A 144,179-nucleotide genomic window follows, 5' to 3' on the forward strand; every position below is an offset into this window, starting at 1 on the left:
CCAGGAGATGAGTCGAGGGGAGTGGCCTAGCAGCAAAATGGAGCTCCACTCTAGATAGGACATGTGGCCTGCACTCCATCTTTAGTTCAGGTCTCCTTTTTTTTTTCTTTTTGTTTATTGAACTTTAATTCAATAAACAACCAACAATCGCAGCTCAATGAAGTGGATGTCACATATTTCCTGTGTAGATTTTACAGAAACTGAGAAGTCTGGCTGCAGAATGGAACTCCATTTTGGAGGTCACGTTTCCTGTCAAGTGGAGCTCCACTCTGTAGCCTCTGAATATTTGTTAGTTCATTAAAGTTCATTAAAAAAGGGGCGGAGTGGAGGTCATGTGTTTCCTCTCAAATTCTGCAGCCAGCTTGTCTGAATAGAGCCCCGCCTCAGTCTAGACTCCTCCCTCCGATGATGCAGAAAGAAAGGGACGGAGCAACTTTGAGCAGCTAGGAGGCGGAGCTGAGGAGCGTGAAAAAGAAATGTATGTGATCTGTTCTGTAGTGTTTACATCGGTTGCTAGGAGACCGGCGCTGTGCTTGGAGCAGCTGCCTGCACGGTGCTGATGGTGATGGGATCAGTCCATGTAAGGGGGCACTCCGATGGGAACAGTCCATGTAAGGGGGCACTCCGATGGGATCAGTGCATGTAAGGGGGCACTCCGATGGGAACAGTCCATGTAAGGGGGCACTCCCATGGGAACAGTCCATGTAATGGGACACTCCGATGGGAACAGTCCATGTAATGGGACACTCCGATGGGATCAGTGCATGTAAGGGGGCACTCCGATGGGATCAGTCCATGTAAGGGGGCACTCCGATGGGAACAGTCCATGTAAGGGGGCACTCCGATGGGAACAGTGCATATAATGGGGCACTCCGATGGGAACAGTCCATGTAAGGGGGCACTCCGATGGGAACAGTCCATGTAAGGGGGCACTCCGATGGGAACAGTCCATGTAATGGGGCACTCCGATGGGAACAGTCCATGTAATGGGACACTCCGATGGGATCAGTGCATGTAAGGGGGCACTCCGATGGGATCAGTGCATGTAATGGGGCACTCCGATGGGATCAGTGCATGTAAGGGGGCACTCCGATGGGAACAGTCCATGTAAGGGGGCACTCTGATGGGATCAGTGCATGTAAGGGGGCACTCCGATGGGAACAGTCCATGTAATGGGACACTCCGATGGGAACAGTCCATGTAATGGGACACTCCGATGGGATCAGTGCATGTAAAGGGGGCACTCCGATGGGAACAGTCCGTGTAAAGGGGGCACTCCGATGGGAACAGTCCGTGTAAAGGGGCACTCCGATGGGATCAGTGCATGTAAGGGGGCACTCCGATGGGAACAGTCCATGTAAGGGGGGCACTCCGATGGGATCAGTGCATGTAAGGGGGCACTCCGATGGGAACAGTCCATGTAAAGAGGCACTCCGATGGGATCAGTGCATGTAAGGGGGCACTCTGATGGGAACAGTTCATGTAAGGGGGCACTCCGATGGGATCAGTGCACGTAAGGGGGCACTCCGATGGGAGCAGTCCACGTAAGGGGACACTCCGATGGGAACAGTCCATGTAATGGGGCACTCCGATGGGATCAGTGCATGTGAGGGGGCACTCCGATGGGATCAGTGCATGTGAGGGGACACTCCGATGGGAACAGTCCATGTAAAGGGGGCACTCCGATGGGAACAGTCCATGTAAAGGGACACTCCGATGGGAACAGTCCATGTAAAGGGGCACTCCGATGGGATCAGTGCATGTAAGGGGGCACTCCGATGGGAACAGTCCATGTAAGGGGGCACTCCGATGGGAACAGTCCATGTAAGGGGGCACTCCCATGGGAACAGTCCATGTAAAGTGGGCACTCTGATGGGATCAGTGCATGTAAGGGGGCACTCCGATGGGAACAGTCCATGTAAAGGGGGCACTCCGATGTGAACAGTCCATGTAAAGGGGCACTCCGATGGGAACAGTCAATGTAAAGGGGCACTCCGATGGGATCAGTGAATGTAAGGGGACACTCCGATGGGAACAGTCCATGTAGAAGGGCACTCCGATGGGAACAGTCCATGTAAAGGGGCACTCCGATGGGATCAATGCATGTAACGGGGCACTCCGATGGGAACAGTCCATGTAAAGGGGGCACTCCGATGGGAACAGTCCATGTAAGGGGGCTCTCCGATGAGAACAGTCCATGCAAAGGAGCAAACCGATGGGAACAATGCATGTAATGGGGCACTCCGATGGGAACAGTCCATGTAAGGGGTAGGGGCGGCTTCATATCGGTCAATCAGATAACAAATGGCTGACGGTCCGGGCAGTCTGTGTTCTTTTTCAGAGGGGTCTCCTCTATGCTGCAGGTTCAAAGCAGGGAGCCGGCCTGTGCAGATTGCCAGTGACCTCTGACCCCCCAGGTCCCATTAAGGGAACCTGCCTACAATTCAGCCGCCATTACTAGGTGGTCCAGGATGTAATAGAAAGGTCAAATTGTGGAGGATTGTATGAGCACAGCACACATTGTCAGATCAGATTGGTGGAGATCGCTCTTCAATCATTTCTGACTTTCGCCCCACACCATGATGGTCACATGATTGCTTGGGTGGGCGCTAACGATGGCGGATCCTCATACAACTCACTGTTTATGTCTTACAGAGCCCCTCCCCCATACTGGGAATCTGATTGGACGTGAAGTACCGTCAGCCTCATAGTGGAAGAGCCGTGAGCCGCCAACATGGACACCAAATGCGTAAAGGTGGTGGAACGATGTCGGCAAGTGAAGGGCGAGGGGACGGACATGAAGTATCAGATGATGGGTGCAGTGAGCAGCAGGCGCTGTCAGTACTTCATCCAGAAGACAGGTAGGTGGGTGAGGATGGGAGCAAAGGGGTCCTCACTGGGGGAAGGAATGGTGTGTCACCCATATACAGAGAGGGCTCCCCATACCCATGTATGAGCTGGAAGTGGCAGGAGATCAGTGCTGGTAGTATCCATCACAGACAACACTGACCCATCCTCCCATCCACCACATACTGACCCATCCCTGCAATCCCCACATACTGACCCATCCCTGCAATCCCCACATACTGACCCTTCCCTGCAATCCCCACATACTGACCCATCCCTGCAATCCCCACATACTGACCCATCCCTGCAATCCCCACATACTGACCCATCCCTGCAATCCCCACATACTGACCCATCCCTGCAATCCCCACATACTGACCCATCCCTGCAATCTCCACATACTGACCCATCCCTGCAATCCCCACATACTGACCCATCCCTGCAGTCCCCACATACTGACCCATCCCTGCAATCCCCACATACTGACCCATCCCTGCAATCTCCACATACTGACCCATCCCTGCAGTCCCCACATACTGACCCATCCCTGCAGTCCCCACATACTGACCTATCCCTGCAGTCCCAGCATCGACCCTCCGCACAGTAGTGTATTTTACTTTTTTGCTGCCCTAGGCAAGACTAAAATTGAGCACCCACCATCTACATTTATCTCTCCCCTTGCTGTTTAAGATCCACCTCTTCAGTACAGGAGCCTGATGGAGGGCAGTGTGACATGGCAGGGGGGGGTCGTGGGACAGGAGGGGGTCAGCGTGATGGGGGGCAGCAGGACAGGAAGGGGGCAGCAGGAGAGGAGGGGGGCAGCAGGAAGGGGGAGTAGGCCATCGAGACAGGTAGGAGGGTAGCAGGACAAGAGGGAGGCATCATGACAGGGGGAGGGCAGCATGATGGGGGGTAGCATGATGGGTGGGGAGACAGGTGGGGGCAGAGGGACAGGAGAAGTGCAGTGGGACAGGAGGAGGAGCACAGAGGGACAGGTGGGGGGCATGGGACAGGATCGGGGCAGTGAGACAGGAGGAGCGCAGAGGGACAGGTGGGGGGCAGCGTGACGGGGGGCATGGGACAGGATCGGGACAGGAGGAGGAGTGCAGAGGGACAGGAGGAGCGCAGAAGGACAGGTGAGGGGTAGTGGGACAGGAGGAGCTCAAAAGGAGAGGTGGGGGCCAGCGTGATACGGGGCATGGAACAGGATCGGGGCAGCGGGACAGGAGGAGCGCAGAGGGACAGGTGAGTGGCAGTGGGACAGGAGGAGCACAGAGGGACAGGTGAGGGGCAGCATGACGGGGCATGGGACAGGATCGGGGCAGCGCGACAGGAGGAGCGCAGAGGGACAGGTGAGGGGCAGTGGGAAAGGAGGAGCGCAGAGGGAAAGGTGAGTGGCAGTGGGACAAGAGGAGCTCAGAGGGACAGGTGGGGGGCAGCGTGACAGGGGGAATGGGACAGGATCGGGGCAGCGGGACAGGAGGAGTGCAGAGGGACAGGTGGGGGGCAGCGTGACAGGAGGCATGGGACAGCATCGGGGCAGTGGGACAGGAGGAGCGCAGAGGGACAGGTGAGGGGTAGTGGGACAGGAGGAGCACAGAGGGACAGGTGAGGGGCAGTGGGGACAGATGGGGAGTAGTGGGACAATGTGGGGGGACAGGAGGGGGGAAGTGGAACAGGTGTGGGAAAGGGTGACAGGAGGGGGCAGCGTGACCGGGGGCAGTGTGACGGAGAGGGGGCAGTGGTACGGGGGAGGGAAGTGGGACATGTGGGGGGCTGTGTGTCGGAGGGACAGGGGTGGGGAAGCACCAGTCCTCCAAGCTCTTACCTGTCCAGCAGGGGCTCCTCCAGACAGTGTCAGGATCACTCCAGGAGGGACGCTTGTGTCCCATATCCCTCAGGATCTCCGGCGGCGGCTGCAAAAGAGCGGGGGGCTCCTACACCCTGACCTCGTTCTTTTCTTTTTCCTCCTCCGCTGGCACCTTCTAGCCATCCTGCACGTCCCAGCGCACACTGACAGTGGGCCCCGCCCTCACGCGCTCCGAGCGCACACCAGGGATCCGCCCACCACTCTTCTCTCCTCTGCAGCCAGTCCCTTAGCCCGGGTGACCCTCCTTGTGTGTCGGCTTGGCTGTACACTCATCCATGGCAGCACTGTTGTTGACACACACAGTGTCCTTTCTGCCTGGGGGGCGTGCCGCCCCCTGTAAACTGCCACCCTAGACAAACGCCTTGTTTGCCTCATGGCAGATACACCCCTGCCTCCTCACTACCCCCCAACACTAACACAGTCCCATCCCTGCAACCAAAATCAGAACATTAACCCTCCTGGAGCCTTTGCCAGGAAATTCCCTCGTAGACATTCCTCACCAGAACACGTAACCTGTATGCATAGCCAAAACTTTTTTTTCTGTTCTTGGTTAAGTGGGAAGGATCGGCGCCCCTGTTGTGTTTTATTGTTTTTTTTTCGCACTGGGGAGAGTCTCTATTTTTCTTGATGGCTGTTGTCACTGAAGCAGAACATTATGAGAAATGTAAAATTGTAAAAGCTGTTCCCAGAAAAGGAATAGAGAAGTCCTCCAATGCAGACATTTGTTCTACTCTATCCAAAAGTGAAAACGATTTGGCTATAGATACAGTTAACTCCATTTAATCCCTCATTATATGTCACTTACTGTTACCAGGACATAGAAGGTGAATCTCCCCAGGGGGAACACAGATCGCAATAACAATTTCATAGGGAATCTAACCCATGACTTGCTTCCATTGTGAGGATCTTTTAAGAGATCAATAGGAAGGATTTTCCCAACAAAGCTTGAATGATGATCCACCAGGCCAGAGAAAACCTGGTGTTTGGTGACAGGTGCATCAGTTTGTCCCGAGATTGAACCGATTTGTCCCAGGATGAACTAACAAAAGAAAAGAGAAATCATTTTCCTAATGACACCAGTGTAATGGAAATTATTTTTGACTCCAATTTAAGGCTCGTTCACACTTGACTGTTTTACCAACGCTTGCCAAATGCCCCTATAGCGTTTGGCATGTGTTGGTCCGGCGTTTGCGGAGCGTTTTTTAACGCTTGGAAAATGCCGCATGCGCGGTTTAGCGGAGGTTGCTAGGTGTTTTCCGAGCATTAAAAATGCCCCACAAACGCCTATAATGAAGTTTGAATGGTATTACCGCTCCGCAAACAACCCGCAACCCCATCGCAAACGCCAGTCGCGCGTTTGCGGAGCGGCACCATAGACTAGAATAGGAGGCTTCAACGCCTCCTGACTCGACCAGAGGTGTCTGTTTTGCCTCGATGCTAATGCTCCCGTTAGAACAGCACCATGTGCTGCAATGTGCAGAATTGTCCGAGGCGTTTGGGAAGCGGTAAAAACGCTTCCCAAACGCCTCTCTTCCGCCTGCACACAACGCTAGTGTGAACGTAGCCTTACTGGTAATTTTTCCACTGACATCCACGTATGTGAAAAATATTACCAAAGGGATGCTCACATAAGGGGAATTATTTTCCCACTGACACCAATGTAATTATTTTTTTTTTTTGCACACTGTCACTGGTATGTTGGTGGGGAATAGTTTTCCCATTGACACCAGTATAAAGGGCATTATTTTACAATCTTTACCAATTTAAAGTAGCAGTAAACTTGTTATATACACGCACGCACACGCACACACGTGTTAAAGGGAGTTCTTCATTGCTGTGCTGTCAGTGTGTGGTGATTTCATGTGGTCTTCCTTCCAATGTGAGGTTTCCCATCCACGCCAAATAAACCCCTTCCCACCGGCTGTACACTTATGTAGCAACACACTGACACCAGTGAAACAGGAATTATTTTCCCATCTACAGCAACTTGAGAGCATTATATTCCCAGTGACATCGATGTAAGTCAAATGTACAAGCAGGCATTATATTTTAACTGACATCAATGTATGAGGAATTATTTTCCCACTGACATCAATGTTAGGCACATTGGGGAGATCCAGATTGCCTTTAAATCATCTGCACATAATTAAGGAAAGCCTTGCTCGTAAAGTTCCAAAACATGCAACAGACTTGGGTAGTTCCTATTTTGGGAATTTTCAAATGTAAGAATTACTGACAGTTTGTAGATAACGTAACAGGAGGTAATTAAAACCACCTCCAATTTGGTGTACAGAGACAGGCCAGACCATGTTTGCGCTGCAAAGCTGTTGTGGATGTTACGCTTCCTCCTTAGGGCTTGCTGGTTGCTAGAATGCTGGAGGCTGCTGCTATCCTAGCAACCAAGGATGCATCTCTGGCTCCATTCAGCTGACAACCAGGAGATTCTCCAGGTGACAGCTGATTGTAAATGAAGGGGCTAAGAATGCCGGCTGATGTAATAAACTAAATATGGCACTTTTTGAACAATGACATCAGTCAGCACCCCCAGCACCCCAACCCTTTGTTTACATTCAATTGTAGGCTGGGGAACATTCCAATCATCAGCTGAATGGGGCGAGGGATGCGTAATTATTTGCTAAGGCACTGCCTACTGCACGCCTAACAGCATCTTACCAACCAATGGCACTGTGCGGCTCAGGAGCTCAGTATGGACTGAGGACAGGGTGTCCACAGTTTGTACACTGTGGCCTCATTGCTGCACGCCTCACCATGCCTCTATGTGACACATTGTTGTGCCTGTTTCTTACGTTTACAAAAATGGCAACTGTCCCATTTTATAGCTAGTTTTAGAGGATAAGTTCACCTTTAAAAAAATAAATAAATAAATAATACATGCACATCTTTTTGTAGGTAAGAAAATGTGCATTTATTAGAAAGCATCGCTCCTGCAATCAGCAGATCGCAGGTGCTATGCAGGACTTCTGCAGACTTGTCAGTGGATGTGTGCTTTTACTCCGTACGGGCAAGCAGATACACACTGACGGGAAGAGACAACGAACTATCACAGTGCTCAACAGTGCTGTGGTAATTCACTGAGGACTACAAGTCGAGAGTGTAGTTTCCCATTCACAGAATTCTGTGACTGAATGACACTGCCGGGCGGGCGAGCAATAGGTATCCCGTGCCTATTATGTGGTATAGGTATCCTAATTAAGGAAGCTGCTTACACCAAAAAACGTGTATCTCCTCTCAACTGAAGGATCAACAGTTATTAAAGCTAAAATCAGTGCTACCCATAAATCAGCATAATTAACAATGTGTCTCATTAATAAAATCATACAAGTTAGGCCTCGTTCACACTATACGTGCAGAAAAACTGATGGAAAAGATTTCACTCGCAGAGCACAAATTTACATCTGTTTTCATACGCATATCAGTGAGTTTTATACAGGGAATAGGGCACATTGAGAACTATTGTTTTCTTTGTACCCTTGCAGAACGTATGCAGAAAAACTCAGAAAGGTATACAGAAAAAAATGGCACGAACAAGGCCTTAGGTTCTATGACTATTCGTAACAATGTAACATGACAATATAAATACATGCAATAAAGGAAAAAAATAAATTAAGATTAAAATGATAAAAAAACTTAAAAAAATATATATTAATAATATATTTTTTAATTATTATTTTTATTTTCATTTTTAGTAATTTTTTTCTATTTTTTTATTGCATTTATTCACATTGTTGCATTACAGTTTTACAAATAGTCACAGAACTTTATTGTTGCATGATTTTATAAATGAGACACATTGTTAATTATGTTCATTTATGGGTGGTGCTGCACTTGCTTAATTTTGGGGATTTGCTGTTTTTGCCGCCCTTCGTCAGACCCCTGGTCACACTTTTTTCTGATCTGCCTATATGAAATCTTAGGAGTCTTTTAGTTGAATCCCATGGTCAAAAATGAAACTGCCCAGAGACAATACATTCTTTCTCCAGTTTTGACATTTGTAACCAAAAGATGACAAGCCTGCCCACCACGACAAGGTAGACTCTTTCAGGGCAGGACCTACACTAAACTACACTACGCTAACCTACTCCATGCTAGTCATCGTATTTTTACTGTTAGATGCCTGATTGTAATAAGCCTCATCCTAGAACCTTCCATCTTCCTCTCCAGACTTGTTTACTAAGATCTACATAAGAACAACCCTTTTCATTCACAAAACAGAGAACAGATTTGAAATGGTTGTTGCTGTTATCTTATGGTGGGTGATGCAGTGGTCAGCAATGCTCACCTGTAATGTCCCGACACATTTCCCTTCTTTAATCAATGCAGAGCTCTCTTCCACATAGATGCCTTCAGTCTGAAAGGTCTAAAGCGATTTAATTGTAGTGAAGTTTGTTCACAGAGAACTGCCTTTGTCGCCCTTCTCATCCTACCAGTCCTCAGTTTTACTGACATAGACAAATGCTCACAATAGTGTGTTACAATAAATAATTGGATGTTAAATAAATAAATTAGGTTTTTTTTAGAATTACAATTCCAAAACATCTAAATAGAGCCCATGGCAGCAACAGGGGGAATGACAACCCTCAGGGTACTGTGGTCACCCCCTGAAGGAGGACACCCCACCCATATTCCACCTATCAGGCCATGCACAACACCCCAGTTATCCCACCAGACCACACCCAACTGGGAGGAGGTGCAATCAATCCTGAACTTCGTGAACCCAACAGGAAGGCCGAGACTTCCTCAGAGCTATGCACCACCGACATTCCTGTCCTGCCACAGTTTCAGAGCTTCCCCGAGAGGTAGCCTCACTCCATTCCTTCAGGCACAGAGTGTCTGCACTCCGCCTAAAAAAAACCTGTGCTAATACACTATTATGAGCATTATTTATTAATTATATTAATAAAAGGTAATTTTATTTTGGTTTATTCACATATATTATGGATTGGCAATATGAGATTATTAGTATACAGTATTTGATTAAGGGTTTTGTATATTAAAATATTTTTTATATACATGTACTTATTTTTTATATACATATAATTCTGTATACTAATTTTTATATTAATTGCATCAGGTTGGTATCACCCGTTTTTTTTGAGGATTAGGGGGTGAGTTTTTTTATTTTTTATCTAGTGTATTTTTATCAAATTTATAATTATTTAGATTATTAAAGGTTTTTTGAGGCTGTCCAATTTATACTGTCCAATAATGATGTTGGGAGCCATTAAGGGATATATACTATATAGTGCCATTAAGAAGTACTGCCCTGTGATCTATAGGGTCTGTGGAAAACAGGCTTCTTTTCACTGCGAGTCCGACGGTAGGGTTGCCTAGTTACCATTCGGACTACACTAGTATGGCAGTGGTTGTGCCGCCCAGCGGTCTGATTGGCAGACCTTCAGCCTATAAAATGGAGTACTGTCTACCAATAACGCAGTCCTGAAAAAGTCAATCGCATTCCTGTTCAAAATGCATGCTATTCTTTGCGGTGCAATTTGCGTCCATACATTTTGTATGGACGCCAATGGCATAGCAAAGTATCGGTAATTGGTAACGGCGAGTACTTGAGCGACAGTATCGATATCACACTTGCATCCCTAGTTAGGATATGACAGTGTTGTATCTGATGAATGTTAGACAATGTGGCCAGTAGATTAGATCCATCAGCATTTAGAGCCCGGAATTCAAATGTTGGAATTGTGTCCCTGGTGGTGGGTGTTTATTGGCTAGAATAGTTTTCTCACACCTTTATTTATAATGCTGACATTTTGACATTTGCTGTGTACAATGGTTGCACCATCTAAATCATTTTATGATCGTTATTTCTAGGTTCTGGGTTGCTTGCAAGATTCCAGACTGGACATCGAGTGGATGAGATATTTTCACAATCTACCTGACTCACTTACCTCACTCCTGATGCTGCTGACAACCGCCAATAATCCAGACGGTACGGCTTTATTCTTTCATGCACAAATCTGAGACCGCAGAACTGAAAGCAAATGCTGCACAAAAAATAGATGACTGGAGTGTTAACTAGTGGATGTGTATTTCTTATTTCTGAAAGATAAAGATCTCATGTAGGGCCAGTTCACACCACAAAACGCACTCTGGATGCATTCCGGATACGTTTTTGCTTACAGTTCACACCACACTCTGTTGCGGTGCAGTTTTGATGCAGTTTGCCATGTTCCAGTATGGTTCTGTTTAGAACAAAATGCAGCATTTTCTCTTTTTTTCCTGCACCAGAAGCTGAAATAGGCTGTGGGATTTGCAGTGTGCATAGAACAGTGCGTATGATCACAACTAGTGCGCATGCTTGTTTCAAAGAAACAGGTGAGGAGGAAAAGCATAGGTGTGGGAGCTCATGAAGGATTGGGGAAAACCTCCTGCGCTCAATCCTACTAAACTAATAATAAGCTGCTACACCTGCACCTTATTACCGAAAGTGAAAAACCAAAATATAACAAACAATAAGTGTAGCGCTCTGGTGAAAACTAACTAAATCTCAACATAAACAACATGTGACATAATGGTGGAACAAACCGTGAATCTTAATGAGAATGAATGCTAAAACAGTGCAACATCACACGATATTGTGCATATGGTGGACATGACTAATATTAAGCCCCCTAATACAGGGATATACCCTATAAAACAAGTGCTCTGTGTCAACACACTTTATTCATACCATAAATAAACCGCTGAAATCAGAAAAAATATATATATATATATATACAGCAAGTGAATATAAATGAACACATCACTGAAAGTAATATCTCATAAACAAAACTTGCCACCAGTGTTCACAACAATAAATGCAATCATGCAGGTGAATCTTGTACGTTTGTAGGCTCTGGTGATGACTCCACACACAGCTAGATTGGCTCATCACCTCCTTGCTGCAACCCTAAAAGGGCCTAAATGCCTTATGGATCACTCCTGGATCCCCCTTGGGTTAAAGCGTATCCTCTAGGAATATCCTAAATGGCTGTTATTCAGAAAAATCATCTTCCACATGGTCCACAAAGAGAAAAGCCTCCATAGTGTTTTATCATTTATTAACACAGTAATTAAAATAATATACACAGGACACTCACATGATACATCTTCTTGTATACAGCATTTTGAACCTGATGTATGGGTGTACTTGCATGGGTTCTTTAGGGAGTCCAAAGATGGCGTCCGCGCCAAAAATGACGTCACCTATGCCTTGCATCACCTCTCACGTGACTTCCTCAGGGACCCTGACACCATTATGTCACATGTTGTTTATGTTGAGATTCAGTTAGTTTTCACCAGAGCGCTACACTTATTGATTGTTATAGCTCATGAAGGATGTTACAATGAAGCAGAAAAACACAGTAAGAAATGATTTTATGAAAAATAGATTATTACATTAACTAGCTGATGTGTATTGGATTTTTTTCTGAATAAGGATATTGTTTAGTGTCACAAAAAAAATCTGGCCTCCTCCTTCCCCTTATAGCCAGCCAATCCTCTCCTTTTTTGTTAGATGTTAAAGAAGTGACACTAAACTTTGGTTTAAAAAATGTGTTGTTAACCCAAAAAGTAGTTTTTACTGCTTCAAATCCCAATTTTTTTTTTTTTTGTGAGTGGGCTGTGCAGTGTATGTAGAGCAGTGTACATGGCCATAACTTATATTCACTGCTCTTTCCAAATAAACAGAAGTGAGGGGGATAGGAGACATTTGGGAGTCAATGGCGGATATCACAATGATACACAGTAAGACACAATTTCTTGAAAAATAATTGGTTTTTTTTTTTTTGTTAAATCAAGATATCATTTAGTTTCAGAAAAAAAAAATATCTGGCCTCCTCCCCTAATAGCCAGGCTATCACGTTCTTTTCTTGCAAGATGTTAAAGTGACACTCCAGTGTGCATAGAACAGGCGTATGATCACAACTAGTGTGCTCATTTCAAACAAACAAGTGGGGGGAAAGCATAGGTGTGGGAGCTCATGAAGGATGTTACAAGGAAGCAGAAAGACACAGTAATAAATTGTTTAATGAAAAATAGTTTATTACAGGGCCATTAATTAGTGGATGTGTACAATTATAAACAATAAATTCTCACACAGTCACAAATGCTACTAAAAATATTCCCTTCTTGTGTCAAATACAAAACTATATATCAGAAAGCAGCTCACACTAACACATACTCATGATGTGCGTGGATTCTAATACATAAAACACGCAGTGCCGCGCTCTCTTTTAGTATGTGAGAGCAAACAAATTATGTTATAAAACAGTGAACATATGTGAAAAAAGTCTCTAAGTATAAAGTTTTTCTTCAACTTGAAACAAACTTCACAATTTCATATCTTCATGCAATATAAATCCTCCACCACAAATTCCAGATGTGCCCTCACCAGGGGTTTTTGACCTCACATATAGTTTGTTCAAAAAACGCTTGTGTTCCTTGAGGTGGACATAAATGGTCAGATGTATCCTGAAAAAGGTATCTTCCTCCAAAGATTAAAGGGATCGGTGATCTTTCCTCTTCCATTTAGCATACATGTCAAAAAACGAGTAAAACACAATAGTGCGTTATCCTTTAAAACACATTACTTTACTAAAAGCATAAAAAGTGGCCAGTCACATGGTACAGGTGCTAGATCGCACCAGATATATGCGCAATTAAAACCTGTAATACTCTTGTATGAGCAATCAAAGGAAACTCCACTCCTGAAATGTAACAATGTGGTTGTAACGATGAAGTGGGGGGCTTGGTGACGTCATGAAGCTCGCTGTTCATCGTTACAACCACATTGTTACATTTGAGGAGTGGAGTTTCCTTTGATTGCTCATACAAGAGTATTGCAGGTTTTAATTGCGCATATATCTGGTGTGATCTAGTACCTGTATTATGTGACTGGCCACTTTTTATGCTTTTAGTAAAGTAATGTGTTTTAAAGGATAACGCACTATTGTGTTTTACTCGTTTTTTTATCATGTATGCTGAATGGAGGAGGAAAGATTAAAGGGATCGGTGATCTTTGGAGGAAGATTCCATTTTCAGGATACATCTGACCATTTATGTCCACCTCGAGGGACACATGCGTTTTTTGACCAAACTATATGTGAGATCAAAAACCCTGTTGAGGGCACATCTGGCGTTTGTGGTGGAGGATTGATATTGCATGAAGATATGAAATTGTGAAGTTTGTTTCAAGTTGAAGAAAAACATTATACTTGGAGACTTTTATTCACATATGTTCACTGTATTATAACATAATTTGTTTGCTATCACATACTAAAAGCGCGGCACTGTGTGTTTTATGAACTAGAGGATGTGTATTGGATTTTTTCTGAATGATAAGGATATTGTTTAGTGTCACGAAAAAATCCGGCCTCCTCCTTCCCCTTACAGCCGACCAATCCTCTCCTTTTTAGTAAGATGTTAAAGAAGTGACACTAAACTCTGGTTTAAAAAATATATCCAATTCAAATATGTGTTTTTTAAGCCAAAAAAAAGTCATTGGTGCTCTCAGACCCTCCAAATCTCCATTTTTACTTTTTTTAATTTGTGATCCAACTTCCTGATATGGGCCCTGGGCGATGGGTGATGGGGCGTGCAGTGTGTATAGAGCAGTGTACATGGCTACAACTAATATTCACTGCTGTTTTCAAACAAAGAGAAGTGGGGAAAAGGAGAGGTTTGGGAGTTAATGTAGGATGTCACAAGGAGTTTTATTTTCAAAAAGAAGTTGGAGGGAAGGTGTGGAATCTCATGGAGGATGTTACAAAGAAGTAGAAAAACACAGTAAGAAATTATTTCCAGAAAAATAGATTACAGGAACAGTAACTAGCGGATGTGTTTGGGTTTTTTTTCTGAATAATAGGGATATTGTTTAGTGTCACAAAAATAAAAAAATCTGGCCTCCTCCACCCCTATAGCCAGCCAATCCTCTCCTTTTTTGTAAGATGTTAACGTTAAGATGTTTTAAAAATGTATACAATAACCCAAAAAAGTGACTTTTTCTGATCCAGATCTCCATTTTTTGTAATCCAACTGCCAGCTGTGGGTGACAGGTGGTGGGTTTTGCAGTTTGTATACATAAAATATAATATTATATATAACATTTTCTTTTTTAAACAGAAATGAGAAGAAAAGGAGAGGTTCAAGGGTTAAAGAGGATGTTACATGAAGTCAGAAACACACCATAATATCTTACATTAACTTACCACTATTTTATCTATGTTAAAAACTAAAATCTATTTTTTTTTTTTTTTGTATTTTTTTTTTTTTTTTTTGTAATTTTTTTTTTTTTCCAAACAAAGTGAGAAGAAAAGGACAGATTCAGGAGACAGGGAAGATGTCAGAATCAGAAACACACAGTATAGAGAGAGCTATGGCTAAAAAATGGACTTTTTTTCCCCTTTAAGCCAGTAATTAGGGGGAGGTAAGAGAGATGGGCTGTAAACATAAAAAACCCATAATTGCCTGATGTTACTTACCTCATTCGGCCCTTACCTGATGTTACTTACCTCATTCGGCCCTGGGTCTTTTGGCTCCTTGAGGCTTGCTGTACGCTGCCTTTCTTTTGGGCTCTTTGGCATTCAGGGCATCCAGGAGACCTTCAGCTACCAGCTCTTTGTATTTAGCCCCTTTGCTTGCTCGGGAAGAGCATCGCTGGGTGCTGGTTGTAGGCTCCTGGGATGCCAAGCTGGTGGTGATGTCCCTCCTCTTCACCTTGAGGGCCTTTCCATCTTCAGCCCTCTTCCCAGATGTCTTTGGGAACCTCACTGGATAGTGGAAGATGGGAGCCATGGTGCAGGTAGTAGCCATGTCCAGAAGCTGTCCCAGGGCCTCAGTCTTCTCAGGCTTTCCTCCCTGCAGGTAAGTGACAGCGGCCATGATGTCCTCCTCTCTGTCCTTCCCGGTGCAGTCCGAGGATGCGAATCCCAGAAGCAGAAGAGGGTCCGCTGATCCCCAGTCGAAGTCTTTGGCCATCATAAAAGCAGAAACGCTGAAAACTTGCTGAAATCCACAGAAATCCACAGAAATCCTGGAGCTACAGGTGTCTGTGTCCTCAGCAGTACAGCTATCAGCAGCGATCAACTGTCACTTTTGGTGTGAGGTTGTTTACTCAAATCTCCCCCCCCCTCCCCCCCCCCCTCCTCAACCGACCTGATGCTTAGAAATTCACCTGTTAGCCCATTTGTTTAACACATAAACCTTATTTTACCCCAAATACTACCAGAAATATTGTTCTATAGACACACACTTTAATATCACCATACATTTAGACTGGGCACGTTTAACCCTTTTTCTGCCAGAGACGTTTTTAGGGTTTTTTTTACACATATTTTAAAAATGAATTTAAGGTGATTGCTGAAGATTACAGAAAACCCCCAAACATGATATATTTTCTTGCAGCAGAGACCCTGGCAATTCAAATATCAAAAATTATATCAAAAATTAGACAATTTATGTCACATAATATGTGTGCAATGGTTTTTCAAGCTCAAATTTTTAGTAAAAAATGTCACTAGAGTTCATTTTAGGGCACACAAACACAATATATTCCCCAAATGTTTGGTAAAATATAAAAGATGAAGTTGCACCAGGTAAATAGATGCCCAATATGTGAAGCTTTAAAACTGAGCGTGCCCATAATACAAACATGTACTTCAGCACCCTATATTTTCTCCAAGGGGACACATTAAAAGCCCCTCCAGGTCATTAGGTTGGAAGTAACTCTGTATAACAGCCCTAAAATGATTGCTGTCACTCTGGCATGTGCAGCAATGCACAACACGTGTAGCACCAGCAATGTTTTCATATGTGGGTGCCATGACCGGTGTGCTCAGGTTGGTATGTACATAGGGGGGGGGACGACCTTTTGGAGGTTTAAGTGCCTGGGTGTACGTTTATTTGTTGACACTTTTTATTGATATCACAGAGAGGATACCGTCTCCTATGTGATGTAATGCCTTTGTGACAGGTGCTGCTTCTTCACACATCAGGAGTCTATTTCAGCAGCAAGCCGACAGACAACTTGTGATACATTGTTACATACAACACACTCCCAGCTCCTGGTGTGTACCCCCCCCCCCCCCGGCAGTGAGAGGGTTAATGATGCCGTAACAGATGTTGGTGTTTCTGGGGGTTGGAGGGGCATTAGGGGCCTCTTACTATATGGCTGATTCATGATTTGGTTGCCTTGTCTTGGCAGTGTGTATTTCCCTCCTGGGATCCAGTTTGTGTTTTTCTGCTCCTGATAGTTGTCTGTGAGTATGGCTGGGGAAGACAGGAATGGAGGGCACTCACACTCTATTAGTTTCACTGCAGGCAGGTGAGATGTCGGGTCTTTTAGACCCCTGTCACCAGTTACTGTGAGCAGGGAAAGGGCCACGCTCGAAATGCGTTGTCATGGTGACAGTGGAAGCCTCCATCTTGTTTGGTCCAGCTTGCACTCCACCTTGATCCCCGGATCCAGTTAACTTCCTTTGTTGATGTCACTTCTGGTGCACCGCATCCGAGCCCACGCAGGTTACCGAGTGACTCCCAGAATCCTAGTGGACCCATTGATGGTGGATCCTTACTAGCGGAGTCACTAGTGGTTATAAAACAGTCCTGTTTGCTGACATGGGCTCACCGCTGACACTCCTGAAGCTCTGTGAGCTTCTATCTCCCTGGAAGGCTTTCCTTTAATGTGCAATGTTGCTGTTTTTATTGAAGTTCATCCTCTCTTGTTCTGACTGGTATATTACCATTGATCAAGCAAGAGAGCACGTGTTTTATCTGCCATAAATATGCTTGTGCCTTGTTATAAACGTTTAGTGCCACAGTGACAGAATTGTTGTTCTGATTTTTGATTTGACATGGGGACTCCTTTATACAAGTCACTTTCCTCGAATCGCTTTTGGGACATTTGGTTTCATGTTTGCTTTTTTCACCACTCTTGGTGATTTTCATGCGAAGCAGCTGAGGACTAGCAGCCACTTTAGACAATCATTCTATGTATACCTCACTGCCCAGCCTTAGCGCCTAAACTTCAGGATATATATCCAAATTTATTCTGCAGAAGGGCAATGACCCCAAACATACATCCAATGTCATTATAACCATCTTTACTGTAAAGAAGAACAAGGAGTCCTGGAAGTGATGGTTTGGCCCCCACAGAGCCCTGATCTCAACCTCATCAAGTCTGTTTGGGATTACATGAAGAGTCAGAAGGATAAAGGGCAGCCTACATCCACAGAAGATATGTGGTTAGTTCTCCAATCTGTTTGGAACAACCTACCTGCCGAGTTCCTTCAAAAACTGTACAAGTGTACCTAGAATTGATGCTGTTTTGAAGGCAAAGGATGGTCACACCAAATATTGATTTAATTTGGATTTCTCTTTGGTTCATTTACCTTCCATTTTGTTATTTGATAAAAATAAACTATTAACACTTCTATGCCTGAAAGAATCCATAGTATAAGTAAACCCTCATCTTGTAAAACAGCCCATTCAGTTTGAAATAGAAATGAAAGGCAAAACATTTATGTATACTGTGGGAACTCGCTTCAACGTGGTAGAGCTTTTAAACGCAAACAGCTACTCGCTTTCTTTTTCAAGGGCCTTTTTAGCCCACTTTTATTTAAATGAAAGTTCAAACATAATGCTTCCCACGCAGGGGTATCCACCAACAAAATCAGCCTCCTGGCTTACACACAGTTCAATGTCAGTCTCCTGTAGACTCTTCCCAAATTATAGCCACTAGCACACAGCTAGTCTGGCTTCCACCTGACTCCAAGGCAGAGACCTCCCATCTGACTCCTATCTGCTGGGGTGGAGCCCTGCTGACTCCTAGCTGCCGGGGTGGATCCCTGCTGACTCCTAGCTGCCGGGGTGGAGCCCAGAACCCTGGTCCTGACTCTCTCTAAAGGCCTGCACACACCTGTGCAATCAGTCTCCTGGCCTATCCCAAAACCTGGTCCCAGGATTGAAGATTTCATCCCTCCCAGATCTCTTTGAAATCTCCAGGCTCCAGATCCCAAAACAGACCTTACAAACAAAGGAGGAAAGTGAAAAGCCACTTTCCTCCGTATCAAACACTTACCCTGGAGCCCCTCAACCTGCCTAGTTGAGAATCCTGGGTGACAGATCGTCACACTGACACAATACATATAGAAAAAGTGAAAATATATCTTCTGTTCTCAGCTTCATATGGAACTCAGGGAGGAGAAACAGCAGCACACTGGTCTTCCCAGTGAAAGACTGTGAAGGAAGCATGTCAGCACAGTTTAATCCATGGAGGAGAACAGGCTGAGTTGTCAGCAGAACCAGAAAACTGGCCACACTGTGCTCTCATGCCTGGTGTGGTCAGTTTTTAATAGGAAAGCACAGGAACTGGCAGGAACACCAACAATTTCACACAAAGCAAGCAATTCAAGGAGAACAGGATACTTTTTTTTTTTTTGGTACAAGCACGTGGTACAACAGTTGTATGTCAGGAGTATGCAATGTTGGGCTTACATATTTAATTTACAGCATTTTTTACACCGGCCTAAAATGTTTGCACAGCAGTGTGTGTAAATAAGTGTATGTGTACGTGTGTGTGTTTATAAAAATATATTTTAAAAAATTGTACTATCCCCGAAATAAAATTTGCAACAATGTTTTTAATGGTAGTTGGATGTTTTGGATATGTTCTATTGGTGTAAGACTTGTGAATGTTACCCCTCCCTATCCTAAAACAGGACATTCAGAATAAAGGCAGTCGCTTACTTTGGAATTGAATGCATGAATGGATTTCCTTCTCTGAAAACTTTCAGCCAGAGTCTGGAGTGGTTGGGACATTGATATAGATGTAAAGCTGGGTTGGGTGAAGATCTGCTGACTATTTGTGCCTCTAATGATTTTCTCCTTGTTTTTTTTTTCACTTTTTTGATCATTCATTTTATCTTGGAGATCCACATCTGTAATAACACATTCACCTGCTATTTATCTTGTTTTTCTAGCTCACCACTTTAGCACCTAAACAGAGAAAGGGAAATCAACATGGGGGATGAAAGTGAATGGTTGAAACGTCCTGTTGGCCAGAAGAGTGAGCACAAGGTAAATTGTGATTTCTGATGTTTAAATATGATCCACGTCATCATGCATGCCTAAAGGAGAACTTGAACTCCCTTACCCACTTCCAGTCCGGACACTTTTTTACCCTCGTCCTGTCCAGGCCAATTTTCAGCTTTCAGTGCTATCACAGTTTGAATGACAATTGCGCAGTCATGCAACACTGTACCCATATGAATTTTTTAGCATTTTTTTTTAGACAGATAAAGCTTTATTTTGGTGGTATTTATTCACCACTGGGATTTTTATTTTTTTTGCTATGTAAATGAAAAAGTCCAAAAATTTAGAAAAAAAGTGTTTTTCTTATAAAAGTTTGGAAATAAATAGTATTTCAGTATAAATCTTGGCCAAAATGTATTCTGTTATCTTTTTAGTAAAATAAAATAACCCAAATTAGTTTATAACCAAAAATTATAAGTTTTAAACATTTTTTTTTTTTTACATATTGTCACCCTAGCAGTACAGTGTCACCATGGTGACACTGTACTACATGTGAGGGGTGATGAAGATTTTTTTTTTTTTTTTACACTGATTGCTTTTACACCCGTAAAGACTGTAAAAGCAATGATTTCTCCTTCTCACTAGCTGCATTCTTGCAGCCATTGAGAACTACTGTGTGAGCTGTGATTGGTCACAGCTTGTCACAGGGTACAAGGCTGTTGTGAATAGCCTTGTACCATGTGATCTCTGTGATCATTAACAGATTTCACAGGTAGTAAGCAATGTCAAAAGTGACATCTTGCTTACTACTCTGCATGTGATCACTGATTGGCCAATCAGTGATCACATGATCGGGACGTCACACAGAGGTCCTGTCCGACGATCGGTGTTTCACTGTGTCCGGAGGCGGATTGCGGTGCTGCGTGCTCCCAGGGAGCGCGCACAAGCAGGGTGCAGGAAGGCTGTTTATAAATGGCCACCCGACCCTGCACTGCCACTGTCCGGCCGTTTATATACAACAGCCGGATGGGAGGTGGTTAATGGCACTTTTTGGTTAATGGCTGGGAGGTGGCACAGCTTCACTATCATGAGCCCACTAAAGTTGGTTGTCACAGTGGATACATGATTGGGAACCCATCCCACAGGCTGCTTGTCAAAAGCTGTGACTGAGAGCTGTCTTTGACGGCTCAGTTAATGTGCAGTGAGCTTGCTAATTGCTGTTGTGGGTGTATATGTGCCGACGCGGGGTGCTGAGGCCTACTTTTTCTTGCTATTGCAGATATGGGCTACATGGTTGGCAAAAGGTTACGTGAAGGGAGGATGATTTATGGTACATGCTCAGTTTTGCTACCAATGTGAACCTCCTTCAGCCCTACTTCGGGATCTTCACTGTGTAGCCCTACCTGGCACCGCAGAGCCTTTGCCTCAGTTTTTACTTGACTAGAAGGATAAAATGTGTCTGACGGAAATCCAATACATCTCACCATCCAAATACTACCGTTCCTACAGTAAAGCATGGAGGTGGTAATATCCTGTTCTGGGGGGCTTCTGTGCAGCAGGGATTGGAGCACTTGTCAGGATAGAAGGAAAGATGGATGGGGTGAAAAACCATCAAATTCTTGAGGAAAATGTGCTGCCTTCTGCCAGAAAGTTGTCAGTGAGAAGGTTTACCTTCCAACATGATAATGACCCAAAGCACACAGCAAAAATGGCCATACAGTGGTTGGAGGAGAAAAAGGTGAACGTCCTTGCATGGCCTAGTCAGAGCCCAGACTTAAACCCCTTTGAAACTCTGTGGAATGATTTAAGACTGCAGTCCACAAACAGTCACAATCAAATTAAAGTGAACTTGAGCAGTTCTGCAAAGAAGAGCGGGCAAATATTGCCAAGTCTAGATGTGCAAAGTTAGTGGAGACCTATCCCAACAGACTAATGGCTTTAATTACCCGCTTGCCTGCCGCCCCATAGCAGATATACTTCTCAGGGCAGCTTTGCAAAATCATGTAAATATATGTGATTTTGTAGTTCCAGGTAGGGGGTTTTCGTGTGCGGTGCCCTACCCGTTCTGCTATTTGCTCCTGAGGATGTCAATCACCAGGTCCTGGCTGGTGATTTTTGGCCAGGACTAGGTGATCATCTGCAAAGCTGAGAGGGGAGAGACCTGTGTGTAAACAACACAGATCTCTCTCCTGTCAGCATTGACATGCTGCACAGCAGAGATCTAGAAAGCAGCAGCTTTGCTTAGTAAAACACAACACAGTACACAAAAAAATCACCCCCTAACCCACAGTTAACCCTTTGATCGCCCCAGATGTTAACCCCTTCCTGCCCAGTGTCATTAGTACAGTGTCAGTGCTTTTGATTAGCCCTGATCACTGTATTAGTGTCACTGGTCAGTGGCAGTTAGTCTCCCCCAGTGTTAGATTGCCCACTGCAGTCCCACAGTTCCGCTATAAGTCGCTGATCACCGCCATTACTAGTATATATATAAAAAAAATTCATTATACGTATGTGCCGCCATTTTGTAGATGCTATAACTTTCACGTAAACCAATTAATATACACTTATTGGGATTTTTTTTTAGCAAGACATTTAGCAGAATACATTTTTGCCTAAATTTATGATGAAATGTATTTATTTTTTTGTAATTAATATGTTTTATAGCAAAAAGTCAAAAATATTGTTGTTTTGCTTTTTCAAAATTGTCGGTATTTTGTTTTCTTTATAGCATAAAATATAAAAACCACAGAGGTGATCAAATACCTATTTGTGGGGAAACAAAATGACATAAATTTCATTTATGTTCAGCGTTGCATGACTGCACAATTACTTATAAATGGGGTATGTAACGCTAGATAACAGATGACAGGCACAGTGGCTGTTACAGTATGAAGTAACCATACAGTAGTTCATATACTGATTCATATATCACTGTCAGAAGCACAACGGAGATGATCCAATGCTACTCCAGATCACATTAGGTGAGATAAAGGAAAATAGTGAGATTGTGCGCTTACCACAAGTGCACATAATATGCGCATTGTATGCAATTCAACAGCAACCGGGCATCATGGTCTGGTCAATAGCCTGGGCACCCTCTGGTCATATCCGAACATCTGGGTCACAGGTACAACGCTATCCAGGCCCTCTCAGGCTTTCAAATCCAAGAACGCCACCTTGCATAAGCATGGAGTAGCATTGGATCATCTCCGTTGTGCTTCTGACAGTGATATATGAATCAGTATATGAACTACTGTATGGTTACTTCATACTGTAACAGCCACTGTGCCTGTCATCTGTTATCTAGCGCTACATACCCCATTTATAAGTCTTTATTCCAAGGTTTTGAGGTTTACCCTGTATGTTAGCTGCTCACCTGACCTGTTTGCGCTCACTTACCTACCCTTTATATTTATGACTGCACAATTGCCAGTTAAAATAACACGGCGCTGTATCGTAAAAAATGGCCTGCTTAGGAAGGGGGGTAAATCTTCCGGAAGGCAAGTGGTTAAAGCAAAGATTGATTTAACAAAACACTGACACAAGCGGGTGATCCTTTTTCCAACTCGGTGATTCTGTTTTTGACTTTGTCAATTCTTTTTCTGACCTGTTGGTGTTCTATCTTTCACTTGGATGTTGTAACAAAAAATCTTTTTACTTTCTATGCCTCGATCACATGGGTGTGCTGCAGTGTATACCTGTGAGAGGGCCATGTAGGACCACAGGGGGATGCCCAGGTGTTCAGGTGGGTGCCATGCAGATGCGGGGGTGCAGTCCGAAATGCAGAAGTGTGCGTTTGGGGCTGTACACCCACACAGCTGTCAGAATGAGAGCAGTGGCTGTGTCCATGCAGCTCTGTGTCCCAATTGACATGAATGGGACTGCCGGCATGGAGATGCATGAACACCTGTGGCTAAAAGCGGCAGTACGCCTGTGTGAACGAAGTCTAAAGCTTTATTTATTATTATCGATCCTATTTATTCACATGTGTTATTGAAAGATCGGTCCATCCGTAAAGTTTGGGTTTATACTAAAGAGAGATCACCTGGCGGTTCTGTGTATCTCTTAAAGTATACCTACAGGCAAAACTTTGTAGTTTTGAATTGAGTGGAGAGGGTTTAGAACACCTGTCAGGTTTTTATTGCTCTCTGTGTCCCCCATGGGCAGACTGACCATTTGGAAACTCGGGCACTGCCAGAGGGCCCGGGGTCAGTAGGGGGCCCCCTGAGATGCCTCTGGTACCTTTTTCATAGGCTTTTTTGAGTTTGGGCAAGGACACAGGGGCCCCATGATCCCCTATTGCCCGGGGACACCATGAGTTGTCAGTCCACCCCTGGTGTCCCCTTTAGGGAGATTTACCCTCTCTATTTGCCCGGTTTACTATTATCACCGAAAGTAAAAGAAAATCACAAATTTAGTTTTGTGACCAGAACAGGAATAGAGAGGAAATCTTCCAAGGGGGCACTAGTTTTGATGACAGCCAGGGATTCCTTCACTTTGGATGGGTTTCCTTTCACTTCCTTTTTTGGCCATGGGATAGGAAATGAAAGGAAATCTCCCCAATGGGACACAGATGACCAAAATAAAACTGACAAGTGTTAAACCCTCCTTTACCCTATTGGAAATTAAAAAAAAAAAGCTTTGCCTTTATTTCTACTTTAAGGGCTCTAAAGATGAGACCTCTGAAGTCCTGGGTCTATACCCCTGCAGTGCCCATTATGAGGGGTCTCCACTTTTCTATTTTATACTATGGGAAATGTAACAGAAGGAGCAGGAACACCCATAAAATAAATATACGAGGCCAGGGGCTGATTCATGCAACAAGGGTCAACCCACAACAACAATATCACCCTTGGGTGGACTGACCTTATGGGTTATGGCATCTTCAGTCATTTCTACAGGCTTTACTCATCTGTTTATGTCTCCTATATACTTAAAATTGGTCTAAAATGTGTAATTTACTTATCTGCAGCATGTTCTACATTTGCAGTCAAATTTGTGAAACCCCCACTATATGTTTACTATGGGTTCCCAATTACAAAGCAAATCTAAAACTCTTGTTTAAAAAAAAAAAGATCTTACTATTTAGATGTTTGGTCTTTGGGCAGACTGCAAGCTATTCTGAACAATTTTAGCCCTTTCACTGCCAGAACCGTTTTTGCATATTTTTTCACACGTTTACAAAATCATTTTAGGCCTGAAGATTACACAAAACCCCCAAACATTATACATTTTTTGAAAGCAGACACCCTAAAGAATGAAAGAGGGGTAGTTCCAATTTGTTACGTCGCACAATATTACCACAAAGGTCTAGGAAATGCAAAATTTCATGAAGAAACTCACTAAACTGAATTTTAAGGCAAACAAATGCAACAAATTACAAACAAATTTTTTTGTAAAATATAAAAGACGAGGGTGCGCTGAGTATATAGATACCTAGCATGTCAAACATTAAATTTACATGTACCTGTGAAATGGCGACAAACGTCAGTACCTTATATTTTCTATAGGCGACACTTCAAAAGCCTCTACAGGTCATCAGTTTAGTGTTACAGAGGGGGCACTCCGATGGGATCAGTCCATGTAAGGGGGCATTCCGAAGGGATCAATCCATGTGAGGGGGCACTCCGATGGGATCAGTCCATGTGAGAGGACACTCCGATGGGATCAGTCCATGTGAGAGGACACTCCGATGGGATCAGTCCATGTGAGGGGACACTCCGATGGGATCAGTCCATGTGAGGGGACACTCCGATGGGATCAGTCCATGTGAGGGGGCACTCCGATGGGATCAGTCCATGTGGGAGGACACTCCGATGGGATCAGTCCATGTGAGGGGGCACTCCGATGGGATCAGTCCATGTGAGAGTACATTCCGATGGGATCAGTCCATGTAAGGGGGCACTCTGATGGGATCAGTCCATGTAAGGGGACACTCTGATGGGATCAGTCCATGTAAGGGGACACTCTGATGGGATCAGTCCATGTAAGGGGACACTCTGATGGGATCAGTCCATGTAAGGGGACACTCCGATGGGATCAGTCCATGTAAGGGGACACTCCGATGGGATCAGTCCATGTAAGGGGGCACTCCGAAGGGATCAGTCCATGTAAGGGGACACTCCGATGGGAACAGTCCATGTAAGGGGGCACTCCGATGGGATCAGTCCATGTGAGGGGACACTCCGATGGGATCAGTCCATGTGAGGGGACACTCTGATGAGATCAGTCCATGTAAGGGGGCACTCTGATGGGATCAGTCCATGTAACGGGACATTCCGATGGGATCAGTCCATGTTAGGGGGCACTCCGATGGGATCAGTCCATGTGAGGGGACACTCCGATGGGATCAGTCCATGTGAGAGGACACTCCGATGGGATCGGTCCATGTGAGGGGGCACTCCGATGGGATCAGTCCATGTGAGGGGACACGCCGATGGGATCGGTCCATGTGAGGGGACACTCCGATGGGATCAGTCCATGTAAGGGGACACTCCGATGGGATCGGTCCATGTGAGGGGACACTCTGATGGGATCAGTCCATGTGAGGGGGCACTCCGATGGGATCGGTCCATGTGAGGGGACACTCCGATGGGATCAGTCCATGTGAGGGGGCACTCTGATGAGATCAGTCCATGTGAGGGGACACTCCGATGGGATCAGTCCATGTGAGGGGACACTCTGATGGGATCAGTCCATGTGAGAGGACATTCCGATGGGATCAGTCTATGTAAGGGGACACTCTGATGGGATCAGTCCATGTGTCAGGGATCACCACGGCGCTGGTCCCGGCGCAGGCGCATTGCGCCACCTTGTGCAGGGACGTGGGCACTAGGTCCAGGCCGGCCGCGGCGTCCGAACTCGCACATGCGCACTAGGAGCCGCGGGCGCGCGCCTGGCACCAATGACAGTGCAGGGCGCGATATTTAAACGACCCTGAACTGTCATTGAGTGCCTTCTGGTCTTACCTGCATTCCTGAACCTGTGAACTTGTATCCTGTAAGTTGCTGACCCGGATTGTACCTGACCACGCTGTATTCTCCTACTCTTACCCTTGGCTTGCCTGACCTCTCTCCTGGATGCCCCCTATTGCATCTGATCTTCTGTTACTGACCTGGCGTGTGACCCGACTATTTTCTGCTTTGTACCGCACCGTCCCCACGGCTACTGACCCGGCTTGTCTGACCTCGCACCTGATCAGCCATCCATCCATCCATCCCGTCGGGGTTGCCCGACCTCTTCATATCAGGCTCTCCCCTGTGGGAGCCCCTGGCGAACACCCCTACCACTGACAGGTATACTCAGTAGTCACGACCTGGTCTCAGGGTGCTCCAAGTCCATCCCCACCATCAGGGGCCCTGGTGAACAAGTACTCTGGGGCTTAGATTCCGTGCTCTGGGGATGCCTTATCAGTGGAGTGCTAGTGGTGCCGCCAGGCGGTCCCTTACAGTACCAGAGGGCCATGACTGAGCCTAGGAGAGGGGGACGAGTGGAAGACAGTGTTCCGTACTCGTTTTGGGCACTTTGAATATCTGGTCATGCCATTTTGGCTGTGCAATGCCCCAGCCACGTTCCAGCATTTTGTGAGCTATCTATTCAGGGACTACCTTGATGTTTTTGTAATCGTCTACTTGGATGACATACTGATCTTTTCACCCTCACTTAAGGCTCACAGGATTCATGTGGCAAAGGTTTTAGGGCGGTTGCGCCTGCATGGGCTATATGCCAAAGCTGACAAGTGAAGCTTTGAGCAGCCCAGTATTACTTTTTTGGGTCTGATTATCTCCACCACGGGGGTCGCGATGGACCCTCAGAAGGTCTCAGCAATTCTGGATTGGCCAGTTCCCACAGATAAAAAGGGCATCCAACGTTTTATTGGGTTTTCGAACTTTTGCAGAAAGTTTATTAGGAACTTCTCAGGTCTGGTCTCCCCCATAACTCAGTTGACCAAACAAGGAACCCGCTTCAGATGGACACCAGAGGCCCAGGAAGCCTTTGAGGCCCTGAATAAATTGTTCACCACAGCACCCATTCTCGGCCATCCAGACGCATCCCTGCCTTACATACTGGAAGTAGATGCGTCTGAGAATGCGGTAGGATCCATCCTGTCCCAGCGAAAAGGCACCAAGGAACTCCTACACCCTGTAGCATTCTTTTCAAGGAAGCTTACTCCGGCCGAGAAGAACTATGATATTGGCGATCGAGAACTGTTGGCCATTAAAACGGCATTAGAGGAATGGAGGTACCTGCTGGAAGGAGCCACGCATCCAATCTTGATCTTCACCGATCATAAAAACCTAGAGTATCTGAGAACGGCCAAACGGTTACGCCCGTGACAGGCGAGATGGGCACTCTTTTTCTCCAGGTTCTCCTTTCATATAACATACAGACCTGGTTCCAAGAACACGAAGCCCGACGCACTGTCACGCATGTTTGAGGACCCCAAGGAAGAACCAGTACCCGATACCATTCTGTCTTCAGGGAACTTCTTGGCCCTCCAAACAGAGCTTCGGTCGAAACTCCTGGACGCATCCACGGCAATGTCAGCCCCATCTGGGGTGTCCCTGCAGAACAAGGGAGGACTCCTATGGAAGGAGGGGTTGATCGCGGTACCTGAAGAAGTCCGAACTTTAGTCTTGGTACATTGTTATAATCACCCGATGGCAAGACACTTTGTCCTAACAAAAACCCTGGATCTTCTCCAACGCTCATTTTGGTGGCCGAGCATGGCTAAGGACTGCAAACATTACGTTAAATCCTGCGCCGTCTGTCAAAGAAACAAACCTTCAAGAAACAAGGCTTGGGGACTGCTGCACCCACTGCCGATACCTGAACGACCATGGCAAAGGATCGCAATGGACTTTATAGTCGAGCTCCCTCCGTCCCAGGGCCACACCGCGATCCTTGTGGTCATCGATCGACTATCTAAGATGGCCCACTTCTTACCCTTGAAGAATACTCCGTCGGCATCCGAGACTGCACGAATCTTCATTCAGGAAATAGTAAGATTACACGGAGTTCCAGAAGACATCGTCTCGGATCGAGGAGTCCAATTCACTTCTCAATTTTGGAGGGCTGTATGCAAGGCATTGGATATCAAACTGTCCCTCTCCTCCACGTTCCACCCACAGACCAATGGGCAAACAGAGAGGACTAACCAGACCCTGGAGCAATACCTGCGATGCTACACGTCCTTCCTACAGGATAATTGGCTGACGCTCTTACCCTTGGCAGAATTTGCCTACAACAATTGAAATCATTCAGCAACGGGGCAATCCCCGTTTTTTTTCAAACTATGGATTTCACCCTGTTTTCCTTCCTGATCTGGTCCCCGAGTGTCCAGTTCCGGCCACACAAGACGCGCTTACTTTTTTCTCCACCAACAACAAATTACTTCAGGAGGCCATCTCTCGGGCCCAGGAGGATAACAAGAAGGTTTTTGATAAGAAGCGAAGGGGGGACCTGGTGCTGCAACCTTGGGATAAGGTCTGGTTGGCGACAACAAATTTGAAAATGTTGTGTCCTTCATGGAAATTGGGACCGAAGTTTGTAGGCCCTTTCTGTGTGAAGCGAATGATTAACAAAGTGGCATACGAGCTCATCCTCCCTGAGACGTTCAAGATCCACCCAGTATTCCACGTGTCCCTGCTGAAACCAGTGGTCCCAGATCCCTTTCCAGATCGAGAGTCCAGACCTCTGGAGGCCATAACTGTTGAAGAGCAAGAAGAATTTGAGGTAGAAGCAATCCTGAAGTGCCGAAGGAGGGGGGGTCAGACCCAGTTCCTAATTAATTGGAAGGGCTATGGTCCGGAGGACAATTCCTGGGAACCGGCCCAAAATGTTCATGCACCTAGGCTTGTCCGGGGGTTTCTTCGTGATCACCCGTGGTGGAGAGATCGGGTGGGCATCCGGAGGTTGCCCGTAGGGGGGGGCAATGTCAGGGATCACCACGGCGCTGGTCCCGGCGCAGGCACAGTGCGCCGCCTTGTGCAAGGACGCAGGCACTAGGTCCAGGCCGGCCGCGGCGTCCGAACTCGCGCATGCGCACTAGGAGCCGCGGGCGCGCGCCTGGCACCAATGACAGCGCAGGGCACGATATTTAAACGGCCTTGAACTGTCATTGAGTGCCTTCTGGTCTTACCTGCATTCCTGAACCTGTGAACCTGTCTCCTGTAAGTTGCTGACCCGGATTGTACCTGACCATGCTGTATTCTCCTGCTCTGACCCTTGGCTTGCCTGACCTCTCTCCCAGATGCCCCCTATTGGATCTGATCTTCTGTTACTGACCTGGCGTGTGACCCGACTATTCTCTGCCCGCTGCTTTCTACCGCACCGTCCCCACGGCTACCGACCCGGCTTGTCTGACCTCGCACCTGCTCAGCCATCCATCCATCCAGTAGAGGTCGCCCGACCTCCTCTTATCAGGCTCTCCCCTGGGGGAGCCCCTTGCGAACACCCTTACCACTGACAGGTATACTCAGTAGTCACGACCTGGTCACAGGGTGCTCCAAGTCCATCCCCACCATCAGGGGCCCTGGTGAACAAGTACTCTGGGGCTTAGATTCCGTGCTCTGGGGACGCCTGATCAGTGGAGTGCTAGTGGTGCCGCCAGGCGGTCCCTTACACCATGTAAGGGGACACTCTGATGGGATCAGTCCATGTAACGGGACATTCCAATGGAATCAGTCCATGTGAGGGGGCACTCCGATGGGATCAGTCCGTGTGAGGGGCCACTCCGATGGGATCAGTCCATGTGAGAGGACACTCTGATGGGATCAGTCCATGTAAGGGGGCACTCTCATGGGATCAATCCATGTAAGGGGGCACTCCGATGAGAACAGTCCATGCAGAGGGGCAAACCGATAGGAACAATGCATGTAAGGGGGCGCTCTGATGGGATCAATCCATGTAAGGGGGCACTCCAAACTACAAAACAATAATAAGCTAATGCAGTTTGATACCACAACAAAAACAACTTACAGGAATCAAAACGATGAATGCGACTCTTTGGTGGTCAAGGCCACCCCTAAGGACCTCTATATCTAGTACAGTACCCACCACTGGCCTACATTTTTCTTCTGTTTGTAGACAGAAATAGAGACAATCACTTTGTTGTACACATAAGAGATATTCTTGTCTAAGTAGCCATCCACAATGGTCAAGGTCAACATAAAGAAACTGACAATACAATTCACACCATGTCCAGAGATGAATCACACAGGAATGCGTGTTGCTTTCCTGTGCGATTCACATACGGTTGTTCAGTGTAGTGCAATTTCATGCCCATTCATTCCCGCACTGTAACCTGATCACGTTACAAAAGTACCATGCAATCCAATGTGGGAAAAGCACTTCGTTTGGTGGTGTGAACCAGCACTAAATGTACATAGAAAAGGAAACTAGAACAGTCATTCTGGACTAATGAGCATTTTTGAGCCTGGGTTCACATACATGCGGTGCGGTATATTGCATGTGATTCACACAGGAACCGCACCGCATTCCTGTGCAAATCACATACGATTTGTGTGCGGTGCGATTGGAGCCATACATTTTGTATGGCTGTAATCGCACCACACCAGAAAGGTGCAGGACCCTTTTTCTGGGTCCACAATAGAATCAGATCACATGAGTATTCACACCTATGCGATCCGATTCTGCACATTGCACCGCATTTTTCAGACCGCTTTCGGGCTGTTGTTAACATACACACATGCAGCTGTTTGCATGAACAGGGTGCGTTTCTGAAGCGGTGCGGAATTCTCACAGAAAACGCAGCAAATTCTGCACTGCATCAGTGTGAGCCAGGGTTCAGTGTCATTATTCACTGAGAAGGGAATCTGAATGTGACGTAAACAGCGGAGAATTTTCTGATTCAGTTTTTATTTTACTTTAAAGAATTTCCTTTCAGTGCTGCAACTTGTACTCCGCCTCTTAGAAGGCGGAGGGGAGAACTGGAATCCAATGTGTACTGAACTATATATGACAACGTAGCCTTGTCTACAGGTCCATGTGTCAGTGGTCAGTGCAGCAAGATGCTCCCACACAGCTCAGTGCGCAATGTATTGCTGCTTGTGGTTACCTGTCTTATCTATGGAGTGTTGTGCTCAAAGGAAACTCACATTGACTGTAAGTATCACATTGCTGTCTTTATCATTCCTGATGGAAGCGTAAAGAAAAGAACAACTCTTTTTTCTTTATTTGAGTTTTCTAGGAATCACATTGTAAGGGACTATGTGAAAAGAGCAGTGACTTTTACTCGATTTTCTAAAATTTAGTGAGGTGAAATCAACATTTGTTGTCCACTATAGCCATGAACAACTTTTTAAGGAATAAGATGGATAATTTGTCTTGAACAAACAAATTTCCACTTATGTGTAGTTTACATTTGATAAATGACATTCATTCCTAAATCAAATGATAAAGTTGTAGTAAACTCCGCTTGGTCAATTGTACCTACAGGTATGCTTATAATAGATCTTACCTGTAGGCAGGGGCGGACTGACAACTCATGGGGCCCCCGGGCAATAGGGGATCATGGGGCCCCTGTGTGCTTGCCCAAACTCAAAAAAGCCTATGAAAGAAGGAACCAGGGGCATCTCATGGGGCCCCCTACTGACCCCGGACCCTCAGGCAGTGCCCGAGTTTCCAAATGGTCAGTCCTCCCCTGCCTGTAGGCACAATGAATTTCTCCTAAACATGCACTATTAACCACTTCCCGTCCAGCCGTTTATATACATGGGCCGGACGGGAGCAGTGTAGGGGTGAGTTGCCGTTCATAAACGCCGCCCGCCATTTTAGCCTGTGCACGCTCCCCAGGAGCGCGTGGCACCACGATACGGTGCCCGCTCTATCCGGATCGCACTGATCGCTGTACAGGACCTCTTTGTGAGGTCCAGATCATGTGATCACTGATTGGCCAATCGGCGATCACATGAATAGTAGTTAGCAAGATGTCACTTCTGACATCATTGCTTACTACGTGTGAAATATGTCAATGATCTTGGAGGTCACATGGTACAAGGCTATTCAGAACAGCCTTGTACCCTGTGACAAGCTGTGACCAATCACAGCTCACACAGTATTTCTCAATGGCTGCAACTAATTTGGGTTATTTTGTTTTTTACTAAAAAGATAACTGAATAAATTTTGGCCAAGATTTATGAAGAAAGATTATTTATTTGCAAAATTTCATAAGAAAAACACTTTTTTTCATTTATATAGCAAAAAAAAAAAAAAAATCCCAGTGGTGAATATATACCATCAAAATACAGTTTTATCTGTCTCAAAACAATACTAAAAAATTCATATGGGTACAGTGTTGCTCGACCGCGCAATTGTCATTCAAAGTGTGACAGCACTGAAAGCTGACAATTGGCCTGGACAGGAAGGAAGTGAAAGTGTCCGGACTTGACGTGGTTAAGGAGATATTCACAATTTCTGCAGCTAATGACGTCACCAGCGCATGAGCTCTGAACTGAGGGCACACTGAATGTGCTGTCAATCCAGGGTGCTGTGCCGCGATGGTGACTCCTACGTGCTTTAACTAGAGCTCTGCTGAAGTCACAAGACTATTTAAATTAAGTGTATTTAAATATTTAACTTAAGCTTAAGTGTTTGCATTACCTCCCATCACTTTACACTAAAATGGACTTTAATAATGAACTAAAATGATACTTTTTAAAATACCGTAAAATGAATGACTGTAAAACTGACCATCACTCATGCAGTCTTGGTCTATTTCTTTTAATCACCCAAAGGACTCTCCATGGGTTTTCAGGAAAACTGAAAAAAAAACCAATTTGTTTAGAAGCTATTTAAATTATAACTAAAAAAGTATTTAAAACCCCCTTTTTACCCGTTATAGTGGTTAGGGATTAGAACACCTGTCAGGTTTTTACTGATATCTGTGCCTACATTAAGAGGGTTTACCCTTTCTATTTATCCTCATGTTTATGGTTATCACTGAAAGGGAAAGAGTTGTCCCCAGAACATAGTAGAGGGGCATATTTTAAAGGGGAAGCCAGTTCTGGTGGCAACCAGGGAATCCCTTAATTTTGGAGATATTTCTTTTCATTCCTGTTTTGGCTATGGGACAGGGAGTGAAGGGAAATCTCCCCAATTGGACAATGATGGCAAAACAATCTGAAAGGGATTATAACCCTCCCTTACCCTATCCAAAATGTATAAAAACAAATGTTTTGCCTTAATAACTTAGAGCCCCTCCCCCCGAAATGTAAGGTTTGTAGTATTGTGTTAATTGCGCTTGGAAACACAATCACTGGATATTTGTATCTTTGTTTTTATTTGTGCAGGTAGAAGCACCCTGTGGTTCCGGTGACGTGGGGTGCAGTTGCAGGATGGGGGGGTTGGAGAATGTGACCATGTGTTATGGTACACCTTAACAGCTTGCCGACCCGCCGCAGTGTTGTTACTGCGGCAGTGCGGCACCTGTGCGCACAGCACCGTCTTTTAACATCGCTGTGCAAAACAGGTATGGGCCGTGCGAGAGGCGTCCGTCATTTCCCGCTGGGTGTCGGCGATTACAAGTAATCACTGACAAATAGCAGAGCTGCAATGTAAACAATGTAGCCATGCTATCTGTCAGTTCAGAGCACCCTAAACCTGAGAGAAGACTTTATTCTCGGGATCAGCGTGTTCCTGTGAAGTACACACCCGGCCCCCTAGTAAAACACTCCCCTCACACAGTTAACCCTTTCTTTACCTAATAAAAGTTAACCCCTTCCTCCCCAGCGCCATTAGTACAGTGTCAGTGTTTTTTTTTTTGCACTGATCACTGTATTGGTGTCACTGATGATGTCAGTGACCCCAAGTCAGTTTCCCCCCCAGTGTCAAAATGTCCGCCGCAGTTCCGCCATAAGTCGCTGATCACTGTCATAAATCGCTGATCACTGTCATAAATCACTGATCACCGCCATAAGTCTCTGATTGCCGCCATTATTAGTATAATAAAAAAAAAAATCCCAGTATCTTTCCTGCCATTTGTAGACGCTATAACTTTCACGTAAACCAATTAATTTACACGTATTGGGATTTTTTTTTTAGCAAAGACATGTCGCAGAATACATTTTGGCAGAAATTTATGACTAAATTTGAGTTTTATATTTTTTTTACTGGACATGTTTTATAGCAAAAAGTCCAAAATATTGTTTTTTTTTCTCAAAATTGTCAGGCTGTTCTTTTATAGCGCAAAAAATAAAAAATGCACAGGCAATCAAATACCACCGAAAGAAAGCTCAATTTGTGGGAAAAAAAGGATGTAAATTTAATTTATGTACCGTATTACTATATATTTTTTATAGCTGAAAGTAAAAAATATAGTTTTTCTTCAAAAGTTTTGGTCTTTTTTTGTTTATAGTGTGAAAAATTAAAAGCGCACAAGTGATCGAATACCACCAAAAGAAAGCTCTATTCGTGTGAAAAGAAGGATTTCGTTTGGGTGCAGCATTGCATGACCGCACATTTATCAGTTGGATTAGTGCAGCGCCGAGTAGCAAAAAGAGGCCTGGTCAGGAAGGGGGGTAAATCCTCAGGAGGGCAAGTGGTTAAATATAGTTGGAATATGAAATCTGGTCAGAAAGGTGAACGTAGCCTTTTAGGACTTTATTGAATCCTATTGCTTCCCCTGATGTATGGCATATGTCTGCAGCAGCAGAGGGTTTTACACAGTTTCCCAGGTGCTGTAGCATGTATCTTTAACAAGTCGAATTTCAGGTGGAAGCGATCTGGTGGATGTACAGCTGATGGATCATTTTCATGGGCCCCCGTTAATGCACCATCCAATTCCCCTACCACCTCCCACTATGTTTCCCGGGTTCCAGTTTTCCACCTTTGAACCTCAGACTCGCACTGCGTGATCTGCGCTTCATTGGCTTCAGTGAAGGGCAGGGGAGACATCAGGGGTCTAATTGCCAGGTGTCTTTTGCAGGTAACCATCCCTACATATTTTAAGATGATGAGAAAGATGACGGCATTGAGTGGTTATAAGAATGCGTATGAGTAACTGCTTTTGTATTGGTGGAATGGGAATGCTTTGTTAGTCTTTATTTTATGACCTGGCTGTGTTCTTTCTGTTCGCAGAATCGCTCCATAGACCATCGTGTTGATCTGTATTCTCTGCAGCTCTATTGCTGGGATTATTCTGATCTGTGCCAGTAGTAAGTAAGCTTTTATTTTTCATTTATTGCTGTATAAATACTTGCTGTGTGTTGGCTATAGGCAATACATGGTACACAATCCTTCCATGTCCACATCTTCATTATTCACTGGCATCCTCTGTGGGCTGTGGGTTCCGGCACAGTAATAAATGAGACGGATTTTCGGTGAATCTTCAAACAAAATCATTTTTTCTATTGTTTTTGCAAGTGGAAGTGTTAGGACATCTGTTGAGTTTCTATTGACATTTATCAAGGAAATTTCACTTAACCCACATAGGAAATGAGGAGAGTAAAGCAGGGTATATGCGTATTGAAATTCCTCCTGTCCAGCAGGAACTGCCCATATCTCAGTACGTGTGTATCCCTCACTTGTGTGCATGCTGGGATTTGGGAAGTTGGTTTTTGGTTTTTCCCATTCAACCAGCTGGTTGCTTGAAAAAAGACTGTGTATACCCAGCTAACGTTTATACTATATGAAGGGCAAGAAAAAAAATCACAGAGGTTCTAACACTTCCCCTTCTATGAATAAAGTGGTTTTATTTGCTGATGCGTACCTAGAGAGATTCCGTTCACTTCCTGTTCCTTTGAACTTGTAGAGAGGAGGAATCTCCCCTGCAGTGAGCACAGACAGAGAGCCTAACTGCATCCCTCCTTCTTTGGAAAAAAGTTTTGGCAGGAATAACACTTTTTCCTAGTTTAAAATAGTTAAATAGTGAAAAAAAGATTCTGGTAAATGCCTTTTAACCACTTCAAGTCCGGACACTTTTACCCCCTTCCTGTCCAGGCCAATTTTCAGCTTTCAGTGCTATCACACTTTGAATGACAATTGCGCGGTCATGCAACACTGTACCCATATGAATTTTTTAGCATTTTTGGAGACAAATAAAACTTTTTATTTTGGTGGTGTTTATTCACCACTGGGATTTTTATTTTTTTTGCTATATATGAAAAAGTCCAAAATTTTGAAAAAATAAATAATCTTTCTCTATAAATCTTGGCCAAAATTTATTCAGTTTTCTTTTTAGTAAAAAAAAAATAACCAAAATTAGTTGATAACCAAAAATTATTATAAATTTTCAAAACTTTTTTTTACATTTTTCTTTTTTTTTTTATATCTTTTAAATTTTTTTTTGTTTTTTTATCAACATACTGTAACCAGAGCAGTAAAAAAAACATCTTCATCACCCTCCCAAGTAGTACAGTGTCACTATGGTACTACTGTACTACTTGTGGGGGGTGGTGAAGATTTTTTTTTTTTACACTGATTGCTTTTTTACCTATAAAGGCTGTAAAAGCAATAATTTCTACTTCTCTCTGGCTGCATTCTTGCAGCCATTGAGAAATACTGTGTGAGCTGTGATCGGTCACAGCTTGTCACATGGTACAAGGCTGTTGTGAATAGCCTTATGCTATGTGACCTCTGTGATCATTAACAGATTTCACACGTAGTAAGCAATGATGTCAGAAGTATACTCAGTGATCACATGATCGGCACCTCACACAGACGTCCCGTACAACTACCGCGGTGCTGTGCGCACACAAGCAGGGAGCGGGGAGGACGTTTATAATCGGCCACCCACCCCTGCACTGCTCCCATCTGGCCGTTTATATACATGGGCCGCACGGGAAGTGATTAATTACCTTCCTTGTTCCTGTCCACCTCCCATATCCACACCAGTGAAAATCCCAGTACTTCCAGGTATAAAAACACATGGCTATACCCCCTGCCTTCCCACAATGCATTATTTGCTATCATGAGCGAGTCACCATTCTCAAATCCTGTTACATGGAGGCAATCCTGGCAGACCTGGATTTGCATAGGGTCTGCAGTGCAAAACACAACGGCAAACTGGATCAGAGAGCCATCCTCTGTGTGACCTCCTGTAGGTGGTGGTAGGAAGGAGGTGCAGAGTGGCCATGGTTCTAGAATGACAGGCAAACTTCCCTGAAGGTGGTGGGTTGGCAGGGAGATACTAGAGAGAATATAGAGGGTGTATGGGGCATGGAGGGAGATGCTAGAGAGTATATAGAGGGTGTAGGTGGCACGAAGGGAGATACTAGAGGGGCTATAATCTGTAGGTGGCAGGCAGGGAGACTCTAAAGGGGCTATAGACTGTATGAAGGTTGCAGGGGAGATGCTAGAGGTACTGCAATGGTAAAATATTTACTGGGTATATCTGTCAAAAGACACAGGTAACGTTTGCCTTTTAACTCTTATTTTATTTGATAAAAAGTGTGATATTTCCAGTAACTGGAGTTGAAAACCCTGTAGTGCAGTCCATGGTTGAAGGTAGAACTGCCTCTTCTGCCTGTCCTTGGATTTTAATTTGAAATACCAGAAGCAAAGCCTCTGGAGGTGTTTTCTACATCCTGGGATGTCTGGGGACATTTGACTTTTATCTAATCCCTCCAATGAATAACACATCTCCGCTGTAAAGTTGTATTTATTTTATTATCTATTATTGCTTACTTTTTAAGGATCCTGTATGTCACCATATTTGTGAATTTTGCTTTTGCCTTTTTTGAGAAGCCCTCATCTCTAACTGTAACATCAGACGTGCGTTACCGCAAAGCAGCCTGGGAGCCACCCTGAAGACTGAAGGAAAATGTGGAATTTGTGAGTTTTCTTATATTTATTACTGACCTTTCTGTACAGGTAATAACCATTACTGTCCGGCTGACCTAGAATTTATACGTATTTTACACCAAAAACAGGCTATTAAGGCCGGTTCTCACATGCCCACATCTGAATCACGCAGGAGCGTGCTGTACTTTCCTTTGCAATTAAACCTAGATGCAAAACACACAGCTTTTGCAATCTGCAGCGGGTGTCAATAGAAATTTAATGACATCCCAAGTGTCGGTCGCAAATGCAGTGCGTTTGCCCGCACCAGATTGCATGGTACTTTTGTACCATGTGATCTGGTTACAGTGGGGCTTATTTATTAAAGCTGGGGAGTGCAAAATCAGGCTGACTTCTGCATAGAAACCAGTCTGCTTCCAGGTTTTTAGTGGGCGCACAGTTGTAGCATGGGTGCTACAAGGTTCAATCTACGTGCATGTGCAGTGTTCTGTCTCATTTTCTAGTTGCAGCAGCTGAGTTCAGGCATTAAAGTACTTCTAAATCCTCAAGGGTTTTTAACTTAATGGATTGTATGCATTAAAGCGGAGTTCCACTCACCCTGTCCAAAAATAAGTCAGCAGCTACAAAGACTATAGCTGCTGACTTTTAAAAAACAGCCATTTACCTGTCCCTCGGTCCCACAGTGTGTCCTCCGCAGCCCATTTCACCAGCCGTCCTGTGTTCCAGGTGCCAGCATCTTCAGTGTGGGCACCCAGCTGTGATAGCCTGCGGTTTCACAGAAGGGTACCCTCTGCACATGCGCGAGTAGCACTGCGCTTCATGAATGGTCCTGTAATCTTCTGGGACCTGTCATGTGTCCCAAAAGACTACAGGGAGGGAGGACACCTTCCGCTTCCGATCGCCTAGAAGTGGGAACTGGTACCTGTGAAATTCGGGTACCGCCCCCCCCCCCAAAGGTGCCAATCCTTAATGGGGAGCAGTCATTTTGGGTGGAGCTCCGCTTTAAGGTAAAAAACCTTTTGTGTAACAGACTATCACCTTCCCTTATACTTACTTGATCCCCGTCATGATCCAGCATTGTGCATAAGAGCTGCGGCTCTCCTTTCTTTGTCCCTCTTCACTGGACAGATTGGTAGCAGCTGTGAAAAAGCTGAAGTTAAAGAGAGGATGGCTTCTACAAATGGATAATGATCCTAAACACACCTCGAAATCCACGGGGGATTACATCAAGAGGCGTAAACTGAAGGTTTTGCCATGGCCTTCACAATCTCCTGACCTCAACATAATTGAAAATCTATGGATAGACCTTAAAAGAGCAGTGCGTGACAGACAGCCCAGAAATCTCAAAGAACTGGAAGACTTTTGTAATGAAGAATGGGCAAAGATACCTCAAACAAGAATTGAAAGACTCTTGGCTGGCTACAAAAAGCGTTTACAAGCTGTGATACTTGCCAAAGGGGGCAGTACAAGATATTAACTCTGCAGGGTGCCCAAACTTTTGCAGACGCCATTTTTTTGTTTTCTGTTATTTTGAAAGTGTAAATGATAGAAATAAAATCTAACTTTTGTTGACATATTATAAGAATGTCTAATCTGTAATTTGATGCCTTTTGGAGATTTTTCCATCTTTCCTTGGCTTCTTTATGCACAATAATACAAATTTTTAGCTGGGGTGCCCAAACCTTCGATCCCCACTGTATATAGTGTGTGTGTATATGTATGTGTGATTTTGCATTTCCGGGTAGAGGACGTGCGCCCCTACCCTCGCCACTATTCGCAGCCTCGGCTGTCAATCACCGGGTCCCGATCAGTGATTACTTGCCAGCACCCATTGATTGTCGAGCATTACTGACTGGGGAGAGAACTGTATTGTATGTAAACAATACAGTTCTCTCCCCTGTCAGCTCCTGTACACTGCTTTGTATGGCTCTACATAGCAGAGCCATACAAAGCAGTGTGCTTACAGTGGAAAGCACACACACAGTTTACAGTGAAACAGCACACAGTTAACCCTTTGATTGCCCCAGATGTTAACCCCTTCCTGCCCAGTGTCATTAGGACAGTGTCAGTGCATTTATTAGTACTGATCACTGTATTGGTGTCACTGGGAATGTCCATGACATCACGTCAGTTCCCCCCAGTGTCAGAATGTCTCCCGCAGACCCTCTATAAGTTGCTGATCGCCGCCATCACTAGTAAGAAAAAAACAAATCTCAATGTATATATACCGCCATTTGTAAACGCTATAACTTTTATGTAAACCAATTAATTTGCACTTATTGGAATTTATTTTAGCAAAGACATTTTGGCCTAAACTTATGATGAAATTTGATTTTTTTTTCAAACATTTTTTTACTAGACATGTTTCATAGCAAAAAGTTTTTTTCCTCCAAATTGTCTGTGTTTTTTTTTTTTCTTTTTTTTATAGCGCAAAAAATAAAAAACGCACAGGCGATCAAATACCACCGAAAGAAAGCTCTATTAATGGGGGAAAATGTAATTTGGGTGCAGCGTTGCATGACTGCGCAATTGTCAGTTACAGTAACCCAAAAAATAGCCTGGTCAGGAAGGGGGGTAAATCCTCTGGAGGGCAAGTGGTTATGGTTTGTGTGCAGAGAGGTAATGGACATACAAACTGCAGCAACATTTCATTTTTTTTATCTTGAAAGTTTTTTTTTTTTCTGTTTTGTTTTTTTGTCCTCCAGACAAACTGCTAAAGATGATTTGTATCTGTCGGGTGCAGAAGTTTATGCAGCCCTGCCAGACAGTGGAGTTAGGTTGTGTTGACATTCATGTACTACAACATAGCCATACAGCTTTGTCACCTCTCCACTGCAAGCCTGTGATTGGACAGAGGAAGGGCAACGGTAGGCCGATGAGTTCATCTCTTTGTTCTCGCCTTCTGTCAGCAAGATCCTTTGTCGGCACACTCCTGATTGGCCACTAATGCTACCCCTCACTTTCCCAGCCTGTGATCTACTGTACAGGGGTTTGCAGGAGGATGGTGCCAAGTAAAATGCCAGTACTTTTACTAGTATTTATAACATATTTTAATTACTTTTGATTATAACATAACTGCATTATTTGGTGTTTTTATATCTGCGTTCAAGTTTCTAGAAGAGAGATTGGAAACCTGTGAACCATAAGTTGTCCACAGATGGATCGAAGTTCAGCATGGACCAGCAGAATTTTGATCCATCTACTGTATGGGCTGGCTGGTGGTATAGAAGTCGTCACTCGATTGACTTCTGTACCACCAGCCTGTTGTGTTTTATTTGCTCGATCAGTGACACGGGCAACACTGATCATTGTATTCTGACAGTGGGAAAGTCTCCCCACTGTCAGAATAAAACTGGCTTCATGAGAGCGAATCCCCCATCAACACAAACTGTATTAACAGGGGAATCCAGTTATTTTTTTCGTTCAGCCTGCTAGTTGATTGAAAAAAAAAGCATAATTTACGGCCATGCATAATTACCACTGCAGCGCTGTCTCCATGCTCCATAAAGAATATTTTCAGATGAATGGTGCTGACCAATCGGATGCTGTCTAGCCCCTACTGTCATCGCTGCAAGGAGAGGAGAGGAACTCACAGAGATTTCAAATCTTCAGACCTGTGAAGCTGCTTTCTCTCCTCTCTATGCAGGGATGTCAGTATGGGCTAGACGCCATCTGATTGGTCAGCATCGTTCAGGTAACGGTGCTGACCAATCAAAATCTCTCTAGCCCGAATTGTCATACCTGCAAGGAGAGGAGAGAAAGCAGCTTCACAGGTCTGAAGATTTGAAATCTCCGCGGCTTCCTCTCCTCTCCTACCATCTGCCACCATAGTATAGATCCCCACACGCCCACTCTCCCATTCTCCACTGTGGGAAATCTCCCCGCTCCAGTGTGAACTCAGGATACGACTGCCTGGGTTCACACATGAGCAGTGGGGAAACCACATGCGATTTGGACAGGAATCGCATTCCTGTTCAAATTGCATGCTATTCTTTGCAGTGCAATTTGCGTCCTTACATTTTGTATGGACGCCAGTGGCATAGCAAAGTATCGGTAGCGAATCGAACCTGGCGAAGATGAGCGAATCGAACCTGGCGAAGTGGAATTTGTTTCGAATATTAGGAAAAATTCGATTCGCGCCGAATCCGAATATTAGCAAACTTCGGATGCACGAATCGAATTTTCCCCGATCGGCCGATTTTCATCCCTTCTACAGCCGGCAAAAAGTGTCCCTGCAGAGAGCTCCGCTATTTCTGACAGTTCTCTGACAGTTCCTTCACATTTACAGCGGTTGAAACATTGTATCTATTTGTTTCAATTTAGGATACAGATGTTTTTATTCGGAAATAAATAGATACAATGTTTCAACCGCTGTAAATGTGAAGGAACTGTCAGAGAACTATCAGAAATAGCGGAGCTCTCTGCAGATACACTTTTTGCTGGACTGGAATTCTTCTTATTTTCATCCTACTTCTTCTTCTTCTTCTTCTTCTTCTTCATCCTCATCCTCTTCTTCTTCTTCTTCTTCTTCATCCTCATCCTCTTCCTCTTCTTCTTCTTCTTCATCCTCATCCTCTTCTTCTTCATCCTCATCCTCTTCTTCATCCTCATTCTCTTCTTCTTCATCCTCATCCTCTTCTTCATCCTCATCCTCTTCTTCTTCATCCTCATCCTCTTCTTCTTCTTCTTCTTCTTCTTCTTCTTCTTCTTCGTCCTCATCCTCCTCTTCTTCTTCTTCTTCTTCATCGTCCTCATCCTCCTCTTCTTCTTCTTCTTCTTCTTCCTCACCATCATCCTCTTCTTCTTCTTCCTCACCATCATCCTCTTCTTCTTCTTCTTCATCCTCATCCTCCTCTTCTTCTTCTTCTTCATCATCCTCATCCTCCTCTTCTTCTTCTTCTTCTTCTTCTTCCTCACCATCATCCTCTTCTTCTTCTTCCTCACCATCATCCTCTTCTTCTTCTTCATCCTCATCCTCTTCTTCATCCTCATTCTCTTCTCTTCATCCTCATCCTCTTCTTCATCCTCATCCTCTTCTTCTTGTTCATCCTCTTCTTCTTCTTCTTCTTCTTCTTCTTCTTCTTCTTCTTCATCCTCATCCTCCTCTTCTTCTTCTTCTTCTTCTTCTTCTTCATCATCCTCATCCTCCTCTTCTTCCTCACCATCATCCTCTTCTTCTTCTTCTTCTTCTTCTTCTTCTTCTTCCTCACCATCATCCTCTTCTTCTTCATCCTCATCCTCTTCTTCATCCTCATCTTCTTCTTCTTTTTCTCATTCTTCTTCATACTCATCCTCATCTTCTTCTTCTTCTTCATCCTCATCCTCTTCTTCTTCTTCTTCTTCATCATCCTCATCTTCTTCTTCTTCTTCATCCTCATCCTCTTCTTCTTCTTCTTCATCCTCATCCTCTTCTTCTTCTTCATCCTCATCCTCTTCTTCTTCTTCTTCCTCATCCTCTTCTTCTTTTTCTTCTTCTTCATCCTCATCCTCTTCTTCTTCTTCATCCTCATCATCTTCTTCTTCTTCTTCATCCTCTTCTTCTTCTTCTTCTTCATCCTCATCCTCTTCTTCATCCTCATCCTCTTCCTCATCATCATCCTCTTCTTCTTCTTCCTCATCCTCATCCTCTTCTTCTTCATCCTCATCCTCTTCGTCTTCTTCATCCTCTTCTTCTTCTTCATCATCATCCTCATCCTCCTCTTCTTCTTCTTCTTCTTCTTCATCATCCTTATCCTCTTCTTCTTCATCATCCTCATCCTCACCATCATCCTCTTCTTCTTCTTCATCATCCTCATCCTCTTCTTCATCCTCATCCTCTTCTTCTTCTTCTTCCTCATCCTCTTCTTCTTCCTCATCCTCTTCTTCTTCATCCTCATCCTCTTCTTCTTCTTCATCCTCTTCTTCTTCTTCTTCTTCATCCTCATCCTCTTCTTCTTCTTCTTCTTCATCCTCATCCTCGTCTTCTTCTTCATCCTCATCCTCTTCTTCTTCATCCTCATCCTCTTCTTCTTCTTCTTCATCCTCTTCTTCATCCTCATCCTCTTCTTCTTCATCATCCTCATCCTCTTCTTCTTCTTCATCCTCATCCTCTTCTTCTTCTTCCTCATCCTCTTCTTCTTCTTCTTCATGCTCATCCTCCTCTTCTTCTTCTTCATCCTCATCCTCTTCTTCTTCATCCTCATCCTCTTCTTCTTCTTCTTCTTCTTCCTCATCCTCTTCTTTTTCATCCTCTTCTTCCTCTTCTTCTTCTTCATCCTCTTCTTCATCCTCTTCCTCTTCTTCTTTTTGTCTTCCTCTTGCAGGTCGCTGCTCATGCGCAGATTTTTTATCGGCAAAAAATCGTCCGATTTACCCACTATTGCCGCGGGTGCTGTATGGCCTCCCATTGCTGCTGCCTCCACCGCCACACTGTGGCTCCACACTCTGGTTTTGGCCCCGTGACTGCCCAAATGAGTGAAGTGTGCGGTGATTCTAAGATCGACGGCACTCATCTGCATGTCATACTGACTGTCAGTATTATTTCTCTTCCCCAGCAGACTCCAAGGGCATTTAAATTAAAGGTACAGTGTTCTGCACTAATATAAAGGCTCTCTGAAGCCTAGAAACACCCTTTTATAAGTTAAATTCGCAGCGAATAAATTCGCATCGAATCAAATTTATTCCACAAATTCGGCGAATCAGCCGAATCAAATTTTTGAATAATTCGCTCATCTCTAATTAGATCCATCAGAATTTAGAGCCCGGAATTCAAATGTTGGAATTGTGTCCCTGGTGGTGGGTGTTTATTGGCTAGAATAGTTTTCTCACACCTTTATTTATAATGCTGACATATTGACATTTGCTGTGTACAATGGTTGCACCATCTAAATCATTTTATGATCGTTATTTCTAGGTTCTGGGTTGCTTGCAAGATTCCAGATTGGACATCGAGTGGATGAGATATTTTCACAATCTACCTGACTCACTTACCTCACTCCTGATGCTGCTGACAACCGCCAATAATCCAGACGGTACGGCTTTATTCTTTCATGCACAAATCTGAGACCGCAGAACTGAAAGCAAATGCTGCACAAAAAATAGATGACTGGAGTGTTAACTAGTGGATGTGTATTTCTTATTTCTGAAAGATAAAGATCTCGTGTAGGGCCAGTTCACACCACAAAACGCACTCTCCATGCATTCCCCATACGTTTTTGCTTACAGTTCACACCACACTCTGTTGTGGTGCAGTTTTGATGCAGTTTGCCATGTTCCAGTATGGTTCTGTGTAGAACAAAATGCAGCATTTTCTCTTTTTTTCCTGCACCAGAAGCTGAAATAGTCTGTGGGATTTGCAGTGTGCATAGAACAGTGCGTATGATCACAACTAGTGCGCATGCTTGTTTCAAACAAACAAGTGGTGGGGGGGGGGCATAGGTATGGGAGCTCATGGAGGATGTAACAAGGAAGCAGAAAAACACAGTAAGAAATTATTTCATAAAAAATAGATTATTACAGGGCTATGAACTAGAGGATGTGTTTTGGATTTTTTCTGAATAATAAGGATATTGTTTGTTTAGTGTCACAAAATAAAACCCGTCCTCCTCCTTCCCTTTATAGCCGGCCAATCCTCTCCTTTTTTGTTAGATGTTAAAAATGTGATACTAAGCTCTGGTGTAAAAAAATGTGTTTTTACTGCTTCAAATCTCCATTTGTTTTTTGTGATTGGGCCGTGGGCTGTGTAGTGTGTGTAGAGCAGCGTACATGGCCATAACTAATATTCACTGCTATTTTCACATGAATAGAAGTCTGGGGGATAGGAGACATTCAGGAGTTAATGGCGGATGTCACAAGAAGGCAGATACACAGTAAGAAGCAATTTAATGGAAAATAGATTATGGGAGCATTAACTAGTGGATGTTTAATCTATAAATATTTTTTTTTTGGTGCAAAATAAAGGTATCATTTAGTGTCACAAAAAAAACAGGCTCCTCCCCTCCTTATAGCCAGCCAATCACGCTCCTTCCTTGCGAGATGTTAAAGTGACACTCCTGAGATGGGCTATGGGATTTGCAGTGTGCATAGAACAATACACATGATCGCAACTAGTGTGCATGCTTGTTTCAAAGAAACAGGTGAGGAGGAAAAGCATAGGTGTGGGAGCTCATGAAGGATTGGGGAAAACCTCCTGCGCTCAATCCTACTAAACTAAAAATAAGCTGCTACACCTGCACCTTATTACCGAAAGTGAAAAACCAAAATATAACAAACAATAAGTGTAGCGCTCTGGTGAAAACTAACTAAATCTCAACATAAACAACATGTGACATAATGGTGGAACAAACAGTGAATCTTAATGAGAATGAATGCTAAAACAGTGCAACATCACACGATATTGTGCATATGGTGGAAATGTCTAATATTAAGCCCCCTAATACAGGGGATATACCCTATAAAACAAGTGCTCTGTGTATTGTTGTGGACACTGGTGGCACGTTTTGTTTATTTTACTTTCAGTGATGTGTTCATTTATATTCACTTGCTGTATATATATATATATTTTCTGATTACAGCAGTTTATTTATGGTATGAATAGAGTGTGTTGACACTGAGCACTTGTTTTATAGGGTATATCCCCTGTATTAGGGGGCTTAATATTAGTCATGTCCACCATATGCACAATATCGTGTGATGTTGCACTGTTTTAGCATTCATTCTCATTAAGATTCACTGTTTGTTCCACCATTATGTCACATGTTGCTTATGTTGAGATTTAGTTAGTTTTCACCAGAGCGCTACACTTATTGATTGTTATAGCTCATGAAGGATGTTACAAGGAAGCAGAAAAACACAGTAAGAAATGATTTTATGAAAAATAGATTATTACATTAACTAGCTGATGTGTATTGGATTTTTTTCTGAATAAGGGTATTGTTTAGTGTCACAAAAAAAATCTGGCCTCCTCCTTCCCCTTATAGCCAGCCAATCCTCTCCTTTTTTGTTAGATGTTAAAGAAGTGACACTAAACTTTGGTTTAAAAAATGTGTTGTTAACCCAAAAAGTTGTTTTTACTGCTTCAAATCCCAATTTTTGTTTTTTTTGTGAGTGGGAAGTGCAGTGTATGTAGAGCAGTGTACATGGCCATAACTAATATTCATTGCTCTTTCCAAATAAACAGACGTGAGGGGGATAGGAGACATTTGGGAGTTAATGGCGGATATCACAATGATACACAGTAAGACACAATTTCTTGAAAAATAGATTGTTTTTTTTGTTAAATCAAGATATCATTTAGTTTCCCAAAAACAATATCTGACCTCCTCCTCCCCTAATAGCCAGGCTATCACATTCTTTTCTTGCAAGATGTTAAAGTGGCACTCCAGTGTGCATAGAACAGGCGTATGATCACAACTAGTGTGCTCATTTCAAACAAACAAGTGGGGGGGAAGCATAGGTGTGGGAGCTCATGAAGGATGTTACAAGGAAGCAGAAAAACACAGTAATAAATTGTTTAATGAAAAATAGTTTATTACAGGGCCATTAATTAGTGGATGTGTACAATTATAAACAACAAATTCTCACACAGTCACAAATGCTACTAAAAATATTCCCTTCTTGTGTCAAATACAAAACTATATATCAGAAAGCAGCTCACACTAACACATACTCATGATGTGCGTGGATTCTAATACATAAAACACACAGTGCCGCGCTCTCTTTTAGTATGTGAGAGCAAACAAATTATGTTATAAAACACTGAACATATGTGAAAAAAAGTCTCTAAGTATAATGTTTTTCTTCAACTTGAAACAAACTTCACAATTTCATATCTTCATGCAATATAAATCCTCCACTACAAACTCCAGATGTGCCCTCACCAGGGGTTTTTGACCTCACATATAGTTTGTTCAAAAAATGCTTGTGTTCCTTGAGGTGGACATAAATGGTCAGATGTATCCTGAAAATGGAATCTTCCTCCAAAGATTAACTACTTCAGCCCCAGCCACTGCATTAGTACGTTTGCAGGGCAGCACGGCTGGGCAAAACCACGTTTTAAAACGTGGTTTTGCAAAACAGGTAGGGGGCGTGCGCGAGGCATGCGCCCACCCTGCCTGTCCCACGGGTGTCAGCAGCGGGTCTCCGCCGCCGGGTCACGGCCGGTCATTACTGGCCGTTTCCCCGCGATTAGCGGTGATCGCTGACAGAGAGCAGGGCTGCATTGTTTATACACAGCCCTGCTATCTGTCAGTTGCCTGTCAGCTCCTGACAAGCTGAAGAGGGAGAGAAGAGTTTCTCTCTCCCGATCAGCCTGTCCCCGTCCAGCACACACCCCCGCCCCCTAGCAAAACACTCTCCTCACACAGTTAACCCTAAAAAATGTTAACCCCTTCCTCCCCAGTGCCATTAGTACAGTGTCAGTGGGTTTTTTTTTTCACTGGTCAGTGACCCCAAGTCAGTTCCCCCCCAGTGTCAAAATGTCCGCCGCAGTCCTGCCATAAGTCGCTGATCGCCGCCATATGTCGCTAATCCCCGCCATTATTAGTATAAAAAAAATTAAAAATCCCAGTATCTTTCCCGCCATTTGTAAACGCTATAACTTTCATGTAAACCAATTAATTTACACGTATTGGGATTTTTTTTTAGCAGAGACATGTCGCAGAATGCATTTTGGATGAAATTTGTGCCACAATTTGTTTTTTTAATTTTTTTTACTGGACATGTTTTATAGCAAAAAGTCCAAAATATTGGGTTTTTTTCTCAAAATTGTCAGCCTTTTTTTTTTATAGTGTAAAAAATTTAAAATGCACAGGCGATCAAATACCACCGAAAGAAAGCTAAATTTGTGGGAAAAAAAGGATGTAAATTTAATTTGGGTGCAGTGTTGCATGACCGCGCAATTGTCCGTTAAAGTAACGCAGCGCCGTAACACAAACCTCTTGTGTAACCGCTTCCTGACCACCTTATAGTAGAAATACTGCTACAGGGCGGCATGGGTACGCAAAACCACATATATATATATATATACGTGATTCGCGCTCCCGTGGTTTTCACACCCCTCCCAGATAGCGTCAGATTGCCCGTCAGTACACCAGTCATCACATTTAACCCCTTGATTGCCATGAGCACGCTCATGTGCAATAAACCTCCATTGCTAGTATAGTGTCTGAACGGGTCTATATCTTTGATCAGGTCAGCACTATACCAGCGTTTACAAAAACGCAGCGTTAACGGGATCAGCCCCGGCACCTGCCAACACCTGCGTTTAGCCCCTACGCTTACCCCCCCTTCTCCCCCAGCAAGTGCAGTGTCAGTAGGTCACTGTCACTTGATACATTGCACACAAAACCGCAGTGTTCGCAGAATCAGGCCTGATCTCTGTTAGCACTTGCCGGTAAATTTTGATGACTCTCATATGCAGCAGAGTGCCAGTACTAGTGCCGCTCTACCTTTTGGTGAACTGTCGAGTACCAGCGGTCTAGTACATCCTGGTCTTTCACATATCTCCTTGATTTTTGGAGCTGTTTTTCACGGAATATCTTTATGCGTTGATTGTGGATCAAAGCAGTTTATATGCACAACAATTTATTGCCGCCAACCCAAATTCAAACCTTGCCAGACCATTCGCATGGAAACTCATTACGGTTTTCAAATTTAAATTTTTTTTGGGCCTAACCCTCAACCTGGGCATTACTAAAAGAAATGAATTGCAGTTGTATTGGTCCGCAGACCCGATTCATCATATACTGTGTTCTCTGCTGCCATGGCCAGGCATAGATATGAGAGTATAATGTGTTTTATGCATTTCAGCGACAATACACTCTGTCATCCTCGGGGTAACCCTGAATTTGACCGGCTCCACAAAATTCAGCCCCTCGCAAATCACCTTAACCTAAAATTTGCAGATGTCTATACTCCCCAGCAAAACATCTGCGTTGAGGAGTCCCCAATTAATTTTTCTGGCCGCCTTGCATTCAAACAATTTCTTCCCTGCAAGCGTGCCAGATATGGGGTCAAGATGTAGAAGACCTGTGAGAGGACAACAGGCTATACTTATAAGTTTTGGATTTACGAGGGAAAAGATAGTCATGTGGAGCCCCCTGGATGCCCAGACTACATGGGGAGCAGTGGCAAGATAGTTTGGGACTTGGTGTCATCCTTTTTCCATATGGGGTACCACTTATACGTGGACAATTTTTATTCAAGTGTGCCACTATTTAGACATTTATTCAATCTTGGAATTGGCACTTGTGGCAAAGTGTGACCTAATGTGTGCCCACCATTAGAAGTGGGTGGATGAGGGCGGTATATTCTAATGGTGGGCATACCGCACACTTTTTCTGGCAGAGATTTCTTCTTATTTTTTCATTCAGTCCACAGGCTGCGTACAAAAAAAAAGAACATAGTATATATACCCAACAAGGACCAGCGATGTACTGGAGCAGCGAAGTACTGATACATCACTGGATTTGAATGGTTATACCAGGATGATGCCTACAGCTGCAGGCATCATCCTGGTATTGTTTTTTTCAGCCAGTGATTGGCTTTCATGTAAAAGCAATCCTAGTGGCTAATTAGCTGCAAGATTGCTTTTACAAGCAGTGGGAGATGATGCCGCCCCCCTCCCCCGCTGCCTTCCACGGACTTCTCAGGCAGTCCCGTGCCATCAGGGGAACCTGAGAATGCAGTCGGTGTTTCTGCCAGCTGACCATAGAGCTGATTGGAGACCAGAATGGTGCCAATCATCTCTATAGTCTAAGAATGCGGAAGCTACAAGCATTTCATCACTTCAGTTTCGCAGGATATAAACAGCGCCATTTGTAAATTGGGAAAACATCTGATCACACCGATTTTGGTTTGATTAGATAATGTAAGGGCAGAGGAGATATCTAGAGTCTGATAGACCCCAGATTTCTCAAAAAAGAATATGACAATGTTCATTGAAGTTATAGGGGATATTTGCATTCCCTGTTATAGCATTAAAAGTGATAAAAAAAAAAAAAATGAAAGGTACAATGTAAAAATAATAAAAAAAAAACTGTTCCCATGTTGGACTGTTCCCATCGGAGTGTCCCCTTACATGGACTGATCCCATCGGAGTGCCCCCTTTACATGGACTGTTCCCATCGGAGTGCCCACTTTACATGGACTGTTCCCATCGGAGTGTCCCCTTACATGGACTGATCCCATCGGAGTGCCCCCTCTACATGGACTGTTCCCATCGGAGTGCCCCCTTACATGCTCTGCTCCCATCGGTTTGCTCCTCTGCATGCACTGTTCTCATCGGAGTGTCCCCTTAAATGCACAGATACCATCGGAGTGCCCCTTACATGGACTGTTCCCATCTAACTGCCCCTTACATAGACTGTTCCCATCAGAGTGCCCCCTTACATGGACTGTTCCCATCGGAGTGCCCCCTTACATGGACTGTTCCCATCGGAGTGCCCCCTTACATGGACTGTTCCCATCGGAGTGCCCCCTTACATGGACTGTTCCCATCGGAGTGCCCCCTTACATGGACTGTTCCCATCGGAGTGCCCCCTTACATGCACTGATCCCATCGGAGTGCCCCCTTACATGCACTGATCCCATCGGAGTGCCCTTTTACATGGACTGTTCCCATCGGAGTGCCCACTTACATGCACTGATCCCATCGGAGTGCCCCCTTACATGCACTGATCCCATCGGAGTGCCCCCTTACATGCACTGATCCCATCGGAGTGCCCCCTTACATGCACTGTTCCTATCGTAGTGCCCCCTTACATGGACTGATCCCATCGCAGTGCCCCTTTACATGCAGTGTTCCCATCGCAGTGCCCCTTTACATGCAGTGTTCCCATCGGAGTGCCCCCCTTACATGGACTGTTCCGATCGGAGTGCCCCCTTACATGCAATGATCCCATCGGAGTGCCCCTTTACATGGACTGTTCATATTGGAGTGCACCCTTACATGGACTGTTCCCATCGGAGTGCCCTCTTACATGCACTGATCCCATCGGAGTGCCACCTTACATGCACTGATCCCATCGGAGTGCCCCCTTACATGCATTGATCCCATCGGAGTGCCCCTTTACATGCACTGATCCCATCGGAGTGCCCCCTTACATGCACTGATCCCATCGGAGTGCCCCCTTACATGCACTGTTCCTATCGTAGTGCCCCCTTACATGGACTGATCCCATCGCAGTGCCCCTTTACATGCAGTGTTCCCATCGCAGTGCCCCTTTACATGCAGTGTTCCCATCGGAGTGCCCCCCTTACATGGACTGTTCCGATCGGAGTGCCCCCTTACATGGACTGTTCCCATCGGAGTGCCCACTTACATGGACTGATCCCATCGGAGTGCCCCCTTACATGCACTGATCCCATCGGAGTGCCCCCTTACATGCACTGTTCCTATCGTAGTGCCCCCTTACATGGACTGATCCCATCGCAGTGCCCCTTTACATGCAGTGTTCCCATCGCAGTGCCCCTTTACATGCAGTGTTCCCATCGGAGTGCCCCCCTTACATGGACTGTTCCGATCGGAGTGCCCCCTTACATGCAATGATCCCATCGGAGTGCCCCTTTACATGGACTGTTCATATTGGAGTGCACCCTTACATGGACTGTTCCCATCGGAGTGCCCTCTTACATGCACTGATCCCATCGGAGTGCCACCTTACATGCACTGATCCCATCGGAGTGCCCCCTTACATGCATTGATCCCATCGGAGTGCCCCTTTACATGCACTGATCCCATCGGAGTGCCCCCTTACATGGACTGATCCCATCGGAGTCCCCCTTTACATGGACTGTTCCCATCAGAGTGCCCCCTTACATGCATTAATCCCATCGGAGTGCCCGCTTTACATTGACTGTTCCCATCGGAGTGCCCCTTTACATAAACTGTTCCCATCAGAGTGCCCCCTTACATGGACTGTTCCCATCGGAGTGCCCCCTTACATGGACTGTTCCCATCGGAGTGCCCCCTTACATGGACTGTTCCCATCGGAGTGACCCCTTACATGGACTGTTACCATCGGAGTGCCCCCTTAAATGCACTGATCCCATCGGAGTGCCCCTTTACATGGACTGTTCCCATCGGAGTGCCCCCTTAAATGCACTGATCCCATCGGAGTGCCCCTTTACATGGACTGTTCACATCGGAGTGTCCCTTTACATGGACTGTTCACATCGGAGTGCTCCCTTTACATAGACTTCCCATCGGAGTGCCCCTTTACATGCACTGATCCCATCGGAGTGCCTCTTTACATGGACTGTTCCCATCGGAGTGCCCCCTTTACATGGACTGATCCCATCGGAGTGTCCCCTTACATGGACTGATCCCATCGGAGTGCCCCCTTACATGCACTGATCCCATCGGAGTGCCCCCTTACATGCACTGATCCCATCGGAGTGCCCACTTACATGCACTGATCCCATCGGATTGCCCCTTTACATGCAGTGTTCCAATCAGAGTGCCCCTTTACATGCAGTGTTCCCATCGGAGTGCCCCTTTACATGGACTGATGCCATCAGAGTGCCCCCTTACATGGACTGTTCCCATCGGATTGCCCCTTTACATGCAGTGTTCCCATCAGAGTGCCCCCTTTACATGGACTGATCCCATCGGAGTGCCCCCTTACATGCACTGATCCCATCGGAGTGCCCCCTTACATGAACTGTTCCCATCGGAGTGCCCCGTTTACATGGACTGTTCCCATCGGAGTGCCCCCTTAAATGCACTCATACCGTCGGAGTGCCCCCTTACATGGACTGTTCCCATCGGAGTGCCCCCTTACATGCATTGTTCCCATCAGTTTGCTCCTCTGCATGGACTATTCTCATCGGAGTGCCCCCTTACATGCACTGATCCCATCGGAGTGTCTCTTTACATGGACTGTTCCCATCGGAGTGCCCCCTTACATGGACTGTTCCCATCGGAGTGCCCCCTTACATGGACTGTTCCCATCGGAGTGACCCCTTACATGGACTGTTCCCATCGGAGTGACCCCTTACATGGACTGTTCCCATCGGAGTGACCCCTTACATGGACTGTTCCCATCGGAGTGCCCCCTTAAATGCACTGATCCCATCGGAGTGCCCCTTTACATGGACTGTTCCCATCGGAGTGCCCCCTTAAATGCACTGATCCCATCGGAGTGCCCCTTTACATGGACTGTTCACATCGGAGTGTCCCTTTACATGGACTGTTCACATCGGAGTGCTCCCTTTACATGGACTGTTCCCATCGGAGTGCTCCCTTTACATGGACTGTTCCCATCGGAGTGCCCCCTTACATGGACTGATCCCATCGGAGTGCCCCCCTTACATGGACTGTTCCCATCGGAGTGCCCCTTTACATGCACTGATCCCATCGGAGTGCCCCTTTACATGCACTGATCCCATCGGAGTGCCCCCTTTACATGGACTGATCCCATCGGAGTGTCCCCTTACATGGACTGATCCCATCGGAGTGCCCCTTTACATGGACTGTTCCCATCGGAGTGCCCCCTTTACATGGACTGATCCCATCGCAGTGCCCCATTACATGGACTGATCCCATCGGAGTGCCCCCTTACATGCACTGATCCCATCGGAGTGCCCCCTTACATGCACTGATCCCATCGGAGTGCCCCCTTACATGCACTGATCCCATCGGATTGCCCCTTTACATGCAGTGTTCCAATCAGAGTGCCCCTTTACATGCAGTGTTCCCATCGGAGTGCCCCTTTACATGGACTGATGCCATCAGAGTGCCCCCTTACATGGACTGATCCCATCGGAGTGCCCCCTTACATGCACTGATCCCATCGGAGTGCCCCTTTACATGGACTGTTCCCATCGGAGTGCCCCCTTTACATGGACTGATCCCATCGGAGTGTCCCCTTACATGCACTGATCCCATCGGAGTGCCCCTTTACATGGACTGTTCCCATCGGAGTGTCCCCTTTACATGGACTGATCCCATCGGAGTGTCCCCTTACATGGACTGATCCCATCGGACTGCCCCTTTACATGGACTGTTCCCATCGGAGTGCCCCCTTTACATGGACTGATCCCATCGCAGTGCCCCATTACATGGACTGATCCCATCGGAGTGCCCCCTTACATGCACTGATCCCATCGGAGTGCCCCCTTACATGCACTGATCCCATCGGAGTGCCCCCTTACATGCACTGATCCCATCGGATTGCCCCTTTACATGCAGTGTTCCAATCAGAGTGCCCCTTTACATGCAGTGTTCCCATCGGAGTGCCCCTTTACATGGACTGATGCCATCAGAGTGCCCCCTTACATGCACTGATCCCATCGGAGTGCCCCCTTACATGCACTGATCTCAACGGAGTGCCCACTTTACATGGACTGTTCCCATCGGAGTGCCCCCTTACATGGACTGTTCCCATCGGAGTGCCCCCTTACATGAACTGTTCCCATCGGAGTTCCCCGTTTACATGGACTGTTCCCATCGGAGTGCCCCCTTAAATGCACTGATACCATCGGAGTGCCCCTTTACATGTACTGTTCCCATCGGAGTGTCCCCTTACATGCACTGATCCCATCGGAGTGCCCCCTTACATGGACTGATCCCATCGGAGTGCCCCCTTACATGGATTGATCCTATCGGAGTGCCCCTTTACATGGACTGTTCCCATCGGAGTGCCCCCTTACATGGACTGTTCCCATCGGAGTTCCCCCTTACATGCATTGTTCCCATCGGTTTGCTCCTCTGCATGGACTGTTCTCATCGGAGTGCCCCCTTACATGAACTGTTCCCATCGGAGTGCCCCCTTTACATGGACTGTTCCCATTGGAGTGCCCCCTTAAATGCACCGATACCATCGGAGTGCCCCTTTACATTGACTGATCCCATCGGAGTGCCCCTTTACATGCACTGATCCCATCAGAGTGTCCCATTACATGGACTGATCCCATCGGAGTGCCCCCTTACATGGACTGTTCCCATCGGAGTTCCCCCTTACATGCATTGTTCCCATCGGTTTGCTCCTCTGCATGGACTGTTCTCATCGGAGTGCCCCCTTACATGAACTGTTCCCATCTGAGTGCCCCCTTTACATGGACTGTTCCCATTGGAGTGCCCCCTTAAATGCACTGATACCATCGGAGTGCCCCTTTACATTGACTGATCCCATCGGAGTGCCCCTTTACATGGACTGATCCCATCGGAGTGCACCTTTACATAAACTGTTCCCATCGGAGTGCCAACTTTACATGGACTGTTCCCATTGGAGTGCCCCCTTTACATGGACTGTTCCCATCGGAGTGCCCCCTTAAATGCAAAGATCCCATCGGAGTGCCCCTTTACATGGACTGTTCCCATCAGAGTGTCCCCTTACATGGACTGTTCCCATCAGAGTGTCCCCTTACATGGACTGTTCCCATCAGAGTGTCCCCTTACATGGACTGTTCCCATTGGAGTGCCCCCTTTACATGGACTGTTCCCATCGGAGTGCCCCCTTAAATGCACTGATCCCATCGGAGTGCCCCTTTACATGCACTGATCCCATCGGAGTGCCCCCTTACATGGACTGTTCCCATCGGAGTGTCCCCTTACATGCACTGATCCCATCGGAGTGCCCCTTTACATGGACTGTTACCATCGGAGTGTCCCTTTACATGGACTGTTACCATCGGAGTGCCCCCTTTACATGGACTGTTCCCATCGGAGTGCCCCTTTACATGACTGATCCCATCGGAGTGCCCCTTTACAGGCACTGATCCCATCGGAGTGCCCCTTTACAGGCACTGATCCCATCGGAGTGCCCCCCTTACATGGACTGTTCCAATCAGAGTGCCCCTTTACATGGACTGTTCCCATCGGAGTGCCCCTTTACATGGACTGTTCCCATCGGAGTGCCCCCTTACATGCACTGATCCCATCGGAGTGCCCCCTTACATGCATTGATCCCATCGGAGTGCCCCCTTACATGGACTGTTCCCATCGGAGTGCCCCCTTACATGCATTGTTCCCATCGGTTTGCTCCTCTGCATGGACTGATCTCATCGGAGTGCCCCATTACATGGACTTTTCCCATCGGAGTGCCCCCTTACATGGACTGTTCCCATCGGAGTGTCCCCTTACATGCACTGATCCCATCGGAGTGCCCCTTTACATGGACTGTTACCATCGGAGTGTCCCTTTACATGGACTGTTCCCATCAGAGTGCCCCCTTTACATGGACTGTTCCCATCGGAGTGCCCCTTTACATGGACTGATCCCATCGGAGTGCCCCTTTACAGGCACTGATCCTATCGGAGTGCCCCTTTACAGGCACTGATCCCATCGGAGTGCCCCCCTTACATGGACTGTTCCAATCGGAGTGCCCCTTTATATGGACTGTTCCCATCGGAGTGCCCCTTTACATGGACTGTTCCCATCGGAGTGCCCCCTTACATGCACTGATCCCATCGGAGTGCCCCCTTACATGCATTGATCCCATCGGAGTGCCCCCTTACATGGACTGTTCCCATCGGAGTGCCCCCTTACATGCATTGTTCCCATCGGTTTGCTCCTCTGCATGGACTGATCTCATCGGAGTGCCCCCTTACATGGACTTTTCCCATCGGAGTGCCCCCTTTACATGGACTGTTCCCATCGGAGTGCCCCCTTAAATGCACTGATACCATCGGAGTGCCCCCTTACATGCACTGATCCCATCAGAGTGCCCCCTTACATGCACTGATCCCATCAGAGTGCCCCCTTACATGCACTGATCCCATCAGAGTGCCCCCTTACATGCACTGATCCCATCAGAGTGCCCCCTTACATGCACTGATCCCATCAGAGTGCCCCCGTACATGGACTGTTCCCATCGGAGTGCCCCCCTACATGCACTGATCCCATTGGAGTGCCCCTTTACATGGACAGTTCCCATCGGATTGCCCCCTTACATGCACTGATCCCATCGGAGTGCCCCCTTTACATGGACTGTTCCCATCGGAGTGCCCCCTTACATGCACTGTTCCCATCGGAGTGCCCCTTTACATGGACTGTTCCCATCGGTTTGCTCCTCTGCATGGACTGTTCTCATCGGAGTGCCCCCTTACATGAACTGTTCCCATCGGAGTGCCCATTTACATGGACTGTTCCCATCGGAGTGCCCCCTTACATGCACTGATCCCATCGGAGTGCCCATTTACATGGACTGTTCCCATCGGAGTGCCCCCCTTACATGCACTGATCCCATCGGAGTGCCCCTTTACATGGACTGATCCCATCGGAGTGCCCCCTTACATGCACTGATCCCATCGGAGTGCCCCCCTTTACATGGACTGATCCCATCGGAGTTCCCCCTTTACATGGACTGATCCCATCGGAGTGCCCCCTTACATGGACTGATCCCATCGGAGTGCCCCCCTTACATGGACTGATCCCATCGGAGTGTCCCCTTACATGCACTGATCCCATCGGAGTGCCCCCTTACATGGACTGATCCCATCGGAGTGCCCCCTTACATGGACTGATCCCATCGGAGTGCCCCCCTTACATGGACTGATCCCATCGGAGTGCCCCCTTTACATGGACTGATCCCATCGGAGTGCCCCCCTTACATGGACTGATCCCATCGGAGTGCCCCCTTTACATGGACTGATCCCATCGGAGTGGGAGGGAGGGGGGTTTGGGAGGACTCGGAAGGTGCTCTGCGGTGACAGGAGCAGACCAACCCCACCACCTTTACGACCGTTAGGTCCGGGTGAGTGGGTCCAGGTGAGACCTCCGTAGGAGAGTGCAGCAGGGGAGGAGTCAGTGGCCTGGATCCAGGTTTCCGTGATCACTAGGAGGATGAGGGAGCGGGAAGCAAAGAGGTCGTGGATGGCGGTAAGCTTGTTGCAGACCGATCGGGCGTTCAGGAGTGCACATGAAAACGGGGGGGAGATTTTAGGGAGCAGGGGGACAGATACTAAGTTGCGAGGGTTGCGGCGGGACGTGGAGGCGGGAGGGTGTTGTGCGGGTGAGGGAGGTGGTGAAGGGCCAGGATTCGGGGAGATGTCCCCCGCGGTTATGAGGAGGAGAAGGGTGAGAAAGGTGGCATGGGAGTGGGATGTGCAGGAGCGTGAGAAACTACTAGTGGAGGTGTTCGGGTCAGTGGGAGAGTGGAGTAATAGGAGGAGGTGGTGGGTGCCGTAGAGGGGTGAAGGAAGCAGTGAGGACACAATATACAATTGTTTGGGAGGGGTAGAGGGATATAGTGAATGGATTTTGGGAATGGAGGAGAGGAAAATGAGAAGGAGGAGTGGAAGAGGCATTTTGGGGAGGTGATGAGAGCAATAGTAGGGAGATGATAAGAAATACAAATGATGTAGCGCTAAAACACCCAGTAAAAGCGTCAGTGCCTTAGGACATGCAGCATGATGTTAAAATCCTATATGAACATAATACATATATGTGCGTGATGATACTGACAAAATGGAAAACAGATGTGTAACCCCTACACACAGTGCACATATATGAATATAAAGTCCAGTGATCCTGTATCAATATTTGCACTCAAACAGAGTCCTTGGACTGTATGTGGGCCCGCACACCACCACGTGCAATCCGAAATCAGCTGAAGTGGCCTCTCACCTCCTCCCTGCGACCCTGCAGGGCCACAGAGCTTTATCAGATCCCCACTGAGTCAAGGTATGCTTCTTCTTGAGTGGATGGTTGGTATATCCCCAGTATACAGCTTCCACCTCTCCTGTGGTATCCTCCGAGGTGAGCTGAGCAGGATGCACCCCAGCTCAAGCCCCTTCTCCAGCGTCCAGTCGCTGGTTGTAAACATGAAACATATTCCGTAAGTCTTCTCTCGAAAGCTTTCAGATCTTACTTCCTGCTCAGCTTCCACCTCTACACCCTCCTATGTAACGCTGGCTACAATTGGTGGACAGCCTAAGTTCGCGCACTCCGATTCGCTGCCAATGTCCATCCCCCGAGATTGTCGGGGGATGGACATTGGCAGCGAATCGGAGTGCGCGAACTTAGGCTGTCCACCAATTGTAGCCAGCGTTACATAGGAGGGTGTAGAGGTGGAAGCTGAGCAGGAAGTAAGATCTGAAAGCTTTCGAGAGAAGACTTACGGAATATGTTTCATGTTTACAACCAGCGACTGGACGCTGGAGAAGGGGCTTGAGCTGGGGTGCATCCTGCTCAGCTCACCTCGGAGGATACCACAGGAGAGGTGGAAGCTGTATACTGGGGATATACCAACCATCCACTCAAGAAGAAGCATACCTTGACTCAGTGGGGATCTGATAAAGCTCTGTGGCCCTGCAGGGTCGCAGGGAGGAGGTGAGAGGCCACTTCAGCTGATTTCGGATTGCACGTGGTGGTGTGCGGGCCCACATACAGTCCAAGGACTCTGTTTGAGTGCAAATATTGATACAGGATCACTGGACTTTATATTCATATATGTGCACTGTGTGTAGGGGTTACACATCTGTTTTCCATTTTGTCAGTATCATCACGCACATATATGTATTATGTTCATATAGGATTTTAACATCATGCTGCATGTCCTAAGGCACTGACGCTTTTACTGGGTGTTTTAGCGCTACATCATTTGTATTTCTTCTGCATTGTTTTGATCTTGGGGTATTGGATCAGATGTTAGCAGCTTCACACGTTTACCAATTGTATTTTACATAGGAGCGCAAGCAGATTCTTAATTATCATCTAGTAGGGAGATGATAGCAATGAGGGGGAGATGTACAAGTTTTGGGGTGGAGCAGAGGGGTAAAGAAATGAGATTTGGGAACAGAGGATAGTAATATGGAAAGGAGAAGAGGGGGTGTATTGTATAAAAGGTACACAGAGTGGGACTCAGGTATGTAAGAGAGGTTTCCCAGGGTGTTTGCTTGCAGTCTGTCCAGCGTGCAGGAGAGTTTCTTGCTGTTGTTGTGTCTTCCTGCTGCTTAAGTTCTCCTGCTTTAGTTCAACTGCTGTGTTTAACTGCTTCACACTCGTTCAAAGCCACACTCAATCATAAGCAGCACCCCCATCAGAGACTTGCCCCCCATCACATAAACAGCGCAATGTTAGAAATATTAAATGTTTAAGTCACCATAAAACCTTTTTATTTTTAAAATATTCCTAATATCCACCTCTGATTTAAATAAGCTTTTGGTTCAATTTGTTTTCAATATCTGGACAAGTAGATTGTCATGAGGGACAAGTAGATTGGGACACCGATTTAGTCCCTTGGACGAGTAGGTTTTTCAAAAAATGTCCACACCCCTGGAATATGTCCCATAGGAAATCATGTTAAATGGACTGCTGTGCATTTCTGCACAAAGCAAAACACTTAGGTGTGAACCTAGACTAAAGGGTTAAAAACAGGGTGAGGAAGCAACAATGCTGCCTGCTTTAACCCCATTTGCTGTACTGGTCAAGGTTGCAGGGCAATTGCAGAGCAGCCTCTTTCACTTGAATGGGTCATGCTTGACAGATGCTACACCCACCAACCATGACCACTTATAACTCCTGCTGCCACATGTGCACACCCCTTGCCATTGCCGCTAAAGGGGGTGCAGTTAGGGCAGGGGGAAAAAAGATAAAAAACAAAACAAACACCACACCCCAACTGCAGGTTTTCAACTACAAATTTAAATGGATCGTTCTGGGCACCCTAGAGGGCTGCTTTCACACTGATGTGCTGTGGTTTACATGCACTGCGGTGCAAAGCATCTGTAACTTTCCTGGGTTAACTGCACTTTTCTATAAACTTCTATTATATCTTGCAGGTCTGGTGTGCTTTCTGAAATCCTGCATTCAGGAGTTTTGGTGTGCTTTCAGAAAGTAGGATTGAATAAAAGTATGTGGCCAAGTGCAGCAAACCCACAGGCAAGCTGCAGGTCCACTGCACCAGTGTGGGTAAACCGCAGTGCATCAGTACAAAAGCAACCCTATACTATTATGCCCAGTATATTGCTTCACAGTGACTTCAAGATCTCTTTCCTGCTGCTGACACCACTCTGGAGACAGCTGGCCAGGGTAAGAGGTGGAGTGCATTTGGTATCACTTCACATTGGACAGAAGCCAGCACACAGGCGGCATTGGCTTATGCAGCTCTGGATCCCTACTACAGCTCCAACTTCACAAGTAGCCCCTCTGCATTGCACTCTGTAAGCAAGTCCAGACTGCCATCTTCCAGTCACCTGGCCGCGATCTATGGGTTGCTGATCCCCAGGTTAATGCATGAGAATAGTGGTGTACCACATTGCAGCCAAATACAAAAAACAAGCTTACACTCTACTCGACTCATTAACAACTTCAGCTCCGGAAGATTTTACATCCTGCATGACTAAGCCATTTGATGCTATACTGAATGACACGTTACTGTAACTGGTAAATGCACGGTCAACAACGCTGAGCCCAAGAGAAATTTATATACAATTTTTTGTAAACAAAGATCTTTTAGTGGCATTCAATCACCACTGGGTTTCTTTTGCAATATAAATCAAAAGACCAAAAGTTTATTTTTTCCCTTTCTGCTATTATATGCATATCCAATGAAAATAGTAAAAAAAAAAAAGATAACTTTTGGCCAAAATGTATTGTGCTATATGTCTGATGGAAAAGTGTATATCGATAGATTGTAGGTGCTATAACTTTTAAACAAACCTAGGTTACATGTACACACTAACATTTGTATTTATTTGTGTACCAATGGCAGTGATCAGCAACTTGGGGATTGCAATAGTGTGACAATCTTGACACTGACACTGGGGGGAACTGACCAACTGCCACTGACATTAATACAGTGATATTATACACTGTCACTGTACTAATGACACTGGATGGAAGGGGGGGTTACCATCAAGGGGTGTGCCCAACTATGTGTAACGTGTGCTTCTTTTACTATTAGATCTCCAAGTTTCTCATCCAGGATGAGAGACAGATAGATCCCTCTGTTGATAGTCAACACAGTTCTGGGCTGTGATTGTACACTGGTGATCAGCAGGTCCCAGCTGGGATTTGCTCACAGGCTCCCGCTGTGTAAAATCACAGAGGGTGCTGGCCAGGGGATGCCATGCACATGCCCAAAACTCAGAAGTAGGCAGCGATGTACGGTTATGTTGCTTTGCCTACAGTGGCTGCCTGTCTGCAGTACATTATGGGTGGGCACCAAGTGGTTAACTGAGGCCAAGTAGGATTGTAGACAAGTTGTCTACAAAGAAAGGTCGATGAAATACCCTTTGGCATGGTTAAAATTGTAAAACCGAACCATTTAGGCAGACCTGTGATACCAGCCTCTTCATTACAGCTACATTATTCTCACCTGCTTATATATGCAGTGGGGCAAAAAAGTAGTCAGCCACCAATTGAGCAAGTTCTCCCACTTACAAAGATGAGAGAGGCCTGTAATTGGCATCATAGGTAGACCTCAACTATGAGAGACACAATGAGTAAAACAAAATCCGGACAATCACATTGGCTGATTTGGAAAGAATTTATTTGCAAATTATGGTGGAAAATAAGTATTTGGTCACCTACAAACAAGATTTCTGGCTCTCACAGACCTGTACCTTCTTCTTTAAGAGGCTCCTCTGTCCTGCACTCATTACCTGTATCAATGGCACCTGTTTGAACTTGTTATCAGTATAAAAGACACCTGTCCACAACCTCAAACAGTCACACTCCAAACTCCACTATGGTGAAGACCAAAGAGCTGTCGAAGGACACCAGAAACAAAATTGTAGACCTGCACCAGGCTGGGAAGACTGAATCTGCAATAGGCAAGCAGCTTGGTGTGAACAAATCAACTGTGGGAGCAATAATTAGAAAATGGAAGACATAGAAGACCACTGATGATCTCCCTCGATCTGGGGCTCCACGCAAGATCTCACCCCGTGGGGTCAAAATGATCACAAGAACGGTGAGCAAAAATCCCAGGACCACACGGGGGGACCTAGTGAATGACCTGCAGAGAGCTGTGACAAACGTAACAAAGGCTACCATCAGTAACACACTACGTTGTCAGGGACTCAGATCCTGCAGTGCCAGACGTGTTTCGCTGCTTAAGACAGTACATGTCCGGGCCCGTCTGAAGTTTGCTAGAGAGTATTTGGATGATCCAGAAGCGGATTGGGAGAATGTCATATGGTCAGATGAAACCAAAATAGAACTGTTTAGTAGAAACACAACTCCTCGTGTTTGGAGGAGAGAGAATGCTGAGTTGCATCCAAAGAACACCATACCTACTGTGAAGCATGGGGGTGGCAACATCATGCTTTGGGGCTGTCTCTCCGCAAAGGGACCAGGACGACTGATCCATGTACAGGACAGAATGAATGGGGCCATGTATCGTGAGATTTTGAGTGCAAACCTCCTTCCATCAGCAAGGGCATTGAAGATGAAACGTGGCTGAGTCTTCCAACATGACAATGATCCCAAACATACCGCCCGGGCAATGAAGGAGTGGCTTCGTAAGAAACATTTCAAGGTCCTGGAGTGGCCTAGCCAGTCTGCAGATCTCAACCCCCTAGAAAACCTTTGGAGGGAGTTGAAAGTCCGTGTTGCCCAGCGACAGCCCCAAAACATCACTGCTCTAGAGGAGATCTGCATGGAGGAATGGGCCAACATACCAGCAACAGTGTGTGCCAACCTTGTGAAGACTTACAGGAAACGACTGACCTCTGTCATTGCCAACAAAGGATATATAACAAAGTATTGAGATGAACTTTTGATATTGACCAAATACTTATTTTCCACCATAATTTGCAAATAAATTCTTTCCAAATCAGCCAATGTGATTGTCTGGATTTTTTTTTCTCACTTTGTCTCTCATAGTTGAGGTCTACCTATGATGCCAATTACAGGCCTCTCTCATCTTTTTAAGTGGGAGAACTTGGTGGCTAAATACTTTTTTGCCCCACTGTAAATCCATCTTATGCACAGGAGACCAGTATCTTCTATGACCTTTACTGTACACAATAGAATTTCAGAAAGACAGATAGGGTATGACCAGAACCCCGATTGTTCTCCAATATATTTAAAAAAAAGCTGGCGTAGGTCTCTAGATGCATTGGCATTACCAACAGTCCCAAAAAGTCCTTGCTAGCCTGTAGTCCAAGCAGGCCAAATAATGGAATATTGCAGTCAGTAGAAAATGTAAGCGCTTTATAAGCACTAGTAACATTAAACTGTATAATCAAAAGAAAGCCTGGAGACTGCCTCTAAAGGAATGAAGATATTCTCACATATTAACATGATATACATGTATAGAGAACCATGCCACAGCTGAATATATTCAAGAAACAGAATTCAAAGATCATTTTACTACACATACACAGTTGTGTTCAAAATAATAGCAGTGTGTTGAAAAAAGTGAATAAAGCTCAACATCCTTCCAATAGCTTTTATTTCCATACACACAAATGCATTGGGAACACTACACATTCAAAATCAAATCAAAACATGAAGAAAAATATATCAAATTTTTGTTGTTCCGCTTAAAAAAAATTGAAGAAAAGTGAATATTAGACGGTTCAAAAAAATAGCAGTGTTTGTATTCTTCTTTACAAGCTCAAACATTCACTATATAAACTGAAAAATGTTTGAAGATTTTGCTTTCCTTTGAATCACTTAATGAATATTTAGTTGTATAAGCACTGTTTCTGAGAACTGCTGTACATCTGTGTTGCATGGAGTCAACCAACTTCTGGCACCTGTGAACAGGTATTCCAGCCCAGGATGATTGGACTACATTCCACAGTTCTTCTCTATTTCTTGGTTTTGCCTCAGAAACTGCATTTTTGATGTCACCCCACAAGTTTTCTATTGGATTAAGATCCGGGGATTGGGCTGGCCACTCCATAACGTCAATCTTGTTGGTCTGGAACCAAGATGTTGCACGTTTACTGGTGTGTTTGGGGTCGTTGTCTTGTTGGAACACCCATTTCAAGGGCATTTCCTCTTCAGCATAAGGCAGCATGACCTCTTCAAGTATTCTGATGTATTCACACTAACCCATGATCCCTGGTATGCGATAAATAGGTCCAACACCGATGTACGTAGTACATCCCCATATCATGATGCTTGCACAACCATGCTTCACTGTCTTCACAGTGTACTGTGGCTTGAATTCAGTGTTTGGGGGTCGTCTGACAAACGGTCTCCGGCCACTAGACCCAAAAAGAACAATCTTACTTTCATCAGTCCACAAAATGTTGCGCCATTTCTCTTTAGGCCAGTCAATGTGCTCTTTGGCAAATTGTAACCTCTTCAGCACACATCTTTTTTTCAACAGTGGGACTTTGCGGGGGCTTTTTGCAGATAGATTGGCTTCACATAGGACTCTTCTAATTGTAACAGTACTCACAGGTAACTTTACACCTTCTTTGATCTTCCTGGAGCTGATTGTTGGCTGAGTCCTTGCCATTTTGGCTACTCTTCTATCCATTCGAATGGTAGTTTTTCGCTTTCTTCCACATCTTTCAGGTTTTGGTTGCCATTTTAAAGCATTTGCGACCATTTTAGCTGAGCAGCCTATCATTTTCTGCACTTCTTTATATGTTTTCCCCTCTCCAATCAACTTTTTAATCAAGGTACGCTGTTCTTCTGAACAATGTCTGGAACGACCCATTTTCCTCAGAATTTCAGAGAGAAATGCACTGTAAACAGCATGTACAACATTTGCTGCCTTCCTTCCTTAAATAAGGGCAATAATTGCCACCTGTTTTTCAAAGAATGAATGACCTCACTAATAGAACTCCACACTGCGATGATTTTGAACCAAAAACAGTGATTGATCAGGTTAGCAATGTCTGACTGCTATTATTTTGAACACAACTGTATGTATTTTGTAGTGCACTGTATTAAATTCTTGTGCAATTCTAAAGTCTGCTACCACACACTGGCAGTAATAAATGGGCAACTCAATGCAATAAAGCGCGAGTAAATCCATTTAATCTCATTAAAGTGGCAGTGAACTTGTTTTTTTTTTTTAACTTTTACCTACAGGTAAGCTTATAAGCCTTACCTGTAGATGAAATGATATGTCCTAAACATGCACTGTTTAGAAGATATCCATTTTTAAAGCCGACGCATGCGCTCTGAACGGCATACCCATGCTAATCCTTCGGAGTACTGTGCCGTAGCCCGGGACTCCCACACGCATGAGTGACACCATCATGGCCCGGCCTATCAGACGGAACCTGAAAAGGAAGACCAGGTGAAGACAGAAGCCTCTGCAGCAGTGACAGTGCCCCACCGGAGGGCTTAGTTTTAAGATAAGCTTTACATAATGTGCTAGTATGCAGTGCATACTAGCATATTATGACATTAACTTGCAGGGATCACTTTTCTCCTGCGGTTTACTAACACTTTAAAATGTGCAAATTCTTTTGCAGGCAGTCAAAGACAGCATGGATCTACTTACCCTTTACTAGCACCATCTTTTGAAGTTGGAAGACGGATGTCTTTGGCATTTTCAAAAATCTCTTGCAATTCCTCTGAAGTTGTGCTATAGGGGATGTTCTTAACAAACAGAGTTCGTGCATCTGGAAAAATAAGCAGCTCCAGGACCACCACCTTGGAGTTCTGCTAGATTCAGTTTAGACCAGCCCCACTTTGAAAATTCAACGATTTTCACTGCAAACTATAATGCAGGTATAGCTCTAGAAAACTACTGAAATGCAACGTTTATTTAAACTCACAGAACAAACCTTTTGTGAAGGGCTAACTGAACACATCAGGCCTACATTTCTACGACTTTGGAACATGCACCACGACGAAGCTACTATTGTCTTCCTCTAGTACTGCAAACTTTACCTATGAGGAAACTGAAGCTATTGTTGAAACAAGGATGCAAATATGGGCTTGACTGAACCCCAACCTTCCTTATCTGCTCACTTTATTAAAACTGGTGATTAAGTATTAAAAACAGTGTGTCAGCATAACAACCAGGCTGCCAACATCTTTTTGGTCCCCCCAATAACAGCATCACTATAAAGGGAACAAAGAGTGAGCAGTAATTGACTTTAATTTACAGAGAGTTTCACAATCCATGCCTTAAAGTCAATTAGAATCCAAAAGATACACAGGACCTATTCTTGCTTGCTATTAGGCTAGATGTGTACATTTAATATATAATCATATTATGAAAATGTAAAAACTAGCCAACGGATCAATTTAAAAACAAAAGTACTATATGGGAGGACAAACAGATCCTATGCTATGTTCTCTGCATTTTTGTTTTCTCTGCAGGAGTGTTGGCCTTCTCTACTTTCATCACAAAACAAAGAACCTTCTTTCCATTTAATTTCAGGGCTTTTTCCACTTCCTCCGCAGTAGCAAACTCCACATAGCCAAACCTCCTGCAGTAGAGATGGAAAAGTGAAGGAGCTGCAGCACAACAAACAAACAAGAGATCCCTGTGCTCAAATCCCAACCGCTAGTGCATGCATTTATCTATCAGGTGCTAAAGGGGTGTAACCACATATTAACACTAGAAATTCTGAGGACCCTCTGCACACTGGTATATACCCTTTCCAGCAGACTATGCAATAAATAGGGATATTTAGTTCACACATATTGCAATACATGCTTAAGCTGGCCAACTGTGTCAAAGTAATCCCTCTATGGCCAGTCCTACTCTGCTCTGCCGACGCAAATGCTACTGTGGACACAATGCTAGCATAGGGGAAAAGACACAATGGGGGAGAGCTACAAGGTTCAGGTCTGGCTACTGACCCAACAATACAACAAACAAGATATACCTGTGCTGAAATCCCAATAGCTAGTACATGCATTTATCCATCAGGTGCTAAAGGGGTGTAATTAATATTAATATGTGGTTACATCCCTTTTAGCACCTGATGGATAAATGCATGTACAAGCTATTGGGATTTAAGCACAGGTATATATATTTTTGGAAAGGGTCAGGGACTTTTTTTTTTAACACAAAGTTGAGTTTTCGGTTCTATAGTCTTCAATGGAGACAATGCGGAAAAGCATGCAGTGCATTTTTTTTAATGCATTTTTTTGGTTTAATCTTCCTAGCAACTAGAAAAAAACTGTATGTACAAAAACACACCGCAAAAAGCACTGCAGAAACGCAAACTGCATAGGTGTGAACCAGCAGAAGCATGCAGTTGCAGAGCAAGTGAAGGAGCTGCAGCACAGGGCGCCTATTCAGCACGTTATCTTAAGAAATACTTACTTGGAGGCTCCAATCTGAACATCCTGCACTGGCAAGTTCTTCTTACAGAAAAAACTCCCTCAGAGCATTTTTAAGTTCATCATAATCTTTTGCAGAATTCAGATTTGCAACAAATACTGACAAATCTAACAAAAGGAGTAAAAAAAAGAAAAAAAGATTTTAACCAGAAATACCAAATACACATTAGCAAATATGGCATGAACTTTGAAATGATGGCCAACATTGAATAGAATTAGCATGTAAAGCAGGAATTTCAGCTTCATTATCTGTCCCAGAGACCCAAGGGAACGCTATTATGCTACTATACGAACACAACTTAAAGCAGAGATATACACACACCGATTTAACAGTTTCACATAAATGACATTCAGAGCATCCCATGACAACAACTGTCACAGTTGCCTGCATCTTTCAACTAAACTGTCAAGCCATTTAATGGTTGGTGTTATAACCAATCACACGCGCAGCACCATGGCAACTGCAGAACAGAGGCTAAAGCTGGCCATACATTACACAACTTTCCTATTCAATTTCCTTTAGATTTACCTTCAACTAAGACACGCAAGAGCCTTCCTGACTGCATACAAACTGAAAGTTTAGGTTTGACCGCATATGTTTTGGAAAACCTAAAGGAAATTGACACTTGCAGACTTAATACTACTGACAAGAGAAAACTCAACTGAAATTTTCTTGACACTTGTACCCCAGAAGGGCCATTATATTGCCAGGTGAGAATTCTCAAATTTTCTCAACTGGAATGCACACAGCCAATATGGATTTCCTGACATTTTCGACAATCTCTGCATCTGGATATGCATAGTACACGACAAAGATCTATAGGTGCCAGAAAACCAAGAGTCCAGCATACATCCAGCGCCCCGAATAACGTTTCCTAAACACATCACTTCCAGAGCCAATTTTTTTAACATTTTGCGCACATTTGTACATAAAAATGCACATGAAACCCTGAAAATATTTTAAGAAGGTAAAAAAAAATTTTTAATGTATGAACTTTTTTTTTTTTTTTTTTTTAAATATTTTTCAGCAAAAAACTAATGAAAACAAATGCTCAATTTCCTGGTAAAGTATAAAAAAAAAACCATGGTGACACTCCACTCCTAGAGTGACAGTATGTAAAAAAACAAATATAAAAAAATAAAATTGTTAAAAAAAATGTTTAAAAATTATAATTTTGGTTATAAACTAATTTGGGATTTTTTTTTTTACTGGAAAGATAACGGAATACATTTTGGCCAAGATTTATGATGAAATATATATTTGCAAAATTTTATAAGAAAAACACTTTTTTTCAAAATTTTTGGACTTTCATTTACATAACAAAAAAAATAAAAATCCCAGTGGTGAATAAATACCACCAAAATAAAGCTTTATCTGTCTAAAAAAAAGGCTAAAAAATTCATATGGGTACAGTGTTGCATGACCGCGCAATTGTCATTCAAAGTGTGATAGCACTGAAAGCTGAAGATTGGCCTGGACCAGGAAGGGGGTAAAAGTGTCCAGACTTGAAGTGGTTAAATATGGCAATGCAGTTAAGTAGAGCAAAAAGGCTTTTTTTTCCCTTTTTAAATATGTTGGATAGAAGAGGAGAGGGTTACATTTATTGACCATCTGTGTCAGAGAATTCCCTTCACTTCCTTCAATGTTGCCTCAACATGAAGAGGAGATATCTTTCCAATGTGAAGGATATCCTCTCAGACAGTTGTCACAGGAAAACGTGCCCCCATTAGAAAAAGGTCTCCTGCATTCATGTTTTGGTGGCAACAAAATGTTGAATCTCTACAACGGGGACACAGACGGCAAAAAAAAAAAAAAAAATCTGACAAAAGGTTTTCTTTCATTACACAAGTAAAAAAAAAATAAAAGTTCCAGTAAAAAGAGATCTCCATTGCATGTTAAAAACAAAGTTATCACATTTATGGCACATCAGCAAACATCAGTCATCAAAGATCAGTATTAAGTCCCAAAATTGTTCATCATTTGTGCCAACAATTCATAAGACAGCAGGCAGCTTACCCTCCTCTTCAGACTCCTCCTTTCCAGGTTTCTTCCCTTGAGGCATTTTGGCAGGAGCTTTCTTGGCAACAGGTTTTTTCTCTTCTTCAGATTCATGTAAAGAATAGAATTCCATTAACACACCAAACCAAATTTCAGTGACACCATCTCTCTATTAGATATCTAGTATTGTAAGAGTGGGAGGAGCCATCCACTATGTCCATGTCTCCTTCCCCTGTAATCCCAGGGCGCGGCCATGGAAACAGAGGTGACCCGGAAGTAGAAAAGAGGGCAGCCTGTCACTTCAGGTGTCCTCAACCCACAGAGCGCCGCCTCTTTCTCTATGATTTGCCTCCTGTTCTCCTCCCCCTAGGTGGAGACCCGCCCCTTCCATCACGGCAGATGAGGATTCTGATCCCGCCTCTTCTCCGCCCCCTCGAAGAGTTCTACACCATACTCCTCCCCCCAGGCGGAGTTTCGGTCTTTTCCCCACTCTCATTTAGAGAGGTACCACGCCCCCACATTTATGGAGGTGAAAGCCACCCCCTCTAAAAAGTTCAATGGGAGGACATAGAGATGCCGCCCCAAAGCTTTGTCGCCCCGCCCCCATGCTCTGATGCCACGCCCCCGTTTTCTGAGTGGTAGGTTGCAAAGTCCCCGCCCCTCTCATTTGCATAAATGTTGCAGAGGATTGTGGGTATGTTGGTGTGTGATCTGGGGATGGGGGCTGAGCGGTTGTGTGTAATGTATGAGTACGGTATTCGGTGTAAGAGGTATACATTATTCATAATAATACATCCACACATACATCACAGCAGACACGTCTAGGAATAAAGGGAATGAAATGGACGGGCTCTCCATGATGTGACCCTCACAGATCCTGGAAGGGTTTATATAGAACAGGACACACCATGGTAATCAGCTGAGGGACGGCTTACTACCAAGGCTATGTGCACACCTTGGGGGGGTGTGAGGCCAGAACCAATCACTGGTGAGTCCAGAACCAATTGGCGTCCAGAACCAATCACTGGTGAGTCCACCAAGACCACATGACATGAGAAGAGCAACAAACGAAAAGAGAAGAAAAAGAAGAGATGTTGTCATGTGGGACCTTGGAGGGTGGTGGAGGTGATTGGCTGCCTGGCAGAGCAAGTCTGCGGTGTGAGATGGAGGCGCCCCACTGAAGAGTGAAGAAATGCGTGCGTGTGGGCGCTACCAGAACCCGATTCAGACTACTCTCCCTTCCCTCACCAAACTTTTACTTCACCACAGCATGTGAGGGTGCTGCACGACCCGATTCAGACTACCTTCCCCTCCCCCACCCTCATTATTCATCACGGCATGTGGGGGCGCTACATGACCCGATTCAGACTACTCTCCCCTCCCACACCATCATTACACTCCGCCACGGCATGTGGGGGCGCTACACCACTACTCTCCCCTCCCACACCATCATTACACTCCGCCACGGCATGTGGGGGCGCTACACCACCCAATTCAGACTACTCTCCCACCCTCATTACACTCCGCCACGGCTTGTGTGGGCGCTACATGACCCGATTCAGACTACTCTCCCACCCTCATTACACTCCGCCACGGCATGTGGGGGCGCTACATGACCCGATTCAGACTACTCTCCCCTCCTCCACCCTCATTATACTCCGCCACGGCCTGTGTGGGCGCCACACGGCCCAATTCAGATGACTCTCCCCTCCCCCACCCTCATTATACTGCACCATGGCCTGTGGTGGCACTACACGACCCAATTCAGACTACTCTCTCCTCCTCCACCCTCATTATACTCCGCCACGACAAAACCACTTCTTCGGTTCCAAGACCTTCCATTCTCAACCAGTGTTCCATGGAACCCTGGGGGCTCCTCCAGAGGTTAAGAGTCCTTTGAATTGTGGCTGAATCTGATGGTGCCTGAATAGTTCTGGACCCAATGCCTATTTGAAGAGCCAACAGCAGGACACCAAAGATCTTTTTAACGGTCTGTAAGAGTGGCCTGCTGACCACCATTGTAGGGGGCAATCTTCCAAATGACTACCACTAAAAGGGGGGTGCGAATTCTTCCCACTGGCCACCAATGCAAGGGCCACTCTTTCAAATGATTACCACTAAAAGGGGCAAAATTCTTCCCACCGGCCACCAATGCGAGGGCCGTTCTTCCCACCGGCCACCAATGCGAGGGCCGTTCTTCTCACCGGCCACCAATGCGAGGGCCGTTCTTTCCACCGGCCACCAATGCGAGGGCCGTTCTTCTCACCGGCCACCAATGCGAGGGCCGTTCTTCTCACCGGCCACCAATGCGAGGGCCGTTCTTTCCACCGGCCACCAATGCGAGGGCCGTTCTTTCCACCGGCCACCAATGCGAGGGCCGTTCTTCCCACCGGCCACCAATGTCAGGGCCATTCTTCCAACAGGCCACCAATGTAAGGAGCATTCTGCCCACTGATCACCAATGAATTAATTTTAGCAAGGGTTTCCTGAAACCTGAAAATTATTTCAAGGATTCCTCGGGTAAAACTCTTGAGAAAGTCTGTCTAAGAGTTTCACAAAGATGCTCAGCATTTATATTCACAACTTAGGTCACCTCACCCTGATTGCCATGGAACATGGAAATGTGGATTGTCCAAGAGCAGGATGTGGGTGTGTGAAAGTGGCACCATCCTGTCCTAGTTACATAACCCCATTGTTGGTGTCAGGAAACCTTTATAGTCGTTAGCTCCTCCATTTACATCGGCTGATAGTGTGAATTGTCGTCAAATCACCGGGGCATTATATGTGGTAGTAAGATGGTGAAGAAGGCCACCCACCCAGTGGTGTATTTAGGTTTTGTGCAGCCCTAGGCAACACTAACATCGTCCGACCCACGGACACCGACCAACACCAACCCCCCCACCCCCTTGTCCCTCTCGTGGAGAAAGCCTGACATTGACCAACAACACCCTTGCCCCCCACCTGGGAGAGCCTTCCACTACCACCCCCCGCCCTGGCAATAGGGAGAAAGATACTCATCTTCATCTCTGGACATCACCGGGAACGAGAGTCAGGCTCTACATACACCATTAACCACTTCCAGTCCGGACACTTTCCCCCCCTTCCAGTCCGCACACTTTCACACCCTTCCAGTCCGGACGCTTTCACCCCCTTCCACTCCGGACGCTTTCTCCCCCCTTCAAGTCCGGACGCTTTCACCCCTCTTCCACTCCGGACGCTTTCACCCCCCTTCCACTCCGGACACTTTCACCCCCTTCCAGTCTGGGCACTTTCCCCCCCTTCCAGTCCGGACACTTTCCCCCCCTTCCAGTCCGGGCACTTTCCCCCCCTTCCAGTCCGGGCACTTTCACCCCCTTCCAGTCCGGGCACTTTCCCCACCCTTCCACTCCGGGCACTTTCACCACCCTTCCACTCCGGACACTTTCCCCCCCTTCCAGTCAGGACACTTCCCCCCCCCTTCCATTCCGGACACTTTCACCCCCTTCCAGTCCGGACACTTTCACCCCCTTGCAGTCCGGACACTTTCACCCCCCCTTCCAGTCCGGGCACTTTCCCCCCCTTCCAGTCCGGACACTTTCCCCCCCTTCCAGTCCGGACACATTCCCCCCCTTCCAGTCCGGACACATTCCCCCCCTTCCAGTCCGGACACTTCCCCCCCCTTCCATTCCGGACACTTTCACCGCCTTCCACTCCGGACACTTTCATCCCCTTCCACTCCGGACACATTCCCCCCCTTCCACTCCGGACACTTTCACCCCCTTCCAGTCCGGGCACTTTCACCCCCCCTTCCAGTCCGGGCACTTTCACCCCCCCTTCCAGTCCGGGCACTTTCACCCCCCCTTCCAGTCCGGGCACTTTCCCCCCCTTCCAGTCCGGACACTTTCCCCCCCTTCCAGTCCGGACACTTTCCCCCCCTTCCAGTCCGGACACTTTCCCCACCCTTCCACTCCGGACACTTTCCCCCCCTTCCAGTCCGGACACTTTCACCCCCTTCCAGTCCGGACACTTTCACCCCCTTCCAGTCCGGACACTTTCACCCCCTTCCAGTCCCGGCACTTTCACCACCCTTCCACTCTGGACACTTTCCCCCCCTTCCAGTCCGGACACTCCCCCCCCCTTCCATTCCGGACACTTTCACCCCTTTCCAGTCCGGACACTTTCACCCCCTTCCAGTCCGGACACTTTCACCCCCTCCCAGTCCGGACACTTTCAACCCTTCCAGTCCGGACACTTTCAACCCTTCCAGTCCGGACACTCCCCCCCCCCCAATCTTCAGCTTTCAGTGCTGTCACACTTGGAATGACAATTGCGTGGTCATGCAACACTGTACCCATATGAATATTGTAGCATTTTTTTAGACAGATAAAACTTTATTTTGGTGGTATTTCCCCACCCTTCCAGTCCGGACACTTTCACCCCCTTCCAGTCCCGGCACTTTCACCACCCTTCCACTCTGGACACTTTCCCCCCCTTCCAGTCCGGACACTTCCCACCCCTTTCCAGTCTGGACACTTTCACCCCCTTCCAGTCCGGACACTTTCACCCCCTTCCAGTCCGGACACTTTCACCCCCTCCCAGTCCGGACACTTTCAACCCTTCCAGTCCGGACACTTTCACCCCCTGCAAGTCCGGACACTTTGTCCCCCTTCTAGTCCGGACACTCCCCCCCCCCCCCCAATCTTCAGCTTTCAGTGCTGTCACACTTGGAATGACAATTGCGTGGTCATGCAACACTGTACCCATATGAATATTGTAGCATTTTTTTAGACAGATAAAACTTTATTTTGGTGGTATTTATTCACCACTGGGATTTTAATTTTTTTGCTCTATAAATGAAAAAGTCCAAAAATTTTGAAAAAAAGTGTTTTCCTTATAAAATGTTGCAAATAAATATTTCATCATAAATCTTGGCCAAAATTTCTTCCATTATCTTTTTAGTAAAACAAAAAAAAATAACCCAAATTAGTTTATAACCAAAAATTATAATTTTTCTCAATTAATTTTTGTTTTTATTATTTACATACTGTCACCCTAGCAGTACAGGGTCACCATGGTGACACTGTACTACTTGTGGGGGGTGATGAAGATGTTTTTTTTTGTTTTTTTTACACTGAATGCTCTTACTCCCATAAATCTGTAAAAGCAATCATTTCTCCTCTCTGGCTGCATTCCTGCAGCCATTGAGAAATGCTGTGTGAGCTGTGATTGGTCACAGCTTGTCACATGGTACAAGGATGTTGTGAATGGCCCTGTACCATGTGACCTCTGTGATAATTCACAGATTTCACACGTAGTAAGCAATAATGTCAGAAGTGACATCTTGCTTACTACTCTGCATTTGATCACTGATTTGCCACTCACTGATCACATGATCACACAGAGATCCCATACAGCGATCGCAGTGCCGCTCACTCCCGGCAGCGCTCCCATCTGGTCGTTTATGGACATGGTCCGGACGGGAAGAGGTTAACGGGTTAATTTGCTGCATGTACGCGCCCTAAACTGAACTTCACTGTATTTTTCATGGAAATTTTAGCTTTGCGCTAATGTCGTGGGACGCAGAAACTTGGATCGGCCGCCATCTTGTTCTCCGAGGTCTTTGCTTTCAGGAAACACATCATGGCGGGAGGTTTCATCTGACCTATCAGGACTAAAATGCAAATCCAGCTCCGGCGGGGGAAAGGGTTCATCCTGATTGGTGGTTATAGGTGTCAGGGCTCCGCCCCTGCGGTACGGTGCACTCCCCTGACTGTCCGCAGCTTGTAGGAGGAACGCGGAGGAGGACAGGGGTCTCCGGAGGAAGGGGGAGCCCCAGACACATCTCTAGAGACAGAGAGAGAGGGAGAGGAATTAGTGAGAGGTCACAGAGTATACCCTGCATGAGGAGCTCCGCCTTCACTGGGAACATGCTGCTTCCTCCAGGAGAAGGCTCTGTGTACACAGAATGGAGGGGCAGTGAGGGGGCACCGCCCTATTCACTGTCTACCACACCGGAGTCTCACCTCTGCCACTGCAAACAGCTGCCTGAGTGCCACTGTAGCGGCAAGATCTGTCTCCCATGAAGCAACTGCTCATGTCCCGGTTTTAGGCATAAGAAGCCGATCGCGGTCTGTAGTACGGAGCTGCCACAGTTAACCCGTTTTAGGCTGGATTACACTTACACGCATCGCTGAAGCTGATCCCTCGGATCACTAGGCGCCGACGACGCTCCCGCAAGATGGTTCTAAGCTGCGTATTGGGGAGCATCAAGGATCGGAGAGAGGGCAGTTACATTGGGGAGGGGGGTTGTTACATGGGGAGTACAGTCACATGTGAGGAGTACAGTGACATGGGGGGAGTGAATGACATGTGGAGGGGATCAGTGACATGTGTGGGCCATAACATGTGTGGAGGGGCAGTGACATGGGGGGGAGCATGACATGCGGAGGACAGTGACATGTGGGGGGCCAGTGACATGAGGGGGGTGAATTGGCATGGGGAGGACAGTGACATGTGGGGGGAGGACGGGGGCATGACATGGGTAGGACAGTGAAATGTGGGGGGAGGACAGGGGGGGCGTGACATTGGGAGGACAGTGACATGTGGTGGGGTCAGTGACATGAGAGGGGGAAGTGACATGGGGAGGACAGTGATATGTGGGGGCCGTGACCTGGGGAGGACAGTGACATTTGGGGGGGGTCAGTGGCATGGGGAGGACAGCGACATGAGAGGGGGGCATAACATGGGGAGGACAGTAGTGAAGTGCTATATACCATAACCTTATAATAAAAATTATTTTAAAGTGCAACAATGTGCGCCAACATATAGTGCCAAACCTACAAATACATACAAAACCAATCAAATCATTTTCATAAATAAATTTCATAAATCACACTTAAAGTGATATGTGCAAAAAAAAGTGACCAAATTATGTGTATATACCAAATATACACATATATTTCACTCTCCAATAAATACTAATATGTGCAATAAATGATTAAACAACCCCTATCACAAATTATATACCAAACTTAAAGTGATAAGTGCAAAATAGTGTCCAAACTGATACAAAATGAGTATAAAATCACAAAAAGTGGTGGTGTGAACCTCCTGCGCTCCTAATCTTAAATATATATCCTGTTATGAGAAGCTGCTAACATTAAATCATATACCCGTGATCTGTGGTTTAACTGGTTGCCGACCAGCCACAGTGTTTTTACTGCGGCAAGGCGGCACCTCTGCGCAGAGCGACGTTAAAAACAGCGCTCTGCAAAACAGGTAGGGGGCCCGCACAAGGCGCGTGCCCACCCTACCCGCCTCGCTGATTGTGGTTTCCATCACCGGGTTTCGGCGGGTCACAACCCTCCGAGTCTCGGCGATTACAGGCAATCACTGACAGAGAGCATTGCTGCAGTGTTTACACTGCAAGTCTGCTATCTGTCAGTTCCGAACACACAGCTGATCCTGAGAGAAGAGTTTATCTCTCCAGATCAGTGTCCTGTGAAGCATCCTAACACCCCCCCCCCAGTAAAACACTCCCCTCACACAGTTAACCCTTTCAATACCTAAAAAAAAGTTAACCCCTTCCTCCCCAGTGCCATTAGTACAGTGTCAGTGGTTTTATTTTGCACTGATCACTGTATTGGTGTCACTGGGGATGTCAGTGACCCCAAGTCAATTCCCCCCCAGTGTCAAAATGTCCGCCGCAGTCCCGCAATCCCGCCGTAGGTCGCTGATCACTGTCATAAATTGCTGATCACCACCATAAGTCTCTGATCGCCATTATTAGTATAATAAAAAAAAAATCCCAGTATCTTTCCCGCCATTTGTAGACGCTATAACTTTCACGTAAACCAATTAATTTACACATATTGGGACTTTTTTTTAGCAGAGACATGTCGCAGAATACATTTTGGCACAAATTTATGACTAAATTAGATTTTTACATTTTTTACTGGACATGTTTTATAGCAAAAAGTCCAAAACATTGTTTTTTTTTCTCAAAATTGTCAGCCTTTTTTTTTATAGCGCAAAAAATAAAAACCGCACAGGCGATGAAATACCACCAAAAGAAAGCTCAATTTGTGGGGAAAAAAGGATGTAAATTTAATTTGGGTGCAGTGTTGCATGACTGCGCAATTGTTAGTTAAAATAACACAACAACGTAACACAAACAGACCGCTGTGACCGCCCTATAGCAGAAATACTACTACAGTGCGGCATGGGTGCGCAAAATCACAAATATATATACGTGATTCGTGCTCCCGTGGATTTCACGCCCCTCCCAGGTAGCGTCAGATTGCCCATCAGTACACCAGTCATCACATTTAACCCCTTGATTGCCAGGAGCACACTCATGCACAATAAACCTCCATTGCTAGTATAGTGTCTGAACGGGTCAATATCTTTGATTAGATCAGCATTATACCAGCATTCACATTAGTATAGCGTCCCCAAAAACGCAGCGTTAGCGGGATCAGCCCCGGCACCTGCCAACACCTGCGTTTAGCCCCTACGCTTACCCCCCCTTCTCCCCCAGCAAGTGCAGTGTCAGTAGGTCACTGTCACTTGATACATTGCACACAAAACCGCAGTGTTCGCAGAATCAGGCCTGATCTCTGTTAGCACTTGCCGGTAAATTTTGATGACTCTCATATGCAGCAGAGTGCCAGTCGTAGTGCCACGCTACCTATTGGTGAACTGGCGAGTACTAGCGGTCTAGTACATCCTGGTCTTTCACATACCTCCGTGATTTTTGGAGCTGTTTTTCACAGAATATCTGTATGCGTTGATTGTGGATCAAAGCAATTTATATGCACAACAATTTATCGATGCCAACCCAAATTCAAACCTTGCCAGACCATTCGCATGGAAACTCATTACGGTTTTTGAATTTACATTTTTTTGGGGCCTAGCCAACATGGGCATTACTAAAAGAAATGAATTGCAGTTGTATTGGTCCGCAGACCCGATTCATCATATGCCGTGTTCTCTGCTGCCATGGCCAGGCATAGATATGAGAGTATAATGTGTTTTATGCATTTCAGCGACAATACACTCTGTCATCCTCGGGGTAACCCTGAATTTGACTGGCTCCACAAAATTCAGCCCCTCGCAAATCACCTTAACCAAAAATTTGCAGATGTCTATACTCCCCAGCAAAACATCTGCGTTGATGAGTCCCTCGTTCATTTTTCTGGCCGCCTTGCAGTCAAACAATTTCTCCCCAGCAAGCGTGCCAGATATGGGGTCAAGATGTAGAAGACCTGTGAGAGGGCGACAGGCTATACTTATAAGTTTTGGATTTACGAGGGAAAAGATAGTCACATGGAGACTACATGGGGAGCAGTGACAAGATAGTTGTCATCCTTTTTCCATATGGGGTACCACTTATACAGTACGTGGACAATTTTTATTTAAGCGTGCCACTATTTAGACATTTGTTCAATCTTGGAACTGGCACTTGTGGCAAAGTGTGACCTAATGTGTGCCCACCATTAGAAGTGGGTGGATGCAGGGCGGTATATTCTAATGGTGGGCATACCACACACTTTTTCTGGCAGAGATTTCTTCTCATTTTTTCATTCAGTCCACAGGCTACATACAAAAAAAAAAGAACATAGTATATATACCCAACAAGGACTAGCGACGTACTGGTACATCACTGGACTTTGAATGGTTATACCAGGATGATGCCTACAGCTGCAGGCATCATCTTGGTATCGTTTTTTTCAGCCGGCGATCGGCTTTCATGTAAAAGCAATCCTAGTGGCTAATTAGCTGCAGGATTGCTTTTACAAGCATCGGGAGATGATGCCCCCCTCCCCTGCTGCCTTCCAGGGCCTTCTCGGGCAGTCCCGTGCCATCGGGGGAACCTGAGAACGCAGCCGGTGTTTCTGCCAGCTGACCATAGAGCTTATTGGAGACCAGAATGGTGCCAATCATCTCTATAGTCTAACAATTCGGAAGCTACAAGCATTTCATCACTTCCGTTTCGCAGGATATAAACAGCGCCATTTGTAAATTGGGAAAGCATCTGATCACACCGATTTTGGTTTGATTAGATAATGTAAGGGCAGAGGAGATATCCAGAGTCTGATAGACCCCAGATTTCTGAAAAAAGAATCTATGGCAATGCCCATTGAAGTTATAGAGGATATTTGCATTCCCTGTTATAGCATTAAAAGTGCTAAAAAAAAAAATGAAAGGTACAATGTGAAAATAATAGGAAAAAAATCAAAATAACTAAGAAAAAAAAAAATCGCCCTTCCCATGCGCGCACACCTGTGTGCACAAGCCTTGACCCTGTGCCGGTATGTAAACAGCAGTTGCACCATGCATGTGAGGTATTGCCGTGAACGTCAGATCAAGGGCAGTAATTCTAACACTAGACCTCCTCTGTAAATCTAAAATGGTAGCTTTTAAAGGCTTTTAAAGTTTTGCCTATGGATATTAAAAATGTTTGCAGTTTGTCGCCATTGCAGGGGGCATGCGCAGTTTTAAAGCATGTCATGTTTGGTATCTGTTTACTCAGCATACCATTTTTTTTATCTTTTATATTTTACCAAAGAATTGGCCAATATATTGTGTTTTTGTGCATTAACAGTACTATGTGCCATAATAAATTGTAGTACCCACCGTTTTATTCACTAGGGTGTCTGCTTTAAAATAATATATACTGTTTAAATTAATTTCCTAGCAAAAAATACTGATTTTTTTTCATGTGAACAAAAAGTGTCAGAAAAGGTTTGGTCTTCAGGTGGTTAGAAGAGTGAGTGATGTGTGGCATAAACTTCTAATGCTGGGCATAGAATGCCCCCACCCCCCAAAACGATCCCTTTTTGGAAAGTAGACACCCCATACTATTTGCTGAGAGGCATATTGAATCAATAGAAGAATTTATTTTTTTACCACAAGTTTTTGGAAAATGACAAAAAAATATATATTTTTTTTACACAAAATTGTCACTTAAATGATTTACTGCTCACACATGCCATGGGTATATGTGGAATTACTCCCCAAAATACATTTTTCTACTTCTCACGAGTATGGGGGTACCACAAGTGAGAGACGTTTTGGCAGTCTAGCCAAGTACAGGACCCCAAAATCCAATAAGCACCTTCAGGCTTTTAAAGGGCTTTATTTCCTCATTACACTTCCAGACTACCTATCACAGTTTCAGAGGTCCTGAAATGCCAGGATAGCACCTAACCCCCCAAAGGACCCCTTTTTGGAAAGTAGACACCCCAAGGAATTTGATAAAAAGCATGGTAAGTATTTTGCAGATCACATTTGTTGCCACAAGTTTTTGGAAAATGAAGAAAAAAAACAAGAATATATTTTTTCTATTCTTTTTTTATACTTCAATATTTTTATTGAAAGATCGGTATACAACAGTATACATAGAAATATAGACAATATTCACCGACATGGTGAGATGGAGTACATAAGCATATTCTTAGAACATAGCAGCTCACAAGAAATATAGGAAAAAATATCCCTAGTCAACCACATTGTATACAAAGGACACCATCACTACCAGGCGGGAAACTTTACATCTATCAGTGAATATAGGCAAGTATCTTATAGATTTACCAAAAGTATCAAAGATCAGTTCAGAGAAGGAAAAGAAATAAGGATGAAGACTAGAAAAGTCATAAAAAGGTCTAAGGTAAGAGAGAAAGATTAGAGAAAGAAAAAAAGGGGGGGTTTGAGCGGTAGCACCATTAACTAACAGAAATATATCTGATCCATAGTTCCCACGTCACCTCAAATCTGGCCACATCATTGATCATTGCTGACAATACTTGTGAGTTTATCATTTACCATTATCCAATTGAGTTTTTGTTTAACCCCATCCAATGGGATCAGTGATTGTCTCCAACTTCTAGCTATGGTGATGCGAGCTGCCAATAAGAGGTAGAGAATCAATTGAATCGATTTTTTGGGAACATCAGTGGGTAGCAAGTGAAATAACGCCACTTCAGGTGATTGTCGGATATTAACTCCTGTTACCAAATAGATAAAATTAAACATTCGGATCCAAAACCTATTTACCACCGGACATTTCCACAATATATGGAACATAGTGCCTTCTTGCCTACAATGTCAAAAGCAAGTAGGTGACACTGACGGGTACATTTTAGCCAGGCGCGTGGGAACCAGATACCAACGAAGTAGCGTTTTATAGTTGGATTCGATAAGAACAGTATTAATCGAGATCTTTGATAAAGAATGGGCCACATCTCACCAAGTATCCAGGTCTAATGAGCTATTCAAATTCCGTTCCCACTGAGTCATATAAGATAATTTTGTGAGTGGATCAACAAGGGAAGCATAGATAATAGATAAACGACCCCTCATCATCCCAGTCGCTCCACAGGAGACCTCCAACGGACTGAGTGTGCAAGGTTCTGTGATTAATTTGAGTTTACTACCGATAAATGAGATAAGTTGATAATAATGAAATAATTCCCCAGGAGGCAATTGATATCTTGTCAAGAAACTTTGGAGAGAACGGGGACAAAGCCCATCCAGGTAGTCCCCAATATGCAGTAACCCTTTATTTATCCACCATTGAAACACCGACGGTGACAAGCCGGGTATAAACTCGGGATTGCAAAAAACTGGAGCTAGGGGAGTATGCGGGGAGAATAAATGTTTGCGAGCTCGCCATCTATCCCACACCGTTAATGAATAGGACAATGTAGGAAACATAACAGGAGGACGCAAAAGACTGGTAAGCCACATAAGAGCCCCAATAGCATAAGGATAGCAAGATAAGGCCTCAATGCCAACCCACTGAGGGACATAACTCCTGGCCGTAGTACACGATAATTGTGCTATCTGAGCCGCCTGAAAATAGGCAAAAATATTAGGAAGTCCCAAACCGCCATGCTTCTTCAAGGAGAATAGGGTTGACTGGTTAACCCTAGGACGTTTTCCCCTCCAGATGAATCTAGAGACTGCTGCTTGCAATAGTAACAGGTCCCGTTTGGGAACCATGATCGGTAACGTCCTAAAATAATATAATAATCTCGGCAAAAAGGTCATTTTAATAGCGTTAATTCTGCCAAACCAGGAAAGTGAAAGATCCTGCCATTCCAATAAATCAGATCGAAGGCGTTGAAAGAGTGGAGGATAATTTGCCCTATACAACAACGAGATAGATTTTGTGAGATGGATCCCTAAATAAGGAAGAGAACGAGAAGTCCACTGGAAGTCAAAGTTATCCTGGAGATGAGCAACCTCTGAATCGGGTAATGAAATATTTAAGGCAATTGTTTTAGAGGGATTAAGCGTGAGCCCAGAGGGTCAGAGAAATGATGAAACAGGTGGAGGAGACCAGGCAAAGAGGTCCGAGGATTAGATACATACATAAGGACATCGTCGGCAGATAGAGCACATTTATGGTCCCGTTGACCACAGCGGATACCTGAAATAGTGGGATCAGAACGGATAGCAATCGCCAGTGGTTCCATTGCCTGTCAACGCAAATAATAGCGGAGAAAGAGGACATCCCTGTCTAGTTCCTCGCTCTATCAAAAGGGGGGCTGATTTATATCCACGGATGGAAACGTGAGCTTACAGGCTAGAATATAAAGCCCGTAGTAATGTCGTAAAATAAGGGCCAAAACCAAACCTATCCAACATCTGGAATAAATAATCCCAGGATAGACTGTCAGATGCTTTATGAATATCCAAGGATAACAATAGAATTTCTCTCTGTGAGGATTTGTCCCAGTTGGATTGCACGGCCGACAGCAGGGCCAAAGTCCGAAGAATTTGGTCTGAAGTCTGTCGACCGCTTATGAATCCGGACTGATCATCATGAATATACAGGGCCAGGAATTTATGGAGACGCAAGGCCAAGATTTTAGTGAGAATCTTAAAATCGCAATTAATTAGGGAGATAGGCCGATAATTAGAAACTATAGACGCATCCTTGAGGACACCGATAAATGCCCTGTTTTCGTCAGGGAGCACCAGTCCCCCCTCTCGTAAATAGTTAAAATAAAGAGCCATATGGGGAATCAAGATGTCAGGAAAAACTTTATAGTATTGATGAGGAAGACCATCAGGCCCAGGGGCTTTATGAGAGGCAAGATATTTCATAAGAAATAGGCCGTTCCATAGATTCCCTATGGGTTTCCTGAAGAGAGGGGAGAGAAACAGAGCTCAAAAACACATCAAAAGGCGAGGAAGTAATCCCTGGTGATCAGCTATAAAGTTCAGTGTAAAAAGAATGAAATTTTTGGAGGATCTTACCAGGATCTTGGGACAACGTTCCATCAGTCAATCTAAGTTTAGGAAGAGCCGTTTGGGAATGTCGAGGAGCCAACGTACGGGTAGTGCGTATGAAGAAATATATGGTCAATACGAGAATAACAGTTATAGGTCCTAGAATATTGGGAGTAATCCTGAGAAGTTGGGTTAGCTTCCCTCCAAGCTTCAACCAGATCATAACGAAACAATAGCTGGGCAAACTTATGGCTCTGTCTAGGAGGGGGCTGAAGCACAGCGGTTTGGGAGTGGTCCAAAATCTGATCCAATGCCAAATTAGAGTCCCCGGCCAGGATAACATCCCCCTCAAATTCCTTAGTCATAGAGCTCAGCAATGACTGAAAAAATTCAACCTGATTGGTATTCGGGGTGCAGTAGATTACCAAAGTAACTAAATGACCCCCCAAGTGGCCCTTCACCAGAAGATACCGTCCCTCTCTGCCCCGGATGACTTTAGATTCGATGAACGACAGACGGCGAGACAAGCAAAGGGCAACCCGCCGCTTCCTCTCTGTAGCACTAGCAAAATAACAAACAGGGTAATCTTTATGAACATATCGTGGTGAGAAGGAGGAGGGAAAATGGGTCTCCTGTAAAGCAACTATATCCGCCCCAAAAGAGCGGTATGCATTAAAGGCTTTTATACGTTTAGAGGGGGAATTGAGCCCCTGAACCATTGTGGGAGAGTAGACGAATAGTTCCTCTGGTAGGGTGTCGAGACGACATAATCGACAATTAAGTACCTATAGAAGCTGGGACTCACCCCCTTGGGCAAGAAAATGGCCCAACGAATCTACATGTGCTGGCAGCTGACCCTGGAGAGAGGAAATTAAAAAAAAAGGGGCGGGGGGGGGGAGAGAAAAGAAAAAGAGGGAGAAAAAAGAGAAGACATTCGGACTGAAGAAAGAATCTTCTTGTCCCATAGAACCAGTAGTAGCATACAAAATAAAATAACATAGCATAAGCAAATCAAACTGCGTACCAGTAATAGCTGTAGCCCTGCAATGGAATGGATCTGCCTGGAGAAAACAACTCGGGAAGAGTCTTCCACTCAAGGAGGGCACATAGACACTCCCCGGCGCCAACAAGAACAATAACCCGAGGGAAGTTCGTGACTCTTGTGGTGAAAAAAACTGAGAATAGCTTGCACTAACCAGATGTCTCAGCACATGGAGCATGGAGTAATTAAGACCTACTCCTGGTACTCTGAAAGGAAGCCACTGAAGAGGATGATGTCATCTTATCTCTCGCCACTAGATGTCATGTTCCCAGGACAGCAGGACGGGGATCCCAGAGATATACATCAGCCAATGGAGGGATTATACAAGAAAACTTATTCCTGCGCCAAAACTTTCCAAATAACACTCTAAAAATGCTGCTGTGCCAATCGTGAAAACACAAACAATATAAATATAAATAAACAGCGCAAATTTAGATAATTAATCAATATAATAAATCATATAAAATAGGTGCATAAATTATTTGTGTTTGCCCTTAATCTTAAACAAAAACACCCAAAAGTCCATGTGCTGAAAACATAATTAAATTGTAGAAATAAAAGTGCCAACTTCTTTTCTTCAGAAAATACTTTCACCTTCCACCAGTGCACAAACCAACATCGAATACACTCACCAGAACTTGGTAAGTAAAGGACCTTTAAGGAATTTTTAGGGATCCTAAACCCTCTTTGTTGCCACGCTAGGGAAAATCTTCACCCTCCGAATAGACTCCACCATCCAACCAAAAGAAAAAAAAAACTCACATAGCATAATATTGTCACACAATAGTAACTTTTTCCAAATGGAGATTAAGGCCACTCACATGTTAAACACTTGCTAAAGGCATGTTTATTATGTATAAAAGGCTTCAGTTCCAGCAGATATACAAACTTTTCCTTCCAGGACTCTCACATCCACAGTGGAACAAAGACAGGACTCCTCTTAAACCAAACAGTGAAACAAGATGGCCACTGGAACGCACCGCTCAGCGTGCGCTCCACTCACCGGAAATGACGTCAGGCGCATGAAGTGTGGACCGGAAATGCGTCAACGCGTTTCGCCCCTCCCATAGGGCGTTATCAAGACACCCATCTCCCGTCCTCACTCACTTAAATATCAATAAAATACCCTCCCCTCCGATTTGATTGGTCAGACCACCTCCCAGGATAATTTCAGAGGCTGCTCCTCCCACTCCAAGACGTGAGAGACCTTTACAAAATGCCAATCCACATAACAACATCATGAATTCTAACAATTGATATAAACAATTCAATTAAAAACAATATCTTTATAGTTTAATATAATTCATATTAACAAATGTATATCTATCTAAAAACAGATTGCAAAATAAAAAATGAAATATAAAAATAAAAATAGATATAAATAAAAATAAAATTAAAAATGAAAATAAAAATAAAAAATATAAATAAAAATAATAATAAAAATAAATAAATAAAAAAATGAATAAAAAAAATATAAATAAATAGAAATGAAAAATAATGAAAAATAATAAATAAAAATAAAAATAAATAAAAATAAAAATAAAATAAAAATAAATATAAAAAAATATAAAAATAAATAAACATAAAAATCAAAAATAAAATAAACAATATAAAATATATAGCAGTCTTTAAACACTAAATTCTCTACTCTTACCAATCTGACAGGAAACAGTTGATATCTATATCTGAATTTAACCCCCTGGGCAACAAGGAACCCAATTTTAGGATCCATCTCGTTTCATTCTGTGAGATGGACTTGACCCTATCTCCTCCCCTCCAAGGTGCTAAAACTCGATCAATCCCACAGAATTTCAAACAAGATGGGTCCCTATTATGATACATTCTAAAATGATGGGAAAGACTATGATACTTATAACCTTTTTTAATATTTCTAATATGTTCCCCTAATCTCACTGACAATTTTCTAGATGTTCTCCCTACGTATTGAAGATGACATGGACATTCTAACACATAGGTGACAAACGAGCTATCACATGATATAAAGTTTTTTATCTTGTAAGAGGAACCATTTGAACAAGAATAAAACGTATCGTACCTTCTGATATTATCTCCTTTCATTGTTTTACATACCAAACATCTTTTACATTTAAAAAACCCCACACTATCAAGAAAAGTCGCCTTTTTCTTTGGAATATCTGGAACATTTTTTGCTAATTTTAATCTAAGTGTAGGTGGTTTTCTATAAACAAATGAAGGTTTCTTAGGTAATAGGTCATGAAGAACCTCATCCCTTTTTAAAATCTGCCAGTGTTTTCGTATTATATTTTCAAAAGCCTTATGCTGATTCGAATATCCCGTTATAAAGGATAATTCCCCTCTTCTATTTTCTTTCTTTATTTTATTTAACAAATCTTCTCTTCTGATTTTACTTACCTGGTTAACTGCACCTGTTAATATCTCCTCTTTATAACCTTTCTCCCTAAATCTCTCTAACAAAGTATCTGCTTGCTTATGAAAGATCTCCTTATCATCACAATTACGTTTCAGTCTTATCAATTGGCTTTTAGGGATGGATCTTAGCCAATTCCTATGGTGGCAACTATGTGTGGGGATGTATGCATTTCTATCGACTTCTTTGAAATGAGTCTTAGTATAAAACGAATCTCCTTGTTTGTAGATAGTTAAGTCCAAGAAATTAATCGCTTCTGTACTAATATAGTTTGTAAAGGATATATTATAAGGATTACACCCCATTTCATGAATGTAATCCTCCAGTTCTTCCTTTGTACCCTTCCAGATTATCACTATATCGTCTATAAATCTTTTATAGAGCAATAACTTATGATTCTTCTTTTCAAAAATTGCTTTATCTTCCCACATACTCATAAAAAGATTAGCTACTGATGGAGCATACTTCGCTCCCATTGCCACCCCGGTGCACTGTCTGTAATAACTATTCAAATGCCAAAAATAGTTATTCGACATTGCTAAATCCAGACATTCAAGAAGATATTTAATTTGTTCAGCTTTTAACCCTGATTTTTTCTTTAATGACCATTTTACCGCTCTTAAAGCATCAGCATGTCTAATATTTGTATATAATGCATTAACATCTACACTTGCCATGACACAATTACCTTCTATTCTTACTTGTTTTAAAACTGAAATTAAATCACCACTATCCTTCAAATACGATGGAAAGACCGAAACTATAGGCTGTAGGAATTTATCCACATACTCCCCCAGCCTAGAGAAAAGTGAATCGATCCCATTTATTATGGGTCTTCCCGGTGGTTTCATTAAGTTCTTGTGAATCTTAGGTAATTGGTATATAATTGGTGTATAACTCGTATCACCCACCAATCTATTGAGTTCCTCAGCGGACAAAGGGGGAGGTGTTGTAGTGTTGAATAAGAAGGATTACTATGAGGAACTCAATAGATTGGTGGGTGATAGGAGTACTTATGAATTACTTAAGGGTAACCCTATAAAAAGCTATAAAAATAAACTTGTGAAAATAGTGAAAAAAGGTGAAAAAGAAGGTTTTTTGAATAAGAGAGAGGCAAAATATTTAGTACCGAACGCACCTGTTACTCCAGTTATATACCAATTACCTAAGATTCACAAGAACTTAATGAAACCACCGGGAAGACCCATAATAAATGCATAAATAAATGTATAAAACGCACAGATATGCGTATGAAAGCAGACGTAAACTTGTGCTCTGCGAGTGAAATCTTTTCCATCAGTTTTTCTGCACGTATAGTGTGAACGAGGCCTAACTTGTATGATTTTATTAATGAGACACATTGTTAATTATGCTGATTTATGGGTAGCACTGATTTTAGCTTTAATAACTGTTGATCCTTCAGTTGAGAGGAGATACACGTTTTTTGGTGTAAGCAGCTTCCTTAATTAGGATACCTATACCACATAATAGGCACGGGATACCTATTGCTCGCCCGCCCGGCAGTGTCATTCAGTCACAGAATTCTATGAATGGGAAATGACACTCTCGGCTTGTAGTCCTCAGTGAACTACCACAGCACTGTTGAGCACTGTGGTAGTTCATTGTCTCTTCCCGTCAGTGTGTATCTCCTTGCCCGTACAGAGTAAAAGCACACATACACTGACAAGTCTGCAGAAGTCCTGCATAGCACCCGCGATCTGCTGATTGCAGGAGCAATGCTTTCTAATAAATGCACATTTTCTTACCTGCAAAAAGATGTGCATGTATTATTTATTTATTTTTTTTTTTATAGGTGAACTTATTCTTTAAAACTAGCTATGAAATGGGATAGTTGCCATTTTTGTAAACGTAAGAAACAGGCACAACAATGTGTCACATAGAGGCATCGTGAGGGGTGCAGCAATGAGGCCACAGTGTACAAACTGTGGACACCCTGTCCTCAGTCCATACTGAGCTCCTGAGCCGCACAGTGCCATTGGTTGGTAAGATGCTGTTAGGTGTGCAGTAGGCAGTGCCTTAGCAAATAATTACGCATCCCTCGCCCCATTCAGCTGATGATTGGAATGTTCCCCAGCCTACAATTGAATGTAAACAAAGGGTTGGGGTGCTGGGGATGCTGACTGATGTCATTGTTCAAAAAGTGCCATAGCCATGTTTGGTTTATTACATCAGCCAGCATTCTTAGCCCCTTCATTTACAATCAGCTGTCACCTGGAGAATCTCCTGGTTGTCAGCTGAATGGAGCCAGAGATGCATCCTTGGTTGCTAGGATAGCAGCAGCCTCCAGCATTCTAGCAACCAGCAAGCCCTAAGGAGGAAGCGTAACATCCACAACAGCTTTGCAGCGCAAACATGGTCTGGCCTGTCTCTGTACACCAAATTGGAGGTGGTTTTAATTACCTCCTGTTACGTTATCTACAAACTGTCAGTAATTCTTACATTTGAAAATTCCCAAAATAGGAACTACCCAAGTCTGTTGCATGTTTAGGAACTTTACGAGCAAGGCTTTCCTTAATTATGTGCAGATGATTTAAAGGCAATCTGGATCTCCCCAATGTGCCTAACATTGATGTCAGTGGGAAAATAATTCCTCATACATTGATGTCAGTTAAAATATAATGCCTGCTTGTACATGTGACTTACATCGATGTCACTGGGAATATAATGCTCTCAAGTTGCTGTAGATGGGAAAATAATTCCTGTTTCACTGGTGTCAGTGTGTTGCTACATAAGTGTACAGACGGTGGGAAGGGGTTTATTTGGTGTGGATGGGAAACCTCACATTGGAAGGAAGACCACATGAAATCACCACACACTGACAGCACAGCAACGAAGAACTCCCTTTAACACGTGTGTGCGTGTGCGTGTGCGTGTGCGTGTGTATAACAAGTTTACTGCTACTTTAAATTGGTAAAGATTGTAAAATAATGCCCTTTATACTGGTGTCAATGGGAAAACTATTCCCCACCAACATACCAGTGACAGTGTGCAAAAAAAAAAAAAATAGATACATTGGTGTCAGTGGGAAAATAATTCCCCTTATGTGAGCATCCCTTTGGTAATATTTTTCACATACGTGGATGTCAGTGGAAAAATTGCCAGTAAGGCTACGTTCACACTAGCGTTGTGTGCAGGCGGAAGAGAGGCGTTTGGGAAGCGTTTTTACCGCTTCCCAAACGCCTCGGACAATTCTGCACATTGCAGCACATGGTGCTGTTCTAACGGGAGCGTTAGCATTGAGGCAAAACGGACGCCTCTGGTCGAGTCAGGAGGCGTTGAAGCCTCCTATTCTAGTCTATGTTGCCGCTCCGCAAACGCCTGATTGGCAATTGCGGTGCGGTTGCGGGGCGTTTGCGGAGCGGTCACACTATTCAAACTTCATTATAGGTGTTTGTGGGGCATTTTTAATGCTCGGCAAACGCCTAGCAACCGCCGCTAAACCGCGCATGAGGCATTTGCCGAGCGTTAAAAAACGCTCCGCAAACGCCGGACCAACGCTTGCCAAACGCTATATGGGCGTTTGGCAAGCGTTAGTAAAACAGTCAAGTGTGAATGAGCCCTAAAATTGGAGTCAAAAATAATTTCCATTACACTGGTGTCATTAGGAAAATGATTTCTCTTTTCTTTTGTTAGTTCATCCTGGGACAAACCGGTTCAATCTCGGGACAAACTGATGCACCTGTCACCAAACACCAGGTTTTCTCTGGCCTGGTGGATCATCATTCAAGCTTTGGAGTTGGGAAAATCCTTCCTATTGATCTCTTAAAAGATCCTCACAATGGAAGCAAGTCATGGGTTAGATTCCCTATGAAATTGTTATTGCGATCTGTGTTTCCCCTGGGGAGATTCACCTTCTATGTCCTGGTAACAGTAAGTGACATATAATGAGGGATTTTGGTTGCAGGGCTGGGACTGTGTTAGTGTTGGGGGGTAGTGAGGAGGCAGGGGTGTATCTGCCATGAGGCAAACAAGGCGTTTGCCTAGGATGGCAGTTTACGAGGGGGCGGCACGCCCCCCAGGCAAAAGGGACACTGTGTGTCAGCAACAGGGCTGCCATGGGTGAGTGTACAGCCAAGCCGACACACAAGGAGGGTCACCCGGGCTAAGGGACCGGCTGCAGAGGAGAGCAGAGTGGTGGGCGGATCCCTGGTGTGCGCTCGGAGCGCGTGAGGGCGGGGCCCACTGTCAGTGTGCGCTGGGACGTGCTGTCCTCCTGTCCCGATCCTGTCCCATGCCCCCGTCATGCTACCCCCCAACTGTCCCTCTGCGCTCCTCCTGTCCCACTGCCACTCACCTGTCCCTCTGCGCTCCTCCTGTCCCGCTGCCCCGAATCACTCTGTACCCCCCATCTGTCCCCACTGCCCCTCACCTGTCCCTCTGTGCCCCTCCTGTCCCACTGCCCCTCACCTGTCCTTCTGCGCTCCTCCTGTCCCATGCCCCCTGTCACGCTACCCCCCACCTGTCTCTCTGCGCTCCTCCTGTCCCACTGCCACTCACCTGTCCCTCTGCGCTCCTCCTTTCCCACTGCCCCTTACCTGTCCCTCAGCGCTCCTCCTGTCCCGCTGCCCCGATCCTGTCCCATGCCCCCGTCATGCTGCCCCCCACCTGTCGCTCTGCGCTCCTCCTGTCCCGCTGCCCCGATCCTGTCCCATGCCCCCGTCATGCTGCCCCCCACCTGTCCCTCTGCGCTCCTCCTGTCCCACTACCCCTCACCTGTCCTTCTGTGCTCCTCCTCCTGTCCCGATCCTGTCCCATGTCCCCCGTCACGCTGCCCGCCACCTGTCCCTCTGTGCTTCTCCTGTCCCACTGCCCCTCACCTGTTCCTCTGCACTCCTCCTGTCCCATGCCCCCCACCTGTCCCTCTGTGCTCCTCCTCCTGTCCCACTGCACTCCTACTGTCCCTCTGCCCCCACCTGTCTCCCCACCCATCACGCTGCCCCCCATCATGCTGCCCTCCCCCTGTCATGATGCCTCCCTCTTGTCCTGCAACCCTCCTACCTGTCTCGATGGCCTACTCCTGTCCTGATCTCCCCCTTCCTGCTGCCCCCCTCCTCTCCTGCTGCCTCCTTCCTGTCCTGCTGCCCCCCATCACGCTGACCCCCTCCTGTCCCACGACCTCCCCCTGCCATGTCACACTGCCCTCCATCATGCTCCTGTACTGAAGAAGTGGATCTTAAACAGCAAGGAGAGAGATAAATGTAGATGGGGGGTGGTCGATTTTAGTCTTGCCTAGGGCAGCAAAAAAGTAAAATACACTACTGTGCGGAGGGACGATTCTGGGACTGCAGGGATGGGTGAGTAGGTGGGGATCGCAGGGATGGGTCAGCATGTGGGGATCGCAGGGATGGGTCAGTATGTGGGGATCGCAGGGATGGGTCAGTATGTGGGGACTGCAGGGATGGGTCAGTATGTGGGGACTGCAGGGATGGGTCAGTATGTGGGGACTGCAGGGATGGGTCAGTATGTGGGGACTGCAGGGATGGGTCAGTGTGTGGGGACTGCAGGGATGGGTCAGTGTGTGGGGATTGCAGGGATGGGTCAGTGTGTGGGGATCGCAGGGATGGGTCAGTGTGTGGGGACTGCAGGGATGGGTCAGTGTGTGGGGACTGTAGGGATGGGTCAGTGTGTGGGGACTGCAGGGATGGGTCAGTGTGTGGGGATTGCTGGGATGGGTCAGTGTGTGGGGATCGCAGGGATGGGTCAGTGTGTGGGGATCGCAGGGATGGGTCAGTGTGTGGGGATCGCAGGGATGGGTCAGTGTGTAGGGACTGCAGGGATGGGTCAGTGTGTGGGGACTGCAGGGATGGGTCAGTGTGTGGGGACTGCAGGGATGGGTCAGTGTGTGGGGATCGCAGGGATGGGTCAGTGTGTGGGGATCGCAGGGTTGGGTCAGTTTGTGGGGATCGCAGGGACGGGTCAGTGTGTGGGGATCGCAGGGATGGGTCAGTGTGTGGGGACTGCAGGGATGGGTCAGTGTGTGGGGATTGCAGGGATGGGTCAGTATGTGGGGATTGCAGGGATGGGTCAGTATGTGGGGATTGCAGGGATGGGTCAGTATGTGGGGATTGCAGGGATGGGTCAGTATGTGGGGACTGCAGGGATGGGTCAGTATGTGGGGATTGCAGGGATGGGTCAGTATGTGGGGATTGCAGGGATGGGTCAGTATGTGGGGATCGCAGGGATGGGTCAGTATGTGGGGATCGCAGGGAAGGGTCAGTATGTGGGGATCGCAGGGATGGGTCAGTATGTGGTGGATTGGAGGATGGGTCAGTATGTGGGGATCGCAGGGATGGGTCAGTATGTGGGGATCGCAGGGAGGGTCAGTATGTGGGGATCGCAGGGATGGGTCAGTATGTGGGGATTGCAGGGATGGGTCAGTATGTGGGGATTGCAGGGATGGGTCAGTATGTGGGGATTGCAGGGATGGGTCAGTATGTGGGGATTGCAGGGATGGGTCAGTATGTGGGGACTGCAGGGATGGGTCAGTATGTGGGGATTGCAGGGATGTGTCAGTATGTGGGGATCGCAGGGAGGGTCAGTATGTGGGGATCGCAGGGATGGGTCAGTATGTGGGGATCGCAGGGATGGGTCAGTATGTGGGGATTGCAGGGATGGGTCAGTATGTGGGGATTGCAGGGATGGGTCAGTATGTTGGGATTGCAGGGATGGGTCAGTATGTGGTGGATGGGAGGATGGGTCAGTGTTGTCTGTGATGGATACTACCAGCACTGATCTCCTGCCACTTCCAGCTCATACATGGGTATGGGGAGCCCTCTCTGTATATGGGCGACACACCATTCCTTCCCCCAGTGAGGACCCCTTTGCTCCCATCCTCACCCACCTACCTGTCTTCTGGATGAAGTACTGACAGCGCCTGCTGCTCACTGCACCCATCATCAGATACTTCATGTCCGTCCCCTCGCCCTTCACTTGCCGACATCGTTCCACCACCTGGGGAGATTCACCTTCTATGTCCTGGTAACAGTAAGTGACATATAATGAGGGATTTTGGTTGCAGGGATGGGACTGTGTTAGTGTTGGGGGTTGGTGAGGAGGCAGGGGTGTATCTGCCATGAGGAAACCTTTCTATTACATCCGGGACCACCTAGTAATGGCGGCTGTATTGTAGGCAGGTTCCCTTAATGGGACCTGGGGGGTCAGAGGTCACTGGCAATCTGCACAGGCCGGCTCCCTGCTTTGAATCTGCAGCATAGAGGAGACCCCTCTGATAAAAAACACAGACTGCCCGAACCCTCAGCCATTTGTTATCTGATTGACCGACATGAAACCGCTCCTACCCCTTACATGGACTGTTCCGATTGGAGTGCCTTTTTACATGCATTGTTCCCATCGGTTTGCTCCTCTGCATGGACTGTTCCCATCGGAGTGCCCCCTTACATGGACTGTTCCCATCGGAGTGCCCCCTTACATGCACTGATCCCATCGGAGTGCCCCCCTTACATGGACTGTTCCCATAGGAGTGCCCCTTTACATGGACTGATCCCATAGGAGTGCCCCCTTACATGCACTGATCCCATCGGAGTGCCCCTTTACATAAACTGTTCCCATCGGAGTGCCCCTTTACATGGACTGATCCCATCGGAGTGCCCCCCCTTACATGGACTGTTCCCATCGGAGTGCCCCCTTAAATGCACTGATCCCATCGGAGTGCCCCTTTACATGGACTGATCCCATCGGAGTGCCCCTTTACATGGACCGTTCCCATCAGAGTGTCCCCTTACAAGGACTGATCCCATCGGAGTGCCCCTTTACATGGACTGTTCCCATCAGAGTGTCCCCTTACATGGACTGTTCCCATCGGAGTGCCCCTTTACATGGACTGTTCCCATCGGAGTGCCCCCTTTACATGGACTGTTCCCATCGGAGTGCCCCCTTACATGCACTGATCCCATCGGAGTGCCCCCTTACATGCACTGATCCCATCGGAGTGCCCCCTTACATGCACTGATCCCATCGGAGTGCCCCTTTACATGCACTGATCCCATCGGAGTGTCCCCTTACATGGACTGATCACATCGGAGTGCCCCTTTACATGGACTGTTCCCATCGGAGTGCCCCCTTACATGGACTGATCCTATCGGAGTGCCCCCTTACATGGACTGATCCTATCGGAGTGCCCCCTTACATGGACTGATCCTATCGGAGTGCCCCCTTACATGAACTGTTCCCATCGGAGTGCCCCCTTACATGCACTGATCCCATCGGAGTCCCCGTTTACATGGACTGTTCCCATCGTAGTGCCCCCTTACATGCACTGATCCCATCGGAGTGCCCCCTTTAGATGGACTGATCCCATCGGAGTGCCCCTTTACATGGACTGTTCCCATCGGAGTGCACCCTTTACATGGACTGTTCCCATCGGAGTGCCCCCTTTAGATGGACTGATCCCATCGGAGTGCCCCTTTACATGGACTGTTCACATCGGAGTGTCCCCTTTACATGGACTGTTCCCATCGGAGTGCCCCCTTACATGCACTGATCCCATCGGAGTGCCCCCTTACATGCACTGATCCCATCGGAGTGCCCCCTTACATGCACTGATCCCATCGGAGTGCCCCCTTACATGCACTGATCCCATCGGAGTGCCCCCTTACATGCACTGATCCCATCGTAGTGCCCCTTTACATGCACTGATACCATCGGAGTGCCCCCTTAAATGCACTGATACCATCGGAGTGCCCTTTTACATGGACTGATCCCATCGGAGTGCCCCCTTAAATGCACTGATACCATCGGAGTGCCCTTTTACATGGACTGATCCCATCGGAGTGCCCCATTACATGCACTGATCCCATCAGAGTGTCCCCTTACATGGACTGATCCCATCAGAGTGTCCCCTTACAAGGACTGATCCCATCGGAGTGCCCCTTTACATGGATTGTTCCCATCAGAGTGTCCCCTTACATGGACTGTTCCCATCAGAGTGTCCCCTTACAAGGACTGATCCCATCAGAGTGCCCCTTTACATGGACCGTTCCCATCAGAGTGTCCCCTTACAAGGACTGATCCCATCGGAGTGCCCCTTTACATGGACTGTTCCCATCAGAGTGCCCCCTTTACATGGACTGATCCCATCAGAGTGCCACTTTACATGGACTGTTCCCATCGGAGTGCACCCTTTACATGGACTGTTCACATCGGAGTGTCCCCTTTACATGGACTGTTCCCATCGGAGTGCCCCCTTACATGCACTGATCCCATCGGAGTGCCCCCTTACATGCACTGATCCCATCGGAGTGCCCCCTTACATGCACTGATCCCATCGGAGTGCCCCCTTACATGCACTGATCCCATCAGAGTGCCACTTTACATGGACTGTTCCCATCGGAGTGCACCCTTTACATGGACTGTTCACATCGGAGTGTCCCCTTTACATGGACTGTTCCCATCGGAGTGCCCCCTTACATGCACTGATCCCATCGGAGTGCCCGTTTACATGGACTGTTCCCATCGGAGTGCCCCCTTACATGCACTGATCCCATCGGAGTGCCCCCTTACATGCACTGATCCCATCGGAGTGCCCCCTTACATGCACTGATCCCATCGTAGTGCCCCTTTACATGCACTGATACCATCGGAGTGCCCCCTTAAATGCACTGATCCCATCAGAGTGTCCCCTTACATGGACTGATCCCATCAGAGTGCCCCTTTACATGGACCGTTCCTATCAGAGTGTCCCCTTACAAGGACCGATCCCATCGGAGTGCCCCTTTACATGGACTGTTCCCATCAGAGTGCCCCTTTACATGGACTGTTCCCATCGGAGTGCCCCTTTACATGGACTGTTCCCATCGGAGTGCCCCCTTTACATGCACTGATCCCATCGGAGTGCCCCCTTACATGCACTGATCCCATCGGAGTGCCCCCTTACATGCACTGATCCCATCGGAGTGCCCCCTTACATGCACTGATCCCATCGGAGTGCCCCCTTACATGGACTGATCCTATCGGAGTGCCCCCTTACATGAACTGATCCCATCGGAGTCCCCGTTTACATGGACTGTTCCCATCGGAGTGCCCCTTTACATGGACTGTTCCCATCGGAGTGCCCCTTTACATGGACTGTTCCCATCGGAGTGTCCCCTTTACATGGACTGTTCCCATCGGAGTGCCCCCTTACATGGACTGTTCCCATCGGAGTGCCCCCTTACATGGACTGATCCCATCGGAGTGCCCCTTTACATGGACTGTTCCCATCGGAGTGTCCCCTTTACATGGACTGTTCCCATCGGAGTGTCCCCTTTCATGCACTGATCCCATCGGAGTGCCCCCTTACATGGACTGTTCCCATCGGAGTGCCCCCTTACATGCATTGTTCCCATCAGTTTGCTCCTCTGCATGGACTATTCTCATCGGAGTGCCCCCTTACATGCACTGATCCCATCGGAGTGTCCCTTTACATGGACTGTTCCCATTGGAGTGCCCCCTTTTATGGACTGATCCCATCGGAGTGTCCCCTTACATGCAGTGTTCCCATCGGAGTGCCCCCTTACATGGACTGATCCCATCGGAGTGCCCCCTTACATGGACTGATCCCATCGGAGTGCCCCCTTACATGCACTGATCCCATCAGAGTGCCCCTTTACACGCACTGATCTCATCGGAGTCCCCGTTTACATGGACTGTTCCCATCGGAGTGCCCCCTTACATGCACTGATCCCATCGGAGTGCCCCCTTTACATGGACTGATCACATCTAAGTGCCCCATTACATGGACTGATCCCATCGGAGTGCCCCCTTACATGCACTGATCCCATCGGAGTGCCCCCTTACATGCACTGATCCCATCGGAGTGCACACTTTACATGGACTGTTCCCATCGGAGTGCCCCCTTACATGGACTGTTCCCATCGGAGTACCCCCTTACATGGACTGTTCCCATCGGAGTGCCCCCTTACATGCATTGTTCCCATCGGTTTGCTCCTCTGCATGGACTGATCTCATCGGAGTGCCCCCTTACATGGACTGTTCCTATTGGAGTGCCCCCTTACATGCACTGATCCCATCGGAGTGCCCCCTTACATGCATTGTTCCCATCAGTTTGCTCCTCTGCATGGACTATTCTCATCGGAGTGCCCCCTTACATGCACTGATCCCATCGGAGTGTCCCTTTACATGGACTGTTCCCATCGGAGTGCCCCCTTATATGGACTGATCCCATCGGAGTGCCCCTTTACATGCACTGATCCCATCGGAGTGCCCCCCTTACATGCACTGATCCCATCGGAGTGCCCCTTTACATGGACTGTTCCCATCGGAGTGCCCCCTTTACATGGACTGATCCCATCAGAGTGTCCCCTTACATGGACTGTTCCCATCGCAGTGCCCCATTACATGGACTGATCCCATCGGAGTGCCCCCTTACATGCACTGATCCCATCGGAGTGCCCACTTACATGCACTGATCCCATCAGAGTGCCCCCTTACATGCACTGTTCCCATCGGAGTGCCCCCTTACATGGACTGTTCCCATCGGAGTGCCCCCTTACATGGACTGTTCCCATCGGAGTGCCCCCTTACATGGACTGTTCCCATCGGAGTGCCCCCTTACATGGACTGTTCCCATCAGTTTGCTCCTCTGCATGGACTATTCTCATCGGAGTGCCCCCTTACATGCACTGATCCCATCGGAGTGTCCCTTTACATGGACTGTTCCCATCGGAGTGCCCCCTTATATGGACTGATCCCATCGGAGTGCCCCTTTACATGCACTGATCCCATCGGAGTGCCCCCCTTACATGCACTGATCCCATCGGAGTGCCCCTTTACATGGACTGTTCCCATCGGAGTGCCCCCTTTACATGGACTGATCCCATCAGAGTGTCCCCTTACATGGACTGTTCCCATCGCAGTGCCCCATTACATGGACTGATCCCATCGGAGTGCCCCCTTACATGCACTGATCCCATCGGAGTGCCCCTTTACATGGACTGTTCCCATCGGAGTGCCCCCTTTACATGGACTGATCCCATCAGAGTGTCCCCTTACATGGACTGTTCCCATCGCAGTGCCCCATTACATGGACTGATCCCATCGGAGTGCCCCCTTACATGCACTGATCCCATCGGAGTGCCCCCTTACATGCACTGATCCCATCGGAGTGCCCACTTACATGCACTGATCCCATCGGAGTGCCCACTTACATGCACTGATCCCATCAGAGTGCCCCCTTACATGCACTGTTCCCATCGGAGTGCCCCCTTACATGCACTGTTCCCATCAGAGTGCCCCCTTACATGGACTGTTCCCATTCAAATTATGATACAAATAACTAATAAAAGTGTATAAATACCAAAAAATATTTAAATAGATAATTTCAACTAATCAATCTCCTCCAAATAAATATCAAAATAATTCCACATAAAATACTCCTCTAAAAAAATATATTTTACCAATTGCTCATAAATCATCTATTAGTGACATGATGTACTTACTAATACCCTCAATTTCATTTATATTCATAATACCCTCATTTAATATAATAAAAATAATAAACCAACTAATAACACTCAACTAAAACGCATTTAAATGATCCTCCATAAATAAAAATAACCAAATGCTCATAAATAATTAGTAGTGATTAGTATGAATCCAAATATCATCAAAATAATAGTCCCATTGAATAAACAATTGTTTATATAGAGTGACTTGGTGCTTGTTCTTCTTCAATTTGTGACTTTTGTGAATCCTTCAAATAGTGAAGATGTACGTCATCACTCGGAGAGGAGCTGCACAACACGATAGACGGCAGGTGTATGACTCAGAGGCCAGCAGAGGATTTCCAATGGGATATTGTGTTATTTAAACCTGTCTAATGTGAGTTTAATACTTGGATGGTGGGAATAAAAAGTTTTAAAAGGTAAAGCACTATGTCCTCTATTTCTTCCTGCATGCGGAGTAACACAAGAAGAGGATAATTAGGAGGTCTGAGATAACAAAAGGAGTGTGTAATCCCTGAGGGGATAATCAGCCACCAGAGGATACATCCATTACTCCTAAAGGAAGGATCTCCCAATTTTACCAGCAAAAGTATATGTCCAGCAGGTTCCAGGGAAAGTGAACCGAAAGCGTGTATAGCCTAATTGCAGGCATCAAAGGAGGTGAACGCACATCTTCACTATTTGAAGGATTCACAAAAGTCACAAATTGAAGAACAACAAGCACCAAGTCACTATATATAAACGATTGTTTATTCAATGGGACTATTATTTTGATGATATTTGGATTCATACTAATCACTACTAAATTATTTATGAGCATTTGGTTATTTTTATTTATGGAGGATCATTTAAATGCATTTTAGTTGAGTGTTATTAGTTGGTTTATTATTTTTATTATATTAAATGAGGGTATTATGAATATAAATGAAATTGAGGGTATTAGTAAGTACATCATGTCACTAATAGATGATTTATGAGCACTTGGTAAAATATATTTTTTTAGAGGAGTATTTTATGTGGAATTATTTTGATATTTATTTGGAGGAGATTGATTAGTTGAAATTATCTATTTAAATATTTTTTGGTATTTATACACTTTTATTAGTTATTTGTATCATAATTTGAATTAATTTAATGGTAATAATTTAATTATTATTTATTGAGAAGTACAGTGGGGCAAAAAAGTATTTAGTCAGCCACCAATTGTGCAAGTTCTCCCACTTAAAAAGATGAGAGAGGCCTGTAATTGGCATCATAGGTAGACCTCAACTATGAGAGACAAAATGAGAAAAAAAATCCAGACAATCACATTGGCTGATTTGGAAAGAATTTATTTGCAAATTATGGTGGAAAATAAGTATTTGGTCAATATCAAAAGTTCATCTCAATACTTTGTTATATATCCTTTGTTGGCAATGACAGAGGTCAAACGTTTCCTGTAAGTCTTCACAAGGTTGGCACTCACTGTTGCTGGTATGTTGGCCCATTCCTCCATGCAGATCTCCTCTAGAGCAGTGATGTTTTGGGGCTGTCGCTGGGCAACACGGACTTTCAACTCCCTCCAAAGGTTTTCTATGGGGTTGAGATCTGGAGACTGGCTAGGCCACTCCAGGACCTTGAAATTCTTCTTAGGAAGCCACTCCTTTGTTGCCCGGGCGGTATGTTTGGGATCATTGTCATGTTGGCAGACCCAGCCACGTTTCATCTTCAATGCCCTTGCTGATGGAAGGAGGTTTGCACTCAAAATCTCACGATACATGGCCCCATTCATTCTGTCCTGTACATGGATCAGTCGTCCCGGTCCCTTTGCGGAGAGACAGCCCCAAAGCATGATGTTGCCACCCCCATGCTTCACAGTAGGTATGGTGTTCTTTGGATGCAACTCGGCATTCTCTCTCCTCCAAACACGACGAGTTGTGTTTCTACCAAACAGTTCTATTTTGGTTTCATCTGACCATATGACATTCTCCCAATCCTCTTCTGGATCCTCCAAATGCTCTCTAGCAAACTTCAGATGGGCCCGGACATGTACTGGCTTAAGCAGGGGGACACGTCTGGCACTGCAGGATCTGAGTCCCTGGCAGCGTAGTGTGTTATTGATGGTAGCCTTTGTTACGTTGGTCCCAGCTCTTTGCAGGTCATTCACTAGGTCCCCCCGTGTGGTCCTGGGATTTTTGCTCACTTTTCTTGTGATCATTTTGACCTCACGGGGTGAGATCTTGCGTGGAGCCCCAGATCGAGGGAGATTATCAGTGGTCTTGTATGTCTTCCATTTTCTAATTATTGCTCCCACAGTTGATTTGTTCACACCAAGCTGCTTACCTATTGCAGATTCAGTCTTCCCAGCCTGGTGCAGGTCTACAATTTTGTTTCTGGTGTCCTTCGACAGCTCTTTAGTCTTCACCATAGTGGAGTTTCGGCTCCTTGCTTCTTGGTCAGAAGGTGCCTGGGGTACCCGAGGGTCGGCCTTGGGGGGAGCGTCTCTCTTCGGAGGGCCCCCCCTTGCTGCTATTGGCCTTAGGCTTAGTCCCCAGGCAACGGGTTGCGATCGCCCCCACCAGTCTCCCTAGGGTGGCTGGTGGTGGGTTGGCGGTGGCGGACTGCGAGTCCTTTTTGCTTGTGATCTCTTGGGGTTGCGAGCTGGAAGGTGGTGTCGGTAGGAGACCTGCGCCCTCGGCCTTCCCAGGTACCCCAAGCCTGGGATGCTGCTATAGGGGGTTGCGCTCTCTGAGTACACCTGAGCGGCGAGCACCTGGCGGAACCTCCCCTTGGGGCTGGTGAAGCAGGATCTGGGCATTTATGGCCGGGCCATCAGATGCACCCAACACCGTGAGGGTGTTTATCCCGGAGGACAGGCGTGCAGATTGTGGGCTGTTCTTTGTCCAAAAGAAGCTTGTCATGGACTTGCTTGGGATGCCCTTGGAGAGCCTTTTCTGTGTTCAAGCCTTCCCGACTAGCGGTTTTTTTGACTTTACCTTTTTTTCGATGGCGGATGTGCAGACGTGCCTGTTGAGGAGTCAAGAAAAAGCTAGTGACCCAGTGATGGCGGGGATCCGGTTCCTTTGTAGTGAGACCAAGCAGAGGCTGCCCCTTACAGTGCAGATGTTTAACCCCTATGTAAAGGATGAGGAGATCAGGGCATTTCTTTCACGGTATTGTTCCTTTGTATCCGGTGGGGCGAAACAAACGAATATTTTCGGCACCTTCAACGGTCAGCGGAGGTTTTATGTACAGCTGAAGAGAGAGGAGGGAGGGATAGGAGGTTGTGTGCACCCCCCTCAGGCCTTTTCCATCGGCCCTAATCGTGGGGTATTGTGGTACCCAGGACAGCCTCAGTTCTGTCGTAACTGTTTTGCCTTTGGGCATACCCGAGACAGTTGCGAGACGGGACAGGTGTGTCGTAATTGCTACCAGCCTGGGCACAAGACGGTGGAATGTCCAGAGAATAGGAGGTGTCACCTGTGTGGGGGGGATTCCCACTTGGCCAGGCAGTGCCCCAGGTTAATTGATGAGGCCTTCGCGTCGGCCCGTCAGCTCATTCGTGCTGGGATGAGTAGGCCCTCATATGCGGAGGTGGTTGGTGGGGCGGGTAGGAGGGCAGAGGTCTCTGTTGCGGGGGACACCATGGTTCCTGTGCCTGAGCCTTCTGGAGATGGCGGGGCGCCGACACCCATGCTGGCTAGTGTTACTATGGTGCCGGTGGATGAGGCTGTGGGGGATTTGGGGGATTCGGTGCCCATGCTGGAGGGGGACACTGTAGTCCCGGTGCTGGATCTTGGTGGTAGTGGCGGGGCTCTGGTACCCGTATCGGGTGAAATCGCTGAAACCCCATTGTCAGTTCTTGGGGGAGATGTTGGAGCGCCAGAGCTTGTGCCGCCTGGGGAGGAAGGGGTGGTTCAGGCGTCCACGTCTGCTGAAGCGTTGGTGGAGGCTAGGGTTGCAGTGGTGGAGAGTGGTGAGCCGGTAGTGTCTCCGGAAGCGTTGCCCACTAAGGCGGAAGGTGGGAGGGCTGAGGAGATGGATGTGTCGCGGGACACCTTGAAGAGGAGGAAGGTGGAGAAGGTGGTGGTGACGGGGACTCAGGATATTGCTGAGTACAGATCCGGGACGGATGATCTGGATTCAGATTCATCCATCGTCTCCGCCGAGTCCTTGGTTGGTGGGGGACAGGTGGAGCGGATGCAACCTGTGGTGGAGCTTCAGAGGCTTCCCCGGGAGGAAGGAAGGAGGAGAGGAATGGGGGGAGTGTCAGGGGCAAAGGCTGCTGGGCGGAAATGTAGAGGGAAAAAGGCTGATACGTGAAGATGACGTATGCTTTCTTTTACTAATTTGTGTTTTTTCCTTCATAAATAGGATAAAATGAAACTAATTTTGTCCTCCCTGCACGTTAGGAGCATTTTGGCTGCACCCAGACAAGCGGCAATCTTGAAGTATTTGGCGTTGCTGTCCGGGGATGTGGTCTGTATTCAGGAATGCAATCTGAAGGAAAGCCCTTGCGCGGATGCATGGCCTCATGGTCCAACAGTGTGGTCACCAGGAACCGAAGGAAATGCTGGGATTGGAGTCCTGTTCAAAAACAAAAGAGTTCGGATTCTGAGTGTGATTCATATTGTCAAAGGGAGAGCTGTGTTGGTTAAGTTTAAGTTGGATGGGAAAGTCTTGAGGCTGCTAAATGTATATGCATCTCCCCATAGGAATGAGCGTATTGCCCTTTTCGAAAAGCTCAGGATGTTCCTGGGTGGTAGAGAGCCCTTACTGCTTGTGGGTGATTTTAACTGTGTGCTGGGGGGGGGAGGATAGGGAGGGAAGGGGTGGGGGTGTGGGGAGGGGAGGTGGGGGTGTGGGGAGGGGGAGGGGTGGAGTGGGGGGTGGTGGTGGAGGTGGGGGGGGGGTGGATAAGTCTGGCAAGCTTTTGTTGGAAGTGTGCCAAGATTTTGGCCTGCAGGATGGTGGAAAGGGCAAAGGTTACACTTTTTGTTTGGCGAACCGTAGTGTCCAGTCACGAATTGATTTTGTTTTTTCCTCCAAGGATCTGACCGTGGACTCCTTTGGGGTGCAGCCGGAGCCTTTTACGGACCATGGCCGTATTGACTGTACCGTGAGTATGGAGAGTGAGAATGCGTATGGTAGGGGTGTGTGGAAATTGAATGTTGAATTGTTGGAGGATGTGAGTGTGAGGGAGGAGTTTTGTTTGTTGTTTGGGCGGTGGAAGCGGAAGAGGTTGGAGTTTGGTAGTGTTGTTGAATGGTGGGAGTGGGTGAAGGCGCGGACGAAGAGGTTTTTCGTGAAGAAAGGGTGTGAAAGGGTCAGGAGAGAGCGGGAGGAGTATGAGTGGTGGCAGAAGCGGTTGGTTTTTTTGGAAGAGATGAGTGAATGGGGGGAGGATGTCGCGAATGAGATAGTGGAAGCAAGGGTGAAAGTTGGGAAATTTTTGGTGATGAAAGGGAAGGCGATCATTGCGCAGGCTCGAATGGTGGTGAGAGAACAGGATGAGAAATGTACGCGGTTTTTTTTTAAGCGAGTGTATGGGGGTAAGAGTGATGTGATAAGTGTTTTGGATGAGGGTGGGAGGGAGGTGAGTGGGAATGCGGAAGTAATGAAGGAAGTGAGGAAGTTTTATGGTGATTTGTTTTCAGCTTGTAAGAGGGATGTGGAGGTGGAACGGGAGGTTGTGGATGGGATTGAGGGGAGATTGGATTTGGATGATAAGAGGGTGTTGAGTGAGGATGTGAGATTGGAGGAGTTGGAGTTGTGTTTGAAGAGTATGAAGAAGAGTAAGACTCCGGGGTTGGATGGGTTGCCTTCGGAGTTTTATCGAACGTTTTGGGAGATGATTGGGGAGTGTGTGCATGAGGTGTGTGTTGAGGTGTTGGAGAATGGGAGTATGTCTGGAAGTATGGCAGAGAGTTTGATTTGTCTTGTTGTATAAAAAGGGGGATAGGAGAGACCTTAACCGCTTGCCGCCCTGCCACTGTGTATATACGTGTGCAGGGCGGCAGTGGAGCGCAAAACCACGTTTAAAAACGGGTTCCGCGCTCCCGACACTTTCGCCGGCAGGGGGCGCGCGCGCGCGCTCCCGCCGACCCGCGGGTGACACTATTTGATCCAGGAGGGATCAATCATTAGATTTCAGCCAGTGATTTCTGGCTGAAATCACATGATCGGTCCCTGTCCTATCCTGTCCTGTGTTGACATACACAGGGCAGGATATGATGTCATTCTTCTCTGCCTGGACACATTCCGTTCCAGACAGAGAAGAAGACATCCAAAAAGTGAGTACACAAGCACTACACTACAGTTAGAACACTCTAGGACACATTTAACCCCCTGATCGCCCCCCCCCCCCCCTCCAGTTAACCCTTCACTGCCCTGTCACCAGTGTTACTGATCAGTGAAGCGATTTTTACTGATCAGTGTCGCTGGCGACTTCCGATAGAGTTAGCGCCCCTCCCAGATAGCGCCAGATTGCCCGCCAGTACACCAGTAATCCCGTTTAACCCCTTGATCGCCCCCCCCCTCCAGTTAACCCCTTCACTGCCCTGTCACCCAGTGTCACTGATCAGTGAACCAATTTTTACTGATCACTGTATCAGTGTCGCTGGCGACTTCCGATAGAGTTAGCGCCCCTCCCAGATAGCGCCAGATTGTCCGCCAGTACACCAGTAATCCCGTTTAACCCCTTGATCACCCCCCCCAGTTAACCCCTTCACTGCCCTGTCACCAGTGTCATTGATTACAGTGAACAGATTTTTACTGATCACTGTATTAGTGTCACTGGTGACTTCCGATAGTGTTAGCGCCCCTCCTAGATAGCGCCAGTTTGCCCACTAATGCACGGGATTTTTTTTACCAAAAACATGTAGCAGAATACATTTTGGCTTAAATTTATGACTAACTTTGAGTTTACGATATATTTTTTATAGCTGAAAGTAGAAAATATTGTTTTTTTTCAAAATTTTTGTGGTTTTTTTGTTTATAGCGCAAAAAATAAAAAGCGCACAGGTGATCAAATACCACCAAAAGAAAGCTCTATTTGTGTGAAAAAAAGGACGTAATTTTCGTTTAAGTGCAGCATTGCATGACCGCGCAATTATCATTTGAGTTAGTGCAGCGCTGTATAGCAAAAAAAGGCATAAATTACAGTATCTATACCATAGTTTGTAGACGCTATAACTTTCACATAAAGCAATCAATATACACTTATTGGGATTTTTTTTACCAAAAACATGTGGAAGAATACATTTTGGCTTAAATTTATGACTAACTTTGAGTTTACGATATATTTTTTATAGCTGAAAGTAGAAAATATTGGTTTTTTTCAAAATTTTTGTGGTTTTTTTGTTTATAGCGCAAAAAATAAAAAGCACACAGGTGATCAAATACCACCAAAAGAAAGCTCTATTTGTGTGAAAAAAAGGACGTAATTTTCGTTTGGGTGCAGCATTGCATGACCGCGCAATTATCATTTGAGTTAGTGCAGCGCTGTATAGCAAAAAAAGGCATAAATTACAGTATCTATACCATAGTTTGTAGACGCTATAACTTTCACACAAAGCAATCAATATACACTTATTGGGATTTTTTTTACCAAAAACATGTGGAAGAATACATTTTGGCTTAAATTTATGACTAACTTTGAGTTTACGATATATTTTTTATAGCTGAAAGTAGAAAATATTGGTTTTTTTCAAAATTTTTGTGGTTTTTTTGTTTATAGCGCAAAAAATAAAAAGCACACAGGTGATCAAATACCACCAAAAGAAAGCTCTATTTGTGTGAAAAAAAGGACGTAATTTTCGTTTGGGTGCAGCATTGCATGACCGCGCAATTATCATTTGAGTTAGTGCAGCGCTGTATAGCAAAAAAAGGCATAAATTACAGTATCTATACCATAGTTTGTAGACGCTATAACTTTCACACAAAGCAATCAATATACACTTATTGGGATTTTTTTTACCAAAAACATGTAGCAGAATACATTTTGGCTTAAATTTATGACTAACTTTGAGTTTACGATATATTTTTTATAGCTGAAAGTAGAAAATATTTTTTTTTTTCAAAATTTTTGTAGTTTTTTTGTTTATAGCGCAAAAAATAAAAAGCGCACAGGTGATCAAATACCACCAAAAGAAAGCTCTATTTGTGTGAAAAAAAGGACGTAAACTTTGTTTGGGTATAGCATTGCATGACCGCGCAATTATCATTTGAATTAGTGCAGCGCCAAACAGCAAAAAAAGGCCTGGTCATTAAGGGGGGTAAATCCTCTGGGGCTCAAGTGGTTAAGAACTGGAGACCGATCTCTTTGTTGAACACGGACTACAAATTAATTGCTAAAACTTTGGCCAATAGAATGCGTGGGGTGATTGAGAGAATGGTTGGGGAGGAGCAGATGTGTGCGGTACCGGGACGTGTGATTTCTGAGAGTTTGGTGTGTTTGCGGGATGTTTTGTGTGACTGTAGGGAGAGGAAACAGAGAGTAGCGGTTTTAGCCGTGGATTTTGAGAAGGCTTATGACAGAGTGGCGCATGGGTTTTTGTTTAGGGTATTGGAGAGAATGGGGGTACCGGATAGAATGGTGGGTTGGGTGAGAGCGTTGTATGGGGGAATTGTGAGTAGAGTGCAGGTGAATGGATGGGTGACTGAAGGGGTGAATGTGAAGGCGGGAGTGAGACAGGGGTGTCCCCTGTCCCCCGTGCTTTTTATTTGTGCGATAGAACCGTTGGTGAGGATGTTGATGCGGGATAAGTGTGTGGCAGGAATAACGGTACCAGGGAGTGGTGGTAGGTGTTTGAAAGTGATGGGTTATATGGACGATGTGACTGTGGTGTGTAAGGACGTGAGGAGTTTAGAGAGGACTAAGTTGCTGATTGATATTTTTTGTATGGCTAGTGGGTTCCGGGTTAACATGGAGAAAAGTGAGTGTAAGTTTTTTGGGGAGTGGGGTGAGATTGGAGGTTGTGGATGGAGAGTGTGTCAGGGGAGCGTGAAGATTTTGGGTGTGTGGTATGATAGTGAGTTGTTTGGGAGGGAGAGTTGGGAGAATGTTTTGGCCAAAGTAAAGAAAAAGATTGGATTTTGGTCTTTGAGGACTCTTTCCTTTACTGGGAAAGTTTTGGTGATTAAGTCGGTGGTCATTCCTGTGCTCCTTTTTTTGTATCAGGTGTTCCCGGCGCAAGATAGGATGCTTAAGAAAGTGGTGAGAGTAATCTTTGAGTTCTTTTGGACCTCAAAGGCGGAGAAGTTGAAAAGGGAGAAAGTTGTGAAGCTGAGGATGAATGGGGGTATGGGTATGGTGGGGGTGGAGAGGTTTTTGTTGGTAAGATATGTGGGGATGTGTGTGAGGTTATGTAAGAAAGAAAGTTTGGCAGGGTGTATGATGAGATATGTGGGTGGTAATGTGTTGCGTAGGTATGGGTGGTGTGAGTGGGATTTGCGGAGACCGGTGGGATTTTATGTCCCCTGGTTTTATGTAAGGATTGAACGGGGTATGCAGAAGTTTGGTTTGGGTGAAGTGGAGAAAGGAGAGTGGGGGGATGGTAAGAAGGTAATGAAGTGGTTGGATGGAAGGGAGGAGACTGAGTGGATTAGTGGTTTGACGATCGTGGAGTGTGAAAGAACGTGGAGGAATGTGTGCATGTCTGGAGTAGAGAATAGACAGAGGGATGTTGCGTGGATGGGTGTGCATGATTGCCTTCCGGTACGTGTGTTTCAGAGGAGACGGAGGATGGCAGATAGTGAGGGATGTCCGAGAGTGCAGTGTTTGGGGCGAGAAAGTGTATATCATGTGTTTTGGGAATGTGCATTTGCGAAAGAGGTGTGGAAGAAGTTGGAGAGAACGATTAAGGGTTTGTCGGGTATTAAGAGATTGACGTATGAGATGGTGCTGTATGGGTTGTGGAAGTTGGGTAAGAATGAAGCAAGGGTGTTGTGGATGTTGGTATGCTGTGTGAAGGAGTGTTTGTGGGATGCGAGGAATTTGATGGTGTATAAAAGAGAATGTTTGAGTGTGGATGAGTGTACGGCCATGGTCCGTGGAAGGCTTTATCGATATGGTCATTATGACCGCTTGAAACTGGGGGCGGATGAGGCTGAGAGGAGGTGGCATTTCAAAACTTGGAGGCAGTGGACGGTATGAGTTGGATACGTACGTTCATTTTCTTGTTCACTGTATGACTTTACTGTACTGTCCAGAAGTGACTTGGTTTTTGATGGTCTTCTTTTTTCTTTGCCTTTTTATGAAGACTTCAGGTTCGACTTGACTGTGTTTCCTTAAACCTTTTTGCCTTTATTTGCAGTGCTGTCTGGACGCATCCACAGGGTGAAGGGACAGTGGTAGGAGTGTGCTGTGTATAGAGTCAGAGGAAAGAAGGAATCTTGGTGAAGTTCCAAACACGAAAACTGGAAAAGAGCACTTCTGGATGAAGTTTTGAGATTCTGGAATGCTTTTTTGAAAAATGGAATCATTGTTTTTCTGAACCCTTTTTTTCCCTGTTTTTGATGGGTTTTTTTGGGAGTAGGAAATATGCTTTGGTTTGTGTGTATATTAAAGTACATATGTATGTTTTTTTTTCGTATTTGATTTTGATTATCGTGATATGTGTTGGAACTTGGTTTTTTTTTTCTTTGTATGCAAATGTTTTTTTGATTTGTTAAACTGTTAACTTTTTAAATAAAAGAATTAAAAAAAAAAAAAATAAAATAGTGGAGTTTGGAGTGTGACTGTTTGAGGTTGTGGACAGGTGTATTTTATACTGATAAGTTTAAACAGGTGCCATTGATACAGGTAATGAGTGCAGGACAGAGGAGCCTATTAAAGAAGAAGGTACAGGTCTGTGAGAGCCAGAAATCTTGCTTGTTTGTAGGTGACCAAATACTAATTATCCACCATAATTTGCAAATAAATTCTTTCCAAATCAGCCAATGTGATTGTCTGGATTTTTTTCTCATTTTGTCTCTCATAGTTGAGGTCTACCTATGATGCCAATTACAGGCCTCTCTCATCTTTGTAAGTGGGAGAACTTGCACAATTGGTGGCTGACTAAATACTTTTTTGCCCCACTGTATTTAGGAGCGCAACATATATTTGTAGATATTTCCAACACAGTTGTAGTTATGTAGTTCATGTTTGCGATCCTCTAGTAATTATCACACCTGTGGCTCGCAAGTCACTCTGATTCATCTATAAAAGGCAAACGTTACCTGTGTCTTTTGACAGATATACCCAGTAAATATTTTACCATTGCAGTACCTCTAGCATCTCCCCTGCAACCTTCATACAGTCTATAGCCCCTTTAGAGTCTCCCTGCCACCTACAGATTATAGCTGCTCTAGTATCTCCCTTCGTGCCACCTACACCCTCTATATTCTCTCTAGCATCTCCCTGCCAACCCACCACCTTCAGGGAAGTTTGCCTGTCATTCTAGAACCGTGGCCACTCTGCACCTCCTTCCCACCACCACCTACAGGAGGTCACACAGAGGATGGCTCTCTGATCCAGTTTGCCGTTGTGTTTTGCACTGCAGACCCTATGCAAATCCAGGTCTGCCAGGATTGCCTCCATGTAACAGGATTTGAGAATGGTGACTCGCTCATGATAGCAAATAATGCATTGTGGGAAGGCAGGGGGTATAGCCATGTATTTTTATACCTGAAAGTACTGGGATTTTCACTGGTGTGGATATGGGAGGTAGACAGGAACTAGGAAGGTAATTAATCACTTCCCGTCCGGCCCATGTATATAAATGGCCAGACGGGAGCAGTGCAGGGGTGGGTGGCTGATTATAATCGATTGTTGTACAGGACGTCTGTGTGACGATCACGTGATCACTGATTGGCCAATCAGTGATCACATGAAGAGTAATAAGCAAGATGTCATTTCTGACATCATTGCTTACTACGTGTGAAATCTTTGAATGATCACAGAGGTGACATGGTACAAGGCTATTCACAACAGCCTTGTACCATGTGACGAGCTGTGACCAATCACAGCTCACACAGTATTTCTCAATGGCTACAAGAATGCAGCCAGAGAAGAGTAGAAATTATTGCTTTTACAGCCTTTATGGGTGTAAAAGCAATCGGTGTAAAAAAAAAAAATCTTCACCACCCCCCACAAGTAGTGACACTACTACTTGTGGGGGGTGATGAAGATTTTTTTTTTTTTACTGCTAGGGTGACAGTATGTTGACAAAAAAAACATAAATAATAATATAAAGAAATAAAATAAAAATTTAAAAAAAGTTTTTGAAAAGTTATAATAATTTTTGGTTATAAACTAATTTGGGTTTTTTTTTTTCTTACTAAAAAGATAACTGAATAAAATTTGGCCAAGATTTATGAAGAAAGATTATTTATTTTTTCAAAATATTTGGGACTTTTCATTTATATAGCAAAAAAATAAAAATCCCACTGGTGAATAAATACCACCAAAATAAAGCTTTATCCATCTCAAAAAATGCTAAAAAATTCATATGGGTACAGTGTTGCATGACATTCAAAGTGTGATAGTGCTGAAAGATGAAAATTGGCCTGGACAGGAAGGGGGTAAAAGTGTCCAGACTTGAAGTGGTTAAAAGGCATTTACCAAAATTTTTTTTACTATTTAACTATCTTAAACTAGGAAAAAGTGTTATTCCTGCCAAAACCTTTTTTCCAAAGAAGGTGGGATGCAGTTAGGATCTCTGTCTGTGCTCACTGCAGGGGAGATTCCTCCTCTCTACATGTTCAAAGGAACAGGAAGTGAACAGAATCTCTCTAGGGACACATCAGCAAATAAAACCACTTTATTCATAGAAAGGGAAGTGTTAGAACCTCTGTGATTTTTTTTTTTTGCCTTTCATATAGTATAAACGTTAGCTGGGTATACACAGTCTTTTTTCAAGCAACCAGTTGATTTGAATAGGAAGAAAAGAAACTAAAGAAAAACCAAAAAACAACTTCCCAAATCCCAGCATGCACACAAGTGAGGGATACACACGTACTGAGATATGGGCAGTTCCTGCTGGACAGGAGGAATTTCAATACGCATATACTCTGCTTTACTCTCCTCATTTCCTATGTGGGTTAAGTGAAATTTCCTTGATAAATGTCAATAGAAACTCAACAGATGTCCTAACACTTCCACTTGCAAAAACAATAGAAAAAATGATTTTGTTTGAAGATTCACCTAAAATCCATCTCATTTATTACTGTGCTGGAACCCACAGCCCACAGAGGATGCCAGTGAATAATGGAGATGTGGACATGGAAGGATTGTGTTCCATGTATTGCCTATAGCCAACACACAGCAAGTATTTATACAGCAATAAATGAAAAATAAAAGCTTACTTACTACTGGCACAGATCAGAATAATCCCAGCAATAGAGCTGCAGAGAATACAGATCAACACGATGGTCTATGGAGCGATTCTGCGAACAGAAAGAACACAGCCAGGTCATAAAATAAAGACTAACAAAGCATTCCCATTCCACCAATACAAAAGCAGTTACTCATACGCATTCTTATAACCACTCAATGCCGTCATCTTTCTCATCATCTTAAAATATGTAGGGATGGTTACCTGCAAAAGACACCTGGCAATTAGACCCCTGATGTCTCCCCTGCCCTTCACTGAAGCCAATGAAGCGCAGATCGCGCAGTGCGAGTCTGAGGTTCAAAGGTGGAAAACTGGAACCCGGGAAACATAGTGGGAGGTGGTAGGGGAATTGGATGGTGCATTAACGGGGGCCCATGAAAGTGATCCATCAGCTGTACATCCACCAGATCGCTTCTACCTGACAGCTGAAAATCGGCTTGTTAAAGATGCATGCTACAGCACCTGGGAAACTGTGTAAAACCCTCTGCTGCTGCAGACATATGCCATACATCAGGGGAAGCAATAGGATTCAATAAAGTCCTAAAAGGCTACGTTCACCTTTCTGACCAGATTTCATATTAAATCTATATTTAAGGTGTAACATAAACATATGGTCACCTTCTCCAACCCCCCCATCCTGAAACTGCACCCCACATCACCGGAACCACAGAGTGCTTCTACATGCACAAAAAAAAACAAAGATACAAATATCCAGTGATTGTGTTTCCAAGTGCAATTAACACAATACTATGCACCTCACATTTTGGGGGCATGACCCCCTTTTCTAAGTCTTGAAAAAAGACATGAAAAAAGGGGGCCAACACTGTCCCAGAAACAGGCCTCAGCGATTCAACCGTGGCCTCCAAACTCTCTTCCGCTAGCAGTGCCAGCTTTGTCCATAGCTGTGGCACATGCAGGGTCCCCGGCACCTTGAGCAAGCAGGCGCTGAGGACTGAACTGGTGTTCTGGTCCTCCCTCTGCCCCACTGGTGTCACACTTTGGATAGGACACTTCATGTGCCAGCATGGGTACCCCCAGACAAGTGTGGATGCATAAGGAGGCACAAGGCACGGGAGTTCCTCACAGAGATCTGCGATTTTGATATTGTATTATGTAATATGGTTCATTATTAAAGGATTCATTGCACTAGGGCACATGTGTGCTTTGTCTATTTTTTGTTTATGCTTCTACCTGAGGCTGTTTGAGTTTGATTTAGGTGCAGCTGTGTATGGCTCTGCTCACACAGCCATGTGACCAATTCACAGGGATCAGTGATTGGAAAGACTACAAGTCCCATCTGCCACAAGAGCAGAGGAACTCACAGATCTAATTAGAGCGCTGTGTGGTGGTGTCACTATACTTGTAATCCATTGATATTTTCCTCCACTTCCAAAACAGTATGTGCATACCTCCAGAGAGACTGGGGGCTGGGCTGGGGACGATGCAGGAGCCTATGCACTGCACCAGCAATAAACTGATTGTAACTGCCATGCTCTGCAGGCTTCAATGCACTTTATTCTGACTCAGATTGTTGTGATAGCAATTTATCCCTTGTGAGACCTCTCTGCCTAGCCTGTATAAACGGATATAATCACTGTGGACAATCCTTATCAGATAGCTGAACTCACCAATACTGTGTTCATCCAGAAGTTGCTTTATTCTGTACATGTGAAACAGGATACAGCAGAATGAATGGTTTCCAGTATTATGTGGTCAAAAGATGATACTTTCTGTAGCGTACTATGCAGAATACATGTGTCCCTGTTACATGTGGCCTGTTAGCTGCCTCCATGACACAGGAAGTCCTGTACTCAAGAAGAAGGGAGGAGCTTCATATACAAAGGAACTGTGTATTAACTGTGTAACAGCATACACGTATTTGTTTATTTTACCATGGTTGCATTTATTCAATCTTTTCAACTATTCCTTTATAATCCATCATACTAAAACATATACAGTCTTATCCTATGCGGTTATCAAAGAGCCACGATGATATAGAACTGATTTGACCATCGACAAGAGATTACAGCTGGCACTGTGCTTTACTGAATAAACTACTAAGGCTACCCAGTTCAACTTGTCAGCCAGCCCCAGTCTAACAATGGATTTTGCACAAGGAACATGGATAGGTATAACTTATCAAAGAGGGGGATAAGATAGCCAGTTCAACATGCCAGCCAGCCAACAACCGTCCATGTTCACTGCTGTAAAAGCCAGTTACTTGATTGGATTGCGATCTAGAGAACTGGAGGCCAAGTAAACACCTCAAACTCCCTGTACCCCTCCAACCATTTTTGCAGTGTGGCGGGGAGCATTCTCCGGCTGAAAGAGGCCACTGCCATCCAGGAACAGCGTTTCCATGAAGGGTTGGACTCCATCAGCAGCAATGCTTAGGTAGGTGGTCTGTAGAAAGTAACTTCCACATGAATGGCAGGAGCCAAGGCTTCCCAACAGAACATTGCCCAAAGCACCACCCTGCCCCCACCGACTTACCCTCTTCCCATACTGCATTCCACAGCCATCTCCTCCCCAGGTAAGTGAGACACACCCAACCATCCACATGATGTAAGAAAACTAACGTGATTCTTCAGACCCGCCACCTTTTTCCATTACTCCGTGCTCCAATTCTGATGCTCATGTGATCATTGTAGGGGCTTTTGTCTGTGGAGCTGGGTCAGCATGAGCACCCTGACTAGTCTGCAGATATACAACCCCCATAGACAACAAACTGTGATGCCTATTTTTTCTGCTTTCAAAACTTCAACTTCAGAGACAACATGTTCACTTGCCGCCTAATATATCTCAGTCACTTTCAGATGTCATTGTAAGCAGATAATCAATGTTGTTCCCTTCACCTGTCAATGGTCATAATGTTCTGGCTGATCAGTGTCCTGTATACAGATCCCAGTATACAGGATTATATTATATACAGATCCCGATATTATTGTATAGAATATAAAACCCTGTCTGATATTCTGCAAATAGAGACTTCATGCCAGGTGTAGCTGATCTCTCCGGGATAATGACCTCCAATCGCACCCCCCCTCCAATCGCACACCCCCTTTTGATCGCATCCTGCCCTCCAATCATGCATCCCCTTCCGATCGCACAACCCCCTCCGATCGCATCCCCCCTGCGATTGCAGCTTGATTTCCTGGGAGCTATACCCACACTGATATCCTGCAGCACCACTGTTGTTACTTCCTCTGGATAGGTAGGTAGATAGGTAGGTAGGCACCCTCACAACCTACAATACTCTTTCATAATCCCATGGAACAAGAGAAGAAAACATCCTCCATAGTGTAAAACCACTTTATTCCAATGAGATAGATAAGTCAAGAAATTTGCACTCACATTTAGTTGATAATATACAAGCCTTTACCCCAGGTACTGGGTGTATTGCATGAAAAGGTGTACCAAAATGGCGCTACACTGGAAGTACGTCACCACGCTTTGCCGTCGACGCGTTGCGTCACGCTTCCACGTGACTTCTTCAGGACTGCGTGATTGGGACAACCACTGCCATACTAGCGTAGTCCGAACAGTAACTAGGCAACCCTACTGTCGGACTTGCAGTGAAAACAAGCCTGTTTTCCACAGACCCTATAGATCACAGGGCAGTACTTCTTAATGGCACTATATAGTATATATCCCTTAATGGCTCCCTACATCATTATTGGACAGTATAAATTGGACATCCTCAAAAAACCTTTAATAATCTAAATAATTATAAATTTGATAAAAATACACTAGATAAAAAATTAAAAAAACTCACCCCCTAATCCTCAAAAAAAAACGGGTGATACCAACCCGATGCAATTAATATAAAAATTAGTATACAGAATTATATGTATATAAACAATAAGTACATGTATATAAAAAATATTTTAATATACAAAACCCTTAATCAAATACTGTATACTAATAATCTCATATTGCCAATCCATAATATATGTGAATAAACCAAAATAAAATTACCTTTTATTAATATAATTAAAAATGCAAATAAACCCTTAAAAAACAGAGAAATAATGCTCATAATGGTGTATTAGCACAGGTTTTTTTTTAGGTGGAGTGTAGACACTCTGTGCCTGAAGGAATGGAGTGAGGCTACCTCTCGGGGAAGCTCTGAAACTGTGGCAGGACAGGAATGTTGGTGGCGCATAGCTCTGAGGAAGTCTCGGCCTTCCTGTTGGGTTCACGAAGTTCAGAATTGATTGCACCTCCTCCCAGTTGGGTGTGGTCTGGTGGGATAACTGGGGTGTTGTGCATGGCCTGATAGGTGGAATGTGGGTGGGGTGACCTCCTTCAGGGGGTGACCACAGTACCCTGAGGGTTGTCATTCCCCCTGTTGCTGCCATGGGCTCTATTCAGATGTTTTGGAATTGTAATTCTAAAAAAAACCTACTGTTTTATTTAACATCCAATTATTTATTGTAACACACTATTGTGAGCATTTTTCTATGTCAGTAAAACTGAGGACTGGTAGGATGAGGACGGCGACAAAGGCAGTTCTCTGTGAACAAACTTCACTACAATTAAATTGCTTTAGACCTTTCAGACTGAAGGCATCTATGTGGAAGAGAGCTCTGCATTGATTAAAGAAGGGAAATGTGTCGGGACATTACAGGTGATCATTGCTGACCACTGCATCACCCACCATAAGATAACAGCAACAACCATTTCAAATCTGTTCTCTGTTTTGTGAATGAAAAGGGTTGTTCTTATGTAGATCTTAGTAAACAAGTCTGGAGAGGAAGATGGAAGGTTCTAGAATGAGGCTTATTACAATCAGGCATCTAACAGTAAAAATACGATGACTAGCATGGAGTAGGTTAGCGTAGTGTAGTTCAGTGTAGGTCCTGCCCTGAAAGAGTCTACCTTGTCGTGGTGGGCAGGCTTGTCATCTTTTGGTTAAAAATGTCAAAACTGGAGAAAGAATGTATTGTCTCTGGGCAGTTTCATTTTTGACCATGGGATTCAACTAAAAGACTCCTAAGATTTCATATAGGCAGACCAGAAAAAAGTGTGACCAGGGGTCTGAGGAAGGGCGGCAAAAACAGCAAATCCCCAAAATTAAGCAAGTGCAGCACCACCCATAAATGAACATAATTAACAATGTGTCTCATTTATAAAATCATACAACAATAAAGTTCTGTGACTATTTGTAAAACTGTAATGTAACAATGTGAATAAATGCAATAAAGAAAAAAAATATAGAAAAAAAATAATTAAAAATGAAAATAAAAATAATTAAAAAATATATTATTAATATATATTTTAAAGTTTTTTTTATCATTTTAATCTTAATTAATTTTTTTCCTTTATTGCATGTATTTATATTGTCATGTTACATTGTTACGAATAGTCATAGAACCTAAGGCCTTGTTCGTGCCATTTTTTTCTGTATACCTTTCTGAGTTTTTCTGCATACGTTCTGCAAGGGTACAAAGAAAACAATAGTTCTCTATGTGCCCTATTCCCTGTATAAAACTCACTGATATGCGTATGAAAACAGATGTAAACTTGTGCTCTGCGAGTGAAATCTTTTCCATCAGTTTTTCTGCACGTATAGTGTGAACGAGGCCTAACTTGTATGATTTTATTAATGAGACACATTGTTAATTATGCTGATTTATGGGTAGCACTGATTTTAGCTTTAATAACTGTTGATCCTTCAGTTGAGAGGAGATACACGTTTTTTGGTGTAAGCAGCTTCCTTAATTAGGATACCTATACCACATAATAGGCACGGGATACCTATTGCTCGCCCGCCCGGCAGTGTCATTCAGTCACAGAATTCTATGAATGGGAAATGACACTCTCGGCTTGTAGTCCTCAGTGAACTACCACAGCACTGTTGAGCACTGTGGTAGTTCATTGTCTCTTCCCGTCAGTGTGTATCTGCTTGCCCGTACGGAGTAAAAGCACACATACACTGACAAGTCTGCAGAAGTCCTGCATAGCACCCGCGATCTGCTGATTGCAGGAGCAATGCTTTCTAATAAATGCACATTTTCTTACCTGCAAAAAGATGTGCATGTATTATTTATTTATTTTTTTTAGAGGTGAATTTATTCTTTAAAACTAGCTATAAAATGGGATAGTTGCCATTTTTGTATACGTAAGAAACAGGCACAACAATGTGTCACATAGAGGCATGGTGAGGGGTGCAGCAATGAGGCCACAGTGTACAAACTGTGGACACCCTGTCCTCAGTCCATACTGAGCTCCTGAGCCGCACAGTGCCATTGGTTGGTAAGATGCTGTTAGGTGTGCAGTAGGCAGTGCCTTAGCAAATAATTACGCATCCCTCGCCCCATTCAGCTGATGATTGGAATGTTCCCCAGCCTACAATTGAATGTAAACAAAGGGTTGGGTGCTGGGGATGCTGACTGATGTCATTGTTCAAAAAGTGCCATAGCCATGTTTGGTTTATTACATCAGCCAGCATTCTTAGCCCCTTCATTTACAATCAGCTGTCACCTGGAGAATCTCCTGGTTGTCAGCTGAATGGAGCCAGAGATGCATCCTTGGTTGCTAGGATAGCAGCAGCCTCCAGCATTCTAGCAACCAGCAAGCCCTAAGGAGGAAGCGTAACATCCACAACAGCTTTGCAGCGCAACCATGGTCTGGCCTGTCTCTGTACACCAAATTGGAGGTGGTTTTAATTACCTCCTGTTACGTTATCTACAAACTGTCAGTAATTCTTACATTTGAAAATTCCCAAAATAGGAACTACCCAAGTCTGTTGCATGTTTTGGAACTTTACGAGCAAGGCTTTCCTTAATTATGTGCAGATGATTTAAAGGCAATCTGGATCTCCCCAATGTGCCTAACATTGATGTCAGTGGGAAAATAATTCCTCATACATTGATGTCAGTTAAAATATAATGTCTGCTTGTACATTTGACTTACATCGATGTCACTGGGAATATAATGCTCTCAAGTTGCTGCAGATGGGAAAATAATTCCTGTTTCACTGGTGTCAGTGTGTTGCTACATAAGTGTACAGCCGGTGGGAAGGGGTTTATTTGGTGTGGATGGGAAACCTCACATTGGAAGGAAGACCACATGAATTCACCACACACTGACAGCACAGCAATGAAGAACTCCCTTTAACACGTGTGTGCGTGTGCGTGCGTGCGTGTATATAACAAGTTTACTGCTACTTTAAATTGGTAAAGATTGTAAAATAATGCCCTTTATACTGGTGTCAATAGGAAAACTATTCCCCACCAACATACCAGTGACAGTGTGCAAAAAAAAAAAAAAATAATTACATTGGTGTCAGTGGGAAAATAATTCCCCTTATGTGAGCATCCCTTTGGTAATATTTTTCACATACGTGGATGTCAGTGGAAAAATTGCCAGTAAGGCTACGTTCACACTAGCGTTGTGTGCAGGCGGAAGAGAGGCGTTTGGGAAGCGTTTTTACCGCTTCCCAAACGCCTCGGACAATTCTGCACATTGCAGCACATGGTGCTGTTCTAACAGGATCGTTAGCATCGAGGCAAAACAGACACCTCTGGTCGAGTCAGGAGGCGTTGAAGCCTCCTATTCTAGTCTATGTTGCCGCTCCGCAAACGCCTGATTGGCGTTTGCGGTGCGGTTGCGGGGCGTTTGCGGAGCGGTCACACTATTCAAACTTCATTATAGGCGTTTGTGGGGCATTTTTAATGCTCGGCAAATGCCTAGCAACCGCCGCTAAACCGCGCATGAGGCATTTGCCGAGCGTTAAAAAACGCTCCGCAAACGCCGGACCAACGCTTGCCAAACGCTATATGGGCGTTTGGCAAGCATTAGTAAAACAGTCAAGTGTGAATGAGCCCTAAAATTGGAGTCAAAAATAATTTCCATTACACTGGTGTCATTAGGAAAATGATTTCTCTTTTCTTTTGTTAGTTCATCCTGGGACAAATCGGTGCAATCTCGGGACAAACTGATGCACCTGTCACCAAACACCAGGTTTTCTCTGGCCTGGTGGATCATCATTCAAGCTTTGGAGTTGGGAAAATCCTTCCTATTGATCTCTTAAAAGATCCTCACAATGGAAGCAAGTCATGGGTTAGATTCCCTATGAAATTGTTATTGTGATCTGTGTTTCCCCTGGGGAGATTCACCTTCTATGTCCTGGTAACAGTAAGTGACATATAATGAGGGATTTTGGTTGCAGGGCTGGGACTGTGTTAGTGTTGGGGGGTAGTGAGGAGGCAGGGGTGTATTTGCCATGAGGCAAACAAGGCGTTTGTCTAGGGTGGCAGTTTACAGGGGGGCGGCACGCCCCCCAGGCAGAAGGAACACTGTGTGTCAGCAACAGTGCTGCCATGGGTGAGTGTACAGCCAAGCCGACACACAAGGAGGGTCACCCGGGCTAAGGGACCGGCTGCAGAGGAGAGCAAAGTGGTGGGCGGATCCCTGGTGTGCGCTCGGAGCGCGTGAGGGCGGGGCCCACTGTCAGTGTGCGCTGGGACGTGCAGGATGGCCAGAAGGTGCCAGCGGAGGAGGAAAAAGAAAAGAACGAGGTCAGAGTGTAGGAGCCCCCCGCTCTTTTGCAGCCGCCGCCGGAGATCCTGAGGGAGATGGGACACAAGCGTCCCTCCTGGAGTGATCCTGACACTGTCTGGAGGAGCCCCTGCTGGACAGGTAAGAGCTTGGAGGACTGGTGCTTCCCCACTCCTGTCCCCCCGACACACAGCCCCCCACCTGTCCCACTTCCCTCCCCCGTACCATTGCCCCCTCTCCGTCACACTGCCCCCTGTCGCGCTGCCCCCTCCTGTCACCCTTTCCCACACCTGTTCCACTTCCCCCCTCCTGTCCCCCCACATTGTCCCACTACCCCCCATCTGTACCCACTGCCCCTCACCTGTCCCTCTGTGCTCCTCCTGTCCCACTGCCCCTCACCTCTCCCTCTGTGCTCCTCCTGTCCCATGCCCCCTGTCACGCTGCCCCCCACCAGTCCCTCTGCGCTCCTCCTGTCCCAGTGCCCCTCACCTGTTCCTCTGTGCTCCTCCTGTCCCATGCCCCTTGTCACGCTGTCCCCCACCTGTCCCTCTGCGCTCCTCCTTTCCCACTGCCCCTCACCTGTCCCTCTGCGCTCCTCCTGTCCCATGCCCCTGTCATGCTGACCCTCACCTGTCCCTCTGCGCTCCTCCTGTCCCACTGCCACTCACCTGTCCCTCTGCGCTCCTCCTGTCCCGCTGCCCCGATCCTGTCCCATGCCCTCTGTCACGCTGCCCCCCACCTGTCCCTCTGCGCTCCTCCTTTCCCACTGCCCCTTACCTGTCCCTCTGCGCTCCTCCTGTCCCGCTGCCCCGATCCTGTCCCATGCCCCCGTCATGCTGCCCCCCACCTGTCCCTCTGCGCTCCTCCTGTCCCACTACCCCTCACCTGTCATTCTGCGCTCCTCCTCCTGTCCCGATCCTGTCCCATGTCCCCCGTCACGCTGCCCACCACCTGTCCCTCTGTGCTCCTCCTGTCCCGCTGCCCCTATCCTGTCCCATGCCCCCCACCTGTCCCTCTGTGCTCCTCCTCCTGTCCCACTGCACTCCTCCTGTCCCTCTGCCCCCACTTGTCTCCCCACCCATCACGCTGCCCCCCATCATGTTGCCCTCCCCCTGTCATGATGCCTCCCTCTTGCCCTGCTACCCTCCTACCTGTCGCGTTGGCCTACTCCTGTCCTGATCTCCCCCTTCCTGCTGCCCCCCTCCTCTCCTGCTGCCTCCTTCCTGTCCTGCTGCCCCCCATCACGCTGACCCCCTCCTGTCCAACGACCTCCCCCTGCCATATCACACTGCCCTCCATCATGCTCCTGTATTGAAGAGGTGGATCTTAAACAGCAAGGGGAGAGATAAATGTAGATGGGGGGTGGTCGATTTTAGTCTTGCCTAGGGCATCAAAAAAGTAAAATACACTACTGTGCGGAGGGTCGATGCTGGGACTGCAGGGATGGGTGAGTATGTGGGGACTGCAGGGATGGGTCAGTATGTGGGGATTGCAGGGATGGGTCAGTGTGTGGGGATTGCAGTGATGGGTCAGTATGTGGGGATTGCAGTGATGGGTCAGTATGTGGGGATTGCAGTGATGGGTCAGTATGTGGGGATTGCAGGGATGGGTCAGTATGTGGGGATTGCAGGGATGGGTCAGTATGTGGGGATTGCAGGGATGGGTCAGTATGTGGGGATCGCAGGGATGGGTCAGTATGTGGGGATTGCAGTGATGGGTCGGTATGTGGGGATCGCAGGGATGGGTCGGTATGTGGGGATTGCAGGGATGGGTCGGTATGTGGTGGATGGCAGGATGGGTCAGTGTTGTCTGTGATGGATACTACCAGCACTGATCTCCTCCCACTTCCAGCTCATACATGGGTATGGGGAGCCCTCTCTGTATATGGGCGACACACCATTCCTTCCCCCAGTGAGGACCCCTTTGCTCCCATCCTCACCCACCTACCTGTCTTCTGGATGAAGTACTGACAGCGCCTGCTGCTCACTGCACCCATCATCTGATACTTCATGTCCGTCCCCTCGCCCTTCACTTGCCGACATCGTTCCACCACCTTTACGCATTTGGCGTCCATGTTGGCGGCTCACGGCTCTTCCACTATGAGGCTGACGGTACTTCACGTCCAATCAGATTGCCAGCATGGGGGAGGGGCTCTGAAAGACATAAACAGTGAGTTGTATGACGATTCGCCATGGTTAGCGCCCACCCAAGCAATCATGTGACAATCTTGGTGTGGGGCAAAAGTCAGATATGATTGAACTGCGATCTCCACCAATCTGATCTGACAATGTGTGCTGTGCTCATACAATCCTCCACAATTTCACCTTTCTATTACATCCGGGACCACCTAGTAATGGCGGCTGTATTGTAGGCAGGTTCCCTTAATGGGACCTGGGGGGTCAAAGGTCACTGGCAATCTGCACAGGCCGGCTCCCTGCTTTGAATCTGCAGCACAGAGGTGACCCCTCTGATAAAGAACACAGACTGCCCGGACCCTCAGACATTTGTTATCTGATTGACCGACATGAAGCCGCACCTACCCCTTACATGGACTGTTCCAATCGGAGTGCCCCTTTACATGGACTGTTCCCATCAGAGTGTCCCCTTACATGGACTGTTCCCATCAGAGTGTCCCCTTACATGGACTGTTCCCATCAGAGTGCCCCTTTACATGCACTGATCACATCAGAGTGCCCCTTTACATGCACTGCTCCCATCGGAGTGCCCCCTTACATGGACTGTTCCCATCGGAGTGCCCCCTTACATGGACTGTTCCCATCGGAGTGCCCCCTTTACATGGACTGTTCCCATCGGAGTGCCCCCCTAACATGCATTGTTCCCATTGGTTTGCTTCTCTGCATGGACTGTTCTCATCGGAGTGTCCCCTTAAATGCACTGATACCATCGGAGTGCCCCTTACATGGACTGTTCCCATCGGAGTGCCCCCTTACAGCACTGATCCCATCGGAGTACCCCCTTACATGCACTGATCCCATCGGAGTGCCCCTTTACAGGCAATGATCCCATCAGAGTGCCCCCTTACATGCACTGATCCCATCAGAGTGCCCCCTTACATGGACTGTTCCCATCAGAGTGCCCCCTTACATGGACTGTTCCCATCGGTTTGCTCCTCTGCATGGACTGTTCTCATTGGAGTGCCCCCTTACATGGACTGTTCCCATCGGAGTGCCCCCTTACATGGACTGTTCCCATCGGTTTGCTCCTCTGCATGGACTGTTCCCATCGGAGTGTCCCCTTACATGCACTGATCCCATTGGAGTGCCCCCTTACATGAACTGTTCCCATCGGAGTGCCCCCTTTACATGGACTGTTCCCATCGGAGTGCCCCCTTACATGCATTGTTCCCATCGGAGTGCCTCCTTACATGGACTGATCCCATCAGAGTCCCCCTTTACATGGACTGTTCCCATCAGAGTGCCCCCTTACATGGACTGTTCCCATCGGAGTGCCCCCATACAGCACTGATCCCATCGGAGTACCCCCTTACATGCACTGATCCCATCGGAGTGCCCCTTTACAGGCACTGATCCCATCGGAGTGCCCCCTTTACATGGACTGTTCCCATCGGAGTGCCCCCTTTACATGGACTGTTCCCATCGGAGTGCCCCCTTACATGCACTGATCCCATCGGAGTGCCCCCTTACATGCACTGATCCCATCGGTTTGCTCCTCTGCATGGACTGTTCCCATCGGAGTGCCCCCTTACATGAACTGTTCCCATCGGAGTGCCCCCTTTACATGGACTGTTCCCATCGGAGTGCCCCCTTTACATGGACTGTTCCCATCGGAGTGCCCCCTTTACATGGACTGTTCCCATCGGAGTGCCCCCTTTACATGGACTGTTCCCATCGGAGTGTCCCCTTACATGGACTGATCCCATCGGAATGCCCCCTTTACATGGACTGTTCCCATCGGAATGCCCCCTTTACATAGACTGATCCCATCGGAGTGCCCCCTCTACATGGACTGTTCCCATTGGAGTGCCCCCTTACATGCTCTGTTCCCATCGGTGTGCCCCCTTACATGGACTTTTCCCATCAGAGTGCCCCCTCTACATGGACTGTTCCCATTGGAGTGCCCCCTTACATGCTCTGTTCCCATCGGTGTGCCCCCTTACATGGACTTTTCCCATCAGAGTGCCCCCTTACATGGACTGTTCCCATCGGAGTGCCCCCTTACATGCCCTGATCCCATCGGAGTGGCCTTTTACATGGACTGTTCCCATCGGAGTGCCCCCTTACATGCACTGATCCCATCGGAGTGCCCCCTTACATGCACTGATCCCATCGGAGTGCCCCCTTACATGCACTGATCCCATCGGAGTGCCCCCTTACATGCACTGATCCCATCGGAGTGCCCCCTTACATGCACTGATCCCATCGGAGTGCCCCCTTACATGCACTGATCCCATCGGAGTGCCCCCTTACATGGACTGTTCCCATCGTAGTGCCCCCTTACATGGACTGATCCCATCGCAGTGCCCTTTACATGCAGTGTTCCCATCGGAGTGCCCCCTTACATGCACTGATCCCATCGGAGTGCCCTCCTTACATGGACTGTTCCGATCGGAGTGCCACCTTACATGCAATGATCCCATCGGAGTGCCCCTTTACATGGACTGTTCATATTGGAGTGCCCCCTTACATGGACTGTTCCCATCGGAGTGCCCCCTTACATGCAGAGATCCCATCGGAGTGCCCCTTTACATGCACTGATCCCATCGGAGTGTCCCCTTACATGGACTGATCCTATCGGAGTGCCCCTTTACATGGACTGTTCCCATCGGAGTGCCCCCTTACATGCACTGATCCCATCGGAGTGCCCCCTTACATGCACTGATCCCATCGGAGTGCCCCCTTACATGCACAGATCCCATCGGAGTGCCCATTTACATGGACTGTTCCCATCGGAGTGCCCCCTTACATGCACTGATCCCATCGGAGTGCCCCCTTACATGCACTGATCCCATCGGAGTGCCCTTTACATGCACTGATCCCATCGGAGTGTCCCCTTACATGGACTGATCCTATCGGAGTGCCCCTTTACATGGACTGTTCCCATCGGAGTGCCCCCTTACATGCACTGATCCCATCGGAGTGCCCCCTTACATGCACTGATCCCATCGGAGTGCCCCCTTACATGGACTGATCCCATCGGAGTGCCCATTTACATGCAGTGTTCCGATCGGAGTGCCCTCTTACATGCACTGAATCCATCGGAGTGCCCCCCTTACATGGACTGTTCCCATCGGAGTGCCCCCTTACATGGACTGATCCCATCGGAGTGCCCCTTTACATGCAGTGTTCCCATCAGAGTGCCCCCTTACATGCACTGATCCCATCGGAGTGCCCCCCTTACATGCACTATTCCCATCAGGGTGCCCCCTTACATGCATTGTTCCCATCGGTTTGCTCCTCTGCATGGACTGATCTCATCGGAGTGCCCCCTTACATGGACTTTTCCCATCGGAGTGCCCCCTTTACATGGACTGTTCCCATCGGAGTGCCCCCTTAAATGCACTGATACCATCGGAGTACCCCTTTACAGGCACTGATCCCATCAGAGTGCCCCCTTACATGCACTGATCTCATCGGAGTGCCTCCGTACATGCACTGATCCCATCGGAGTGCCCCTTTACATGGACAGTTCCCATCGGAGTGCCCCCTTAGATGCACTGATCTCATCGGAGTGCCCCCTTTACATGGACTGATCCCATCGGAGTGCCCCCTTACATGGACTCTTCCCATTGGAGTGCCCCCTTACATGCAGTGTTCCCATCGGAGTGCCCCCTTACATGGACTGTTCACATCAGAGTGTCCCCTTACATGGACTGTTCCCATCGGAGTGCCCCCTTACATGGACTGTTCCCATCGGAGTGCCCCCTTACATGCACTGATCCCATCGGAGTGCCCCTTTACATGCACTGATCCTATCAGAGTGCCCCCTTACATGCACTGATCCCATCGGAGTGCCCCCTTACATGCACTGATCCCATCGGAGTGCCCCCTTACATGCACTGATCCCATCGGAGTGCCCCCTTACATGCACTGATCTCATCAGAGTGCCCCCTTACATGGACTGTTCCCATCGGAGTGCCCCATTTACATGCATTGTTCCCATCGGTTTGCTCCTCCGCATGGACTGATCCCATCGGAGTGCCCCCTTACATGCACTGATCCCATCGGAGTGCCCCTTTACATGGACAGTTCCCATCGGAGTGCCCCCTTACATGCACTGATCCCATCGGAGTGCCCCCTTACATGCACTGATCCCATCGGAGTGCCCCCTTTACATTCACTGTTCCCATCGGAGTGCCCCCTTACATTGACTGTTCCCATCGGAGTGCCCCATTACATGGACTGATCCCATCGGAGTGCCCCCTTACATGCACTGATCCCATCGGAGTGCCCCCTTACATTGACTGTTCCCATCGGAGTGCCCCATTACATGGACTGATCCCATCGCAGTGCCCCCTTACTTGCATTGATCCCATCGGAGTGCCCCCTTACATTGACTGTTCCCATCGGAGTGCCCCCTTACATGCACTGATCTCATCGGAGTGCCCCCTTACATGGACTGTTCCCTTCGGAGTGCCCCCTTACATGGACTGTTCCCATCGGAGTGCCCCATTACATGGACTGTTCCCATTGGAGTGCCCCCTTACATGCACTGATCTCATCGGAGTGCCCCCTTTACATTGACTGTTCCCATCGGAGTGCCCCATTACATGGACTGATCCCATCGCAGTGCCCCCTTACTTGCACTGATCCCATCGGAGTGCCCCCTTACATGCACTGATCCCATCAGAGTGCCCACTTACATGCAGTGTTCCCATCGGAGTGCCCCCTTACATGGACTGTTCCCATCGGAGTGCCCCCTTACATGGACTGTTCCCATCGGAGTGCCCCCTAACATGGACTGTTCCCATCGGAGTGCCCCCTTACATGCAGTGTTCTCATCGGAGTGCCCCTTTACATGGACTGATCCCATCAGAGTGCCCCCTTTACATGGACTGATCCCATCAGAGTGCCCCCTTTACATGGACTGATCCCATCAGAGTGCCCCCTTATATACAGTGTTCCCATCGGAGTGCCCCCTTACATGGACTGATCCCATCGGAGTTCCCCCTTACATGGACTCTTCCCATTGGAGTGCCCCCTTACATGCAATGCTCTCATCGGAGTGCCCCCTTACATGGACTGTTCCCATCAGAGTGTCCCCTTACATGGACTGTTCCCATCGGAGTGCCCCCTTAAATGCACTGATACCATCGGAGTGTCCCCTTACATAGACTGATCCCATCGGAGTGCCCCCTTACATGCACTGATACCATCGGAGTGCCCCCTTACATGGACTGATACCATCGGAGTGCCCCCTTACATGGACTGATACCATCGGAGTGCCCCCTTACATGGACTGATACCATCGGAGTGCCCCCTTACATGGACTGATACCATCGGAGTGCCCCCTTACATGGATTGTTCCCATCAGAGTGTCCCCTTACATGGACTGTTCCCATCGGAGTGCCCCCTTAAATGCACTGATACCATCGGAGTGTCCCCTTACATAGACTGATCCCATCGGAGTGCCCCCTTACATGCACTGATACCATCGGAGTGCCCCCTTACATGGACTGATACCATCGGAGTGCCCCCTTACATGGACTGATACCATCGGAGTGCCCCCTTACATGGACTGATACCATCAGAGTGCCCCCTTACATGGACTGTTCCCATCAGAGTGTCCCCTTACATGGACTGTTCCCATCGGAGTGCCCCCTTACATGGACTGTTCCCATCAGAGTGCCCCCTTACATGGACTGTTCCCATCGGAGTGCCCCCTTACATGGACTGTTCCCATCAGAGTGCCCCCTTACATGGACTGTTCCCATCGGAGTGCCCCCTTACATGCACTGATCCCATCGGAGTGCCCCTTTACATGCACTGATCCCATCAGAGTGCCCCCTTACATGCACTGATCCCATCAGAGTGCCCCCTTACATGGACTGATCCCATCAGAGTGCCTCCTTACATGGACTGATCCCATCAGAGTCCCCCTTTACATGGACTGTTCCCATCGGAGTGCCCACTTACATGCACTGTTCCCATCGGAGTGCCCCCTTACATGGACTGTTCCCATCGGAGTGCCCCCTTACATGGACTGTTCCCATCGGAGTGCCCCCTTACATGGACTGTTCCCATCGGAGTGCCCCCTTACATGGACTGTTCCCATCGGAGTGCCCCCTTACATGGACTGTTCCCATCGGAGTGCCCCCTTACATGGACTGTTCCCATCGGAGTGCCCCCTTACATGGACTGTTCCCATCGGAGTGCCCCCATACATGCACTGATCCCATCGGAGTGCCTCCTTACATGGACTGATCCCATCAGAGTCCCCCTTTACATGGACTGTTCCCATCAGAGTGCCCCCTTACATGCACTGATCCCATCGGAGTGCCCCCTTACATGGACTGATCCCATCGGAGTGCCCCCTTACATGGACTGTTCCCATCGGAGTGCCCCCTTACATGGACTGTTCCCATCGGAGTGCCCCCTTACATGGACTGTTCCCATCGGAGTGCCCCCTTACATGGACTGTTCCCATCGGAGTGCCCCCTTAAATGCACTGATACCATCGGAGTGCCCTTTTACATGGACTGATCCCGTCGGAGTGTCCCCTTACATGGACTGATCCCATCGGATTGCCCCTTACATGCAGTGTTCCCATCGGAGTGCCCCCTTACATGCATTGTTCCCATCGGTTTGCTCCTCTGCATGGACTGATCTCATCGGAGTGCCCCCTTACATGGACTTTTCCCATCGGAGTGCCCCCTTTACATAGACTGTTCTCATCGGAGTGCCCCCTTAAATGCACTGATCCCATCGGAGTGCCCCCTTAAATGCACTGATCCCATCGGAGTGCCCATTTACATGGACTGTTCCCATCGGAGTGCCCCTTTACATGGACTGATCCCATCGGAGTGCCCCTTTACAGGCACTGATCCCATCAGAGTGCCCCCTTACATGGACTGTTCCCATCGGAGTGCCCCCGTACATGGACTGTTCCCATCGGAGTGCCCCCGTACATGGACTGTTCCCATCGGAGTGCCCCCTTACATGCACTGATCCCATCGGAGTGCCCCCTTACATGCACTGATCCCATCGGAGTGCCCCTTTACATGCACTGATCCCATTGGAGTGTCCCCTTACATGGACTGATCCTATCGGAGTGCCCCTTTACATGGACTGTTCCCATCGGAGTGCCCCCTTACATGCACTGATCCCATCGGAGTGCCCCCTTACATGGACTGATCCCATCGGAGTGCCCCTTTACATGCAGTGTTCCCATCGGAGTGCCCCCTTACATGCACTGATCACATCGGAGTGCCCCCCTTACATGGACTGTTCCCATCGGAGTGCCCCCTTACATGCACTGATCCCATCGGAGTGCCCCCTTACATGGACTGATCCCATCGGAGTGCCCCCTTACATGCACTGTTCCCATCGGAGTGCCCCCTTACATGCACTGTTCCCATCGGAGTGCCCCCTTACATGCACTGTTCCCATCGGAGTGCCCCCTTACATGCACTGTTCCCATCGGAGTGCCCCCTTACATGCATTGTTCCCATCGGTTTGCTCCTCTGCATGGACTGATCTCATCGGAGTGCCCCTTACATGGACTTTTCCCATCGGAGTGCCCCTTTACATGGACTGTTCCCATCGGAGTGCCCCCTTAAATGCACTGATCCCATCGGAGTGCCCCCTTACATGCACTGATCCCATCGGAGTGCCCCCTTACATTCACTGATCCCATCAGAGTGCCCCCTTACATGCACTGATCCCATCGGAGTGCCCCCGTACATGGACAGTTCCCATCGGAGTGCCCCCTTACATGCACTGATCCCATCGGAGTGCCCCCTTTACATGGACTGTTCCCATCGGAGTGCCCCCTGACATGCACTGATTCCATCGGAGTGCCCCCTTACATGGACTGTTCCCATCGGTTTGCTCCTCTGCATGGACTGTTCCCATCGGAGTGCCCCCTTTACATGGACTGATCCCATCGGAGTGCCCCCTTACATGCACTGATCCCATCGGAGTGTCCCCTTACATGAACTGTTCCCATCGGAATGCCCCCTTTACATGGACTGATCCCATCGGAGTGCCCCCTTACATGCACTGATCCCATCGGAGTGTCCCCTTACATGAACTGTTCCCATCGGAGTGCCCCCTTACATGGACTGTTCCCATCGGAGTGCCCATTTACATGGACTGTTCCCATCGGAGTGCCCCCTTACATGCACTGATCCCATCGGAGTGCCCCCTTACATGGACTGTTCCCATCGGAGTGCCCATTTACATGGACTGATCCCATCGGAGTGCCCCTTTACATGCACTGATCCCATCGGCGTGCCCCTTTACATGGACTGATCCTATTGGAGTGTCCCTTTACATGGACTGTTCCCATCGGAGTGCCCCTTTATATGGACTGATCCCATCGGAGTGCCCCCTTTACATGGACTGATCCCATCGGAGTGGGAGGGAGGGGGGTTTGGGAGGACTCGGAAGGTGCTCTGCGGTGACAGGAGCAGACCAACCCCACCACCTTTACGACCGTTAGGTCCGGGTGAGTGGGTCCAGGTGAGACCTCCGTAGGAGAGTGCAGCAGGGGAGGAGTCAGTGGCCTGGATCCAGGTTTCCGTGATCACTAGGAGGATGAGGGAGCGGGAAGCAAAGAGGTCGTGGATGGCGGTAAGCTTGTTGCAGACCGATCGGGCGTTCAGGAGTGCACATGAAAACGGGGGGGAGATTTTAGGGAGCAGGGGGACAGATACTAAGTTGCGAGGGTTGCGGCGGGACGTGGAGGCGGGAGGGTGTTGTGCGGGTGAGGGAGGTGGTGAAGGGCCAGGATTCGGGGAGATGTCCCCCGCGGTTATGAGGAGGAGAAGGGTGAGAAAGGTGGCATGGGAGCGGGATGTGCAGGAGCGTGAGAAACTACTAGTGGAGGTGTTCGGGTCAGTGGGAGAGTGGAGTAATAGGAGGAGGTGGTGGGTGCCGTAGAGGGGTGAAGGAAGCAGTGAGGACACAATATACAATTGTTTGGGAGGGGTAGAGGGATATAGTGAATGGATTTTGGGAATGGAGGAGAGGAAAATGAGAAGGAGGAGTGGAAGAGGCATTTTGGGGAGGTGATGAGAGCAATAGTAGGGAGATGATAGCAATGAGGGGGAGATGTACAAGTTTTGGGGTGGAGCAGAGGGGTAAAGAAATGAGATTTGGGAACAGAGGATAGTAATATGGAAAGGAGAAGAGGGGGTGTATTGTATAAAAGGTACACAGAGTGGGACTCAGGTATGTAAGAGAGGTTTCCCAGGGTGTTTGCTTGCAGTCTGTCCAGCGTGCAGGAGAGTTTCTTGCTGTTGTTGTGTCTTCCTGCTGCTTAAGTTCTCCTGCTTTAGTTCAACTGCTGTGTTTAACTGCTTCACACTCGTTCAAAGCCACACTCAATCATAAGCAGCACCCCCATCAGAGACTTGCCCCCCATCACATAAACAGCGCAATGTTAGAAATATTAAATGTTTAAGTCACCATAAAACCTTTTTATTTTTAAAATATTCCTAATATCCACCTCTGATTTAAATAAGCTTTTGGTTCAATTTGTTTTCAATATCTGGACAAGTAGATTGTCATGAGGGACAAGTAGATTGGGACACCGATTTAGTCCCTTGGACGAGTAGGTTTTTCAAAAAATGTCCACACCCCTGGAATATGTCCCATAGGAAATCATGTTAAATGGACTGCTGTGCATTTCTGCACAAAGCAAAACACTTAGGTGTGAACCTAGACTAAAGGGTTAAAAACAGGGTGAGGAAGCAACAATGCTGCCTGCTTTAACCCCATTTGCTGTACTGGTCAAGGTTGCAGGGCAATTGCAGAGCAGCCTCTTTCACTTGAATGGGTCATGCTTGACAGATGCTACACCCACCAACCATGACCACTTATAACTCCTGCTGCCACATGTGCACACCCCTTGCCATTGCCGCTAAAGGGGGTGCAGTTAGGGCAGGGGGAAAAAAGATAAAAAACAAAACAAACACCACACCCCAACTGCAGGTTTTCAACTACAAATTCGTTCTGGGCACCCTAGAGGGCTGCTTTCACACTGATGTGCTGTGGTTTACATGCACTGCGGTGCAAAGCATCTGTAACTTTCCTGGGTTAACTGCACTTTTCTATAAACTTCTATTATATCTTGCAGGTCTGGTGTGCTTTCTGAAATCCTGCATTCAGGAGTTTTGGTGTGCTTTCAGAAAGTAGGATTGAATAAAAGTATGTGGCCAAGTGCAGCAAACCCACAGGCAAGCTGCAGGTCCACTGCACCAGTGTGGGTAAACCGCAGTGCATCAGTACAAAAGCAACCCTATACTATTATGCCCAGTATATTGCTTCACAGTGACTTCAAGATCTCTTTCCTGCTGCTGACACCACTCTGGAGACAGCTGGCCAGGGTAAGAGGTGGAGTGCATTTGGTATCACTTCACATTGGACAGAAGCCAGCACACAGGCGGCATTGGCTTATGCAGCTCTGGATCCCTACTACAGCTCCAACTTCACAAGTAGCCCCTCTGCATTGCACTCTGTAAGCAAGTCCAGACTGCCATCTTCCAGTCACCTGGCCGCGATCTATGGGTTGCTGATCCCCAGGTTAATGCATGAGAATAGTGGTGTACCACATTGCAGCCAAATACAAAAAACAAGCTTACACTCTACTCGACTCATTAACAACTTCAGCTCCGGAAGATTTTACATCCTGCATGACTAAGCCATTTGATGCTATACTGAATGACACGTTACTGTAACTGGTAAATGCACGGTCAACAACGCTGAGCCCAAGAGAAATTTATATACAATTTTTTGTAAACAAAGATCTTTTAGTGGCATTCAATCACCACTGGGTTTCTTTTGCAATATAAATCAAAAGACCAAAAGTTTATTTTTTCCCTTTCTGCTATTATATGCATATCCAATGAAAATAGTAAAAAAAAAAAAGATAACTTTTGGCCAAAATGTATTGTGCTATATGTCTGATGGAAAAGTGTATATCGATAGATTGTAGGTGCTATAACTTTTAAACAAACCTAGGTTACATGTACACACTAACATTTGTATTTATTTGTGTACCAATGGCAGTGATCAGCAACTTGGGGATTGCAATAGTGTGGCATTCTTGACACTGACACTGGGGGGAACTGACCAACTGCCACTGACATTAATACAGTGATATTATACACTGTCACTGTACTAATGACACTGGATGGAAGGGGGGGTTACCATCAAGGGGTGTGCCCAACTATGTGTAACGTGTGCTTCTTTTACTATTAGATCTCCAAGTTTCTCATCCAGGATGAGAGACAGATAGATCCCTCTGTTGATAGTCAACACAGTTCTGGGCTGTGATTGTACACTGGTGATCAGCAGGTCCCAGCTGGGATTTGCTCACAGGCTCCCGCTGTGTAAAATCACAGAGGGTGCTGGCCAGGGGATGCCATGCACATGCCCAAAACTCAGAAGTAGGCAGCGATGTACGGTTATGTTGCTTTGCCTACAGTGGCTGCCTGTCTGCAGTACATTATGGGTGGGCACCAAGTGGTTAACTGAGGCCAAGTAGGATTGTAGACAAGTTGTCTACAAAGAAAGGTCGATGAAATACCCTTTGGCATGGTTAAAATTGTAAAACCGAACCATTTAGGCAGACCTGTGATACCAGCCTCTTCATTACAGCTACATTATTCTCACCTGCTTATATATGCAGTGGGGCAAAAAAGTAGTCAGCCACCAATTGAGCAAGTTCTCCCACTTACAAAGATGAGAGAGGCCTGTAATTGGCATCATAGGTAGACCTCAACTATGAGAGACACAATGAGTAAAACAAAATCCAGACAATCACATTGGTTGATTTGGAAAGAATTTATTTGCAAATTATGGTGGAAAATAAGTATTTGGTCACCTACAAACAAGATTTCTGGCTCTCGCAGACCTGTACCTTCTTCTTTAAGAGGCTCCTCTGTCCTGCACTCATTACCTGTATCAATGGCACCTGTTTGAACTTGTTATCAGTATAAAAGACACCTGTCCACAACCTCAAACAGTCACACTCCAAACTCCACTATGGTGAAGACCAAAGAGCTGTCGAAGGACACCAGAAACAAAATTGTAGACCTGCACCAGGCAGGGAAGACTGAATCTGTAATAGGCAAGAAGCTTGGTGTGAACAAATCAACTGTGGGAGCAATATTGTTCTTAAATAGAGTAAAGTGCAACAGCGCTAGGTGTCTGATGATTAATCGGATGAATAAATGAATATATAAATAGATGAATAAATTGATTAAATAAGCGGCTAGCATAGAAAGTGAACCTCAAAAAACTTCGGATAGTATGTACTGTATTTTTCGCTCCATAAGACGCACTTTTTTCCCCCCAAAAAAGGGGGGAAAATGTCAGTGCATCTTATGGAGCGAATATAAAGCGGCCGGTCCGGTATTTCTGCCGCCACCATGTCAGAATACCGGGCCGGCCGCTCAGCTGTTCTCTCCTGCAGGGCCTTACCTGTTCCTCGCTCCAGCGCTGCACAGTCTTCCTGCACTGGCTTCTGTGACAGCCGGGTGCCCACTGCGCATGTGCTGCGCTTTGTGAATGATCCGGTGTCTTCTGGGACACATGACAGGTCCCAGAATGCGCCGGGCCATTCACAAAGCACAGCGCTTCTCACGCATGCGCAGTGGGCACCCGGCTGTCACAGAAGCCGGCCTGGGAAGAAGAGAGAAGGACAACTCGGCGGAAGTGGGAGCGGGTACCTGTCAAATTCAGGTACCCGCTCCCCCTCCCTCACCAAAGATCAGCAATCTCTGGTCATCCCCTGCACTGTCTGCAGTCTCTGGTCATTCCCTGCGCTGTCTTCAGTCTCTGGTCATCTCCTGCACTGTCCGCAGTCTCTAGTCATTCCCTGCACTGTCCGCAGTCTCTGGTCATTCCCTGCACTGTCCGCAGTCTCTGGTCATTCCCTGCACTGTCCGCAGTCTCTGGTCATTCCCTGCACTGTCCGCAGTCTCTGGTCATCCCCTGCGCTGTCCGCAGTCTCTGGTCATCCCCTGCGCTGTCTGCAGTCTCTGGTCATCCCCTGCACTGTCCGCAGTCTCCGCTCATCCCCTGCACTGTCCGCAGTCTCCGCTCATCCCCTGCACTGTCCGCAGTCTCCGGTCATCCCCTGCACTGTCCGCAGTCTCCGGTCATCCCCTGCACTGTCCGCAGTCTCCGGTCATCCCCTGCACTGTCCGCAGTCTCCGGTCATCCCCTGCACTGTCCGCAGTCTCCGGTCATCCCCTGCACTGTCCGCAGTCTCCGGTCATCCCCTGCACTGTCCGCAGTCTCCGGTCATCCCCTGCACTGTCCGCAGTCTCCGGTCATTCCCTGCACTGTCCGCAGTCTCCGGTCATTCCCTGCACTGTCCGCAGTCTCCGGTCATCCCCTGCACTGTCCGCAGTCTCCGGTCATCCCCTGCACTGTCCGCAGTCTCTGGTCATCCCCTGCACTGTCCGCAGTCTCTGGTCATTCCCTGCACTGTCCGCAGTCTCTGGTCATTCCCTGCACTGTCCGCAGTCTCTGGTCATTCCCTGCACTGTCTGCAGTCTCTGGTCATCCCTGTACTGTCTGCAGTCTCTGGTCATTCCCTGCACTGTCTGCAGTCTCTGGTTATCCCCGGCACTGTGTCCGCATATGCTGTTACACAGTTAATATTTCTGTTAATGTACATGAGAATTCATATAGTTTATTCTTTGTACCATTTCATATGGACATTTCTATAGTTAGTTATATGCTGCCACCAGTGGCCTTATTTGGTAATGCATTTGTTTTTCATATTGCCTCCTGAGATCTATGACACAGTTCCTTTGTATATGAAGCTCCTCCCTTCTTCTTGAGTTCAGAACTTCCTGTGTCATGGAGGCAGCTAACAGTCCACATGTAACAGGGACACATGTATTCTGCATAGTATGCTACGGAAAGTATCATCTTTTGACCGCATAATACTGGAAACCATTCATTCTGCTGTATCCTGTTTCACATGTACAGAATAAAGCAACTTCTGGATGAACACAGTATTGGTGAGTTCAAGCTATCTGATAAGGATTGTCCACAGTGATTATATCTGCTTATACAGGCTAGGCAGAGAGGTCTCACAAGGGATAAATCGCTATCACAACAATCTGAGTCAGAATAGTCAAAAGATGCATAGAATCCCTACAGCCTGCTGTGTATATGTGTGTGCCTAATCTGCAATCAAGCTCAGTGCCATCCGCCATCTTGCAAAGCACATGGTCGCACAAGCTTACTGCACTTCATGTGAATGTTGAAAACTGTTTCTCTGCATTGAACTGTGTTACCCCACCTGTCTAAGCTGCTGTTCGTCGTCTTAAAGAGACAGTACCAATTTTTGCAGAACAGTAAAAAATGTCTAGACAAGGCTCTGAACACTCCTTTATGGCCGAACCAACGCAGATACATCATTCCTCTGAACCAGCAGACGTACAGGGAGCAGATTCTGCAGACATTCCCGGAGAGAGCGTAAAACCCAAACGTACAATAAAACCGACACAGAAACTCAGGGAAAACTATGAAGCCACTAGAGATGAGTTCTCCAGTAATCTGTCAGACCTCTGGGACCGAACTTCACAATGCATGTCAGTTCTGTCACACTTTAAAGATCAACCAGCTGAGTTAAGAGACTCTACTCAGCTTTCTTGCAGGATTCTAATATAGAGGATTCTTCAGCAGAACTGACCAGGACTGATGCACTAAACCAACAAAGGGATCTTGCAGTGCAAAATGCTAAGTTTAAAGCAGAACTCTGCATTACTCAACTGCAGGAGACCAGATCTCACAGATCCACCTCAACCAAGCGCACTGCACTTTCTTCTAGATCCTCTCGCTACAGAAGTTTGACGTTAAGCGATAAGCTAATAGAGGCCCACGCTGATGCTGAATCAAAAAAGGCGCAAAGCTTTTTTACCAGAAAGGAAGCAGAGATAGAAGCACGCAAGATAGCTCAGCAAGCAGAGATGGAAGCTAAAAGCAAAGCTCAGCAAGCAGAGGCAGATTCCCAAATAAAGATTCTGCAGATGGAAAGGGAGGAAGCAGCTTCCCTAGCAAGGCTGAAAGTCCTTGAGCAAGCAATGGGACAAAGTACTAATTCAGACTGCCTTATCCCAGCAGAACTGGAAGATCCAGTTGAACGCACCAGTGAATACGTATTAAAGCATAACATGTGCGAAGATACAGAGTCATCTCCTGTACCTCCTACTAACAATACTGTTCTGACTCTCAACACAGAGACCTCTCAGCTCCATATGCCTAAGCCTCTTCAAATCTACAACACAAGTACATCTATGCAGCAAACCACATCAACTCCTGCCAAGAACAAGGTGACTTCCAGTGACAAGTCACAGCTCAAGCCACAGCCAGCACAAGCCTTAGAGACTACACCACAGTTAAACGCTCATGCAACATCATTTTACCCTGGTAAACCTCACCCTACATCACCAGAGAACTTTCACACCCAAGGGGTTCCACAAGTTACTTTGGCACCAAAGAGTGAGAGATCAGACTTGAATGACTTTGCCAGATATATGATTCGCCGTGAGCTCATTAACACCAGCCTCTCAAGGTTTGACGACTGTCCAGAGAGCTACAGGGCTTGGAGATCAACCTTCAAGGCTGCTATGGCTGATCTCAACCTTACTACTAAGGAAGAACTTGATTTGCTCATAAAGTGGCTGGGACCAGAATCTGCAGATCGTGTTAAAAGACTGAGAACAGTACATGTTGACCACCCAGACGCAGGTCTTGTTGCTGCATGGGCAAGACTTGAGCAAGCCTACGGTAGCTCTGAAGCCATAGAGAGCGCTCTATTCAAGAGACTGCAAAACTTCCCAAAAATAGGAAACAGAGACTATTGCAAGCTCCAAGATCTAAGTGACCTCCTCATGGAGCTAGAGTTGGCAAAGACAGACCCACGTCTATCTGGACTAAGCTTCCTGGACACCGCTCATGGTGTCAACCCAGTGGTGTCTAAACTGCCATACGGCCTGCAAGAGAAATGGGCACAACAGGGCTCAAGGTACAAAAGAGACTATAACGTATCCTTTTCTCCATTCTCATACTTTTGCAGGTTCATTAGTGATCAAGCCTGGATGAGAAACGATCCCAGCTTCAGCTTCAGTGAACCAAACTTGCCTGCTTCATCCTCATCATCATCAAGGTATGATAACACAGCAGCTAAATGTAGAAACTGTACTAGAGCAATATCTGTTAAAAGGACAGACATCTCACCCTCCACAACCTCGCCTACTGACCAAGGCATTGTGGATGTCAGAGATAAAGACCCTAATCGTCAGTGTCCTATTCACAAGAAGCCTCACCCTCTTAAGAAATGTCGTGGGCTTAGGGCAAAGACTTTACAAGAGCGCAGGGAGATTCTCCAGAAACTTGGAATATGCTACAAGTGCTGTGCTTCTTATAACCACTTTGCTAAAGACTGTAAAGTTTTCATCAAGTGCACAGAATGCGGTAGCAACGGACATGTTACAGCCATGCATCCTACTCCACTTCCAGACAACCCGCAGCAGCTACCTACCTCAACCCCTGTCTCAAATTATGGCGGAGAGCAACAAAGTCATGCTCTAGCCAAAAGTAATGTTTCTTCTTCATGCACAGAAGTCTGTGGAGAGGGACTGGATCACAAATGCTGTGCCAAGATATGCCTAGTCAAGATATACCCAAAGGATCATCCTGAGGAAGCTGCTAGGATGTATGCCATAATAGATGAACAGAGCAACAGATCCCTGGTTAAGCCTAAATTCTTTGAGATCTTTGGCTTAGAAGGTCACGCCATACCGTATACTCTCAGAACCTGTTCTGGTCGTGTAGAGACCTTTGGCAGAAGGGTCGATGGATTCATGGTCTCTCATATCAAGGATGGAGAAGGCATACCCCTCCCAACATTAGTTGAGTGTGATCAGATACCAGACGAAAGAGGAGAGATCCCTACTCCAGAAGCTGCATATCATCATCCTCACTTAAGACACCTTGCTGATGAGATTCCTGCGATGGACAAGAGTGCTGAAATCTTGGTCCTGCTAGGAAGAGACATTCTCAGAGTACATAAAGTACGCGACCAATGCGATGGACCTAACGATGCCCCTTATGCACAAAGACTTGACCTAGGCTGGGTAATAGAGGGCAATGTATGCCTGGACAGAATGTCATCTCAGATCCACTCCTTCAAAACTTACATGTTGGGAAATGGACGTGCATCCCACTTCAAACAGTGCCCTTACCATTATGAAGTAAAGGAGAAGCCTCTTGACATCATCCAAGTACCTGATGTTACTCCTGTTCTTTGTGATGACAACCTAGGTACCACAGTGTTTTGTACTACAAGTGATGACAACAAAATAGCCTTGTCAGTCGAAGATAGGGAGTTCATCAAAATAATGGACGAAGAATTCTTCCAGGATGAGTCTAACAGCTGGATCGCACCATTACCTCTTCGTGCTGCAAGGGCCACACTCCCAACCAATCGTGAACAGGCTCTATCCAGATTCAACTCGCTTCAACGAACACTAAAAAACAGGCCTGAAATGAAGGAACATTTCATCTCTTTTATGAAAAGGATCTTTGACAATGATCACGCTGAACCAGCGCCACCACTTCAAAGACACGATGAGTGCTGGTACCTGCCTTTCCTTGGAGTGTATCATCCACGTAAGCCAAAACAAATCAGGGTACTATTTGACTCCAGTGCCAAGCATCAAGGCGTATCCCTGAACAATGTTCTTCTCACTGGCCCGAATCTAACCAACAACCTTGTAGGTATACTTATGAGATTTAGAAGAGAACCAGTTGCCATAACTGCTGATATTGAGCAAATGTTTCATTGCTTCATTGTACGTGAAGACCATAGGAACCTCCTAAGGTTTCTGTGGCACCGTAACAACAACAGGGACAATGAGATAATTGAATACCGCATGAAGGTACATGTTTTTGGAAATAGTCCCTCACCCGCTGTTGCAACATATGGTTTACGAAGGACTGCCCTTGATGGAGAAAAGGAGTATGGTGCGGATGCTCGACACTTCGTTGAGAGAGACTTTTATGTTGACGATGGACTTAAGTCTTTACCTACAGATGAAGAAGCCATAGACCTGCTCCAAAGGACACAAGGTATGCTTTCCGAGGCTAACCTCAGACTACACAAGATTGCCTCGAATAGTGTCGCTGTTATGAAAGCCTTTCAACCTGGCGATCATGCCACTGGGTTTAAAGATTTAAATCTTGGGATGGACATGCCACCTGTACAGAGAAGTCTGGGCCTATGGTGGGACTTATTAAAAGATACCTTCGGCTTTCAAGTCGGCTCTGCAGACAAAC

The 144,179-nt window shown here is 46.3% G+C and overlaps 1 long non-coding RNA gene and 1 other non-coding gene across 5 annotated transcripts; one reads left to right on the forward strand and one right to left on the reverse strand.

Moving 5' to 3' along the window:
• Positions 1 to 425: 425 nt before the first annotated feature.
• LOC149467306 (uncharacterized) lies at positions 426 to 68,386 on the forward strand. Of its 4 annotated transcripts, XR_016311959.1 has the most exons (9): positions 429 to 478; positions 2,656 to 2,861; positions 10,565 to 10,682; positions 19,711 to 19,807; positions 35,861 to 35,937; positions 38,465 to 38,554; positions 41,227 to 41,388; positions 45,414 to 45,531; positions 67,835 to 68,386. It is a non-coding gene; the product is annotated as an uncharacterized LOC149467306 (long non-coding RNA). The 4 variants fall into 4 exon arrangements; XR_016311956.1 differs by lacking the exon at positions 67,835 to 68,386 and having other exon boundaries at positions 45,414 to 45,617; XR_016311958.1 differs by lacking the exon at positions 67,835 to 68,386 and having other exon boundaries at positions 38,468 to 38,554; positions 45,414 to 45,617.
• Positions 68,387 to 71,584: 3,198 nt separating this feature from the next.
• LOC149467307 (small nucleolar RNA SNORD82) lies at positions 71,585 to 71,650 on the reverse strand. The gene has a single exon (XR_016311979.1). It is a non-coding gene; the product is annotated as a small nucleolar RNA SNORD82 (small nucleolar RNA).
• Between the last annotated feature and the right edge of the window lie 72,529 nt (positions 71,651 to 144,179).

The sequence above is a fragment of the Staurois parvus genome, unplaced genomic scaffold (genome assembly GCF_062004578.1).
Source record: "Staurois parvus isolate SC_StPar_1 unplaced genomic scaffold, SC_StPar_1.0 ptg000116l, whole genome shotgun sequence".
In the NCBI taxonomy this organism is placed as follows: Eukaryota; Metazoa; Chordata; class Amphibia; order Anura; family Ranidae; genus Staurois; species Staurois parvus.